General features: G+C 38.5%; 9 protein-coding genes across 10 annotated transcripts in view; 5 read left to right on the forward strand and 4 right to left on the reverse strand.

The window, feature by feature from the left end:
* Nucleotides 1-4462, forward strand: part of tbca (tubulin cofactor a) — a 13139-nt gene extending 8677 nt beyond the window's left edge. The window contains exons 3-4 of the mRNA XM_031734376.1: nt 1601-1687; nt 4168-4462. Of these exons, the coding sequence (XP_031590236.1) occupies nt 1601-1687; nt 4168-4248 (168 nt within the window). The 3' untranslated portion in view covers nt 4249-4462. The remainder of the gene's footprint in view (nt 1-1600; nt 1688-4167) is intronic.
* Nucleotides 4463-9008: 4546 nt separating this feature from the next.
* On the forward strand, nt 9009-13635 carry otpa (orthopedia homeobox a). Its single transcript, XM_031734325.2, has 3 exons — nt 9009-9045; nt 9594-10012; nt 12190-13635. Exons 1-3 carry the CDS (start codon nt 9009-9011, stop codon nt 12709-12711), a joined length of 978 nt encoding a protein of 325 aa, XP_031590185.1. The 3' UTR covers nt 12712-13635.
* A 10001-nt stretch (nt 13636-23636) lies between these two features.
* Nucleotides 23637-33503, forward strand: wdr41 (WD repeat domain 41). Its single transcript, XM_031734368.2, has 13 exons — nt 23637-24011; nt 25945-26060; nt 27029-27077; nt 27175-27303; nt 27402-27464; nt 28698-28809; nt 28910-28972; nt 29060-29164; nt 29702-29886; nt 29967-30088; nt 31872-31957; nt 32414-32547; nt 32629-33503. Exons 1-13 carry the CDS (start codon nt 23964-23966, stop codon nt 32767-32769), a joined length of 1353 nt encoding a protein of 450 aa, XP_031590228.1. The 5' UTR covers nt 23637-23963; the 3' UTR covers nt 32770-33503.
* On the reverse strand, nt 33170-86447 carry pde8b (phosphodiesterase 8B). 2 transcript variants are annotated; one of them, XM_039615020.1, is made up of 22 exons: nt 86272-86447; nt 67800-67856; nt 61468-61658; nt 59917-59976; nt 58842-58899; nt 58467-58555; nt 58257-58335; nt 57516-57656; nt 57340-57428; nt 57205-57259; nt 53460-53511; nt 52336-52413; nt 51541-51617; nt 50789-50953; nt 49183-49228; nt 48266-48395; nt 47885-48083; nt 46960-47177; nt 46687-46825; nt 45926-46093; nt 45602-45731; nt 33170-39579 (listed from the first exon to the last, which is right to left on the reverse strand). In XM_039615020.1, exons 1-22 carry the CDS (start codon nt 86317-86319, stop codon nt 39470-39472), a joined length of 2379 nt encoding a protein of 792 aa, XP_039470954.1. In that variant the 5' UTR covers nt 86320-86447; the 3' UTR covers nt 33170-39469. The 2 variants fall into 2 exon arrangements, with proteins under 2 accessions (XP_039470954.1, XP_031590220.1); XM_031734360.2 differs by lacking the exon at nt 86272-86447 and adding an exon at nt 80667-81409.
* An 11706-nt stretch (nt 86448-98153) lies between these two features.
* On the forward strand, nt 98154-102319 carry LOC116315922 (corticotropin releasing hormone binding protein). The gene is made up of 7 exons (XM_031734369.2): nt 98154-98257; nt 98344-98437; nt 98857-99014; nt 99503-99713; nt 100341-100486; nt 101414-101531; nt 101618-102319. Exons 1-7 carry the CDS (start codon nt 98168-98170, stop codon nt 101770-101772), a joined length of 972 nt encoding a protein of 323 aa, XP_031590229.1. The 5' UTR covers nt 98154-98167; the 3' UTR covers nt 101773-102319.
* Nucleotides 102320-110697: 8378 nt separating this feature from the next.
* Nucleotides 110698-113688, reverse strand: s100z (S100 calcium binding protein Z). Its single transcript, XM_031734372.2, has 4 exons — nt 113637-113688; nt 113340-113483; nt 113061-113236; nt 110698-111549 (listed from the first exon to the last, which is right to left on the reverse strand). The coding sequence occupies exons 3-4, from the start codon at nt 113199-113201 to the stop codon at nt 111394-111396; spliced, it is 297 nt and encodes a 98-aa protein (XP_031590232.1). The 5' UTR covers nt 113202-113236; nt 113340-113483; nt 113637-113688; the 3' UTR covers nt 110698-111393.
* A 12080-nt stretch (nt 113689-125768) lies between these two features.
* On the forward strand, nt 125769-126668 carry ch25hl2 (cholesterol 25-hydroxylase like 2). The gene has a single exon (XM_031734371.1). It carries the CDS (start codon nt 125769-125771, stop codon nt 126666-126668), a length of 900 nt encoding a protein of 299 aa, XP_031590231.1.
* A 7703-nt stretch (nt 126669-134371) lies between these two features.
* On the reverse strand, nt 134372-136747 carry f2rl1.2 (coagulation factor II (thrombin) receptor-like 1, tandem duplicate 2). The gene is made up of 2 exons (XM_031734384.2): nt 136580-136747; nt 134372-136016 (listed from the first exon to the last, which is right to left on the reverse strand). The coding sequence occupies exons 1-2, from the start codon at nt 136638-136640 to the stop codon at nt 134926-134928; spliced, it is 1152 nt and encodes a 383-aa protein (XP_031590244.1). The 5' UTR covers nt 136641-136747; the 3' UTR covers nt 134372-134925.
* Nucleotides 136748-137957: 1210 nt separating this feature from the next.
* On the reverse strand, nt 137958-140230 carry LOC116315898 (proteinase-activated receptor 2-like). Its single transcript, XM_031734328.2, has 2 exons — nt 140035-140230; nt 137958-139682 (listed from the first exon to the last, which is right to left on the reverse strand). Exons 1-2 carry the CDS (start codon nt 140108-140110, stop codon nt 138625-138627), a joined length of 1134 nt encoding a protein of 377 aa, XP_031590188.1. The 5' UTR covers nt 140111-140230; the 3' UTR covers nt 137958-138624.
* Between the last annotated feature and the right edge of the window lie 3949 nt (nt 140231-144179).

Genomic DNA, 144179 nt, shown 5'->3' on the forward strand with positions numbered 1-144179 from the left:
AAATAAGCAGATGGAACTTTTTGATCACATGTGGTGCTGCAAGCACAGAGACATTTCAATTATGCCTCAAAATATATAAACAAATCATTACCCGCCGCGTACAGAAAATGTAAGGAAATGCCAAAATAATGTAAAATCGGAGCGTTGCGTTATGGGTTCTTTATAACCCTTATTTAATCGTAATGTTTGTAGGCTAGCGAGGGGGTTTATCAGCTTTAAATGTTAAATGTTAAATGAATTTCTGAATTTGCCTTTAATGTGTGTTTAATACTTGGGGGAAACTAAATTCACAGCTTCTCTTGATGTCTTTGCTTCATTCCAGTGTCACAACGATAAAGAAATAGTGTGAAAAAAGGTAAATAATACAAATATTTCAAGATCCTGTCAAGAGAGCCTGATAGAGAAAATAGACAAATATGAGTTTTGCCTATTATGGTATTTTATGGTCAGCTTACACAAGATTGTTGGAAAAGGACGTGGTTTTTCATATAACTGCCCTTTATTTGGGCCAGTGTTCGCTGATGCGGATCCAAACTTGATTCAGACAGGGAGGAACTGAACCACGGATATCACATCTGATTATGTTTACGGCTTCCATTAAAATTCAGTGTGTGTGTTGTTTTGTTTGTTCATTCATAGAGTGGCAGCTCAGGCTGAGCAGCAGGCTTGGTTGGTGTTAAATGGGGAGATTGGGAGGCCAGATGGATTATGGTTGGAGATGAGAGGTCTGAGGCAGGATGGATTACAGGTTTTTATTTTAATGGAATCAATACGCTGTAAGTGTCATCTTTATCCTGTGCTGATGGGATCATTCCACTGAACCGGGAGGGCACCGTGACTTTTCTCTGTTTCAGTACTCTTTTGCCTACTCTAGCTTACCTTGTCACATCTAGATGGCAGCCAACTTGACAATTTGTCCAACATTCTTCAGTATGTCAGTTTAGGCACTTGGATGAACTTGTACGCCACCAGGCAGGCAGACAGTGTGCATAGCCGTGTAATGTACACATGTGAAACTGAGTCCATATTTTGACTTTTTCCAGCTCGACACAGGCCTCGCTGAGGAAGCATCTGTCATGAGTGACTGTGTCTGACAGTGTTAGCCAGCTCCTCTCCGCTCTTTAGGGTGCTAGCTGGGGGAATTCCACATTAGCTGCGGCTGTGAAAGTACCCCAGGCTGCAACACAGTTACACTGCAGGCGTAGTAATACCTCTTTACGCCTGATCACAATGCTCTCGGCTCATTCATCCAGGTGTGGAGCCAGATCGAGGTGGTCCCCCGCTGCCCAACTCCCGGCCCGATCAATAACTCAATAACATTTTTCATACTGCCGACTTGTTGAGAGATGTTAACCACAGCAGAGTGCATGAGGGACACCCTGCATGTCACTGTCAGGAGTAAAGCTACAGCACAATCCAGCCAGTGAATACACTTTGTCTAGCTGTTCAAATTAATGGTCAAAGCTTGGAAAATACATGTTCAATAATGTGTTGACTTTTGTGAAGACCTGTAATGAAAACTGGTAATAAGAGCAGTGGCAGGGGCTTTCGGATTAATAAAAGTGGTGATGGCACTGATGCGGTCTCTGTGTGGTTTCAGATGGAGGTGTTGCAGGAGTCCAGAATGATGATCCCAGACTGTCACCGCCGGCTGGCCATAGCACACGCAGATCTGCTGCAGCTGCTAGTAAGTACCACCATGAGGTGAACAAAATTTTCATAAAACAACAGGACACAAGCTATTATGATAATTAATTCAGTTGGACTTCTAATATCTCATGGCCTCCTTGAAAAAGAATTTCATGCATGCGTTTGTGGGTAGAAGAAAAAAGGTTCAGCTTATAATACTTGTAAATTCCAGCATCAAGAAAAAATGGTTAACCCTAGCATTCAAGTTTTATTTTTAATCTTTTTTTCTCTTTTGTATGTATCACAATATCTAATAACTAACTAATTGTGTGTTTCTTAGTAAAGCTTCATTAAAATTGCACAATTGTAATTATAATTGTATAAAAGACACACAACTCTCATACTCTTGCTTTCTAAACATAGTATGGCATTAGTATTAGCAAAAACCTATCCTTTTTCACATCTGGTAGACATGATCAACACCTGGATCATGCTTAGGAATCCCTTCCTGTCAGGCTTCATTTCACTAAAATAGTTAATAATTAAAATATTATAAATCAAAATAATTAATAATAAAGAATGAAAAGGCCTAAGATCCTCATTTTAATACGTTTGGATTTCAGTTTAATGCCAGATCTTTAAACAGTTGTCTTGTCCAATGAGACCAGCACGTAACAGAAGAAAAAAAACAATAATGGAAAAGACAACATCAGGTTATGGCTACTGTTGTGATAACAAGCTACATAGTTCCCTTAATGCTGTACCATAAATAAGCGAGGATGTAGTAGTAGGATGTAGTACTAGAAGTAGTAGTATTAGTAGTAAAAATGTTCCTGTTAAATTTACTGCCATGTCACAACAGGTCTCCATGCCTAGAGACCAGTTAACAACCACAGTTTGCTAGGAAAAAAATTAGTTTTCCTTTACTGATTGTGTTTACTGGAGGTTGCTCACAGTCGCTTTGAAATTGACTGCTAAGCCCCAGTCACACAGGGCCAGAGACTTTATTTTGAAGGTGAATGGTCCTTTTTTAGTATGCATTGTTCTTTTTCAAGTTTCACTCCAGTTTAGTAGTTAGTTAGCAAGTATTTGCAGACGAATCTGCATCTTCATTTCAGATTATGCAGGACAGCAACATACTGCTAGTGACAGAAGCAATCATAAGGAGTTTTTTTAGTGCAGCACCTTGTGGCAACTGATTTCACCTACCGGCATCCAGTAACCATTTGCCAGTGAATCGGAGAATGCAAATTTGAATGCACACTAGTGACCAGGGGTTGCCAATTGGTTTCTAGCTCTGTGTGGGTGAGGCCTAGCAGACACTAAAAGCCCTTTTCCAGCTCAGCTCGCCTTGACTTAACGCTGTTTCGGTCATTTTCCATTACAACCAAGTACCACCTAATGTGCGTAGGGTCCTTATAGCAATGCCACCAAAAGTCCTGTGATGTCATTTGTATGCAACACAAAAACCATAACAAAAGTGGACGTTGAGGCGATTGTACACCTGCTGCTCAGTGTATGGCTTCTTGTCACACTTGAGGACCAGGATGTTGTTTTTTGTGCAGCCTTTTCCCTTGTTGCTGGGTTTCAAAAATGGCAGTTTTGATTTTTATGAAGGACTGTCATGACTCATTGAGTGACGCCACTGACTAGCCAATTGGGTGAATGCTGTCTGTTGGTGTCACGTTTTCGGATCGTCTCAGATCACTTGGAGCCCTGGCTGAGTGGGTACAAAAAAGTACCTGTTGTCAGGTACTCCCACCTAATGGTAGACCTTAAAATCCAAGTCGAGCCATGCCAAGCTGACTCAAGTATATACGAGTGGGAAAGGGCTACAGTTGGCTACAGTTTCATACCAGGACACCTGTCAGTCAAAGTGGACACATATTTAAAGTATATCGTGGTATCCTGGATATTCCAATGTTGAGTCTGATTTTTTTTTATTTTAAATGTGTGTAGACTTAATGAACTGATCATTAGAATAAGCTCAAGCACCACACTTTGCACTTATATACAGTATATATACAGCCACAGAGCATGCCAAACCCTCCTGGACTTAAGCTGATATGGAGAGAGGCAAACATCAGCATGGATGTCTCAGGGTCATCGAAATTAATGCAAAGCAACAGTCAGACAGCTGGAGGTGTGAGTCACTCACATGGGAGCTGAATGCTGGGCAGAGGGAGCTAACCTGAAATTAGCAACCTGTCCCCTTCCCTGTTACTCATCCTCCCTTCTTTCTTCCCTTCAGACAGGCATACGCATATGCACATGCTCATCACAGGTCATTAGAAGTGTTGTCACTGTGGTGACTACCAGAGGAACGCAAACACACTTCAGTGTCAAGTTTTACCTCAGTTCAACCCTTCCTGGATGAATTTGGTTCCTACCATTATGATACAGCATGAAATATTTCCTGTTGCTTTTATATGAAGACAACAAACCTGTTTGTCTAGTGAAGACAGTTGTAACTCCTTCTTTGGAAGTATAGTAGATGGCACTAAAACAAAACCTATATGTGTGTTTGTGTGTTTTCAGGAAGCAGAAGAGGAATTGGCTGAATCAGAGGAGTACAAAGAGGCTAGAAGCATATTGGACTCAGTGAAGCTTGAAGGATGATTTCTGATGCATTTCTGTTCTCACTGTGAGATTCACTTGCTTAAATGTCCATTCCTTTCGTCAGGCCTTGTTTGGAACCGTGGAGGCCAACTGAATCCATTCAAAATCTCTTTTCTTGATGTAATTATTTCTTTTCTTTACCGCTAACGTGCCACCACATTTTGATCACGCTTCTCCTGTGTGAAAAAAATAAAATAATTCCACAATAATATGATAAAGCCTTCAGTTTATTATAGTAGATTAGTGTAGTGTTTTCTTTAAGTGATGTTTGACTTTTTTATGCACTGTTTACACATTGAAACTGGGTGAAACACATGTGAAAGTTATCTTTTGATCTCATAGATTAATGACATTAATAGCACAGTGCTGTTATTCCTGTTAGCAGCAGTGAAATGGATTGTGTCTTGATACCTACAATAAAGACAAGAGCTATTTGGTAACACTGTCAGTCATATGACAAATGTTAGTGTGAGCCATGAATGACAAAACAGGCCTGTAATGTCCCCTCTGCAGTTACATCTATTACCCAGATGGCCTAAAATAACGACACCTTACATTAAGGCTGAGGAAGTCCTTCCTAAATAGTCATACTAATAAATGAACTCAATTGCCAGACAAATTAAGGTTACATTTGACTTGATCCTTATTTTACAGATTTCGATAATTATCGGGATCACCCCAAAGTCTCATTACCGCCCTAATGAGGCGCTGCTACTCCGTGACATCTACCCCGCTCCATCTCGTTAAGGAAATCGCTCTTCAATGCTGATTATTTTATTTGGAGGTATAATTATATTTCTTTCGGATAAATCACGGGCCTAATCGAGTCCGTGCAGAGGGCAGCGGCGCTAATTGAGGCATGAGATGCGGCGGCGGGGCGCTGCACCTGCGGGTTTGTGTGACCGGAGGACCCACGCAGGCTGCTGCTGACAGCTCGGAACGTGTCGTGGCCGGATGAGAAAGTAACAGCGCAACGAGGAGAAGACACAGACCCGAAGTCCTGCGTTCAAGTGGACGGAAATACTCGCGTGATGTAGACTGCTTATAAAAATAAAAGCACTAATCAGACGTATTAAAGCTTATACTGGCACGGCAGACGGTGGGGTTGATGTAGCTGTTTTTTCCTGGTTAATCCGTTGAAATGCATTTTAATTTGCGTGCTTTGTGAACATGTTGCTCTGCAGTAATACATTTTTCAGACTGAGTACAAAGTAGACTACACATTTGCTTCTGAGATGCACGGGAACCATAGCGTTGCTGCTTTTTACAGCTCTCGCCAAGAAGTTTCATTTCGCGCCTTCCAGAGTCACGTGACTTATCAGGAAATCCAATTAAGTCTTCAGAAATCACTCCTTAATGAGCTAATTGTCTGTTATAACCTCGGAGCATGCTCGGTAGCCATGTCCAACCTAAAAAAGTTCCTTCTTATTCACCTGTTCCTTATTTGAAGTCTCTACACTTAATTGTGGCATATTTTACTGGAGTATTTTCTTTACCCTATACTGTAGCCAGCAGCCTTTATTTGCAAACTGTGAATTACTGTGGCATACTGTTAATAAAGTGGGTAGAGCCATACATATTAAAATTTCTATGCATACAGTGATTTTACACTTAAAGAAATGTTTTAAAGTAGGATATTATGTAACAGGCTACACGGTTTTATGCACAGCCCCCATCATATTCTGCTCCTGAAACTTTGTCTGTGTCAAACTTCTTTTTTCCCCCTTTTTTCTTTTCCTTTCTTTTTTTGCCTGACGCAGAGCAGGGAGCTGTAGGTTGCAGCCGAGTTGCAGCATCAGCTGCAGCCGTTTCTCAGCTCCCTCGTCTCAGTATAACTTATTACTCCAAATACCCCAGACACCCACCAAATCAGCTGCGTGAAACAAGAATCTCATTTGTTAAACCGGGAGCTCATGCAGATGGAAGATCAATTGTTTTGCTCCTCAGAAATCTCGAACTGAGTGAATCCAGACTGCAAAGGCAAAGCAGGGAGAGAGAAAGAGGTTGCAAACAGTGGCCTGGGCCTTGGTTTGGAGAGCCTGCACTGTGAACCAGGAGGTCACGGGTTCAAGTCTGGTCTGTCATCAAAAGTGCCTCCACCAGTAGCAAGAACACACGTGGGTTTGACTACACCACCCTACACCACATCCAGCAGTGTTACATTTTTATTTTCAGATATTTTCTTCCTCTCACTTTTATTAAAAGTCACTCCTCATCTCCACAATGCGTGAAAATGTCTACTTTCCACTCAGATGCGCCGCATTAACTTCCGGGGGGGATTTGTTTGTTTCTCTATTTTTATTTATATGACGGAAAAGATTGATGCGAGGATGTTAGAAGAATTTGCAGGAGGATAAACGCAGTAATAACTGTGCCTAGGTCATTTGCTTACCCTAATTAGCCAACAGCCTTTAGCAACACACACACATAAAATCTATTCACGCTGTAACGTAAAAGGTTGCATTTAATGAAATACACTGTTATATAAAAGTAGACACTAACAGTAATAATATTAAGAAGGAATTAAAGATGTATGTCTGACTCTCCATTGCGCTGAAAACATGAAATATTTTTGGTTTCATATTCTCATTAATGGCTAAATCATTATATACAATCTAAAATAATTAAACCAGTTAAATAAACATGGGGGCCAATATTCCCAGCACTGATATTTAATAATAAATACATTAAAATAAATTTTGCATCCATAAAATAACTGTCTCCTCTCCTTTATCTTTGTGCATAAAATTTTTAGGATTGTTTTTTCCTTTTCTTTTCTTTTTGTATCTCAGGCCCACATTCAGCACAAATATCTCACGCTGCTTGACATGTCATCATCACCTCTCACGTTGTGTCGACCTGCCGCAACGAGAGGAGTCATTCGCTCGTGTTTGTACAGCTATAAAAGCGTGCAGCTCTGGACAAGTCGTAAAACGAACCGCACGATCCATCATCCCGGAATGTGAGGATTTGAAATGATCCTCACAGCTTTGGAGGCGTCAGGAAAACTTCCCTCAAACGTGATGCCAGAGGAAGAATATATTTCACTTTTGCATTCGAATATTAATGCGATCAGTAATAACATAGACCCTTTTTGATTTTGTAAAATTTGGATTTAAAACGGTTAGCTCCGACTTAAAAAAAAATCTTCACAGCTACCTCAAGTCCGGCTTTCAAATGGAGCCTTGGAGAGAAAAAATAGAGACCAGAAAAATCTCCAAGTCCCCCCTTTGTTAAAAAATCTCCTCCACATCCCAAACAGACTCCCGAGCACGACTCCTCTCCGTCCGTCCAGCCACCCATCCCTCCCAGTGTGTCACTCGTGCCACCAGATTGCACGCAAATAAAAGCTGCGCGGAGGCAACTGAAGCCCGGACGGACGAAGAAAAGAGCCCCAAACGAGCCCCGGGTTCACGCTCGGACGCCTCCTTTGTGTCACTATTTTTTTTCCCAGCACATAATAAATAAACGTGTTCTCTCAAAACGTCCCGACATCTGTCTTAAGTTTTTTTTTTTTTTTAAAAATATATAATGTAGCAGATTGTTGTGTGCATTTGTGTGTAGGCTAGTAAAAAAAAAAAAAAAAGCAGGCGTGCTAATTGAGTCTAATGGTGGTTTACTGACAAAAGAGAGTTTTGAGTTAATTTTTAAAAGCTTTTTCTTGTCTCTTCAACATAATTTAGACAGATGATTTAAAAAAAACAACTTATGCCTCCCCCCCACCCCTCCTGAAAGTGTTGGAAACATGATTACGTGGTTGCCCGTGTTGTCAGACTATCTGTTCAGGTGTCAGACTTTCGGGTATATTAGGCTGACTGTGTCCCTTTATCAAAGGCGAGCATCCCCACTTCACTGTTCGCTGAATTAATTTGCTCACACATCATTTAGACCGAGTCCTTCCCTGCCTGACAGTTGGAACTATACAGGAGATCACCTCCACTTGATACTGCTTTTATTTCAAAGTGCTCAGATATGACGAATTTTATATAAACCTGCTGGCCTTGAACATTAGCCTGGTCACAAATAAAGTTCGTTGGTTCCAGTAACGGGAAATTAAAAAACGAAAAAAAGTCTGACCTCCAAGAGGTATTTAATGTCGTAAATAGGTGGATGATATCGTCAAGCTGACTAAAAGGAAAAAAATGAACTAGAAGGAGCAGTATTAAAAGATGCAGACTCGTAGCTGTCATGTGGTATCTCTTTATGTGGTTCTTCCTAATACGAGTAATAATAACTCTTGTCCGAGTGGCTCGCTGTAAAAGCACGCGCAGAGCAGCGTGCGCAATTAAACAAATATTGTGGTGATCCAACATTTCTTGAGCGGGTCGAAGCTTTCGCTCAGATATTAAATCAGGTTATTTTATTGGATGTAATTTGGGGGGAGAAATCAAAGCCAATTACAGGAATGAGGAGGAATGAACTTGTGGATGTGAGAGGATGGAGAAGGAGGAGGAGGAGGAGCAGGTGGAGTGGGTTCTCGGGTCTCGGGCTAAAGCTGACATACCTCAGGCTTCAACTCTGATTGGTCCTCGTTTGGAGAAGCTCATGGGTTCATTCCGTTGTTAAGCGCCTCCCCATTTCGCTAAACTACATTATAATGCAACGAACCTCCCTTTTAACCACAAACCGAATTTGCTTTCATTTAGGCTATATATTTTTCTTAAATAGGTTAAAGTCATAGAGATTTTTTTCTTTTTTTCTTTTCCTTTTTTTTTTTTTTTTTTTTTTTGGAATAGCATTCCGCCCTGGAGCGGTGCGCAATGCTATCTCATGCCGACCTCCTGGATGCTCGCCTCGGTGAGTTAACATCACCAAACTCCGGTCTTCAACTCTACTGTAAGCTGGAGGAACTTCTAATCTTAAATCAAGCTCAGAAATTGTCAATTTGCTTCTTATGTGATCTTAATGCGGCTGAAGTGAGCTAAACTCGCTTAATTCATTGGAAAAGTAATTATTATTATTATATTACTGCGTAATTTGATTTAACCATTTTCCAAGATACCAGTGTGATCAAATTGAATGAAGAGTATTTAAGGAGCAGATTGCAATGTGCATGCTGTCTCTTGAAAATAGCTGCAGTGGTTGTTTCTGTTCTTTCTTTTCTTTTCTTTTTTAAATGTCTGTACTTGTGTTGAGGCGTTTAAAGCATGCACGACGACTGCTTCATCTTCTACTGCAGCCAAAACAATGCTTCAGCGGTTCCTAAATCCGCCTTTTCGCATGTAAGGCATGCTTGTTGTGTGCAGTTGAATATGTCACTGCATTTGCCTAACATGTTCCTTTTCCTTCCTGTATAGACCAAGTGTTTAATGTGCAGCTCTCACCTGCTGCGGTTGTCTGTGCAGGGATGAAGGATGCCGCGGCGGAGCTCCTGGGCCACAGGGAGGCTTTGAAATGCAGGCTCGGCGGTGGAGGACCTGACCCGGGACACTCCGGGGAGCTCGGCCCGGGCCCGGACGGCGTAGAAGGGACTACGATGCTCCCGGGTGACGATATCACCAGCGGCGGGGGATCCAACCCGGTGCAGGTGAACAGCAAAGAGCAGGAGAAACAACAGCAGCAACAGCAGCAGAACAACAACAGCAACAACAACCCCAACCAGTCTGGAGGGCAGCAGCCCCAGAAACAGAAGCGACACCGGACCCGCTTTACGCCGGCGCAGCTCAACGAGCTGGAGAGGAGCTTCGCCAAAACGCACTACCCTGACATCTTCATGCGGGAGGAGCTGGCTCTGAGGATCGGCCTGACGGAGTCCAGAGTGCAGGTGGGAGGCGGCTGGGAGTGTGATGTTGATAAGAAAGGAATGAAATTGAACTTTTGAAAGGCCAAATGTGAAACACACAGGCGTTATAAATATTATCAATATATCTCCCCGAGTACCGAAAATACAACAAAATAATACCTGCACATAAAAGTGATTAAATATTGAACTATTAAAAAAAAAGCCCACATGCTTTCATTTGGGGCTCAATAGTTACTGCAACATAACACATTTAAGTTGCTCTCCAGACGCTATAACGCCTCTTTAGTGGAAACTTACTGAAACACTTTATTAGGATGCAAAAAACCCACAGTTTTTCACGTAACCCGTCAGGGTTAAGATTTTAGATTCTTTTGTTTAATTTATTCTTTTGTTTTTTCTCACAACAACCAAATTCTAAGCTAGAGGAATGTGTTATGTCAATTTGCGCAAACAATCAAGCTTATTGCTTGGTTAACATATCAAAATATTGCCTAAGAAGGAATGCAAAAAACAAGTTTTAGTATTTCACAGAATTGTAGTCTTCATTGTAAAAAATAAAATAAAATAAACGACGTTTTATGGCATCCGTCTATCATTAATATTATTAGGTTTTTATAGTTTAATTATTTTAAATGTTAATGTGGCATCACACATATTTAGAGCGTTCTTGTGTGTCTGACACACACTGCTGTTTATCTTCGCATTGAACATAACGAGTGCAGGGGTTATTAAAAAAGCTTGATACTAACATGCCATCCTTTAGTTATAAAAAAATCAGGTGCATTAATTGGGTTGTTTGTAGTATTTTATTTGATTTTATTCAAACTTTATAAATTATCAGTTTTCTTTTAAAAACCGAGGGTGCTTTATTTTAATATTTACTTGTTAAAATGGCCCAAATTCCAGTGTCTGCCGCATGTAATTCATCTACAGGGAACCAAATGCTGACGGCAGCTTTATTACACTCGATTAATCGCCTCATATCAACCTTTTAACAGTCCTGAACTAACAGTGATGGTCAGTCTACAACTTCATCAGACTGCATTTCATTCTCGCTGTAATGCTGCCACTTCAGTGGCTCACTCTTGCGCCTTATTGGATGAGAACGGCAATTGCGCTTGGATCGCTCGCATGTGAAATAATACCCCATAATAATCATTATTATTATTGCAAGAGTCCATTCAGTCTCTCCGCCATTTACATAAAATCAAAATTAGCGAAATGACGCTCATCTGCTATTATGACAGCGCTGAAAATAAGAAGCAAGATCCAGATTCGATTTAGCGATGGGCCTGTCACCGCTTTCTGCATCTTAATGCCGGACGTGCTGAAGATGCACTCTGTCTTATTTTTATTTCTGTTTTTTTAAGGGGGGGAATGAGAAATTGCGTTTTCTTTCCTTTGAAGTGTAATGCATTTCAGGCCGGATTTCACGGCTGGGCTACTCCGGGGGAAGAGAGTGAGATTGTCCCGTTCTTATTACTGCGCCCCACTTTCTCAACCAAATCTTCACATTAATCATAGACACCCGCTTACAGCCAGACCCACAGAAGCACGGGGACTCCGGGAATAACAGAGCAAACCACCCCTCTACAGCAGCAATAACATTGCCTTTATTATCCCAGGCCGGATGTAGCACAGGAATCTCAAAAAAATGTGGCTCAAAGTATACGATGACTGCTGCTACTACTACTACTACTACTAATAATAAATAGCCCACAAAATAACTTGAAAAGTAGAAAATATTTCACATAAAAATGTAGTTGAACCTCAAAACATAAATAGGTCTCTCTCTCTCTCTTTCTTAAAAAATAAAATAAAATAAAATAATAAAAATCGGCACCACGATGTCAACGGCAATGAATAATTAAAATAAAATAAAAATAAAACCTAGTACTCTTTAGTGTCATTTCAACCATGAAGATCGTGGAAATATGTTTTCGATTGAATCTATGTGAATGTTCACTCATTACTGCAAACAGCTGTTATTTGAGAATTTAACCAAAATTCATAAATCTGTGTATTTCTGCGGTGATTTACTGCTGGTGTTTGTCATTGATCACACACTGATATCATGACCTTTTTTTTAAAAAAAAAAAAAATTATTATTATTATTGGTGTTCCCAGCGTTGATAACGTGACCTGTCAGTAAAGTCACTGAATCAGCTCCCCCTGACTCCTCCCGTCTTTGTCTGCAGGTCTGGTTCCAGAACCGACGCGCTAAGTGGAAGAAGCGCAAGAAGACCACCAACGTGTTCCGGGCTCCGGGGACTCTGCTGCCGACGCACCACGGTCTGCCTCAGTTCCCATCCGCAGCTGCGGCAGCAGCGGCTATGGGCGACAGCCTCTGCTCCTTCCACGCTAACGACACCCGCTGGGCCACGGCAGGGATGCCCGGCGTGTCTCAGCTGCAGCTCCCGCCCGCTCTGGGCCGCCAGCAGGCCATGGCGCAGTCACTGTCTCAGTGCAGCCTTGGAGCCGGACCACCACCCAACTCCATGGGTCTATCCAACATGTCGTCGAACGGCTCCGGGCTGCAGTCACACCTCTACCAGCCCACTTTCCCCGGAATGGTCCCCGCGTCTCTATCCGGCCCGACGAACGTGACCGGGTCGCCTCAGCTGTGTAGCTCCCCGGACAGTGACGTCTGGAGAGGGACAAGCATCGCCTCTCTGCGCCGCAAAGCGCTGGAGCACACAGTATCCATGAGCTTCACCTAGTGACGAGGGTCAGCGCTACGAGCTTTTCTTTCACCAACACAGAGATCTTGTGCATTTTGTTCTTACCCACCCAGTCCATCCAAAGAGGCACAGTGGGACAAATACACCCGGGATATTTGTTCAGATAACATTTTTTCTTCTTCTTCTACCCAATTCACGAGAAAAACGGGGAGAACTGACATTATTCATTGGGCCCTTTGGCCTTTATTAACCATAGGACTGGTTCTGTTTTAGGCTATAATTTATTATTTCGCATGTAGCCTCGATCAGCTATTTATTTCTCTATTTAAACGAACCGATGCGTGAGTTCGGTATTTATTCACTTATTTATTTATTTATTTATTGGGCACATCCAGCCTTCGCCATGATTGCCGCGGGGCTCTCGGTGATATTTGCTCAGTGACTGAAGGTTTTTGAAGACAAATTCTGTGGATACTTTTAACTACAAAAACTAGATCACAGATTCACTCTCCCCCCCCTTTTCCCCCCTCCTGCTGCACAGCATGCAACTCTATAAGACCAAAGGGATGCACACTGGCCACGCAAAAGCCACACACCTGGAGATTTAAAAGAAGGAAAACATGGACGATTCACCAGGAGGGAGACCGATTTGACAGGAACGGGGGTAAAAAAATAAATAAATAAAAGACTTGACTGCATGTGCCGTCCAAAGCAAAAATAGAAAGGGGGGAAATACTCTGAATTAAGACATTGAAAGTGACTTAACTATAATCTGTTATATAGGATGTTTTGTGTAGCGGAAGCACTCTTGTTCCCATTTGGTCAGTTTGTGATAACTTATGTTTCCAAAACTATGTCTGTGCTTATTCTCAGCTATGACTTTCTTAAATGTTTGAACAGTTTTGTTTCATGGACATGTTTATATCAATTCAGTGTAAATGATCAAATAAAAACCATTTTCAATTATGCCACAACACGAATCAACCCTCGTTTCTTTATAAGCTCATTCCAGAAGGTATTTAGATTTTAAATGATTGTAGTGATGAATCTGAACATTTTATTTAGTGTTCACTGCATCAAATTTTCTATCCTATCTGGTATAAACTTGTTTATGTTTTTTTTTAAAAAAGGTAGCAGTGAACATTGAAGTGAGGCTCAAGTAGCAAACGATTATTCTAAGTAAGTTTGCGTTATTTGTGATGCTGTTAAGCTCTTTGCCTTTGTGCTACATTAATTTGAGGGAACTCACACAAAACATAACATGAATAAAAGAGACATTGAAGCAGATTTCACTTAAAAATATTACATCAAATAGTCATAATTTGAGTTTTCATGTTATTATTACAAATGTAGAAGTAAAACTATGTAACGTGTTATCTTTAGTTTATATATATATATATATATATATATATATATATATATATATATATATGTATATATACTTCCACATTAAATGCTCAAAATCCAAAATCTCAGTAAAGACCAAACTGACAAATTAGAGTCAAAGGTGTGTTTCTTCATTTTGTTATTTTATTATATTTTCTTTCCAAAAAAAATTGCACAAATAATGGCCTCCAAAGCCCAAAAGTGAGATGGAAAAGCAGTGGCTGTTATGGCTGCATGACAGAATGGCATTTACAAGCAACATGTAAGCATTTAATAAAGTGTTTATGATACATTATGAATAATAAAGACATTTTTATTGGTGTACAGTATTTATCATCAATATAACATTTTCAAACACATTTTTATATGATTGCATTTTATTGAATAATCTCTCATTCTGCTTCTATGTCAGCCTCCAAATATGAGTGCTTTAATACACTAATAAGCACTTCTGTCTGTTTCCAGTTAAATTATAGATTTAGTTGTAAGCAGACAGAATTAATTTACAGACTAATTCAATTATATTTATTAGGTAAATTGATAATACTTATAAAACAGGCTTTATAAAGTAATACCCATCATTTATCTCACCTGGAACATCAATTAGACAAGGTTTATAAATCTCACGGACTCTTTCCAACTTGCTCCAGTGACCCAAATGTGACAACAGACCTGATGGCATTTTCCAAAAGGACTGCTTTCTGTAATAAAAGAATAAAACAGTGAGAAACAGGCTGAACTTGAAAGCAGCGTTTGTGCAACCAGCTGTGAGATCCCGCTTTTTGTATGGAGTCTATGCTGCACACATTTCAGTGCAGTTCACAGTGTTGTATTAATTCATAACTGAATTCTACTTTTTAGGCCTGATCCAAAGAAGCTGGTGCTTTGTTGTCTTAAATTTTCTATCAGGAAGCAAATACACAGTGATAAGCTCAGGACAAAACAAAGGGCTAGCTTATTTAAAGCATCAGTAATGGCCTTTGAAATCACTTAAACTACATATATACGGATATTTCTATGTTCCAGTGTTTAGTTTCTCCGATTGTATTCCAGTGTGGAAACGGGACACGAACCTGCCACTGAGGTGTAGCACATAATGTGTGTTGGAGTGTTTGTGCTCCACACAGCAAGTGCATCATTTTACTTTAGGTTGTTAGGAATAACACATCATGTTTAAGTTTATTTATAATCAGTAAATAATGCACTGCCTCTGCAAGAAAAGGCTATGGTCAGAAAAAATGCAAATAAAATAAAAGCCATTTTGCACACAGTTGGTAGTTGAAGTCTGTGTTTCTTGGTTGGCTTTAGAGCTTCTCCTGTATGGAAGTGTGCAGCACCTGTTTGTGTAACAGCCACAGGTCAAGTTTAGGGAAAGCCTTTTATTATAATTAATATAGTTCCTTTGTAAACCATCCATCCATCTTCTTCTGCTCACTCAGTTCAGATTTGTTGGGGGATTTGAACCTACCTATGATGAGGTAGAACCACTGGACAGGTCACAAATTTTTACAGGGCTAACACAGAGAGACAGACAACCATCCACACTCCCATTCACGCCTATGGGCAACGTCGAATCACCACTTCTTCACCATGTTGCTAGACTGTAGGAGGAAACTATTGTCTTCAGACGAAGCCCACGCAGTTACAGCGAGAACATGCAATCTCCAAATAGAAAGCCCCAACCAGCAGGCAGATTTGAAGCCAGGACATTCCTAGAGTGAGGCGAGAGTCCTAACCATCACACCTCTATTCCACTCCTGAAATGTAATCTTCAAATGGAGCATAGAAATTAAAGGTGGACCTTTGAGTTGGAGTTTAGATTTTAGTCAAGGCAACCTTAGTGACACAATGTTTGCTGATGAAGCTGCAAATCTCCAAACAAAGTAAGTGTAAAGTGCAGTGGAAGAGGCCCTTTAAGCAGTCTAATGAGAGAATTATTCAATTACATTTAGATTATAAAAAAGTAGAGCAGTAACAGTAGATATCTCAAACGTGCCTGCCAGTGAGTATCTGATAGAACTCTACTTTTAGATTAGACAAGCATTTTGGTAACAGAGAGTTCCAAGGTATCCATTCACCTTTAAATGAGGAGTATGGATGCACTTATGTCACAAGGACATTTTTTTTTTTTTTTTTTTTTACTGTGTTACAGATACATTTACTCTGAAAACACCACAATAATTTCTCTATTGTGAAATCCAAGCTAAGTAATTCCTTATCCCCAAAATCATATTCGCAGATCCCTAACCCATATTCTGGAGTAAGGCAAAATGATTATGTGAACAGATTTTTGTGTATGTCAGTCAGAACTTCCCTGAAAGCCAATATTTTGGACAAAAATATAATAATAACTTAAAAAAAACATACAGAAGACTTTCTGTACATGGATTTAGGATTTATGGGAAATGGCATGCCAGTCTTCCGGTTATGTTCTGAATGTCTGGATTCAAGTGTGCCTATACTTTTATAATCATACAGAAAGTTCATTCACCTACAGAAGAAAAAGTGAGTAGCTCTATTACATCCAATTAGTGTTAATCGAAGGCTAACTTTAGACAGCATGCTGTAATGAATATATCCAGTTATACCATTCTCCTTTAGACAGCTGAATACTTATGTCACCACCGTGAAACAAACTCTCATCACCTAGAAATATAACACAGAACATAGCAGATTATCATCTAAAGGATATTACAATACAGTGAGGCCTGGTGGGATGATTAACCGGCACGTGCATTTGATTGTATAATCGTCAATGACTAAACCTCTACTTGCTTTATTGTGTACCAATTTTCACAGAAATGTTCTGACTTACTTCTTCTATTTGTAAAATACTACTACTTAATTAGCCAGCAGGTACTGTTCTATAAATGATTCTGAATCTTTTCATTTTGATGTAATTCCATGTCATAGACTTTGGCTTTCATTTGTGAGCCCCTCGGGATAAAGATTTTTGCAGTCCTGCGACAGATGTGAAATAATATTACATAAATGTAATAATTTGTTTCACTATCAGCCAGGTTAATTAGTTTGTGGAAATGGGTAACCTGTTTCTCATTGGGTAATTTGTCACACACTGACGAGGTAGCCAATCAGTGACCCTGCTGTTGGTGGGATCATTTCTCCCAGAATGCTGTGCAGCGAGTGTGTCGCAGAAAATGCGAGCGCGAGCCAATGTTTACCTCCTATTTATTCCACACAAATAAATGAAATCAGTCAATAAACCATCCAAGGGTGAATATGGCTCTCTCTATCCTGGATTATGAATGAGAGCTCATTAATTTTCTTGTGTGTGTGTGTGTGTGTGTGTGTGTGTGTGTGTGTGTGTGTGTGTGTGTGTGTGTGTGTGTGTGAGAGAGAGAGAGTTTAACAGTTTAAGTGTGTGTGTTTGCATGCATTTTCAGGTGTGCATGTGTGGTTATTTTCTTTCTGCACATATGTTTATGATGTGCACAAGAAGGGGATGTCAGAGTGACATTATGCACAAATACTAAAGAGCAATTAGAAATCAGAACGGTAACACACAAATGTTCACACTTTTGTAATTATGTTTACAAAACAACAGCAGTAGACTGACATTTCAGTAATTATGATATGATGATTAAAGGATCAATACAACACTCATACGAACCTGTCCACTGACAACAATGAAAACAGAGGGAAAGCGCTAACCTCTGAAGCTAGGAATCGGCCTATCAGTACCAATAAAGCTTAATAAATAGGTTTTATGTCTCTGTTTTTAATACTTATTGTAATCTTTGTCAAAGCCACTCGGCCTAGTCATGAAACAATGCAATACTAGCTGCCCTTAAATCTGCAACACAGAATAACATCAAGTAGAAAATAAAATGAGCTACAAATATTAAACTTCATATGTGCTCAAAAGTTCTTTTTTCATGGTACCTATACTAAGCTAATCTAAGTTAAACAGTATGCATGAGAGGGGTATCCATAATACACACAGATGCTAATGAGGTCAGAAAAACTCATCCATTATTGGCCTGACTGAAAAAAGCAGGTTCAGCTCCTCTCTCTTTATGGCAGCAATCTTATTGACAATAAGATGAAATTAGTCTGCTATCGGTCTGCTACTGAATGGGGTCAAGTCCTCCAATGCAAAGAGACCCGTCACAGATGTGTTGCATTCATCAGTGCAGACTGACTGTGTAAGGAATCTGTCTATATTTATTAATTAGATGGCAATTATTTGCAAACCTTTGCCAGTATCTTTGAGAGTGATTGCAGTCAGTCTGATTCCCATTGCTGCTGTCTGGAGACTGGTTACCTTGCACCAGGCGATTTATGAAATCATCCAGAAACAAGCAGTTTTTACTATATTGTGACTGAGCGACACTGACTCTCTTCTTCTCCCTTGTATTGACCTCTCCTCGGCTAATTGCATTCCCTGAGGTTGACCTGTTCACCATGCTTGCTGTGCTGGTGTCTTTTGGGGCATTTTCAATAGAATTATGAAAGGCTCCAGCCCTTCACCCAAATATGATCACATCTATCAATGCGATCATATCAAATCAAACTTTATTTAACATGAGCATAATAGGTCCCCTTTGAAGTTTACATTGCTCAATTATAGTCTAATATAGATATCAAGCTGACACTATCTACCTTTAAAACCAAGTGACCAATACTTAAATAGCAGTGAAAAAATTATATCGCAATATGTCACCTAAAACAAGCTACAGAGAAAAAAGAAATTTATGTCTGAAGTCAGTTCAGGCCACACATCCCCAAAATCTTATCTTCTTAGTTTTAAAGGGTACAGATACATTGGTGGCTTCAGATCCATGCTATGAATCCAAATTCATGGGAGCTTTAATGTTATTTGACAGGCAGAGTCTCGTAGTGTCTTGGTGATTGTTATTCCAGATGGTGGCAAGAAAATTCCATTTGAAGGTTTTATTAATTTTCGTTAAAATGGGGAGGTTCGCTGATGCTGTCTTTGCTCGCTCGCTGACGAGGCTGACTGACATCTCGCTGCTCCCTCCATTTGTCTTTGTTTGAAAAGGTCTTAATTGTATTACATGCAAATGAAGAGATTTGATTTTTGTCCATTATCTATTCATAAGAGAAAATGAACAGAACATTAGAGGGTCACCAAATGAAGGAGGGGGGACGGGGGGAGGGACGAGAGACTGAGACAGTGATGATCAGTTAGGCAGAGAGGAAGATAATACAGAATAAAGGAGAACTGGCAGCTTTATATTGTATTGGTGTAATATCTCCCAAGTTTTGGTGCTGTGTAAAAATAATCTTTCCACCTTCATGTATAATCTGTACGTATGTAATACTGTAGGTCAAGGCTGATAATTAACCCATGATGACTGAAACACAGCAATTACAGTCATGCTCATGTGACAAATCACAATGACAGACGCTCAAATGCATTCCTCTGTCCTGGTCAGCCCCAGACCACCATTACCTGCAATGTAGATTCAAGTCAAGTGCACATCCTGTTTGTGTTTAAATTAGGCGCAAGTGGCACCTACGAATTTAAAGGATCAGTGCAGGATAACGAAGAAAGGACAATTTTGATGTCAAGAGAAAGCTCAAGATACTGCTGACAGTCACTTCTGTGGGTTTTTAATCATAACAGCACAAACAAAAATAGACACAGACGTCTCAAACAGCTCCAAAGATTACTTGTAATATGGAGAAATGTTTACAGTTACAAATAATTATGTGTTTCTAAGGTTTCACTGTGATTAGCTTATTCAATAAACCTAAACCTGTTAACAACCCTAGCTATAGCTATTTTACTAACTTTCTTGCTATCAGCCTGAACACATCTTACACAAAGGCCTAAATTGCTACTTACACATCCACTGCATCTACAAGAAAGGAAGGTTACTCCTGAAGTAAAATTCATAATAATTCCAAAATAATTCCAAAGACCAGTTGAACATTCAGAGGTATGCAACACCATCAACGACTGGGTGACCATTTTTGATCACAAGACAATTGCACAACCTGTCTCCAAACAATTGCTATAGTGTTATATCACCGTCTTGACCAATGATTGCAAAAGGTCTTCATGCACCAAAGTCAGTCTGAAGCTAGCAACTGACTGCAGCTGGTTGGCTACCTGACGCCTGACTCCAAAACAACCATTTCAAAGGCAACAAAATTGCATGTTCACTGCACATTGTGGCAAAATATTTGACCATGCTCTGATCTCCATCCACTACTTTACCAAGTGTGTCTGTTGTATATAAGATGGGAGTAGACTCAAAGGTCTGTAAAGTAAATGGGAAGTGCCTTAAACATGCCTATCTTCTAATAGCCACTAAGGGCGACTCCACCTCTGGTTTCAAAGAGAACTCTGTACATAAGTCTATAAGAAAATTACCAAACTTTCCACCATTCTCTTCTTTCTTAATTTATGATGGTAGTAAAAATCTTTCTATGAGTTTAGGGTCTCAGTCATTTATTTATTTTTGGTGGTATTTAGGTCATTATACTCCCATTTAGAGTGAAATAATGATAAATATTACCTTGGTTACCTCTCTTTTGGACAAGTGACTACTATCACATTAAAATGGAGCATCCTCAGCATCCCCGATAAGAAAAGACGAAACAAATAAACAATTTCAAAGATTTTTATGCAATGAATGTACATAAAGCTGAGTGTCCCCAAACAATTCAGAGAAGCAGAATGTATTGATTGAAGTAGCTTTATAAAGAAATTTACAAAATGGGTTTATGTTACTTTTTAATTATTGATTTATTTTTTGCTGTTTTTTAAATTTTACTTCTGAGTTTTTATTTGGCTCTGCAAAGAACTCTGTAATTATGTTTTGCCATACAAATAAAAGAATATTATTATTATCATTAGCTGTGAACTTATAAAGTTGCTGCCCTGTGTGTTCAGCTCTAAGAGGAGGCAGGCCCTCAGTAGATAAAGCAGAACACAGTGAACGCCTGATGAAGAGGGACAGTGAAGTGTGTTGGTCAGGAATGAGCCTATCTCTCTCTACAAGACCCCTCTGAACAGCAAGGGAGGGAGTGTGTTATTGAATACTGTTGTTGGCCCTTTGTTAAATTACTACTTAATTCCTTTTCCATCATCATAACCATTTGTTTTCCTTACAGGCTGGAGATAGGGGGCTGAGATCAGGCACTATAGTGGAGAAAGAGGGAGCACGCAGACTTCTTTTCTTTCTCACCCTAAATCTGTTGGTCTTTAGTGCTTCAGTGGCAATCACATCAGGGCTTTCACATCTTAGATGATTTCTACCATTGGTCATATTTGACACCTCGTCCTCCTCGGCTACTGCACTCAACAAACCCTCTTTTCCGCATTTCTTCCCACTGTGCTCCTGAATCTGTTCTTTAACTTCTCTTCTCTCTATCGACCTTATTTCCTGTATTTTTCAAAAATCTTGGATTGTCTACATTGTTTTGAGATTGGACACATAATAATATCTGCCACTTGATCCAATTCAGTCAATCCTGAAACACTAACAAATGCTACCATCATGGCCGCATGTTCTTCTGATTTTTCTCATTCTCTGACTTTTCATCTAGTACAATTTATTCATAAAATATCTACTAATATTTAATATGTACTAGATGGATAGCCAAGTGAAAAACAAAAGACTTTCTAAGGTTCCTACACAGTGTACCAGAATTACTTTGGTTTGCTGTAATAGACTGTAATAGATTTTACGAAAATATCTAACGATAAACTGTATATAAAAGATAGCAAACTAATGTGCTAAAGCACAGTAGCTAACTACTAATAAAAACACAAGACAGCATAAATACATAATCCATGAGTAAAGGTTGATTAAAGATTAAGGTTTACACACATCAAAATCTTGATGGGCCTGTAGACTCTAAGTAACAGGATCACGAGTCACAACTTTTCTAATAATTATATATTGATTCAAAATAGTGCTCTGCAATCTATATATTTGACCCATCCATTCAGATATCTAACAGATACTGTAGTAAAACAAACATTCTCACATCTAAAACCCATTCACTCCACCTCAACCGATCCCTTGCCCTAACCCTCCTCCTTTCTCTAGCTGCCCTTGAGCTTTTCTATTACCGCATGGAAAGCACCTCGCAGCCCCTGACAAGCGCAGCGGATCGACACTAAATCAGAAATCAGTGCCAGCCACAGATCTGAGCCACCATGAAGGTCACAGGCCCTACACTGCGTGTCGTCTCAATTGGGGGAGCAGGAGCAGACTCAGCTAGGGGTGTGTGTGTGTGTGTGTGTGTGTGTGTGTGTGTGTGTGTGTGTGTGTGTGTTAACAGGGAATACACTCAAAGAAAGAGATTGTAAAGCTGAGGAAGAAGGTTTGGATGAAGAGAAGGTCAGCATTATTGCAGAAGTCGATGAAGAAAAAAAAAATAAACAAGAGGAAGCGAGGAAACTGTGGGCAGAAAATGCTGAACTGACCCAAGAGTATATAAAAAAATTATATCATTATTTTTATACAAAAGGAAACAACTGATAAAAAAAGGATTTCCCTCACTAGTAGAGTTTTGAGACTTCTCCTGATCTTGTGTTATTGTTACACACTGCCATCTAGTTGTATGAAGAGGAATGACGCTCATTTAAAGATCTCACCTGACTCCAAAATGTGTTTTAGCAATCTTGAATGTTTGAGCGTCATTGTGCAGACTGATGAATGTGAATAATTTGATAGTACTAGGCTGTTTTCATGTATATCTGCAGAACATTTCTTAAAGTGGAGTATAAAACGCTTCATTTTTGAGTAATAACTGTTTAAAATATTAAAAAAAAAATACATCCATCTTTGCCAGATTAGGCTGTTCCCCCCATTTCTCACCTTTTCAAAGCAATTTTTGCTGTGGATTTGCAGGCCTTACATCTGACTTCCCTATGTACCAAAAAGATAACCTTGGTTTTATTGGTTATATTTAACTAAATCTGCCTATATCTCTACTGAGCTTAAAAGTGCACTGAGACCAATAGGTTTGGCGTGACCAACATAAAAAAGTGATTTCGCGTTTGACCGAAATTCAACATGTGTTGCCTTTGTAACAGGATTCATATCATCGGGCATTTAGGTTGTTCCAAAGACTGACCTAGTTCAAGACCAGAATCCAGGTTTCTGTCAGTCCCCATTAGAGACGGAAATCCATAAATGAGAATCTCAAAGTAAAAACCCACAAAAAAACAAAACAACTCCCCCGGATTAAGTTGTTTTTGGTTTCTACAGGTCAACTGCTATTTCTATCAAGATCTATGCTTTCAAATGTAGCTTATTAATTTATCATTAATTGCATTCATATCGTTATTTATTTATATCCCCGAATTGTTAATTCAGTATTACATTTCAAAGTGTAATGTAACATTATGCTGAAAAGTAAAGCAACTTCGGAGTGCAGATTTATTAGTTTTAAATAGGCATGGGCAGATTATTTTAAGCAAAACACACAAACGAATACAAACACTGCATAAGTGGATGCTGGGTTCAATTTTCCAAGTGTCGCAAAAGTCCATGAAATCACTAAAATGCGCAACGGTCTAAAGCTATTCACTTCCCAATTATCATTCGACTTTAGTGAATCGTGTCCACGCAAAGCTTCCGTAGTGCGAATCACATGAACGGTTTGTTGTGGTCGTGACTGAAAACATTTTGAAACATGTAGCTGAAAAAGTGCAGTATTAACGTGACTTTTCTCATTTCTGGCGAAATTAAATTATCTGTCCAACAAACCGAAGCGTTATCCGCCGAAGCTTCCTCACAGTGAAAACGGCGAGAGGCTGTTTCTGTGTGACGCTGGGGACTTTTCAGATAGAGAAGCTGTAACGTTAGCTAGCTACTTTGTTGTGCTTTGAGTTTTGGGTTCGTGTTCAGAGAAGCGTCTGTATAAACTGGCTTTACTCTGTTTGACCGGCTGACGTCATGCTCCGGTGGATTCTCGGTGGTCGGGAAGCTCAGAGCTCAGCGGAGGTAAGCTGAGCCTGGGAGCTCGTGTTTGCAGCATGCCTTGTTTGGGAATGTATGTGATGATTTTATGAGTCCACCTGTGTAACTTATGGAAATATATCCACTAAATACAGGCATAAACACTCACCGGTCACTTTGCTAGTTACACATTGCTAGTACTGGGTTGGACACCCTTTTACCTTTGTAGTTGTCACACAGTTGCTGCCATCTTCCATTCCTTCACATTCCAATCCCATGGTAGACTGGGATTTGGTGACTGGAGACCATTTGAGCACAGGAGCTCACTGTCATGTAAAAGAGACCATCTTAATGTGATCTAAGATGTATACACTGGGGTCATGAAAGGATGGACATGGTCAGCAACAATACTCTGGTAGGATTTGATGTTTAAATCTTGGTCACTTGATACTAAGGCCCAAAGTGTGCCAAAAAACTATCCCCCACACTGTATCTCTGTGAAGGTTCTCAGTCATCAGGGTCATCCAAGCTCTTTAGACTATCCCCCAGACCATTACATTACCACCAGACAGGAATATTCCATGCTTTCAAGTTTTGTTTTGTTTTTTAACTCCCAAATTCTGACTTTATGATCCAAATTTTAAAGCAGAAATGGAGACCTATCAGCAACATTTCATATCTGCTTCAAGGTTTGGTCTGTTGTGTCTTCATAGGTGCTCTTCTACAAGCCTTGGCTGTAATAAATGGTTATTTGATTTACTTTTATCCTCCTTTTAGCTCAAAGCAGTCTGGCTATTCTCCTTTGATCTCTGACTTTTTCACTGCTGTTCACTAGATATCTTCTCTTTGGACCTTTCTCTGTAAACCCTAAAGACGGCTGTGCAGAAAATCCCAGTAGATCAGCAGTTTCTGAAATACTCAGACCAGCATGTCTGGCACTCCACGTTCACTCACTTAAATCACTTTTTTTTCACCATTCGCATGCTCAGTTCGAACTTCAGCAGGTTGTTTTTACCAAGTCTACCTGCTAATGAATGCACTGAACTGCTGCCATGTCAATGATTTATTCTGTATTTACTTAAATCAGTTAAAAAATTGTTTAAAACTAACAATAATAATAATAATAATAAAGTGATAAAGTGGTTTTTTTTGTTATTTTCAGTTTGCTAAAAGACAAATAATTTCCTGATTACTAAACTCAATGCTCAAAATATTTTATGTTGACTTTATTCTCAAAGTAAGGTCATTATAAGAGATGTAGTATTTTAACATGGTGGTGTCAGACCATGCTTATATTTTGTGGACAGGACATAGACTGAAATGTATGATGGTTGCTGAGTAGCCCACTTACATTACTATGAAGTAGAACATGAATTACCTATATAATTTGTATATCGCTAGCTATTCCAAAACATTTTAGCCTATAAAACATAGGCCTTATCAGCTGTGTCAAAAAGGTGATTCAGGATAACATTGCAAAGTACTTCCACAAGAAACCTGTAACAGGCACTAAATATTAAGCACGTTCATGAGTAGTAACAATAGCAGGGAAGTAATGAAACCCTCCACCCATCTTATTGTACATATGACAAAAAACCCCAACATATTGCCAACATATTGCCAGTTGGGATTTGAGTATGAGAAGCAAAACAACTCACTCTACAGAAAAAGTAACAATTGAACAGCTGTTGTGGTCTTTAACAGTACACCGTATTTGTTTGTCATGTTTTTGATATAAAATAAGAATGCAGCTACGGCTATTATTTTTTTGTGAGATGGGTAAAGTAACAAAAACAAAAGTGAATAAAAATATAAATGCCAATTTCTGTCCCTTAAAAATGTATTTACTTAGAAGTACAAGTTTGGTTTCCACTTCTTTCTGCCCGTACTCTTGCTCTTCTGTCTACTCTCAGCCTCAGGGCTGGGTGTACAGCACTGCAGCCTGTTTGTCTCACTGCTTTCCCTCTTGTGTCTGCAGAAAAGCCCTGTGCTGTGCATTGGAGAGGAACAGCCCAAAAACTGCTTCACTGAGCTGCAGGTGCTGAAAGGACATTTTGACATTGTTCGATTTCTGGTGCAGATTGATGACTTCAGGTAAGCCGACCGCAAACGGCCCCCTCTCCCCTTCTCCAGCCCTCCCTCTCGCCTCTCCTGCCCTCTCTTATCTCTCTTTCCCTCTATAACCTCTCTCCTCTCTACCCTTGGCTGGCCTCCATCCCGCTATGATTGACAGGAGATCCTCACCTACAACAAACTTACAGAGCATGACAGGAGCCCAATCATCACCACTATGTGATGGTGTGTGCATGGTACAGTATAACCAAAGCCTTTTAATGCTGTCCATACACACACAGCCACAGACACACAGACACAGACACACACACACACACACACACACACACACACACACACACACACACACACACGCACACACACACACACACATAAAGGTTTGCACCTGCTCTCCTTGTTTGCGTTGTATTGTGGAAGCATGCTACACACTGGGATGGTAGAGTGGACCTGCATAAGTGTAAGATTGGGATTTATACCCGACCTAAGTGTGTGTGTATGTCAGGAGGTGGGGGCGGAGGAGGGGTTGCTTTACGCCTGGTCTCCTCCAGTAATAACCCCCTCCTTTGGGTCTCGTCCTCTCTGCTCACAGGTCCACAGTTGGGGGCAAAGGCCAGAAAATTCTCTCCAGATTGCTTTTGAAGTCTGAAAATGTATCCTCAACACTTCCTCTCTTCTCATTTTGTCTCTGTTTTATCCGCTCATCCTGTCTGTTGGTTTTGGGAACAGGCAGTTTGGATGGTTCAGGGTCAGAAGGCAAGTAACGCGATAAGCCCCAGGAGAGATGTTTTTTTTTTTTTTTTTAACATTTCTCAGGTGGAGATGAAGCTGCAGGAAATGATTCCTTGTATGAATAGGTTGTGTCTGTGATTGACTAGTCGACCTGCTAAAGCAGAGTCCTGCCAATCCTGCAATTCTCAGCTGAGGGGTCAGTGTGACACAGGAGTCTAAATTCAAGAAATAACTCTTACCTTTCTTCTCATGTTACCCAGATGTGCCTCAGCAGGGGATGATGGCCTTGTTTTGGTGTGGAATGTTGAGGTAATATGCTGCCAGTTTTTTTTTCTTTCTGCACACAGCACAGTGGGACTAATTGCTAATTGCTTTTATTTTTGCTTTTTTTCTTTCCGATTGATAGACTGGGGAGAGGCTGCAGGAGCTGAGGGGCCATTCTCAGCAGATAACAGCCATAACCACCATCACCTGCAAAAATGAAGTCACACTGAACACCTCGCTTATCACTGCCTCCTCAGACCGAAGCCTCAGTGTATCCTGAAACCATGCATACAAATGTACAGCAAGTGTTTCATGAGTAATTCATGCCTTTGTGATTCAGGCTTGATTCTCCTTAATCCTGCTTGTCAGCTGTGGGACCCTGATACAGGCAACAGGGTCCAGACCATTTCAGATCTTCATTCTTCTGTAAAGGTAGCAAAAACACCTTTGTAATCCCTAAAAAAAAACACACACACACACACCTCACATCTTGCATCTGTATTGTCAGCTATTTATTTTTGTGAGTGAAAATGGGGAACTGTGTATACAAATGTCTTTATTTCCTACACTATTAATGCAGTACTTCAGCTAAAGCCCTGAAATTAAAGCTGAGAGACTGCACCTCAGTTACATCGTCACTGTTTCATTTAAAATCCACTGTGGTGGTGAACAGATCATTTTCTATGTTTTTGTCCCATAAAACATATGGTCCTCTGCTGTATGTATATGGTAGAAGAACACATAATTTGCTTTCTGTGCAAATATTTCAGACTCACCTATTCTTAATGCAGCTGGTCACAAAGACTGCAGGATTTTGCTGGATGAGTTCGGACATATTTTTTTGGAACCAAGCTCGAGTTTTCAGATTTTTTTTAGATCAGAATAAAGTGATCAAATAAAGTGAATAAAGTGTGCACATAGCTCAAAATGCGCACCAATCCTGGATATACAAATAGTAAAAAATAATATCAAACTGCCCCACTGACATCTTCAAATGTGTACGAATGTAGTCATGATACAGCTTCAACTCCTGGATCAAACCATGAAATTCTCTGTCACTGCCTTCTTGTGAGAATGGGATGAATCCAGAATCTCAGTTTCTTCCTTTTCTTGATTAGAAACTTCAGGACCTGCTCATCATCTCTTGATGTTGGCTCTATTTTTTATCCTTAGTGCCTTTCTTAAGTACGGATTTTCCACCGAAAGAGTTTGGTGAATATAGAATTTACACGACAAGCTCAGATCTGAACAATTCTGAATTTCGTGTCACTTTTTCGCAACACGCTCACTGTGTAATGGCCTTTAATTTTAAAATTCAATATAGAAGAAAGATACATTTTTCATTTGAATGAGATTTTTTGAAGTTTTCTAGTCATCTGACTCGATGCAATTAGGTTAGTGTTGTCAGGAAATGAAGTTACTAATTAAACTGTTTGAGGCTAAAGGTTTTGATGCCAGTTCTAATTTAAGTGGGAAAACAGTAATTGCCTCCTCTTGGTCACAGATTAGGGTTAATTGCAGCAGCTATAGGGTAATTACTTTTGATTTTTTTCTTCACTGGTACTTTGTGCTTTTTGTTGAATGCGGTGCTACATTGGTGTGCACGTGCATATCAAAATCTAAAATGATATTTCACATCCTGATCCAGCTATGTGTCTGTCTCAGTGTTTGCTGGTGCTCGAGCGACTTTGTGTGTGGCTGTCTGGTGGGGAAGAACTATGCGTGTGGAACAGAGACTTTCAGCTGCAGTGTCAGCGACCCAACCACAGTGATACTGGTGAGAAAGAAATGTCCGTCGCACAACCGCATTTTATTGTTACGCCAACCGTGCTGGCCCCTGACGCTGATCAGTGTTTTTGTATTTTGACGTGTCAAAGGAATCACAGCTTTGATTGAACTGCCGAAGAACTACATAGCAGCTGCCATGGATAAAAAAATAAGTAAGAGCACAAAATATGGTGCAGATGAACAGATCAGTAGATTAAAAGTGCATTATTTGAAATAAAAATATTCCTTTGTCTTTGCAGTGATCTACAGCTTGACAGTTTCTGCTGATTCCTCTGTGTCAGTGGCTGAGATCCGCTGCCTGTCCGACCACCAGGATCAGATCCGAGCTCTTATCAACGTCAATGGTCAGTATGAAACTCTGTCTCTGTTTGATTTTTAAGCTGCAAAGAGACTGCACTTTGTACCCACAGACTGTGTAAAAGGTGGATGTAACTACTGAAGATCTGTTTCAAAGGCTTGAGATTAGCATTTTCACCCTTTATCTTGGTTTAAAAACTAAAAAAACTAAAATGGGTCTGAAAAAGATGTGCGTGTCTTACTGTTAAGCTGCTTACTTACTGGCTGTCGACTTTCCAATCACCAGCTGTTAGCCAATTAGTGGCCACAGGTAATCCTCCTTGGTGAAACATAGTCCAAGATTTACAAAATAGACTTCACTTTTTATCCAAGATGGCCCAAAATGAGGAGCTGAGACTGTGAACTCATTTTTACAGAGTATTTAAATCAGTAAGCTCTTTTCCTGTAGACTCTATAGGACTGTTTGCAACCACAGCTGGCATCACCTGGTCGCCAGGTTTGATACATTTGGAAGCTATGTCAACACTTTATTCTCACTGTGTTTGTAGCCCTGGACTCATGCCTTTTCCTCTTGTGTTCTTCAGACGGGTTCTTCGCCAGCGGGTCCCATATGGGCGAGTTGATCTTATGGAATGCGACTGAGTGGAACCTCCTGGCCTATGAACACATTCTCTGGGAGGAGTCCCAAGCCTACAATCAGACTGAAATACGAATGGGGGCTCCTAAACCCAGCGAGATGTCCATTCAGCACCTGACCACAAATGGAAATGTGAGGACAGAAAAGTGCAGGATGGGCTTGTATACTGGTAATACTCAGTAATGAGAACTTTCTGTTTGTGTGTTTTGTAGCTCATCCTTGCAGCTGTGGGCAGCGGCCTCTACGTCTACAGTATTCAGACCAGAAGCGTGGTGGCCTACAGGAAGGTTGCCCACGACTCTAATGTGTTACACACCATGCTGCTGTCTGACAGGTAAGATCTTACACCTTCTCTAACAGTTCTTTTTTCTACCCTCTAGAACACACACGGACAAAATACTTTCTGAAACGAAAACTAAACAATCCAACTGAAAATCAATAGCTGTAGCTTGGGCAGTTTGCACATGCACACCATGGTGATCTATGCTTACTTGAATACATTAATAAAAAAGAAACCCTCAGAGCTCACTCTCTGGTTAGTATTAACTTTTAAAGGAATACTTTTGTGTTTTGTATGTATTCATTTGGTTTTTCTTTGTTCTTTTCAAAAGTACTTGAGAGGTTTGTAGTGTAGTAAAAATCAGATAAGAGTAGCATGACAGAGTTTCTTTCAACTTGAAAGAAAGGCAGATATGAAATGAGGTCAAATGTAAAAAATTTAAAATCTTTATGTGGTACTTCCTATATGTTGACCATAGACACTACAGTTGTAAGAATCATAGTGTCTAATACCTGCTCTACCTGCTGCTGGTTGTGGTTGGGGTCACCCTCCAACTCACAGCTCATCTTCATAACCGAACTGCAGATCAAGATGGTTGAGTTGGAGTTTGTCCAACTGAAGGATGAGAGTCTGGTGATTGCTATTACGGCAACGTGATTAGATTACTTGTGGGGAAACGTTAGACACAAAGGATCAGTGATAGCTTAGTACAATTTACTCAACTTTCAAAACAAGAGGCATTGAGACTGAATCTATAGTAACATGTTCATGAGCAGTGACTGTTAGCCAAACTAATTCAGAGAAGCAGGTCAGCACTGTAATGTTATTAAAGTCTGAGTTAGCTACAAAATTAAAAACAGTCTCAGTCAAGTTCACAGGTCAGGACATATTTTACTTAATTCACATGACCATGTACAGTACCAGTCAAAAGTTTCTTTTATCTTAGCAAAGTTTGCTGATTTTACTTCTTGTTTTTTGCCCATGGTTTTATACAGGGCACCAACAAATTCCACAATTCTTATTGTATTAAGAGTCTAAATGTGCAAAATAAGTAGTAACTACAACTTTGAAATAAATGCAGTGGAGTAAATCTCTGAAAGCTGCAGGTATGAAAGACTGGGTCTGTAGAAAATTTAAAAAGCTATCTTCCAAATTAAAGATTATGGAAAACTAAACAAGCAGTCATACAGTCAGCTGATGTTTTATCTCGTTCTTAATATATTTTCTTGCTGTGTAAAACAAACTGGTGGTGGAGCTGAAATAATTGCTTTTCCTCTGAAGTTGTTGAACAGGTGTTTTGATAAAGGACTCTTAATGGAGTTCCAGCTGATCAAATCAACTCCAGACAAAAATATTTTCTCTCTTTCACTGAGTCAACCCTCATGTAGTTCAGCTGTAGCGCCAATACTGCCTTCCTGTTGTTTTCATCCGTAACACTAAGGGGAGCCTCATTATTTCTGTTTTATGTTATGTTGAACCCTCATAGACTGAATCTTAAGGCTTTCTTGGCTTCTGTGCCTTCTCTACTGGGAATCAAGCTTCTGTTTTTTTATTTTATTTAAATTTTTTTTAATTACCTAAACATTAATAGATTTATGTCTACAAGACAAGATGGTCACATGATAAATATGTTGGGAGTCATATCTTTCACTGATAAAATATTTTTTTGGGCAGTCATGAACGAGTGCATTTTTAATCAAATTTAATTAATAGTTTTGTTTTCAATACAATTATCTAGCAGTAAATCAGCCTGCGAGTATTATTCAAACAACTGTTGCTATGCAGACAATCGGTGTGTGCATATGTGTGTATGTGTGTGACACTGCCTCTGTTTTAGTGAGCTGATGTCCTGCTCTGAAGATGGCAGTGTGAGGATGTGGGAGATCCAAGACTTGCCTTTGCCAGCTGAACCAGCTTCTTCAGGTGACACGCACGCACGCACACACACACACACACAGCTAAAACTAGATTCTCCATCATCTATTACATACTTAAGTATGAGTAATTATGACTGAAAACTTTAAAGAATGAGGAATGTGTGTGTGGAGGTGGGAGTGCTGTAACGTTGGCCAGACGTGGTATTGTGTATATCAAATGAAAGTGGTGTGTAGCAGGTTAGCACAAGTCAGTGTTCCTGTCACATCATTATTATGATGTTTAGAGCAGACCTATTAGTTACTATTCTGACAGTGATGCTACTGCTGTTTTAAGCCTATCCTGTCATCTGTCATCTCTACCCGTAAACACAGAAAATATATTTTTAACAGCAATATCATCAGCAACAAGTACAGTTTTTGGGTTTGATATGTATAATCAATATAAAAATGTTAAGTTACTCCTTGGGTATCCTCTAACAGTAATTTTCTGTCCACACGACAGGGTTCTTTGGGATGTGGAGTTTCGGCCGTTCAAACAAACAGTCTGGGCCTCCTTCAAAGAAGGTTATAGACATTCCCAACATTAGGATGCTGGAGTTGATGGGAGATCTGATTGGACACTCAGGAGCAGTCCAGGTACATAAGGCTTAAACTAAAGTTCTTTCTTATAATTATGTAATGTCAGGGCTGCAGTAATGTCTTTTGGACTCATTTCAGATGTTTGTAAGCTTCAAGGAGAAAGGTTTGGTTACATGCTCGGCGGACCACCTGCTCATTCTGTGGAAGAATGGAGAAAAACAGTCTCGTCTCCGCAGCCTGGCCCTTTTCCAGAAATTGGAGGAGAGGGGAGGACTTTGATCTTTATGTCACTGGCTTTAAAAAAAGTTGGAAAGTTGATGCTTAATGGTGTTCACAAATGATTTGGATGTTAGTGTAATGGTTGGTGTTTACATTTATTCACTTTGCCTTTGGACTGAAGATGTGTATTACCTTAAATTCTACAAACTGTCTGTAAATACCTCATCTTCCAAACGTAACAGTACTTTTGTTTCCACACTGGAGTGTTTGAGCACTGTGATGCTGACATAAGTCATTTTGTACCAAACACAGTCTGTTATGGTTTTACATTAGTACAGTCCAATTCAATTCCTGTCCAGGCTTTGCTGTAGATCTACATTTGTGCCTCTTCATGTTGTGTAAGTCTGCTTCCATGTGCCAAGAAGCACTGTTGTGATCATCTAGTAGTGCTTTGGGAGGAAGGTTCAGCAGCTTATACATGTAATCATTTGCACTGTTGTTGCTTTTTTTGTGTGTTTGTTTGGTTTTTTAATGTAGTTTGACGATATGCTTCTTTGTGTTTTTGAGAGTTATGAGAATGACTGTGCTTTAGCAGTGGCATCATTCAATAATGCTTGTATTTTTCAAAAATATTTTCCACACTATACATTATCACTTTTTAATTATTGCCATGATTATTCCAGTGTGTCTGGAAAGTATTTGCAGAACTGGTTCCACATGTTTTTCCTGTTACAGCCTTATTCCAGAATGGATTAAATTAATTTTTACTTCAAAATTCCACACATAATACCCCATAATGAGTGAAAAGAGTTGAAATTCTTGTGAATCTATGGAAACTAAAAAATGAAAATATAAGATTTACATAAGTATTTATGGCCTTTGCCATGATACTTAAAACCAAGTTCAGGTGTATCGTGTTTCCACGATATCTGTCATCTGTCTGTTTCTCTAACTTAATTTGAAGTCCACCTGTGGTAAATTCAGCCAATTGGACATAGCTGACAGTGCATGTCACAGCACAAACCAAGCCATGAAGTCCAAGGAATTGTCTGTAGACCTCTGAAACTGGTATCGATGAACAGATTGGGGGAAAAAGAAACATTTCTGCAGCATTAAAGGTCACAGTGAGCTCAGTGGCCTCCATCAACCATGAGCGGAAGATATTTGGAACCACCAGAACTATTCCAAGAGTTGGCTGCCTGGCCAGTCTCAGCAATAGTCAGGGAGTTGACCAACGACCCAATGGTCACTGACAGGACTCCAGCGTTGCTCTATGGAGAGGAGAACTTTCCAGAAGGACAAGCATTTCTGCTGCACTCTACCCATCAGGCCTGTATGATAGAGTGACCAGATGGAAGTGACTGCTTAGTAAAAGGCACATGATAGTTCAGCTGGAGTTTGCCAAAAGGTACCTGAAGTGCTCTCAGATGGGAGTCCTTCCTTTTTATCAGATGAGTAACAAAATTCTCCGGTCTGATGAAACAAAGATCACAGTCTTTGGCCTGAATGCCAAGCGTCATGTCGGGAGCATCATGTCTTTTAGTTGCCCAACCAGAGTCCAGACCGGAACCCAAACATCTCTGGATGGATCTGAAAATATCTGTGCACCAACGCTCCCATCCAACATGATGGAGCATGATGGTGCTGCAAAGAAGAAAAAAGAATGACAGAAACTTCCCCCAAAAAGGTGTGCCAAACCTGTAGGGTCACACTCAGAAATACTTGTGGGTGTAATTCTGTCAAAGGCGCTTCAACAAAGAACTGAGCAAAGGCTGTGAATACTTAACTGCATGTTATAACTTTCTAATAAGTTCGCAAGACTTTTAAGCAAATTTTTTTTTCATTTGTCATTATGGGGTGTTGTGTGTTAAATTATGTATGAAAATTAATTTAATCCATGTTGGAATATGGCTGTTTCATGTGGAACAGATTAAGATGCTGTTATTACTTTCCAGATGGACTGTAAATGATATAAAAAACAGAATTGGCACTTATTGCACTGATGGACTGATGGATATCAGTTTTATTGTTGAGAGGGAAATTTGCAAGTGATGAAGGATTTTCTTAAAATATAACAAGCTGTTACTGTACTTGCTTTCTGCTTCTGGCTCAGTAGATTCAAAGCAAAGTATTGTCACCTGCTGTAATCAAATGTAACTGAGCTCATCATATTCTGCTTGTTACTGCTCATGGAAAAGACATGACTGTCTGACATTTGAATCTGAAATATTTAAATTGTCTGTGTGAATAGAAATATTCATCGTATTCTAGCAAAAATATCTTGTCATAGTCAGTGATAGCAGCTATGAAACATTCAGAGGTGGAACTGCTTTTCAAGTCACCTTAAAAAAAACAGTAGCAGCACATAACATCCACAACAAAAATGTATGAAAGCAAAATATGTAAAAAGCTAAAGCAAAAATAATATTGGCATTAAAAATCTAGTAGTTGTACAAAACATAGGAAAAAGTCTTGGGAGCATCATCACCGACTCAGAACTGTAGCATAACAGTGTGTACCACCTGTAGAACACCACTAGATGGAAGTCAAAACATAGAAATCCCCCCCCACTGGAAAAAAGAGGCCAAATGTCTTCAGCGTGAATTTAGGTTGCAGGTATCAAGCCTAAGTAAAACTGCTTAATCAAAAACCACGAACGAGAGAGATGCTGGCTCTGCAGCTCCTTCACACCTTTGTCAGCCCAATGTGGGCTTTATTTAATCAACACGTCAACTAAAGGACTTGATGCACTGCATCCTGATCACAACAACATGTTTTGTACAACATTATATTATATTATGAAAATACATCCCAGCTGTAGTTTATGTCAATTGATGTCTCACAGATCGGAGATGGTGGACAGTTTTAGTTAATTTTGGAATCTTTTCCAACAATTTGAAAAAAAAAACATTAGTAAATACCTTAAAACAAAACACACATAACTTATTCAGTTAGCTTTCAGGATGCTGGTAAGTGAAACCTTTTATTTTGTAAAGATGTGTCGTTTAGATTTTGTCCTCCAACTCTTGGGAAGAAGGCAAACATTTCAGCTTGAAAGGATTCCTGTAAAACATCTTTGTGCCAATAACGTAACAACTTTATATTGAAAGAACTTTTTAATTGTCTCTCACAATACAACTTTGTGTTTGACAGAAAACATCAAAATAAGACCAGAGAGAGCAAAATACATTAAACCTTTTCAACAAACATGGCGGCTCTTACGTAAAGCTTTTGTAACTACTATGCTTGAGGCAGTAACATCTTTGAAAACATTGCAGTTCTCATGGCCAATAACTCGTGTTTTTCAAAAAATATTTTTCCGTACTCTATATATTATCACTTTCTAATTATTGTCATGGTTGTAAATGATACAAAAGATAGAACTGGCACGTTCTTGCAGTCACGGCCAACAGTTTTATTGATGAGAGGGAAATCGAAATCTCTGTAAGTGATGAAGGCTTCTCTTTATATAACAAGCTGTTATACAATCTGCTTCTGGCTCAGTAGATTCAAAGCAAAGCGTTATGTCACCGGCTGTAATCGAATGTAACTGAGCTCATCATATTCTGCTTGTTACTGCTCAAGGAAAAGGCATGGCTGTCTGACATTTAAATCTGAAATATTTAAATTGTCTGTGTGAATAGAAATCTTCATCGTATACTAACAAAAATATCTTCTCATAGTCAACAATAGCAGCTATGAAACATTCAGAGGTGGAGCCGCTTTTCAAGTCACCCTAAAAAAAACAAACAAACAGAACTTTGGAAATCAACAGCAACACATAACATCCACAACAAAAAGGTATGAAAGCAAAATATGTAAAAAGCAAAGCAAAAATAATATTGGCCGAGTATTTACATGAACAGCAGATACATTAGGTAGTTTACAGTGTATTGCAACAATAGCAGAGCTACACAGTGAGACGTAACAAGATTAAGGCGTTGATTAAGACCTTCATCCTCAGCATAATAACAACATCAGTGTGAATACATCGTGTACATCATGGAGGTGAACAAATAAGGAACGTGCGTTTGATCCAACTGCACCTGGTTCAGCTTCTGTCGTTAAAAATCTCGTAGTTGTACAAAATACATGGAAAAAGCGTTGGGGGCCGTCAACACTGACTAACTCAGAACTGTAGCACAGACCGTGATGCGTCAGGCCAAATATCCTAGTTTTAAAAACATCTAAAACACGTATGGCTTTTCTTCTTTTTGTGTTTTTTTTATTTTTATTTTGTTTTTGTTTTTTTGTATAGAGGAGGAAATGTTTCAACAAAAATACTTGTGTTTCTGTAAAGATGACCAAAGAATAAGGCACCTTAAAGAGCTCTCTGTGCCTTTGGTTAATACTGCTTGATGTGCGTCTCCCGGATTACCACGCACATACTTGCACATGTAGACCAGCAGCTGAGCTGGAGAGTTGAGACAAGAACAGGTAATTACATAAGATCACCACAGTAGTAGCCTATAGATATCTGGATATCGCCATTTTGATTTTTGGAATTTGTAAAATAATTTATTATGAAAGTCTATCAAAGATTCTGCTGCTGGCAGTAGTGGATTCCAGTGCTGTTTTCACCTTCAGATATTAAAGCTTAACAGAGGTGATCTTAAATATCCAAGTCTAGTGAGTAGTGTTTTATTAAGCTGTTGTGTATTTCATCTTCAATCACAGTAGGATGAAATGTAATCCTGAACCAATTCCAGTCCAGCTACCTACACCCTTTCACTCTGTTTGCACTTAATGTGGAGGCCACATTAAGTGCTGTTCCAAGCCAACAAGCCTTAGGTGGGAATGGGCTCTAGAGTTTGCAAAACACCAAGTGTGCACCGGTGCTGACTTACTCGCTACATGGAGGAAACACACTTACAGATATGAAGGACTGTTTTAAGACTATCTCAGTATGAAAAATACTCTTGTGGAAATTTTCTACATTTGTACGTGTTTTTAAAAGTGCATCTGAATTTATTTGTTCTTATTTTTGTTGCAACATATTCTAATAACAGAGAGCAGTATGTAAAATCATCATAACCACTGGGAGCATGTTAAAAATGCCTGAATCAAACTGAAACACAACACGGCGTATTTTCCAATATGTGATGGACATATTAATACATTCATCTCATAGCGGTGTACATCTCCAAAGGAGCTGATTGGAAGTTCCTGTTTTCACCTGAGAAAGGTGAGGGCATCCCAGATTTTCCCGCTTTATTTCTGCCCTCCTTCATAATTAACAGACTCTTCCACACAGTGGAAGTGCCAGATTGAAATTGGGCCTTTGTGTTGGTTTGATTTGATTCACGGACAACATGACAAATTTAGAGTCTACCACCTGTAGATGGAAGCCATATCATTGAAAAGACCCCGCTCTCCCACCAAAAAAAGGGGCCGAATGTCCTCAGTGTGAATTTTTGTTGCAGGATTCAAGCCTAAGTAAAAATGCTTAAGCAAAAAACACAAACGAGAGAGAGATTCTGGCTTTGCAGCAGTGCTTTTACAATCTAAACATGGCTCAGCAGCTCCTTCGTACATCTGTCAGGTCAATGTGGGCTTCATTTCATCACTAAAAACATGTCAACTACAAAACCTGACACACCGTACCCCGATCAATAGCCAAGCATAGGCTCAAATAGAAAGCCTGTAACTATGTTGTTCAAATACTTGCAAGTCAATCTTTTTTTGGGGGAGTGAAAATGTCTACAGTTAGTGTCACAAAGCTATGAGTGTAACATCTGATAACTAAATAGCTCTGATACAGTGCAATTCTGTTCCTCCATTTGTTCTGACATGCAGGTTTGACAAGGATCTTCATTATCCTCACTAGCTGCTTTCACAGTGCACGTAAGATGGTGATGGAGAAGAAATGACAGTAGGTTATCAGGTGGAATTTTACAAGGTATTCTGCAGCTATATGATCTCAGGATCCAGCAATTGTCACGAAAATAGCCCTACAATCGGCAATCTGAGGACTGCACCCTGGTACATAGGTAAGTACTCCTGGAAGTGCCCTTTCTTTTAGATTTTGTCTGAACAGGGCCAGAATGGACAGGGATTGAAGGGAATTTGGTCCCAGACACAAGTCTCTACGTTGTTTCACAGCTAATGCAAAGATTAATTCCAGCTAAGCACCTTTTACTAGCTGGAACTGTGAAAAAGGAAGTATGGAGATTTGCACTCGCTTGTACTAAAATGCATGCCCAGATCACTTCAGCTTCTTGTTTTCAGTCAGTGCCTCTGGCAATTGTCACGTCTTACTTTCCATATTTCTTTTATAGCAGTATACCGATACAGAAAGAAAAGATTCGCTTTAAAGAAAACTTCCAAAAGCAAAGTAAACAAAAAGGGAGTTCAAAATGTAAGATGTCATGATTAGCTAAAGTGCAGGTTTCTGTTGTATTACACTGTTTGGTACAGATTGTCAGGTGACCCATGAGGTCCACACTGTACCATGGAGGTGCTATCAAGATATACTTTAGGGGGCCATAAAGTGGCAACAGGGAGACAACCTCCAGCGACCACCTGTTCTCTACTGGTACCACTTCCAGCTAGAACCATACAAGAGGCTGTGATTTGAGATGGAAACGGCGTATCTGTTTTCTTCCGATTACAAAATTTTCAGGCCGTATCCAGGAACCCCTGAGAGGTCACGGACTTCTGTCAAATCCCAGCTGAAAAGAGTAACTGTTCCACTGCAGGGCTTCGTTCACTGTCCTACCCTGCTTGGAGTGATATATGTAAGGAGGAGATGTGGACTCGGTCATGAAGGAGGCGGAGGACGTAGACTCTTACAGTTCATCTCATCCAAGGTCTTCCAGTATTTGTAGTTCTCTGACAGGTGTTCCATTAAGCCAGGAAGGGTGGCAAAGGCTGCAAGGAGACACATTGAAGTTGGTAGAATTAAAAACAAATATGGCTACACAGATGTGTGTTGTTAGGCAGATTTCAGTCATAGTAACTAATTATAAATTCAAACCATTAAGTCATTGAAATAATGTTGCACAGATGATCTTGGTTCCACCAAAATAGCTCAGACAAAAGACAGTGGACGATATCTTGTGATGTCTGGCACCAAAGTGTGAAAGGCAGGAGATAAAACCCTTCATGGTTTGGACTTGATTTTCCATTACATCCCACAATTTCTCAATCAGGTCATTTGTAGGCCAAATCAACATCTTGACTTCTTTGTAATCTTCCTCAAACCACTTTTGGACAAATTTGGTGTGTGTAATAGGTAATGTGTGCAGTGTGTGAGTATCACAGTTTTACATGGACATGCCTTTTTCTCATAGTGCCATGGTTTTCCAGGTAAGCAGTTCATCTAGCTGTCCATGTGATGAAAAAGAAACATCACATTTCTCATACACGGCCATTACTTCATGATCCAGTTCGGACATTGATGGCATATTTGGTGATTGATTAGGTAAGCATGAGCACTCTGACTGGTCTGCACTTATATAGCCCCACACACATTACTTTGACACCTTTGTCATACAAGCAGAATTAAGAATTAACCAGACAGACCAGCCTTCACTCCCCACAAGCATCAGTTAGTGCTGGCTGCCAGTGACCATGTCACTGATTCACTGGTTTTCTGTCCATGGATTGTTTTTTGGCACCGGGATCTAAACAATAAATACCAGGGACACAACAAATGAACTGCTGTTTGGAAACCTTCTGCCTTCCAGCCTTCACAAATCAGCCCTTGTCACAGACTCTTGGATACTTCACACAAGCTGAGAGACTATTTGTTGACACCCCTTCAAGATTCAAGATTCAAGATTTACTTTATTGTCATTCAGCACTACCTCAAAGACGCAATGCAGAACGAAATTACGTAGCACAAGCTTACATAAAGACATATAAAAAATGTCAATACAGTTAAAAAAAAGGCAAATATAATAAATAAATAAATATAAAGTCAGTGGTACATATTTAGAAAACACAAATAAAAAACCAATTCAATTACTGCAAAAGAGAAATGCTGATTGCACTGAAATTTTTTTGTTGACCGATTAGTAGAGTATAATAATCTAGGGAATAGAAGCAGTTTCTGTGCTTTCTGATGGCTGGTGGAAAGCAGCTTCCACAGAACCCCATCGACTTGCACCTCAGGCTATGATACCGTCTGCCTGTGGGCAGAAGTGAGAACAGGCTGGGGTTGGGGCGGAAGGTGTCCCTGATGATGTTTTTTGCTCTGGATAAGGAGTGTTGTTTGGCTGGACCCTCAATAGATGGCAGTGTGACCCTAATAGTCCTCTCAGCTGACCTCACCTCTCTTTTCAGGGCCGTTTTGTCTGAAGCACCGCTGTTCTGGTGCCAGAGAGAGATGCTGCTTGTCAACACACTCTCAATGGTGCCTCTGTAAAAGCTGGTAAGAACTTCTGGAACCCTGGCAACCTCTGGTCACTTAGGAAAAATGTCTACTCCCTGACTAGTTGGCGAATAGTTGTTGGAGGTTGCTATCAGTTACTGGAAATGGACAACATCAGCCTTCAGCATTAAAGCTTCAACCAAAGGTGCAACTAGAAGGCATTCTCTGTTTCTGGTTGTCCTCAAAACTCTTTACAGTTTGATTAGTTGCTTGGTAGTGTTTGCAGACAAATCTACATCAATCAAAGCATTATCAGTGTGCTTTTTATAGCTATGTGCAATTTTCATGCTAGCAACTGCCAATAACCTCCAGCAACCGGTTGTGGAATACGTACTTTTCCTAGCCATTTCTGGTTACCAGTGGGTCACTGAATGGTCTCTTGGCCTGCGCAGCTGGGGCGTTAGCAATCGCTTTCACAGCTACTGCCAGCAACCATGCGCAACTGGTCTGGGAATATGTTTTTGTTTTTCCACATGACTGGCCTCTAGGCCCTATCCCTGTGTGACTGAAGCCTAAGACTGCAACTATAAAACTTACTGTTCCCGTTGACACTGTAGTTTATATTCATTTAACCTGACAGTGGTTTTAAAATATGTGGAACATATATGGTGCAATTCAGATGACAGGTGGCAAAAGATTAAAGGGACACCTGCAGATATAGCCTGGTTGGCCATATGTCTCATATCTATATAAGTAATTTTAATGTATCAAGTCTCAAAATATCAGTTACATTATTCAAAGAACCATGAATAATACCAGTAGAGAGAATGCAACAAACACATATGTAAATTATATTTTCAAAAAACAAAGTAACAAACACACACACACACACACACACACACACACACACACACACACACACACACACACACACACACACACACAGACACACAAAAACAGGAATTCAGCGATAAACACCTACATTTGCCACTGACTTCCTGTTATCATTCCACATGGGCTGTTAACATTTGTAGCAGGCTATGTGCAGTCAGTTTGTGTACAGTTGCTAATGCTACATAGACTCTACAATGGTTCTCCCACATTAAAGGTCAGCTGGGGCTCAAAGGTCTCTCTGCCTCTCTCTCTCTCACACACACCCACAGCCTGAGGCACCACAGCTTCGGCTTGTGTTGTTTACATCCTTGTTTCCGGCCTTGTTGACGACCCACACTGCATCTGTGGAACTAACAATGACCCCTGCCTTGTCCTGACAGTGACCCTGGTGAATTGAAAGAGGCTGCATGTGTTTTTTTGTGTTTATGTGCAAGTGAAGTTCTGCTCGGCTGCTTGTCCTTTCCCCAGTCGAGCGATCGTAGCCGACCCCTCCACCCTCATCCCTGCCACTATTTCCCTGACTTCCACTCCCCTGATACTCTTGTAATTTCTCCCCATCCCACTGGCGTTTGGAATCTTTCCGTGACATCAGAGCTGACAGTAAACAAGCTGCCTCTCGGGGAGACTATGCTAAGAGGGGAATTCAGTGGGAATGGGGAACTAGTACAGGCAGCATACTGTCCCGTTCCACTCATCATCACTTTCTCTCATTATCTCTTTCCTGTCATTTTCTCTCCTGCAATCTACAAAGAAAAATGCAGAAATCACTGACGGCAACAAAAGAGGCCAGGAGTCAAGATGGCACTGTCAGAGGTTTTGTTTTAGTTGGACTGAAATGCCTAATTGTTTCAATCATTGCATTTGAGTTATGGAACAAACTGGAAATGTGGGAAGTGATTCAGAGGTCTTAACCCAGACTGGTTTAGTGCTTGTCCCCAAAGAAAGGTTACACTGAGCAGACACAACATTGCAGTAAGTAACATTAATCATGTTACAATGCAATTTCCTGTTGGGACAGGGTAGGTCTTGGCATTCATATCCCCCTCTCCAAAATCAAGTGGGATAATGCGTCCCACCACATGCTCAAATACAGCTTGAGGAACATTAGAGCTGACCATAAGGGTGTAGTAGGAAGCAAGATTAATAGGTTAGTGAGCTTTGACGAGCTTAGAGGTAGAATCTTCTGCGTCATGAAAGTGGCTCCCTTTCTACCTGGCTAAATCACCATGGTAACATATGCTGAAGAGACAGCTGGAAGAGTCACATTTTCATTAACGCTTTTATTTTCAGCATATTTTCTCTGGTAGGTGAATAAGTTTTACATGTGCAAGCTGTTAAGCTCTACCTTACTAATGCAACAAATGAAGCCCAGCTGTAAAGTTAGAGGAGAGCAAACTGTTCAGTCCAACTGAAATGCGCATATATTCATTTGGTGATGCAGAAAATGCATGTTTACATGCTAAGACTCTTTATTTCAGCTACTGGAACACAGAATACAAAAACACCTCCTCAGTCAATAAAAAAATAAATAAAAACAACTTAATTTTGATTTCGCTTTAATCTGCTGACAAACTAAAGCAATTTTTCCATCCTTTATTAGACTATGGAACGGTAACCTTCAATGTTTAAACAGATCGTGTATAACGATTCAGAGCTGTAATGGGTAGCTGTCACATACAAATAAAACAGCAGCACAGAGAGTGCACTTAACATGAAAAGAATGAACTTGAATTAAAATGCTTATTTTACCCCTTGTAAACTGAAGATTAACAACTTTCTGCAGCATTAATCTCTTACTTAAATGCATTTTTTTTTTACATCCGTTTTGTTCTTATAGATTTTCTTAACACCATCTGATAACAAACTGGAGCAAACTGCACTCATAGTAATGATTTTGTGCAGCAGAAGAGTTATATGAAACCCCTTTATATGTGAATACGCTCAGATCCTGAAAACTAAAACCTGGCTTAACAGAGAAAGCAACCATTAATACATAAATCAGCAGCCTTTTGAAGATATTAATGGGGGAGCTTCTTTAAACTGAACTTTAAACTGAAATCAAAGCAAGGTTTATGGTTCAAACAGAAATCATCATCTAGGCTGATGAGCCAAGCCACTGCAGTCTTGCTGTTTTGGAAAAGGATAACTGCAGGACCCTGCACACTCACTGACTAACAATTTATGATTGATCTGTTGTTAGCATACCGTGAATAATTCTCCTTTTTCCAATCCAGAAAAATGAATTTTTCCTGTTTTAGAAATGTTTTCTTAAATGGCATGATAAACCTCTCTGTGCAGATCAAAGACTGTTTTGCTGAGACGGTCCTGAGCCACCAGTATTTCCTAATAATAACCATATTTAAGAAAATTTATATGTTTTATTTCAACATGACCTGACACTTGTGACTGACCGCACAAAGTTATTAGGAAAGTGTTTACTGAGATCGCAGCACAAGAGAGCAGAGGGCTGTTTTCCCATGGACCTCTATGTTACCGGAAGTTGTTTTGCAGAGGCGTCGCATCCTATTGGCCAGTGGTCCCCAACCCTTTTTGCACCACCGACCACGTTATGTCCGACTGTATTTTTACGGACTGGCCTTTAGGGTGTCGCGGATAAATACAACAAAATAAAACCAGTACTGCTACCAAAAAAAGGAAGATTTATTCATAACACGCGGGAAAAGACCCAGGGAAACCAAGTTAACGATAACGATAATGCTGTCAAGTTGACGCCTTTAAGGCTCAAAGTTTTGTATTGTTAATTGATTCATTCAAAGCACCTTGAGGCAACTGTTGTTGTGATTTATTGCAAATTATTAGGGGCTTGGCTGCTGTGCGAGTGAGAGGTGGTTGCTGTTTTGTCTTGTTTGGTATATAAATTTACAGTTTAGGATTTTCAGTCGCCAAATTTAGTGTTCCAGTTAATATCAAGTTGATTTATGGATGCAGCTTTCTATCCGAGCTAGCGAGATAGGGGAAGTATTAGCTGATAACTCTCTAGCTCTAATCTCAGTTTCACTCAAATCTGGCCTTTTCTGGCATCCCAAAAACAAACAAACAAAAGAAAAAAAAACCCTTTTAAATGGTGGTCTATGAACCAGTCAGTGACTGTCCAGCTTATATTACTAGTTTTTAACTTTGTCACAGTCTTTATTTTGCAATCTGAGCAAACCTCACCAGTTTCTGTTGATGACAGTGTTGTCGGGAATGCATTTTTGTTATCAATCTCGCATCTACAGAAAGTATTTAGAAACAAGTGAAACAAGACTGCTTGGACTAACAGAAGCAGGCTGGTAACTTTAGGACATTTACTAAAGATTGCAGTCACGTGTAGAATGTGAAACAATTTTCACTTCAAGAGAAAAGATGCAAAAGATCATTTGGGAAATGGTCTGAGTGAAAGCATCAGAGGAATCCTTAGCAAGCAAATGGCTTCTTATGGAACAACAGGTACTTTTGTTCTGTGAAAGTAAACATTTAAACTTGTTAAGCAGCAAGTCCCAATCTATGATTTATGATCCTGACCTTTTAGCTGCACAGTCAGACTTAATATGTGTGTAAATATATTCTAGGAACACTCCACTCTATTGAAATGGAAACAAAGAAGAAAATGACTAAGAACACTGCGTGGAAAACCACCCCTGAGAGAGAAACACAGAACACAGCTGAATTTTTTGCTCTTACCATCCCAGGCGTCAAACATATCAGTGATGAAGTAGTCTATGAAGGAAATCTGAGATTTGGGGACACTGCAGGTGTTCCTGTCGAAAACGGGCATCACCACTGGCAGCCCTTGTCTCTTCTCCTCATCTGTCTGCAGGGAAACACACGTAATTCAATAAACAGGGAGCTTAGACAGCAGGAGGCCATTTATCTAATAAAGTATGCAAAGTGATTAAGCAAAAACAAATAAAATTAAATGAACAGTTGACTATCTTCACAGTTATGATTCTGTTCTAAGCTTTAAACCCGCTATTAAACTAAGCTGTTTTACTGCTGCTCCCACACCTGTGCAAAGTACTCCTCAGAGATCCGTCCAGCCCACTCGATGCAGAGCTCGAGTGGTCTGCAGGGGTTTGCCACATCTGCACACTTGATCAGCATCCTCTTTATCAGCAGACGGTTCTCTGGAGAGTTTCTGATGTTGGCCTGACCCTCACAGTCACTGTTCATGCTCTGTGGGAAAGACACAGCAGATATAAGCATCTGGAACATACAGAAAAATGAAGGACATAAGACACACAAACACATATACTGAGACACATTGTCTCATCACATATCTGTTTTGTAACTCTGATTTCTAATAACTGCCTGGAAAGTTTCCTGGAAAGAGCTAATTTGACACCATTCGCATCATTTGCAAAAAAAAAGAAAAAAAAATCCTTCGACAGACTAAGCAAACTACTGCTGAGCAGTTAATCAAATTTTAATCTCAGTCACAGTTTTCCCCTCCAGTATTCACTGCATGAGGTTTTGAGAGTTTTTGCAGCAAAAGGATGATAAAAATGAAAACTAATCAAATTTAAAATTGATATTTCATTTCTTGTCCTTCAATAAACACTCCAGTTTCAAAGATTAGAACCTTCTGGCTACAATGATTTCATATTTCAGGCTTTATGGGGTTAACACAGATATAATAGTCAAGATAAAACAATTAATGTGAAATAATTCTGTCTTTTAAAAAGTTTATTACATTCAGTATTTTTCCAAAATTTATACACCTTATTATTTGCTCTTACTGAGTGCCTCTGAAGCTATCTGACACTTACACTCGTGCTGGTCTCCTCTATGGCAGCCATTGGCTTGTTGATACTGTTCACAAATTTGCTGACGTGCTCAAAGTGTCTGGTCATCTCTGTGGCCAGCACCATGTCTATGATGGCCTGTCGCAGCGTTCGGAACTGAGTCCTGTATGCAAAGGGTAAAATAAGATCAGCATCTATTCACACGCTGCATCGTTGCTGCATGCTAATGTTTATCAGCTGTGATTAAGAAGAAAACAAAAAGAAAAAAAAAACAACAGGTGTGCTGCTTCTACTGACCTGTCGATGTTCTTGAAAATGTTGCTCTTGCTGTCACGGACAGTGAGCTGGAAGGCGAGGGCTGCGTGGTGGCTCTCCAGAACGGCTGTGTCATTGTAGAGTATGGCCAGTTCACTACCTGCGTTACACAAGAAGGAGTTGGTCCTGCCTGGGTGGTCCACATCGTGGACTGCTGCTGCTATCAGTGCTGCCACCTCATCCAGCTGGTCCAGACTGCTCTGAAGAAAACAGTGGAAACAAAAGGCCACATCAGTACTGGACTGCTCTGCATATATGGATGCGAGACAGAACTTGCTGGAATAGGTCCTGGCATCTCTGTTTAGATTGCTCCCCTCGTGTTCCAAAACCAGCAGCAGAAAATGATGGATGGACGGATTTAATTTAATCTATATAATGAATACTATATCTGTATTGCATGATGCTATATGAGGCTTTTTTTCAGTTGCAATTGCAAATAAAATAAAAAAGTGAATTTAAATCCATCCATCCATCCACCATCATTTTCTGCTGCTTATCTGGTTTTGGAACACACGAGGTGCCGTGAACAGAGATGCCCAGTCCTATTCAAGTTCATCTGTATGCGTATCCCAGCTTTTTTGGAATTGGGATTGTACAATGAATCTTTCTTTGTGTCGTATTCATATTTTTTGCTTGTGTTCCTTTTAATAAATGGTGGTATGCAGGCATATCTAGAGTTTTTTTTAATAATATGCACCAGCAAACAACATCCTCTATCAACAGTATCATTACATTTTCTTGTTATTAGCATAACATGTTTTTTTGGGTGTATTTTTGGTATATTTTCCTTAATAAACCTAAATATACAAGTCTTTAAATGTGTAAATATTATTTAGTATCTCCTGTTTTAGATAGATCTTTTCTCATGTGCCGGTCACCCAGTTTATATGTGTGCTTTTCTTCTAACCTTGACTCTCTCTTTGCGTAGGAAGTAGGCTGTAGCGTGCAGCACATCTGCAGCGTGTGTGGAGTTGTGGTAGGAGTTAGAGGAGTGGTAGCTGGCCTCAATGAGCTGCAGCCAGGAGCGCAGTGTAGCCTCCGAGCAGTTTAAGAACTCACACACTCCAAAACTTGTGCAAATCTTCAGGCCTAGGTACGTCAGCGGTCTGCAGGGGATCACACAAAGGACTGGATGAATATGCGTGGAACAGGTTAAAGTAAGAAAAATGCAGCAAAACAGATCACTACTGGATAACGAAATGAATTGAAGCCAATAAGCATATGTAGCTTTTTCAAATCCAAGGAATTTGATATTGTTTGGACTCTCTGGATTATATCATCTTTGTACCTTTTGTGTGTAGCTGCCTCCAGCTCCAGGATGTTGAACTCCCAGCACTCCTCATCATTCAGCATCTCAGCGATGTTTGGAGGAACATCATTCAAAGTGACTGGGATAGCCAGCTGGCTCTGACTCATGTCTAATAGACAGACAGAATCACAGGAACACACACAGACACACACACACATAAAAATGTGACCATAAAAAGACCAAAGAACTATTGTACCAGTGTTGGCTCTGTAATATTTATAACAATGGCTACAGGTAATTGTTTTGAAAATGTAAAGACTGTGGCAGCAAGATAGTGTGCAATAAAATTATTTAGAGAAGCGAAGGAGCACCGGTGGTGTTGCAGTTACACTTACAAAGACACAGCTTTCAAATGATGACAAAACATTCTCATCATAATGACAAATTAGACCATTTCTCAGAAAATTGACTCTTGCTTTGGGTCATCTCTCAGTTAAGTGCTCTTGTGACTGTAGTCATTATATGGGGTTATGTAATAAACTGAGATGGAAAAATACACACTGTACAATGTTACAAGAACATTGCGACTCTTTCATCCTGCCAACAACAACTTCAAACTTAATATTTATTCAAGGGATTCCATCAAGACAACAGACCACATTCAACACCCAAAAGGCAACACCCAAACATATCTCTAGTCCCACATGTTTTTAACCTAATGCTTCATTAACAGCTAGCTACTATGAAGTTATTGTCCCAGTGTTGCCAATATATATATACATATATTTAAATATTTATATATTGCACAGGATTATTGTGCAATATATATTGATTTTTCACCCCCTTGTTGTGGATATTCACTCATGAAAACACACCAGTGTGCAATAGTACCCGCTGTATTCCTCTCTGTTTCTTTTTCTTTGTTGCCATTGACATTACAGTGCATTAAAACTTACTTTTGCAGAAAACATATTCATTCCCAGAGAGTCTGCGCAGCCCATCCTGGAGGGGGAAAAATGAAGAAAATGATTTTTTGAAAATGATTTTGTTTCTTGAGACAAACAGTGAGCCTATTATTCTTAACATCTGACTATTCCATTAGAACCCCAAAGCAAATAATGTGGTAGCCTTGCTCAATATTTCAACTTGCACACACAGTGCAACAAACTGGAGTGAAAGATGCATTTATTGGGGAGAGTTGGTGGATTGACTAAGCATCAAAATAAACCCAACATGGAAGACTAGAAAACTGCTATTCTTTAACTGACCACTCGAGTCTGCTTCCAGAAGTGAGCCACTCCCCATAGAGATGGTGAAACAAGTAAAATTTCCAAGAAGAGAAAGCTTTTTAAAACTTTATTTTGCAGAGTTTCTTTTTTAGTTGTGCCTCTGTACACCATTAAAAGTGTGTTTCAATTAATGTAATTCAGTGCAGAGCTTTAACCAATGGAGTTTAAAAGTACTGCATTAACTGTTTAGCAATTACAGGTATTTTTATACACAGTGCCCAATCATCAGAAAGTCACTTTCTGAAGCTGATTTTGAGTGTTGAACTTGCATTTGGTGTCTTTGCACTGGAACTCTCAACGATAAGGTCCACAGAGATATTGATGCAAGTGAAGGAGGCCATAATTAAACAGTGGAACTAAAATAAACCCATCAGAGAGATAGTAAGAATTTTTGATGTGGCCAAATCAACAATCTGGTACATTTTTTTAAAGAATGAATGCACAGCAACACTAAAAGACAACTAAAGGGGATAATTAAAGAATTATTTTCTTGGTTAAGGCAAACCTCTTGACAAGAAGACTCTTGAGGAGTAGGTACATCATTCTCAAAGCGCTCTTTATAAAGCGATTTGAGTGCTCAGTGAGAGTAGAAAAGCGCTATATGAGAACCAGTCCATTTACCATTTACCATCAAAGTCTTTAATCAAGAGACACCTTCATAAACAGAGATACAGGGTTTACAAGAAGGTGCAAAGCACTGGTTGCATTCAAGAACAAGAAGGCCAAATAAGACTTTGTCAGAAAGAGCCTGTTTTGAAAAAACTTCTTTGGAGAGATGAATACAAGATGAGCCTGAACCAGAACAATAGGAAGAGAAAAGTAGAGCTGGTATCTCCTTTACCATCACATTGTCACTGAATTGATGTACTTTTGGTAGTTACTAGAAAACACAACAGATCTATACTGCGGAGAAAAAACATACATTAAACATTTTGACTGATAGACTGCATCAGCGGTCTATAATATTGCTGCTGGAACCTAAAACTTGCTTTCAGAACAGAAATGCATGCGTGCAGTGACTCACCTCATAGTTGGGATTATTCAACAAATTCAAATTAAATAAAAACTGTTGGCAGTACAAAAACACAAACGTGATTGCTGAAGGCAAACATTTCTCGGCTGAATGAAAATGCCTTTTTATATTTTATACGCATGAGGTAACAGTTTTACACTGTGATTAAAAACAGCCTGTTTCTTATGTCTCCTTATAAAGTGTCTCAGGCATTTCAACTTACGAACCAATATTTAAGTATGTATACTAACTAATTCTTACACTCATAAGCCCGCCAACCAGGTCGCTTGTGTGTGGGTCATCTTCTTTGGAGGCAAGCTGAGGGGAGTAGAGCTCAGTGGTCCTCAGGATCTCCAACACACGGTCCAGAGCTTCGGCTACCGTTACTGGACTACTCTCCTGAGCCGCATTGATGATGTTTATTACCTGGGAATGAGGAAAAAGAGTAGCCAGTTAGCAGTTAGCACTTCATGTCATTACTGTGAAAGGTGGTCCCTCAAGCTACTGAATCCTTAATATGTTAGATATTATGAATATGTCTAAACACATCGACTTTGTTCCTGAGTTACTTGGACAACAGCTACAACAGTGAAAAACATTATGAAGTCACAATAAAGCTGACTTTGGAAACAAAATGCCACGATTTCCTCTTTTATGATCTGATAAATGTTTCATTTTATTTGAGTACAACGCTGTCATCAAAAGAGTATGAAATTTAAAGGGTTATAACCAAGAAAAAAAAGTGCTTTCTGAGTTTCAGTGACCTTTAACAGGTTAATTTTTCTAAGTTCTTTGTTGAGTCATTGTGGCTTCTTATAATGAAAAAAAAAAAAAAAAGACCAGATGGATGAACGTACACGATGAGTTCTGAGTTGTGGACATGTCTCTGGCATCGAGGGATAAAAACACACTGCAAGTTGTGACTTCTGGTCGTTTTTACATAGCATTTGCTATGGTACATTTAAGGTTTATTTTACTGTAAATGATTAACTCCACTGCTTAAAGCAGCATACCTTTGTTATTGGAGCCTCGATGGTCATAGAATGAATCCTGGCCACAGAAGAGTATCTTCGATTTTGTAAACTGGGAGCTGCAATGTAGAAAACATTATGGTAATGGTATTGTGATCACTATATTATGGCTTGTGGATTATCATCTATACTAATGCTCAGTAATAATAACAAGTTTTTGGCATTCATCAAAATGCTCGTGAATGAAAGAGATAAAAAAGAGCAAGAGAAAATATTTTGAGGGTGAGCGGAGGAGAAGCAGCATGCAGCTGAGATAACTTAAAATAGCAGCTGCGTCAAAGTGAGTTGAAGAGGGAGGTATGCATGTCATCAGCCCTCAACATCTCTCTGTACGATCTCTTTAGTTCAAGTACCTACCATAACACAGTCTGACTCACTCTCTCATTTGCTATCTCCAATCATTCCTTCATTCTTTCTTTCTTTACCCACTCCTATTTTGTGTTTTCTCCTTTGCTTTATTCACTTTTTAAAATTTTTTTTATTTTCAATCTCCTATGGTTGTTTTACGTTCAAACATCTTCTTCAGATGTTTAGCTGTAGACCATGGGTCCTGATACATTGTGTTGTTTAGTTAGCGCTCCACACTTGCTGTACAGCAGGTTTGGGGCCTGTTTTGTTTATCTTCCCCTCATTATAATCTTAACTATTACCAGCTTTAGCCAAGCCAATTGAAAAGATGTTTAGATGTCTGCTTGTGCTTTTAGAGTGGCGCAAACTAGAGCTGTACCAATTTAAACAGAGGCTCAAAAACATAAAAAGGATTTTAAATATCCTTACCGTCACTACTACGGGAGCTCACCGATCGGTCGTCCATGGAATCTTTTCTTCTGTCTCTGTGTCGTAGAGAATAGCACTCTGCAGATGGAAGTAATGCATGTAATACTATCAAGTAATTTCATCTTTGAGAATAGTAACAAACGTGGACTTGTTTACTTTGGTGACGCCCTTACAATATCCACTGATGGATAGGACAGCGGAATTTAACAAAGTAGATTTACTCAAGGACTTAGCTCGAGTACAGTTTTAATGTATTTGTAGCTTGTTTAAATTTTACTGTTATTCAGCGTTCTGCTTCAACTCCATTGCATTTACAGTGTTTTACTTTATACTCCACCCATTTATTTTAAAGCTAAAGCTACTTAACAGTTTGCAGTCATAAATACTGGAAATAAGGTTACCCAGCAGTATATAAATACTTCAAATCATCTCCATGTGCAACATTAAAATGACATACACATTAATGAACCAAAAGTTATTAAACCAACAGTGTCATTTATATATTCTGCTTAGATAATACTTTTGCTTTAGCTACTTGATTTAATTAAATTTAATACACTTAACAGCCACTTTACTAGATACACTTTACTAGTACTGGGTTGGATCCCCTTTTTCCTTCAGAACTGCTTTAACTCTTTGTGACAAAGATTCGACAAGGTGCAGAAAACAGTCCTCACAAATTCTGCTCCACATGCATTTGCTTTATGTTTGTTGGCTACACATCCATGATGTAAAACGGTTGGTTATAGAATACCTTTGGGATGCAGTGAAATGGGAGTTCTCTATCATATCGAGACTATCTCTCCACTCAGAATATGTGACAGTCTCTCACTCAGAGAACCAAGGTTACAATGCCTGATGCATTTGAGTACAGTGAACTCACTGTCACATTTAAGAAACCAGTTTGAGATGATCCATCCTATTTTCTCATTGTCAGACCATTGTCGATCAACCCTGTTTTAGCACTCTGTAATTTACCTTCTCCAAATGGAGCCTATCCTAAATCATTCTAATACATTCTACATTTATCTATTAGTTCTACTTGCGAGAACCATAAAATACACCTCTGCAATTAAGAGATAAAGGAACTGTAAAAGAAAAAAAAAAACATTGTTGTAAGATACCTGAGTGAGAATGTTCCCCGCTGTATCTCTCCTCCTTGTTGAACTTGTGGAGCTGGTAGACAGAGAACATGAGACTATTAAAACCTAGATTTTAATCGGATATGCATTTACTGTGATGGATATAATCAGACGCATTTGGGGCTAAAGCAAAATGCTGGATTTATTTTAACGTTCTTTATACTTTTAAGAATTTGTTCCAATCTTATTTCAACTGTCTGTATCATTTTTAAGATATAGCAGTCTATCAAAATTCTTGATTTAGGCAAAAGAACTGCAAGGAATATACAGGTTTGTATTACTATAACAGAGCATTGTGAATACAACTTATGTATGACTGGAGAATTCAGTTATGAATACAGTATTAAAGTCGTTGAGTAAAGTAGATAGCCTACAAAGTGATCCAGTGTGTTACCAACGTATTTGATCAGAATGGATTTATGTAATATGTAAAAACGGCATATCATAAAATGTATGTCTGCAGGATAAGATCTTAATAAATATAAAACCACCCTGTCTCTCTGTCAGTGACATAGCACTTCTTAATTCAAAGATTAAAAACTAGTAACTACTTAGCATGTTAGCACACACTATAGGCTCAAGCACAGTGACACTAGCAGTATGCTAATTGCGTTTGATTCTTTATTTAGTGATATTTATGCAGTTCTTCTGAGTCAAGCTACCGGTAACATACATTTCAATGCACTAAATCAAAGATTCATTTATTTTTTTAAAAAAAGGTTAAGAAATGTGTGTTTGGTGGATTATTTCTTTCTTGTAACAATGCTTCTTGGGAATACATTTTATTTCCATTGGAAAACCGGTTTATTTCCTCTTAAATGGACACACTTGTAAGTAAAATACATCTGTGGGTTGAGCAACAGAGTTGATTACGTGGGTTGTGCCCATTAAGAACTTGCAAAATGTCCTCTGCCAATGCCAAACAGCTTATTCTGTTATTTTCTTTTTGTGCTAAGACCACATACGGGAGTTGCCTGGCCATGCCCTGAAGCTCTTGGTACACAGTTTTCATGCTGATGTTAAAGGAGTCTGAAGACTACACACCGAAGGAAACTTTTTTTGCGCTGTGCACTTCTTTGCACTCAGCAACTTTACATGGTCTGCTACTTTGTGGTTTTACAGGGACAGCAGTTAGGGCTTGCTGTCAGCTTGCTGTCAGTGGCTCAGATGCTGTGGTTCCCAAATGTTTCCACTTTGCAATAATGTCTCTTAAGGTTGATTATGGAATATCTAGGAAGGAAGGAATTTCATGAACTGACCTAGTACCATTGTCACATTCTATTACAGTAACTACAACACATGATTCAGTGAACTCTTTAGAATGACCCATTCTTTCACAAATGTTTGGAAAGGCAGAACTCATGGCTATGAGCTTTTGTGTATTTTAAACTTGTTTCCTGTGTCTGTCTCTCTCTATAAATATGTGTGTTTGCATGCATACATTTAATACAGCATATTTATACAGGTAACAATTTGCACGGTACATCCTGTTAGTCACACTCAGGTTCTTCGGATGGGTAGAGCCTCTAATCAGGTTAAGAAGATTTTCCTTACCCAGTGACTCACTGCACCTATGCAACTTGCTGACAGCGCAACCTGCATGTTTATGTAATCATTTATGCATGTATACAAACACTGTTTATAACTGTAAATCATTTTTACATATTTAGGAAAGTGTAATTTCGCTATGGAGCAATGAAAGCTATCCCTTGAACACTTCAGCTACATGTCATTTTTAAAATCCATTTCAATCTCATAGAATTGGCTAGTTGATCTTTCTTTATACCCCCTTTGCTTAAAAGTTGCTATTAGGCATTGAGTGTGTCTCATACTGAGTAAATAGGATTAAGACAGTGTAAACATGTCTAATGACATGCAAAGTTTCCAGATTTAACTGGCTACAATTTAATGTTCTTCTTGGGCTGCAAAGCACAAGCAGACATCTAAACATCTTTTAAATTGGCTTGGCTAAAGCTTGTAATAGTTGAGATTATAATGAGGGGAAAGACAAACAAAACTGACCCAAAACCTGCTGTAAGTCTGGAGTGCTAACTAAACAACACAATGAAACGGAAACCATGGTCTCCAGCCAAACATCTGGGTGGGAAAAGATGAGGAGTAATGTGGGGCTTTAAGTGCTCAGAGGAAAAGATCTTAAGTGAGGATCCAGTGTCACATAAATGGTATCCTGAAATGGCCTTTGTGGCCTTGGGTTGTCAAATAGATAATCTCAGTGAAGATGTACTACATGCCTCGGGTCATGATTTAGTTCTAAAACGCCATCAAATGCTAAGCCTTTGTTGCTTCTTTGCATCAATTCCCTATGGTAATTTGTGGTAGAAAATGAATAAAATCTAGAAATGACACTGTGATAATACCATCCAGTTTGACACTGCACATTTTAGGTTGTGGGGGATGACTAGAATCGGATCAGTCGCTGCCATGGCTAAGGATTCCCAGCCCCGACAAGCAGGAATGAGTGCCATTTGGCTTTGGCAGTCAAATGTCAGTGGCTGACTCACCTTATGCACACACGATGAAAAGGAGCAATGAGCTAAACCTAGTGCCTGTTCAGCTTTGCCCAGGGTATAAATAGCCTTGGTGCCTGGCTGCTCGCCTTCCTTAGGCCTTAGTGGGAGATCCTGGTGCTTAGTTGTAGCTTAGCATAGTATGACGTTATTGGCCGGGAACCCAGCTGAGCGTAGCGACACCTGCTTCAGAGTAGCTGTGCATGGTGCTCAATAGTGCTGGAAGCCTGTGAGCCCACATGTTCTGTTGAGGTATTGAAGTAAATCTGACACTTTAGCCTACAGATCATTTGAAGCATTTATATAGATGTAACTGCCAGCAGAGTTTGCAATCAGTGACTAAGTGCACTTTGGACTTTGTGGTATATTTCATCACCAGACTTGATTGGGCCAAAATGCACTGCAGTATTAGCGCTGTTGATAGTTTGACATTTGTTTAAGCTCCACAACACAAATAATATTTTGTAGCTGCCCTTTTTCTTCTTCTTCTTCTTCTTTTTTTTTTTTTTAACTACAAGCACCTGCATGTAGGAGCTGAATATTTGTCCTTTATGGATGGGTAATAACCAAACACAAGAATATGATTTTTTTTCAACAAAATGACTTTGTTGTTGAGATTGTTCTTGTCTCCTCACCCCCAACTTGGTCGCAGCAGACAGCTGCCCCTTTCTGAGTCTGGTTGGGAGGTTTCTTCCTGTTAAAAGGGAGTTTTTCTTCCCACTGTTGCCAATTGCTTGCTCATAGGTGGTTGACCAACTGTTGAATTCTCCTTGATGTGACTGTTATTGTGATTTGGCACTACATAAATATATTAGAACTGAATCATTTAAAGTTGTGGCTTTAGCAAAACCCAACCAAAACCCTAAGTAAGCAAAGAAAGAGTGTCCCACATTAAAATCTTTACCCAAAGTACCTGAATGAGTAAATATTTGCTTAAAACCTTTAACTTCTAGTTTTTATTGCCAAAGCTCCTGTTTCACTCCTTGTATAATGACCTTTCCTGTGCCAAGGTTTATTTAAATAGCTTCTACACTAAGTACAATATTATTAAAGAATTAGCCATGCCTCACCCATACTAAAATTCAGTTTGGTTTTTCTTTTTTGCGCAGTGTTAGTGACAAACAGATGGAAATGATTGTCCCTGCCTTGGGTGGAAGGAAACTTTTCAGAGTAAACGATCAGATGATGATTTCACCTACCTGATTGTTGTTGTCAATATGCGGTCTCTTGATGGCTACAAAATGTCGAATTTTCCTGTGGGAAGAGGACAGGAATCAGAGATTTCTTTCTAGGAGCTGTGCACTAACAACTTTTGCTTGTTTAACTTGGCTTACCCTCCTTGGCCGATGACTGGTGTTATCCTCACATGCTGTTGTATACTGTCCCCTGATTTCTTTCTGGCATAATAAATGCCCTGCCATTCCTTCAGAGACGACAGGCCAGTTAGGGTATGAAATGCTGTCAGATCTCACAGATAGGTTGGATGGAGATGAATGGGTACAGGACTGACCTTTCCTTTTTTGATACAGTTGTTGATGGTGTCCAGCAGATCAGCTCTGTTCTTGTCACTCTTGGGAAGTTCAGTCAATTCTTTCCCGATCAATTCCCCTTTGTGATAGCCCATCATCCGTTCAAATGCTGGATTCACGTACTGGGAAATAACCACAAAAGTAAAAGAAAAAGTTGTATATTTTTCTTATTGTCCTCTTATGTCTAAATTTGCCTGATCATCTCTTCCCCATGAGATAATCTGTCTATAAGGAGGTACATGTTGTTTTATGGTGACTTGATTTTTTTATGTAGCACTTTGTTGTTAATGTATGTAAAATCTGTAAATGTGTAAATGTGATGCTTTGTTGTATTTCTATTTATTTCACAATTGCTGCAACAACTAAGAGAAAAATAATTTACATGTAGATGTATTAAAGTCATAAACAGTTTTTTTTGGATTAACAACTACATCGACCATACTTTCACTAATTGCTCAGTGGGTAAACATGAAATCATGGTTCAAATGTTACATTTCAATTCTTGATAACAGTAATTTTTTTTGCAATAAATACAATTAAGCGGGCATTTTAGTGGCCAGTCAGGTTTTGCCCAGAAAAAAATCAGGGCATGTTTGGCGCTTGGTGGCTGGGCTTGAGGATGAGAGCCACAGATATTACACAAATACTGACTATCACTAGCTTTGTGATTTCATGACAAAGTTTGAGCTTTTGCTGCATTGGAAGGTGTGTAATATGTCTACCTGTATTATGTGGTCCTCACTGGTGATCTCCACAGCTTCTTGGCAGTGCTCCAAGGCAGTGAAGATGGAATTACAAGCCCTGTGGATGAATAAAGCCACCAGACTAAGAATTAGGAAACTCAGTACCAAAGAACACTTACACAGTATATGTCTGTGCATGTTCACATAATTGCATGATATGATCTAGGTGTCTTTGCCCTCCACTTGTACCTGAGTTTGAACTGGCAGCGCACCTCTCCATGCTCCATCTGTATGAGCTCATTATAGCATGCTGACACACTGTTGTTCTCCACAAACCTCTGGAGGCCAAACAAGGTTAAGTGACATTTGAAGGAGAGAAAGGGGGGGTGGAAAAATTGAATGAGTCAGTAGCAAATTGTATTGAAACATCCAACGTCATTTTTACACCATTAAAAAACATGGACAATAAGTGCCTCTTTCAAAACTGGCAACACGCTGCTGTTTAAGTGTTTAAAATCTTTAGATGATCAATGAAACGCCTCAAGGAGAAACAAGCATAACACATTGAGGGCTGCATCTGATATAAACAAAGTCACAAGCACAGGCAAAAGTTGTTGGACGTACTCTGCTAAATCCAGCGCAGAGGAGAGGAAGAACAGATGGCTCTTCTTGGTCAGACGGTCTATACAGTGACAGAAAAGAATGATTACCATCTGATTTTTCAAAATCATGTTTGGAGTGGTCTGCTCAAACAATGAATGGAAAACTGTGCAGTTTAAACTCTCAAAAGTCAGTCAACTTTTTTTTTATGTGAGTGATTGCATTCAAAATGAACAGCACCAAATGAAAACAACAGTTGTTTCAAGGGAGTTTACAATGTAAGGTAAAGACTCTATAATAATACAGAGAAAATCACAACAATCTGACAACCCCCTATGAACAACCACTTGGCGACAGTGGGAAAGAAAAACTCCCTTTTAACAGGAAGAAGCCTCCGGCTGAACCAGGCTCAGTGGGGCGGAGCCATCTGCCACGACGGGGTTGGGGGTGAGGACACAAGAACATTTTCAACAACAAAGCCATATTATTGAAAAAAAAAAAAATCATGTTCTTGTGTTTGGTTAATACCCATCCTTTTTTAATAGAAATGTCTTCTGTTTTGATGCTAAACAGAACACAGAATACTAAATTATAACATCATCTCGCAACTGAAAATGTGTCTGTTTACCATGTGACTAAAATAAAATCCAACCATATGCCCAACCACATGTCATTGCCTCGACAGGTTGCTGTTGACCTTGCGGATTTTAAGAGAATTATAAAAATATAAAAATATATGAAAATATTCTGAGGATAACTTTTTTTTTTGGAATAGTGCTGAATAATCAGTTGATGTGCTGATTTTCAAATTAAAAGTCTAGTTAAAAAAATGAACCTGGGAGAGTTCATGGTTGCTTAAAATGGTTCTGGTTAAAAAAAAAAAGTGGAATGCTGTACATGAACAAAACATTGTGAAATAAAATGCCTTTGAAAGACTACCCCATGCAAAGGCATAGCTATCTGTACTAATGGGATACTGTAAACAGCTTTGTTTTGAAGTTGAGCCTTAAGGACCTTAAAGTCTTATGTGAATAATTTTCTAATTAATTATTAATTAGACAGATTATTAAAATTTACAAAAAGATTAACTCAGACTTACTTTTGTGGCACAACAGCTAGAATAACTGTGTTTTCAGAGGGCTTTGTGGCACGGATCATCCTGAAAATAACACAAATATAGATACAAAGTCAGCAGGAGTTCAGGAGAAGTGGCTTGGACCCATGTACAAGACAAACATGTGGACAGATTTGGGGGTTGATGTCATTGCCTCGAAAGGAGGACAGAACATTTCTGCACTTTACACAGAAACACCAAACCAAACATATACCTCAGAGGATTGGCCACAAAGCCAGGCCACTGGCAAAGCATACGGGAAAGGGGCCTGGAGGTGGAGGAGGAATGAGTATGCAGTGTTAGAGAATGAAAGCAGGAACAGAAGGAATGGATGATGGAAGAGATCCTCACGGTGGATAAGAACGGGAGGTGGAAAAGAAAAAAAAAATACATTGAGGAAAGGAGCGAAGGAGGAAACAGGGAGGAGTTGCCAAACTGTGGTATTCTGGAGACAGGAGAGATAAATGGATCTGTTCCTTTACTTGGGGAAATAATGAAGCACTTAAAATAAATCACAAGAAAATATATGGGCACAGCTTTTTACTATAGGCCAATAACTAAAAGGTCTGCAGGAAAACTAAATCAAACAAGTAGTAGTCACTTGTCTTGGCTAAAAATAACATGGAATAAAGTTTTTCTTTAAATAGATGCCAAAAAATCGAAGGAACATCCAGCTTCGATTTATTTATTAAAACAAAGAATAAGCTGACTTGAAAACTTGAAAGTCATGTTGAAATGTTATTTAAAAGAAGAAAATTGTAGAAATGTATCCAGAACACAACACTACAGGACGTTCTCAGTAAATAAATAAGTAAATGAATAAACAAATGCACATAACTCTATGACCAGTAAGGATTTAACAGCTGGCACAGGACTGAGAGTGAACGGGATCATTTCGCAGTCGCATATATTTCTGAAAAGCTGCCAGCAGCTTTCACTTTGGACAAATGGGCAAAAAAAGCTTTTTCAGGCTTCTGACTGATTTCATGTCATCAAAGTGCAGACTCACTTTAGTGCCTGCTCAACTATGGCTTCCTATAACTTGGGATGTCAAATATCTAGTACTTCCGTTTGGAGAAAAACTGAATTAAGAAATCTGTAAATATAACTTGGTGCATCAGGTTTCAAGTTGTAGACTTCTGTGTTGCTTTCAGCGAACACCAGATGGCACCAACCAGTTCTTCACAACAGTGTCTCAAAGCTATAGGAGCTTCAGTACTCACTGCTCCTTGCTATAACTTTCGACTGATGTAGTTTGATCTATATATTGCACATGATTATGGGCAAGAAGATGTGGATTTGGTTACATCATTTCTTTGCTAGTATTTTTTTCTTTTTCAGTTTAAGGAGATGGTTTCCAAACATGAAAGAAGTTTCAGTATTCTCTTAAATATATAATACAACATCAAATTACTTCCTAAATTGTCTTCTCCCAGTTGCTGGGAGGAAACACTCCCCAAACATCCACTGAAGTGAAAATAGAGAAAATACAGAAACTATAGAACCAGTGACTCTGGTCACAAAGACTTCACTCACCGGCAAACAGCTTCAGGCTCAAAATAGCGTGAGTGACGTCCATCAATGATTATTATCTCATGGTGCTTGTCTAGGAAACATTCAACGGCAGACTCGGGCGTCCGTGCAATGTTGCACCTGAAACCAGCACGGTCACAGGCCCACCAGAAGGCATCACTTTGGCTGTCCTCCTTTGCAAACACGAGCAAGACCTGGAGAGAGATGAGGAAATGGACATGGGGGTAAGAGAGTGCTTCTATTGCTGGGATAATTATGAAATAGATATTTTACTTTGTCTACTACTCAGACAGGACACTATTCAGAACACTAGACCAAGAACATTTTATGTGCCGGTTACATTTTTCACAAGGTTACAGGACAAATGAGGCTACTGACATATATCAGTGAATAGCAACAGGTACAAATTCTGGCTTAAATTATATCCACTCCTCCCTTTTTGCAGATTAACATACTGCACTGTTTATGGAGTCAGTAAGTAACTGGCTGCATGAAAGAAAAATTAAACAGCCTCATGTTGACGTAATGCAAAATTATTACGCTCAAATCCACAGTTTTAATTCCGAATCACCACTTAATCTACCATGCATATCTTTGGACTGTGGGAAGAAACAAGTAGAACATGCAAATGGCAAACAGAGAGGCCCCACCCTAATGAAGAAACCAAAAAGCACGAAATACTGCTCGCATCAGGATCGTTGCCTAATGTTATTCTTACTGGAACCAAAAACAGCTCCTTCCTTTGCCTGTGCTTAAAATGTCAGCAAATTTTATGAAATCCAGCCTGGTTGTTTCTTGTCTTTTGCTAAGAACAATCTATATATTATTATCATTATATTATAAGGCTACTAAACATGATAGTACATAGAGAAACGGTTAAAAAAACAGAAATAATTTATTACCTTTAACATGCATTATTTATAAAATAAGTGTGTTATTGTACCTTTAGGGATAGCTTTAGCTATGGCTTGTCATGGGGGCAGTAACCTCTTAAGTCCTACCACTGTACCTTCTTTCAGGGTATTTATAATCTGGTGGTTTGCACACTGCAGGGACTGGTCTTGGACCTATGGTGACAATTTTGTATCTTAATCTTGGGGTCTATCTCAGGAGCCTTTTACAGGCGACATGGAACAAAATGTACGGTACAGTCCACAGAGGTCGGCAGTTCATCACAGGACAAACACATGGAGGCTGCCTTTTCACATCCACACCTACATCTAATTTTAGAACCACCAATTACCCTAACATGCATGTTTTTGGACCGTAAGAGGAAATCAGAAAAACAGCCTCTCGGCACGGGGAAGAACAAAGATCCTAGAGAGACTTTGCTTGGGAACATCTATCTGTTTGGCCCCTGAAATGCTAGTTCCCTTGAGGTCTAATAATGAGCCCTAAGGAGTATATTCATAGATGTACAGAAATCGAATTTTAACCTTTCTGAGAAAGTAATATAAAAGAATGTATCGGTCATTTGTCTCTAGTGATGGCTTTCATTTTGAAATTAGCACATAATGTTCCCTTAGTGTTCGTGTAGGCTTGACAAAACAGGAAGTTTATCTGGATGTAACGAAAAGCTAAAAACCCCAACTTCATTTGTAAAGCTTGCATAACTGTAAAGTAAAACATAGTATTACCACCTCCTTTACTTGTTTAGTTAGTATAATGATGTGAGTAAAATCAAAAACGGAGAAAAATAAACAGCGGGAAAATGGTCAACTGTGTCATCAGTCTTGATTTTTAGTCTCAGCTCTGTTGCTTTTTCTGGGTTGAGTTTTAATTTTCTCTCTGGCGATTTGTGGATTTCCTCCCAGAGTCCCAAGACACGCACGCAGCTTGGGAGAAATATTGGAAATTGTGTGTGCTCATCCGTGTGCTTGACTTTCCTTAGATAAGCTGGCAAACTGTTCATGGTGCCTCTCTATCTTTTGCTAAAAGCATGCTAGGAGAGTCTCCACCCGCCTGTCCACCCCCCCTGATTCTGACTGGGGAAATTTAAAATGGATGAAATGAATAGCTGAATAACCGCCATCATGTAAACGTCATAGTAAAGCCTTCTCCAAGAGGTGAATTACTGCTTTGGCTGAAACTGAGCAGCACAGAATCATGACAGACATGAAACCTGCAGAGTGAGGACATGTTTTTGATCCCACACTGTGCTTTGACCATGAACACACCAACCACCTTTGGTACAGTGGTGAGGAAACACAACATATACACGCAGGCAGCTGGGCTGCAGCCAGAATCAACAGTACTCAGCTCTGCCTCGCAGCAGCATCACCTCCTGACTCCCTCTAAGGACAACAAAGGATAGAGTGACAGACGGAGTGCATGGAAGCACGGCAGAGAGAGGGGAAAGCTAATGAGTGAGTGGGTGAAATAAGCAGAAGAGAGTCCAAGTCATGATTCTCCACAGTAAAATCAGGCAGAGAGCATTTGAGAGTGTTCATATGCTGTCCTTCACAGGTGGCGACAGAAACAATAGAAAATGAAAAAGAAGAGGTGAGAATGCCAAAAGACGATGTCAGAAGGAGAGGACAGGAGGAGAAAATGGGCTCCCATTTGTGAGTGCCTGTGAAAGATCTACAGTCTTTGATCCTGTGCTGGCTTGTGTAACCATGGTGCTAGCATGTGAAATTCCACACACACAGTACCTAGCGTACCCTGGGACAACACAGACCGCACACATCTCTGACCTGCCACCCAAATATGTCACCAATGACAAGCCTGATAGGAGGCGCCGTTGGTCTTAATACTCCCATCTAATATACACACAGTCAAACATATTTAAACACATGGCTGCACTCCATCACACCAACATCATATCTGCCACAGCTAGACGCCTCTCTAAATGCAACTCACTGTTAATGGTAAATGGATGTATGTTTATGCAATTAACTGGTTACAATACCCTTAAAATACAATTTAAGTTTTAAACTTATCAAGCCACCCAAATGACACAGTTAGTCACAGCCTTCATAGTTTGCATGAAAACACTGTTCAGCTAGCACAGAGGCTTATCCTCCTGGACTGCTGCTGTTGCTGCTGCGGTCAGACTCACGTTTTCAGAGTTCAGAGGTTAATCTGCCATGTTTGCACACCCAAGTCAGATGCCATTTAACACTGGGAGACACCCAAACAGATATGTCACTGCGATAACTACCTTTCAGCCTTTTAACTGTATATCGGGTCAAAGGCTGGCCAATGAAGACTTTTCTTTCAGCTTTCAGCATTTTAATTTAACAATCAACTTTTTTGTGATTGCACTGCATTTTCATCCCTTGTCCCCCTGTCCCGACTCTGCCCACACTGCAGGATGTGCATTTTTATAAAGTCTGGATTTTAGCCAATGGATGTGAAGAAAGTACGGGAGGTTTTTTATCATGTTCTCAAGCAGGTTAAGCCATCTTCGCTGGCAATGCTTTGCTCAATGGGGGAAGCTGCAAGTCACTACAAGGTCACAAGCTCTGCAGAATTTGGATGAATATGATGGAAACTGCCCCAAAGATTAGAAAAAGAAGTGATAAAAAATGCAGAACAGGGAGACTGTAGTATGCAGTGATACAGTATTTAAATGTGGGATAAAAATTAGAATTGCCAGGTGTGGCTCGAAAGAAACTCTACGTGTGCATGCCTATTGAGATCCAAGGTAATTACAAGACAGAACAGCAGCTCAAATAGCAGTTAACAACAGTTTTGACTGAGCTAGATAGTACGAGAGTGTAAGATGACTATCATGTATGACTATAACAAAAGCAACTTTCCTCACTATATGGGGGGGGGGGGAGGTTACTTAAAAATGTTTTTTTCCTTCATATGAATGATGTCAAAACTCTAACCTGCATAGTTTATTGTGTATATTTCAGAGTACCTCCTGGCTTCGGTAGCATATCCTACATACACACTACACACGTCCCAGAATTAGTTTGAAACTTGCAGACAGTGTTTAGGTCAAGCTGTTAATAAAACACTGATTTCATGCTTTTCAAATATAATTATAAAGTAATGAATTCATTAAAAATTACCTTTCAGTCAGCATTCCAGTCAAAACCTTATTGAGTTTTTCTTTTCTTTTCACTTTGGCATATTTTAGCTCTGCTACTTATGTTGACATATTACAAATGACTTAAAGTCCCATTTTAAGATGACTTAATGATGATAATTGCACTACTGTAGTTTAAACAGTTTAAAACAAACTCATTACATTTTGCAGTGTACAATTTTATGTACTCCCATAAGCATGTTTTAAAAATTTATTAATAAGTTAAAGAAAAACAAAAAATAATAAGCACAAAATCCTAACACCGCTTACCTAACTGGTGTTAGGGTTGTGGTAGGATTTGGTTAATGGCCATCAATTTTAATTGGATTTGATCATTTTTTGAATATCCAAATGGAAAATCTTTTAAAAAGAAAAAAATTGCAATAAATAAATAAATGTCTGAGGACTTATTTCTTTCAGAAAAATAAATAACCAAGTAAATCTATGTCAAAGTTAGAGGACACAAAGGCTCTATGAGTAAGCTGTTTTTCAACATATTATATCATGATAAACTAGATGTAAATCAAAGGTGTGATGCCTTTAACTTACATATAAAATTGTCAACGATTAATTAGACACAGAAACATTGCTTTTACATTTAACAAGCTCTTATTTTTACTAAACCAATGGTAAAACTTCCTTCCATTAAGGATTCTGCTGACGAACACATGAATTATTTGAGCAACAGCTTCAACTGTAATTGCATGTTTACATAGTTGTGCTTACACACAAAGCGAAGGCATTAAAAGTTTTTAGATACAAAGCGATAAAAGTTTTCAACAACAGAATTAACCTTCGTGTACATCTGCGATATAATTACTATGCACTTTACATTATTAATTATGTGTGTAACAAGTGAAACCACATGAAGCATTAGATAAGCTGACGGAGGAGGTATGTAGCAAATCTGAAACTCTCCAGGGCCATCAGGCAGTAATAGTAAATGTCAAGGAAAACCCACAATATATAACTCTCTCCTGCAGAACATTTTATCTCTCTTTTCATCTCTCTGTTCCTGTGGAAGGAGTGAAGTAGAGGAGGGGCGACTCAGGTCATGGATCCAGCAGAAGGTTGGACGTACAACTAAAAGAGCAGTTTTAGGGTTTTATGGGCCATGAGATGAAGTCGAAAAAGGCTTTTTAATAAAGCCCTCGGTCCCACCACCTGCTTGCATGCTGCCAGAGATTTCAGCTATAGTGCTTTTGGGTTTGGTAAATAAGGAGGAGGGTGAAGGGATAGAGTGGGATTCTTTAGCTCAGCATGAACACGAGTGGCATGCCAGGCCTCTCACATCACAACACTGGAGTGGGAGCTGAACTGAACTCAAAAACCCCTGGAGATGGGTCAAAGCAGCACAGCTCAAACCAAAGCAAATTAAATCAAAGCAATAAACGAGCAGCTAATAAAGTAGCAGAACTGCTGGAATAAGGAATGCTTTGTAATACCTACATCCTAACCAGCTAGTCACCTCCGAGAGCTATTACTTTCTCTGTTACATAAGGATAAATCTTGTTAGCACGTCCTAATCCCTAACCAGAGGATGAGTACAGACAATCCCTGACTCAACCCTACCTAACCCCACAATATTACCCGAGTTCTTGATAGGCAAGATGAAATCTTAGCTAGACCGACATTACAGAGGACAGACAGGTATTTAAGATGCGTTATAGTCATCTAAAACGGCAAACTATAGCCAGAAAACGTCACAGCAAATAGGTCTTAGAGCACTGATTCAAGAATGAATGCAACGCAAGGGATGGAAGATATTATTTCGGGGACATACAAAAGAAAATTTTGGACTAAAAAGGCAAACAGGGTTTATGTGGCTAAGAACTTATTTTACTTTAAATCAAAAAAAGTAAATTTATCTTCAACCACTTTAGTCAGGTAAATCATTATCACAGCAAATACTGTTAACTACACTTTGGATAAAGTCACTTTACAAGTAAAAATCAATCTGCAAAAGTACTCTCGTCCTTTAGTGGAGATGGAATGATTTTTTCTGAAGAAATCTTAATGTGATATAAACTATAAGCAGTATAAATGATATTAGTAGCATAGGCAGGGTATTCGTAATTTTTCCCTGGTTTAAATGAAGTCGCATTCACAAATACCAACTGGACACAAACTGGGAATTCATAATACATCTTGAATCCTTTTTGTTTATCTAGGAGACTAAATTACACTTAGAATAATATTTATGGGGGTGGAAATTTGGTGCCATAAACTGCACTCATCAGTTGTTCTTAAACATTAGATATGAACACGACTCTACGGGCTGTCTTACTCTTACCTGAATTGGCTCTTGAGACAATCTCATGGGTCCTACACATTCTTCTGTAGCTGAAACCTGTTGAAGAAACAGTGACAGCACTGAGAATGCATAAATCACTCACTTAAAAAAAACAAAAATAGACAGAGCAAAAAGCTGTGAATATTTCTTACCATTTTACCATTAATGTCCAGCAGCATATTAGCATATTGCTTTTCCTTCCACAACCTGTCTGCCCCCGCTGCACTTCACAACCTTTAATCGTCTTTCTTACCACCTACTTTCAGTCCCCAGTGCAACAAGCCAAGTATTTCCTCTTACAAGCCAGATGCGTGAAGTCAAACAGGATAGCAAATAGCCTTTTAAATCTACAACAAATATCTGTACGTCTGGAGCCTTAACTACAGATTTTGTGATGACTCTTCCATGCTGCAAACACGCATATTTTCATGCCACAACGCCAATCCAGAATGGAGCCGTCCGCTACAAACTTCTTTAGAAGGTATTAACCACCAGCCGCAGATTGAACTCACAGGTTTACCTGATAATCCCACTGCAGGAGCATCACATTCTGCTCTCTATATGTGTGTGCGTGTGTTTTTGCAGCTTGTCTGGACAGCTTCAGCAGGCTCCTTAACCACATGCGTCATTCTGATGTGAATAAGCAACTCAGCTACATGTGCATCTCTTGAGCATATGCATGCACACACATGCTTACACCACACTTCAAAATACACATTGAGTCAGCAGTGTACCATATCATACTGTATCATAGTGGTCAACATGTGTGCAATACCCAGTTATTTATTTATTTTTTTGTATTAGTGACTGTTTTTTCTCATTAAAAATGGTACTTGTTATTGAATGCCTTTTGCTGCTAAAGTGTTCATAAACACAGACTTTTAAACACTCAGGGCAATGTTCAGTATTAAAATTCCCCTCCCCATGGAGAGAAACATGTATTCTTTCTGCACGTAAACAGAGAGAGAGATGGAGAAAGAGTGGGAGGAGGATGTCTGTTAATTTCACAAGAAGCACCAGTGCCATAAAAACGCATGCTATACACAAACTCTACTCGCAGTCATACAAACTGTATGACTAAAGCAGTGAAGCAGGCAGCAGTCGATGACTTAACCACCCATCATTACAGCATTATTTGTCAGTGGTGCTTAGGCTTGAAGCTGAACATATTTCTGCCCACATTTCAAGAAGCCACTATCACAAACATCAAGACTTCTGACTTGAAAAGACTTGAAATATAAGAAGCTTAATTTTATTAAAGCAAACAGCGACTTCCAGGACTGAAAACTGAGACTAATGGGGAAAAATGAGAATTTCTCAAATAGCCACTTGAGGTTTTAACATTTATGTTAAAATGCAGCAAAATTAGCATCTCTGACTAATATCATAGGCTGCTGTGTTTTTTTAGTCTGTTTGCTCAGCACCAACCAACAGATAACTGTGTCTTTACATTACATCTGAGTTGGTCACTTCCACACTGGCTGGATGCTACATTCATCACACATTCTTCTTTCTCTTTTCTTTTAAATGCAGTCTTTTGGGCACACCTTAACCCATCTTTAGATATTTCCATTTAGTGCTCCTAAACCTTTTCAGCCTCATATGCATAAAGTCCAGTGCAGTTTCACCTCTGAGCCACGTAAGCTGAAAAAAACATAAAAGCACACACAGAAAAACACCCATTGTCCCATGTTGTCTTGCAAATGACACACAGATATAAAGTGAGCTTTGTACCACAGTTTACTCATGCACAAAAGCATGTGCCCTTTCAACTAAAGCAAAACTACTAACTTAAAAAAATAATAAAGCATGTGCACAGAAAGAGAGAGAGGGAGAGAGAGTTATATATAGAATGCCTGGTTGTAAGATAGTGGAGACAATATGTTTAAATTTTTTGAAATATGACACAATTTTCTCAGTAATAACTTGGTGAAGTTCTGTCATTTTCCAGCAAATGCAAAGCAGGTGTGGAAAGTGCTTTGTGATTTTTCTCCTTCACAGTAAGAAGAGAACTAGTCACTGTTACTGTAAAGCACCTGTAAAAAATAACAAGTGGATTAAACTTAACATTGCAGACATGCAGGACTGTGTTGTCTCAGACTTGTGGTCCTTACATCAGAGATGTTTGTGTCTAAGCACAAAGACATTCCTGGAAAGCTGAGCAGGGATCACTATCTACAATCATAGTGTGGTCTAACACGGCAAAGAAATAAGGTCAACCAAGTAAGAAATGACCCAACAGAGTTGGTAGGAAAGACTCAGAGCATCTGGTGACTCGGTGTTAAAAGCATAAACCTAGTTATAAGAAGACTGAGGGGAATGAGTCATTGTTTAGTGCTTCAGTGACAACAAGAAGCCCAGTCACAAAATATATAATTGGGTTTGTGTGTTGGTTTCTTGAGTATACGAGCAATTTTGTTTTACTTGAGGACGATACAGCCAGATGTGAAACAGAACAGGAAGGAAGGCAGTAGAAATGGGACTGTTAACCAGTGCTGAGAGATCAATTTGGAGAAGGATCAGTCAGCTAAGTTAGTTAGAAGATGATGGAAGAAGTGTTAAGGAAAGCCATCATCGGGGACTATCTCTTCTTAGAATAGCTGACAGAGTCCTCATGAATAGACATGAAGAGGAAGTAAGTGGAAGAAAGTTTTTGATCGAGTGCAGAGACAGATGCTTCTTCGTGTTAAAATAACAGGTATAAATGAGACTATGAAAACTTTCTTGTATATCCACAGCAGCTGAAAACCAACAACCTAGCTAACACAAAATGAAAAAAATAAATAAAGTTGATGCTGATGGCTTATAAATTAAACTTGGTTGAAAGACTGACTGACCTAATGCTTTATGGAGTATTAAAAGAGGCCCATTAACTGTGACATGAGACAAAATCTGTTTTCAAAGAACATAATTTGTATCATCTGTTTTCTGTTTGAATCCAACACCAGCAGATATGTAGAATGACAGAGAGGGAACAGAGGATTCTCAAAGTCACTGAACTGAAAAGAGCCAGGCAACTACAGCATAATATGTTTATTTAAGCTCAGTCTCAATGTAATGGAGCTGTAATACAAGTTGAATTATAACATGCAGCCAGTGTCCTGGCAGAAAGGTAAGGTAAAAGTAAACTACATCAAAGTTTTTTCATTCTTCTTTATAAAGTATTGAGTTGTCATGTCCAGGTTTGTGAAACAAGCCATATAAGCCATTTCCCAAGAACAAGATAAAAGAAATTTTTGGTTTTAATTAAATGTCCCATACTACCAGTAGCTGTAAGAAATCAGGCAGGTTGTTTTAGGACAATCTTGTACAGCTCTTATGAGAACTTATTATTTTTGCTCTGTTAAAATCTTTAAAAAAAAATCATAATCTACTTTTTTCTTTATGTGGACCAAAGAGTAAATGTTAAAAAGCTGCATGACACAGACATTTTCAATTAAAGTCAATTCACTATGTATATATGGCCGTTGATTTGACTCTCATTTCTCAGTGTCGTCATTAGTAAGAGTGAATTTGATACCACTCGCCTGGAGACACGGGAGGAAAGAGGATGGAAATGTGTAAGTGAATGGACATTACATGTTAGAGATGGGAGACAGTTGAGGGAAGAAGATATTGGTAACACTGTTACAGCAACAAGTCGCAAAATATACTGCAAAGATACACTTTAACAAAATGGCACAAAAATACACGAAATTACAGTAATGTGTTCTTTGTAAACATAGATAAACACTGTAAAAGGACGATGCTGCTGTACAACCTACAGTACAACACAAATTAAAAAAAAAAAAAAATCAGTCAAGTCATTTCTGTTTATTGATTCAAGCCATAATTAATTGCCAAATTATGCTGCATGTCCCACTACCTCACGCGATGTAAAGAAATTAAGAAACAGATGTTTGTTGATTACACAGACGAATAATCGGCGTTTAAAGATTTATTGATCTACAGTATTTAAACACATATTACATTTTTATAACATCTTATTATGGAGATTACAGTGGAAACAATAAGAGTGTAATAGCAAGAGTTATCAAAATTAAACGGTCACTCAACGACCTCGCTCTGTAACTTTATGTGTTCTGACACTTGGCAGTTTCTGTGGTTCCCAAACTGAAAAATACCATTTACACTTGATTGCAGGATATCTAGGAGGGAAGAAACTTGATTTCTTGAAGAACTTGAAGAAACTAATTTGTTGCAATGGTGGAATCCTATTACAGTACCACACTCAAATTCAGCGAGCTCTTTAGAACAACCCATTCCTTCAAAATATTTTGAAAGGTAGACTGCATGGACAGGTCTTTGATTAACTGTAGCAATGGGACTAAGAACACCTGAATTCAAAGATTAGGACGTGTGGCCCATATAGGGTATGCTAGTATCTATGATCACAATGGACAAATAAGCTACTTTGCTGTACTGAATTGCTGGTTATGTTTTAAGTGAGCTTTCAATGATACCTGTAACTCTGAAAAACAAACAAACAAAAAAACTACAGAGTATAACCTATTATAATTGTATATGTACATGTAGTATATGTACCCTATCTCCTCCTTAATGGGTGAGCCAATCTGAACGACACTTTGCACAAACATCGTCAGACATGAAGTGATTATTATTTTTTATGTGCTTTTAAAAATCCAATTTCTTTTGATTTTCATGAAAATGTACATTGAGTGAGTCTTATATAGCGTTTTTCTACTCTCCCGGAGTACGCAAAGCGCTCTACACAACATGCCACATTCACCCACTCACTATCATCTATGCCTTTAAGTGCTTACTAACTACCCAAGGATATTTGGCATGGAGACTAGTGGGAGACAGGGATCAAACCACCAACCTTCCAACCAGTAGATGACCTGCTCTACCTCCTGAGCTACAGCCACCCCAAAATGTGATGTTCTACTCTCCAGTTAACAGTAATATGCAGCGGTTCTGTATATAGTGTTTGCATTGATTTTTACAACATGACATCAGTGTTCACAAAATTCATAAAAACTCAGCAGTAGATGGATAAGTATACAAATAGTTAATATGAATAATCATTTGAGTCTTTTTTCTTCCAAGCAAAAAAGGAAAACAAAAAAAAATCCCCTGAAAAGGGACAGTTTATTGTTTTGGTTTTTTTTTTTTTTTTTTTTTTTTTTTTTTTTACATTTTGCTAAATTAATTATACCACAAAATAACAAACAACACACAAACACACACAAACCTAATATTTCCCTTTCACGTCACACAGCCCTTCCTTCCCACCCCCCTTAAAAATGCCTTCGGTTTTTAAGCCTATGACTTAGATCTTCGACTAATTACAAACTTCTGAACGTTGGAGCTGCCTTCATCTTGGAATAATTTCAGTCTTTGTTTTTGTGAAGCACTTTGTAATGTTGGCTTTGAAAGGTGCTGTATAAATAACCCCTTAATTGTTTCCTGAGGCCAGGTATATAATGTCATTGCATATACTGTACACACATTGTTATGATACAGATCAAACATTGCTTTCATTGTGAAGGACCATCAAACATTTCGCAGCACATTTAATTGAACAGTTTATTCCCCAGAATGCAATAAACTTAACAAACTTAGTGTATGTTTGATGTGGTCCTTTGAAGGTGTTTTCTCTGTTGATGTTAGATTATAAAGATGACTAGCTAGTTTACAGCATGGCTAGAGAACAGAAACGCTTACGGGCCAGAGTGTAATTGTTTTGAGTAATGACAAAGCGGGTGAATTTCTCATGTAGATTCGACCTTATGAGTGGCTCTTTTGTTGAAAGTCAGACTGTTTAGAAATGAGAAGTGATACAGAATGACGTTACTGTGTCCTTCAGAGCAGGGATAAATCTTTTTTTCTGCTTCTATGCATTATGTCACTTTCAAATTTATCGAAACCAATAAAGAAATGTTTTAGATTTTTATTTTGTATATTGCCAGATAAATACCAAGCACTTGGCGCTTATCGAATTAGGTCCCTCATCATTGTTAACACCAGGCCTTGGTGTCTGCATGAATCACAGTCCTTGCAACAAGGCCTCACCTTATCTGCACTGCAAGTGGCCTTCTTAGAGTGTCTACATGGACTTGAGGTCGGCCTCTGTCTTATCTGTTAGACTTCTGTCCACAGCATGAAGTCAATGATAATCTTACAGTGATAGTCTGATATTTTGACGTGACTTAAATCTGTCATGTGAACAAGCTTCTTGACTGCTACCTTCAGATGTTAGGTTCATCCTACAAGTAACAGCATACTGTAGAACTGTAGAGAATAACAGTTCTTGATCACATTTCTGGATTTATCATGTTTGGTTTGCATAATTTAGCATTTTTAAAACATGCTGAGATATTTTTATTAGAATTGTCAATGTTATTAGTTAATGTCAGGGAATAAGTTAAACATTACATGTCTAAAACAGCATGTTAATCTAGTCATTATTAGGACGCAGGTTGGCACTCAAAGAGCCGCCACACAGAACAGCATCTGAGGACATCAGTCAAAATCAAAGCTTCTCAGTATGCTGGGCCTCTATGTAACGATCTAGGTATTTGCCTTAAGGTTGAGTCGGGTTGAGTCCAAAACCTTTCACGCCATGTTGACTGAGGAGTCCAGTTTGACTGGAGCTGTAAGTATTAACAGTATCAACATTCACCCTGTTTCAGCTGCAATGGAACTGCGAACTGTTTAGTTTATTCTGTTCCTATTTATGCTGGGACTTAAGGAATTTGCTATTGTAGTGTTACTCTCCAACTTACATGAGTGTATTGGGAACCCAACCTAAGTCCTGCATCATCCTGTAGGTCTCAAGCAGGAGGAGCTTTCAGTCAACTTTATGTGGAGTAAAAAATACAGTCGTTTACCATTTGGCAAGGGAAACTCAATTTCAGTATTTAAGTATGATTGTTCCTGGTACTGCTCAGTCACCACAGAAAAAAACCAAATAAATAACACAGAAAAGCTAAGTACACCCTCACTGCTTCATCTTGCAATTAAATGCACTTGATTAACTGATCATCAGCAAGTATGAGCTCCTCTACAAAAACAAAAGTATAGGTATAGGTTTACTGGTCTCAAGCATTCAGGTGTGTGTTAACACAGTGCCAAGGAGAAGATAAATCACTAATGACCTTAAAAAAGGAATTTATGCTGCCCATCAGTCTGGTAAGGATTAAAAGTAATTTCCAAACAATTTGAAGTCCGTGATTCTAGACGAAGAAAGATTCTTCACAAGTGGAAAACATTCAAGTTCCCAATCTTCCGATGACTGAATGTACCAGCAAATTGATCCCAATGCTCAGAAATCCCAAGAGCTACATGTCAGACTCTACAGGCCTCAGTTAGTATGTTAAATGTTAAAGTTCAGTAGAAATAAGCTAGACAGTACAATTAGAAAAACACTTGAGAAGTATGGCTTGTTTTGGAGGGTTGCCAGCCTCCCTCTTAAAAATAATATGGCAGCACACGTTTGGTGAAAACCAAACACAGCATATTAGCATAAACAGTGTTAATTATGATGATGGTGTGGGCTTGTTTTGCAGGCACAGGTCCCATGCACCTTGCAGTCATTGAGTTGACCATAAACTCCTCTAGAGGCATTCTAGAGTCAAATGTGAGCCCATCTTTCCAACAGCTAAAGCTCAGCCAAAAAGGCTTCGTGCAACAGGACAATTACCCCAAGAAAAAACAGAAAATCTGTAACAGAATAACTGGAAAAGAAAAGAATCACAATGCTGCAATGGCCCAGTCAGAATCCAGAGCTGAGCCTGATCAAAAAAGAAAGCTGTGCATAAATGAATGTCCATAAACCTCAATGAACTGAAGCAATGTTGTAAATCAGAGTTGGCCAAAATTCCTCCATGGTGATATGAAAGACTGATGAAGTCATACAGAAAAAAACTACTTCAAGTTACTTCAAGCTATTCTGCTAAAGGTGGTTCTACAAGCAAATGAATCACAGGGTGTAGTTAGTTTTTCACAGTTTCTGCATTTTGGCTCAGCTTTTGTTAAATAAATAATGACACTACAGTACTTTGTGACTATTATTTGGTATTTAGTACCTATAAGATTTAAGATGATCTTTTAACCTTAGAAACCTTAGAAAACTATACCCAATATATCAACTTAGGGTTACCTAATCTTGCTACAAGAGCATGCAAATACATAGCTGCATATGACTACTTACAAACATGATAAGTCTAACGGCAGCAGAGCAGCATATTTTGTAAATAAAGAAAAACTATATTCGAAAAATAGTGCAGACCCAGAGCAAGACAACCATAGCAGTGCTGTGCTAATGTGTGTGTATGTGTATAATAAAAGTGCTGTATTGTTGTGTGATTCTACTCAAATCAACGAAGGAAAGATGAGAAGAACTGGCAAGTAGGCTAACTTCAGGAATGGTGAGACTATATGCCAGAGAACTGACTGGCCAATTTAAAGTGGTTTTGTATGCGATGATCTCTTATCTCAAGCAAAACCTCTTCACGAGTAGGCTAAACCTGTTACTGTGACGATGCACCCACCTTGGTAACACAGAAAACCCAGGGTTAAAACTGAAGTTGCCTCGCTAAGCCCCTAATCCTGCTTTGTAATGCAGGGTTCTGTTGAATTCTTCTTCTTGAATTTCTGCATTAAGATGTCCAAGAGAAGTAATGACTTAAACAAAAATGCATTACTTTATAGTCAGCAAAAAGAAAATAAGTATGCTTAAGCTACGTAGGTTTATGCTGGGCCCTTTCCATCTGTGACTTGATGATTCACTTGTTCAGTGCTGTCATCCTTACAAACAGCGAAAAAAAATTCACTGCTGCATCAGACACTGACATAGGCTTTCCCACACCCTATCCAAAAAATCTTATATTTTATATATATATATATATATATATATATATATATATATATATATATATATGTATAGATACTGTTATATGTTTTTAATCTTATATTCATCGCATAAAAGTTCTTTTTAGTGTGAAAAATAGGCTCATAACTGAAATAAACAGAGAACACAGAGCTTGCAGTGGATGTACGAGTTCTCCTTAATAGCAATATAAATTGTTACATTGTTACTTCTTACTGTTATGCAAGACATCACTGATGTGTGTAAATGAAATCAATAATCTGAGTTAAAGAGTAATTAGAGAGGAGGAGGGACTCTAATGCTTGTAGGGCTCTTGCTTTGGTTTTGATGCATTACAAAGGACGTGAGGTTTGTGTATGCTTAGCTTTGGTTTGGTGTGCACACTTGCACAGTTGTCATGTGTAAATCAAAATTACAATCTTGAAAGCCAATGTAGCAAAGTATAATGGATCCAGTCTCACAATTTATATGATAAACATTTTCTTGGTTATACTGTGTTTTGTCTGTTTATTAGATATGCTGACTTGTGAATAAATTGCATCTTCAAAAATTATATGGTGTATCTTCTAGTCATAGCACTGGTCTGTTTGTTGCTGACCTACAACTTCATGTATCACCAGCAGCACCATTGTGTTCCAATCCTGATCTCACTTTTGTTTGCCAAAGAAAAAATTTAAAATAGACCTTCTACAAACTGGCATGAGTTTATAAGAATTGCGTTAACTGGGTTTGGTCTGGTTTATTTTATTTTTTTAAGAATACAGAACTTTATCATTGCTGAATTTTTGCATGTTTAATCCTGGACTTGTTAAATATGAGTCAATCCCCAGGGACTACCACGTTATAACATGTAAATAATGCATAAAGCTGGTGCAAAGGTTTTTGGCCTCTAAAGCCGATTTGCTCCATCATAACAACAATACAGAATTCATTAAATAATATATAATTTACAATTAAGGCCTAGAGTTAGAGGCATGGCCTCTTTTGTTAACAGGAGTGCTAACACGGGCAGATGGTATCTGCTATGGCTCATGTCCTCTAATTAAAGTCTCTATAGTTGTGGTTATGATTGTTGTGTTGGTCATTGCGGATGCCAACTGTGACGTCAACCTGTAGAAATGCAGTGCTTGAGGTACGTGGGATTTGCTGCAGTTTTCTTCAGAACGCCTCATCTTCTCCAACTGCAGCAGCACACTCCCTCTCTGTCATCTGACAATCTCTATTCTCCTACCCTGAAATATTATGAAATGCTAGCAAAGACAAATTTATTTGTACATTTGTGTCTCTAACCCAGCCTCACCACATGCACTAGGCTACCAAAACTAAATTAGGTGCCAAAACAACACCAAATGTGTTAGCATCTGCTATTGTGCAAGTTGACATTTGCATGAGCAACAGTCACAACCATAACCTACTAGTGAACTAGCCGTCTTTAGAGTGTTTGCGCTGATTTGAGTATTTTTAATGAAATTACCTAACAAATAACATGTGTGCGGTCTGAAACAAACTAAGACTGGAATTCCTGTATTTTAGTTTGTTTCTCTGCACTATAAGCAGAAATGTGAGTCTGTGTATTGCAGATGCACCTTGCTACCCAAGTTTGCTAGCATAAGCTGATAATTTTGCACTTCACCCTATGGTCTGAATATGGTCACTTGTGACCTCAGAAACCATCAGCACCAACAAAGAGGAGCTGACTCCAGAAACCAGTGGGTCACGTCACAGAAATTACTTCCATCTTTTAAATACAGTCTGTGTTCTAAACAAGATGTGGCTGGATGATTGTGAGAATCTGCCAATTCATGCTTTTGTTGGTTTATTCCTTTTTTAAATCAGCGCCTTGGCATGAAGCCCTGTGGGGAAACCAGTACAGGTCAGCAGCATCAGCTCCTTTACATGTGACTGTTCACACCCCTGATGTACTGACCAGAGGGGTAAACAAATGACTGGTGTATATAAACATGCACACACACACACAGGAGCGTGATCAACACCGTGGCAGATGATCGAGATCCTGCAGGGTAAGGCAGATGGTTTTAATAATAAATGGCATCATTGATCCTGTCTCAGTCGTGGAGGGGGGTACTGAGAGAGAGCGGTAAGGAACTGCTGACAAACCAGGACACACACACACTGTCTGAGCTACACTTAACTCATGACACGAATCTATAAAAAGTACTCAACTGCTGAACCTAAATGTTATCAAACTGTTTGCTATAATTTCAGCTCCTGGCAAGAAACCTCGTGTTAAGGTGACTTATGTTTTCATTCATGGGAACGACTCATGTCATATCGATGTCTTGTCGTTTCATGTGTGCCAAATTTCTTCCATATTAGGAGCAGACAAGACAAATATCAGGAAAAATGAATGAAAAGTGTTAAAGACTATCGACAAATGTGAAATAAGGACAGTTTTAAAGCTTTTTAATGTGAACAATCAAAAGCAACTGGAACCATGTTAGCCTTGGATGATTTTATTATGTAAAAGTGTCTGAATCTCATCCAGGCCTGAATGGGTTAATGTATTCTGAGAGTCTGATGACACGATCATCTGCTAGACTACTTCTTAGCAAAACACAGTTATGTCCTCTGGGGTTTGATCATAAATATGAAGAAGTATCTGTTCACATGCTTCCTCATGAGAGAAATCCTTCATCAAGTAAAAAGCACACAAACTTCATGAAAAGATTTGAAAACTGCTAAGCAGAGCAGCGCTGGGCTCAGTTTTGTCTCAGTTTTCACGTGGTTATCAACGTTTTAAATATCTGGAATATGTTTATTAAGTGAGCCGCTTACCTTTTTTCAGTATAAAAAATAGTGTTTATTTTTTTAAAAACTTGTTCTCTGAAAACTTTGAAATGCATTTAACGTATTTATCCACAAAATTTGGCGGTTTCCGAAAGCTTGACTCCTGCATTACAGATTATTACATTAAATTAATAGCAATTAATTCTATTTTCCACGATGACTCAAATAATAATCTTCTTCATACTGACTTAATTTATTCGATTAATAGGTTTTTACACATCTTAAAGCAAACAGTGTCATAAATGGGGTATAAATGGGGTATAAAGTTTTCAAATCTGAGCTGATCCTCTGACTTTGGGCAATCTGAAACACACTTTGCATTTTGTTGCTGAAGTACTGACCCACTGGATGTACAGTTGCTCATTTCACGGCTTTGTCTGCTTCCGGGAACCTCTGCCTGGAGCTTTGGGGCTGTACTCAGAGATAATGAACAAACAAGCTTTTCTTATAGCACAGATTTAGACTACAAGAGATGGCTGATGGTGAGAAACACGCAACGTGGGGATTTTAGGGAAAGCTAGACCCGAGTTTGGGGTTTTTGTAAAGTACAAACTTCTGGTAACCCTTGCCTTTAAAACAGTGTAGCACTTATATAGAACATGGTTTCATAACACACTGCAGAGTACATATGTAATCATGTATAAGTGCTTAGTAACGCATTTATGAGCAATTATAACTCTCCTGTGGACACAATGAAGTGGACTGTGGTGCAAACACATGTTATAAAGAAATACTAAATACAAATATGGTCTGTCTTCTGCAGGTACTCTTCAATAGAAACTTAAAATGCCCTTATCTTCTTATTGTGTTACACACTGCTCCAGAGTCCTCAGTCCAACGTGTAAGCTCATTCTTAAGCTTAACACATTTTGTGCATTAAAATACAATTATGCAGCATAACACCCTCCCTACACCAGATCCTTTAGTAAGGCCACCGTCATACTTTCAATTATCATCATTGTTACACACATGGCTGGCTGCAGGCATGGCTTGACACAGGGCGAGTTAATGAGGAGGGATTGAATGAACTGCAGCCAGATTTCTAATCCCGGACCCACAGGTTTGGGCCTCATCTACTAACAAACAACAACAATGGCCCTCTCTCAAGTGTGCTTTTCACTCACGACTCTGCTGATGCGGTGACCATATGCCAGCATACCCACGTTCGGTTCATTCAACGCGTTCCACTGTCACAGACACTGTACCTTGACGCTGGTGTGGCTGGTCTGCGTCTCGGCCTCGATGCGGATGTGCCCTCCGCTGTTCTCCTTGCGATCCCGGCACGAGTTGTTGCGCGAGTGCCGACTCTGGTAGGTGATGACGGAAGGGATGGTCTCGGCCGCATCGGTCTTGATGAAGAGCCCGTGGAGCGTGGTTGCGTTGCCCTGAGAGATGGTGGTGGTCTGGTGGGGGGAGTTGGATTCGTCTGAGTCTCGGCAGTAGATCACCCCGCTCTGAGAGACGTGGATACTGGGAGCGCAGCCCATACCTCAGCGACGTGCCTCCGGAGTCAGATCCCAGATAATAAACACCGACTCGTGGGTACCACCTTCCTGTCGTCCACAGCTGCCTGCACACAGGCTGCTGTTTTCTCCGGGCATCGGCTGCGGGGTCGAATCGCTCTCTCCTCCACACTCCTCCGTTCGAGAACATCAAGGGAGGGAAAACGTGAGGTGTAGATAATTATTTAATGCATGCGACCTGCGAATTCGGTTTTGTCCAGAAGCTCCCGCTATTGGCGGATTTTGGACTTCGATTTCATATTGAGGACAAAATGTGTTTCAGGCTATGATCTAAAGCTTCCCGATAACCCGTTCTCCCCGCCGGCGCTTCCATCAAATGACCCGGACTAATGAATAAAATTAATAGATGGTCTAAACCACCTGGCGGTTCTTCATCACCTCTTGCTTCATATCCGGCTTTGTTTCTCCGCTCATCCTCGGTGACATGGTCGCATTTTCGGCCTGTGATGAGTAGGCTTTATGAAATCTCTTCTATCTCTCTACTTTAGTTATTCTGCTTGCTGATCATTGGCCACGGTCCATCTCCCTCTCTTCCTTTCTGCTTCCTAGTCTCTCTCTCTCCTCCCTCTATCTCCATCATACCAACATTGTATAATTTTTGAATCTGCAGAATGAGCCTTCATAACTCCCAAGAGGCCATGCTGTGACTCCAGGGGTCATTTAAAGCCCCACGTGAATTATGCATAATACTATCACAGTAATAGGAACCTGATGAAACACCACTTACTGTTTAAACAGCCTCCCACCTCACCTTTAGGCACGTGGTTAATTTAGAGAACAGGGTACATTTACTCTTCAGCTGAAATCAGGGTAGTTTCTAGACATACAGTTTTTTTTTGTTTTTGTTTTTTTTGGTGTGGGGAGGCATGACATAATTGTTTTCTTGAAGAACTTTTTTTTTTTTTAATAAAATGTGCTTATAGACCACTTTTACTGCCTTTTGTTAGAGTTCTGCTGCCAAAAATAAACTAGCATTTGACATGTAAGCACAATAATCATTATAACATTTTTATTTAAACATTCTACCATTCTACCACTCAAGATTAGGATAGTTGGTAATAACGTGCTTATTTGTTTATTGAATGTGATACTAACTGGATCAGGAATTCTGTAAATGCCAGTTATTATTTAATATATTATATTTATCCTTAAACATAATTATGTTTTTTAACTGAGTATCTAAGCAGATGTGTCACATAATGCATTTAAACTGTAACAAAACTGCACTCCAATGTATTTTGCATTAAACTGTTTGCTTCGATATTTTGGATTTAAAAAAATATTATTATTTACCATCAATAAAATTAAACAGGCTCTAACAATGTGGGCTTGTTACCAAATCATGACCCGGTGATGGGTGTAATCTTAAATCTCTCTGGTCAGTCATATATATATATATATATATATATATATATATATATATATATATATATATATATATATATATATATATATATATATATATATATATATATATATATATATATATGTGTGTGTGTGTGTGTGTGTGTGTGTGTGTGTGTGTGTTTGTGTTTGTGTGCGTAGGCATTAGGGAACAGGAAGTGAAGTATAGAACTGAATAGAATAGAATAGTCACAAAGCAACATAAATTCATTTTTGGCACATTTGGCTTTAGAGTAAAAAACTGCAGTCTGTAATAATGCAAGAATATGACATCCAAAAAGGTCTTCAAAATTAGAGCAAAATTAAAATAACCATCTTCCATGACATCTTATTTAAAATATTCACAGCTGTAGGAATAAAAGATGTTTTGTAAACCCTTTTCTTACCCAAGAGGACTCCATAACACCAATTTGATGTTAACAGCTGAAAGGACTGATGGTGGGGAATTAATCTGGCCTGATGTGTAACTCAGAAGTTTTCATGATACTACTTGCATATTGCTGGTATTCCATTACTGAGTTCATGATGGCCATAGCGTCCAGGTCTGAAAATCATAGCCATAGCTACAATGAACATGCATTCTTTTTGTGGCCCCCAGGGGGCGTTACCTGTGGTAGCAAAAATACTCCAGTTTCTTTGGGAGAATAACCCTCTGCCCTGACCTCTGCAAACACTTTCCTGATGATTTTATTGCCTTAATCACACTTTTTAAGTCATATTAAATAAAACACTTAGTCCACATTAGTCCATGTATATAAGAAAAATAGATTTTTCAGTTTAAGCTAACTTGTGACTAACAACTGATTACACAATGAGAATGTGGTTTCACAGTCAGATCCACCTCTACTTTGTCATACATGCTTTCAAAACACCAAGACGGTGACAGCAAGAACACTCAACTTAAGGATTCAAACTGGACCTCACCAGCCAGTTGGTGATGTCATGGTGGCTATACCCATCTTTTATACTTTACTTTTTTTTATACATCTTTTATACACTTTTTGGTAGGCTACCTAATATTACAGGATGCAGAATGACCTTAAAAACAAAATAACAATAACAAAAATAACAATATTTCAGGAAAGGTACAGTGATGATTTCTACATCATTAATAAATGTTATAAGTGCCTGATATACAGTCCATGCACAAACTCTTAACCTTACTGTGACGTTTAATGCATACTCATTCAACATGTGATAAACTTCTTTGCTCTTGCCAAACAGTCAACTGCATATCATTTATTTAAAATCTAACTGCACAGTTTATTCATATTGACTTATGTTAACTTTGTCCTTCAACAAACTAATTTAATGAGGTACTTTTTCCTGAATTATTTTTTCACATTAGCAGTTAAGGACTTAAACCACTAACACACTTTGGTCAATATTCTATTGTTATTTTCAAGTTTTTATCATTTTAACCATCAAGCAAAATCGATAACAATTGCATGAACTGCTTAATAATTTCACAAATGAAAGAGCTTTTGTTTTCTTTTCATTGCCACCTTATGCTGTGAATTTGAAACCACTGGATGACAAAACAAGCAAACTGAAGACATTGCCTTGGAGTCTGGGAAACTGTGTTTCACTTTTTTTCCCCCACTTTTTTTGTGAAGTAAACAATAAATTAGTCAATTAAAATTATTTTGAAGCCATACCCTCCAATATAATTTGTAAAACTTTACAAATATGAATGACATAATCTCAGAACATATAACAAACATTTGTTTGAACATATTCTTACTTAGTGCTGCATTTAGCCGTAAGCAAAACAGTCATATTTAGCTTATTTTTATTTGCAGTCACCCACCCTTTATTCATTTAGGCAAGACTCCTAAATGAGGACTGCACATAAATAAAATATTCTTTTTCAAACTATAGTATAATGTTTAAAAAAATTGCTGGTATATTTCATCAGTGGAGGGGGTAGTGTTAAAACCTTTCGAAAGTATTCCTGCTGATAGTGCTTTAAAACAGTTATTCATATAACTGTATTAATATAGGGAAAAAGGCTAGCCATCAAAACAAAGTATCGCTGCAAACATACACAGTTACAGAGTGTTTTCTACATGAGAACATATTAAGAGAAGCACTTTAGCAGTGCCTCTAGAAGCAGGTCTGGTTTATGTCCATGTGGGCAAGCAAAACATATCATTTCAGTGAATGATTCTCTCAGCATCACTTCAGCCGTTCCATCCACATGTACCACATAACTATACAACTGATTTGATTTATTGACCTGACAGGTGATCCCCAGAGACAGACACATAGAAATAAGATATGGAAGAAATGGCCCCATACTTTTGGAGCTCTAATATCCAAAGATGAATAGGGAGAAGTGAAAAAGCTGTATTTATAAAGTTGTCCTTTGTCAAAAGTAGCCACGTAGTACAGTTAGTAGTTGTTTTAAGCTGCCTTCCCTCTAATTCATATTCACTATGGGATAGTTTACTTTTGCTCAGAAAAATATGTTTATTCATATATATTTATTTATGCATTTATAATATATAAATGCAAATAATTAATTTATAAATCTTTATAAATCAAGTTAAAAAACCATATAACATGTAACCACACTAAACATGTGATTTTCCTATAATTTGTGTTACATAAGTAACTCTATTGAACCACTTAACAGTATGTAAAAAACACTGAGCTCTCACAGTTGCAACATTCAAAAGCTGTGTACACATGCTGTCACACATACGTCACTAATACTACAATGTTACATTCAGTTTTTTTGTTATCAGCTGCAACAGCGTAGCACTATTTCCCTGTGTGATACTGTGTGTGGGTGTGTGATCACGACAAAGGCAATTTTGAGCACACTGGCAGGAGTTTATGTGTCTGTCAATACATTTGTCAGCACACTAGCGTCAAAACACTTCAAGATGCAGTCATAAAACTTTACTGGTGTCTAGCTGAGCGCAAAATAAAGATTATGTTTAAAGATGTGTGTAATCCGACCCAGTAAAGAGTGCGAGAAGTGGGGGCTTAGATAAAAACAACAAACATTCTGGAACAGTTTTTTGTTTTAATCTGGTTTGTAGTTTGTAAAGTTCAATTTCACACATGTATGTAGTCCAAGAGCTCACTGATGTCACTGCTGTGAAGTGATCGAAATATGGTCTCTGGCTTAAAGATCTAAATAAATAATAAATATATGGATACCTAAATGAATACAACTCCTCTAACACTGTTTTTAAATACAAAATGTCTGGTTACTTGCATCTAAGAGCACTGAACCTACAGTGAAACCTAATATTACTTGCTCGGTATGAAATAGGCTTCTGCTTAGAAGGCCCTCTGGTGGCCGAGCTCATATATGTTCAACTGGTGGTTCAAATGGTAAGTAAACAGAAAGAAACATAGTCAGGTGGTTGTACAGGATAAAATATCCTCATACGTGCTGAGGGTTCGTCATCGCAGCTCCTCAGTTATCTAGGCTATATTATAGGGTAAAATACTGGCTTTTCATTTGCCAGCTTGGCTGACGACAACTACAAACTATGTAGTAGCGATGTTAATGAGCTTTTCTGACTTGGTCTGCTCAGTTTTACACATGACGCGTATAAAGCAAGAAAATCGAATTTATGATTTGATTATTAAATAAAACAACACAACGTTGTTTCTTTCAAGAATTACACTGAAATAAAATACCGACTATATTCCAATTAAGAACAGATAACACTTCCACTTTTCACGGTAGTCAGTGTAATTTATAATCTTAGATTTCAGCCTGTATTATTTGCTCGTTTTTAGCTCCTTGCTACTAGCCTTAAGCTATAGGCAGTAGGTCTGGAAGTGTACGGTGACAACTAACATAAAGTTTTGTCACTTTAAGCCCAAAATAAGAGTTGGATTTACTTCGGTAAGCGCCTACCTTTCGTGGTCCATTAGGGGGGAAAGTCTCTGGTGACAGTCCGCTCATGTTTCAAAACCAAATATTTTGTCCTTCAGTATATAATGCAAACAACGGGGAGTTTAAGTAAGCACTGGTTTCGCATCTGAGATCTGTAGGAAGAGCGGCAGAGTTACGTGGAGCTCCACAGGTAGAGAGTGCTGGATGGTTAGTTAGACGCTGGCCTCTGAACTTCATAACCTAGGTTCAGATTGCACCGGGCAGGCCCGGTGTCCGTGTGGCCCTAGTGCCCTTTCACCACGTCCTGGCGAAAAGCAGTAACGTGATATTTTGTGAAGTTTACACAAAAAGTACAATGAAAAAAAAGTTCAAAATGCTGCATAAGGAGATGTAGGAGGCATTTATACTCCACCATCAGGTTATTTAAAAGCCAGTATATCTGACAGTTATAGTCAGGATCGCCTGAGCTCACTTTCCCCACCAGTATCAAGCAATATATTTTTCAATGTAACTTTATGTTAGTGATACTATCTGTGCATCCTTGTAATTTCATAATTTGCATTTATCAGCAAACTGCCGTCTACTTTTGGCCTGTCCCAAGTAATTATCTGCCTTATGGTATATTATTATACAGCGCACAGCATATTATATGACTGTACCATTATTTGAAATTAAAATCTCAGAAACTCAGAAGAGTTTATCAAACACCGTGATTGCATAATTTGAATCTGGAAAGTCATGTGAATACATTTCTTTTACCAGCTGCCGTGATACTGGCTGTACTTCCTTTTATTTGTTTAACAGCTTTAAAGTGCTCTGCTTTTAAAGACCTTGTTATCATCTCATAAAATGTGTTCCTATAGATTAAACTACCAAAAGAGATATTAAGTAGATTTAACTCCACCTTTAGCATCTACATCAGTACAAGACTACTAATGGTACTATTAGGTTAATCAGATGCAGTATTTGATTTGCATGTTAAGCACAGTTATTATAACTTTTTTTTAAAAAAAATCTTAATGTAATTTTAGTTTATTTTTAGCATGAGTTTGCTCTTTTCATACTAAGAGGGATTTTCAGGAGGAAGACATGAGAACTTTAGAACAGAAGACAAACTGTAACACAGAAATGCATAATCAGTTTGTGAAATCCTCAGACTCACAGTCAGGTAGACATTAAAGTCTCAATATGCAACAGGTCACCTTAGTCTCCTTAGACTAAAGTGACCAACTGTTAAAGGGAATCTAGCTGTCCCCCACCCTTTAATTTTAGTTTCTTTTGTAAGTGCATAATTTTGTTTCAGTACTTTTTTGTGTGTGTGTCTTCACACTTGCAATAAGTTAACAATAATAACACTGACAGCAAGACACCTGCTTTTACAGTGAGTTAGACAGACTGTTGTTGAGAGTAAAGTAGTAAAAGGATATTCTACATTAAAAAGGGACCTTCAGAACTCAGACTTTCTGTTGAATTATGCATTTAACCTTTCCTGTGAGAACTAAAAGTATATACAATAATGACACATTAGTGTCCTGATCATGTATTTGTCTGTATGAATGCAATAATTTTCAAGACATATTTAAAAAAATAAAGAAAAAAGACAAGAAAAGCAGAATGTTTTGCATTGCTGCTTGTATACTCGCTGTGGGTTTTTATGTGTGGAGTTTGGAGACATGCATTAATTGGTGATTCTAAATTGGCTATGAATAAATGTCGTCTCTGTTTTAGCTATGTAATAGACTTGGGCCCTTTTGAGGGTGTACATACCCTGCTTTTTGCTCTATGACAGCTGAGGATAGGCTCCAGCTCCCCGTAGCTCTTAAGCTGAAGAGAAGGATCATAAGATGAATGCTTTTTTTATGATAACTGCAGTGGAGATAGACAGAATAATTGCAAGCAGAGAGGTTACAGAACAATTCTCCCTGACAGGGAGTGGCCATGTGGTCTTAATCATTGCTGCTCTTGTGCTGTCCCTGGAACCTGAAAAATCATTTGAAACTGAAAAATAACAGACGTCTTTTTGTTATTCTTTAGGCTTTTATCTTCACACTATCCATATTAAGCTCACTGATTAAAACATTATGAACAATATTTTCACAATGCACACAAGAATATTTACTTTCAATTCTGGAGCATGAAATTTGCTAAATGGTAAATGTGCTGGGGTTTTTTTGTTTTTTTTTTAACTCTGTTTGAGCACTCAAACCTCTTTTTATGTTTAAGTGCTTTCTAGCTAACATTCACCTCCTGATGAATGCATCAGGAGCAGGTCGGGGTTCAATATTTTGCCCAACCTGAGAACTGCAGACTGGAACAGCCATGGATCAAACCACCTACCTTCTGATTAGAAGATGACCTGTTGGATGTCCTGAGCCACAGCCACACCCATTTGCACAAATCTTCATCCGCAACATTTCCAGATATAACCAGTATATACAATTTTATTGAAACATTTTATATCTTAACCACTTATCCAGCTGTGCTTGGATGTTTTTAAGTCAGCAGTCATCACAAAGTTAACCAGACACACTCTCACCAGTTACTCTAATAAGCATGCCTTTGGACTGTTTCCTAGAGAAAACCCACACAGATAGAGGCAGAACATCCAAACGTCACACAGGAGGTGGGAACTCGGAGCCCTCTTGCTGTGAGGGTGCCATCTAATGAAATTTATCTCATTTTGTAAATCAGCAACACTGCGTGTGCATTCAGTTTGAACAGAAGCTGAAGGTAGAGCCAGCACATGCATTAAAATATGTAATTTGTAAAGACTGAAAATGCATGATTTAACCTTGCAAACGATAAGTTTCAGCTAACTGTTAAACTTCTGCCTTTTTATTTGCACTGAAAATTCACAGAAACATTAATAAACAGTAAAATATGCAAAAGCTTTGGTAGACAAGCTGAAATAGGTGGATGTGAGTTGCGGGTCCATCATCCAGCCAGCAGAGGGCATGAGAAGTACAGTGGATGAGTTCCCATTACTGCAATATATAGTGACCTTTGAGAAGTTTTTCTTTTTTTTGTAATATGATTACAAATTGTGAAGGCCTGTGTGGAAAACAGCATGTGCAGTAATTATAATAAATATAAACACACGTAAAGAGCTATTTAAAAAGACTTGCATCAATTTTGTCTGCTTATAAAATGAGGAAACACCTTTATAGGAAGACACCTACAAGCTAAAGATGCTGAATGTGCTCTCATCCTGTTTACCAGGAAGCTGGATTTTAGTCTCTTCTGCCTAACGTGCAAGAATGTGTAGCTTAAACTGTTATGACATAAGCAGGCCTTTGTTTTTCTAAATCTGAATTATGCATGGCTGAACTGAATCCTTCTCACACACACACACACACACACACACACACACACACACACACACACACACACACACACACACACACACACACACACACACACACACACACAAAAGCCTACTTCATCCGTCAAAGTGTGCTAAACATAAGCCTTTGTGTATGTGTGTGTGTGTATGTGTGTGTGTCTTTGTATGCATGTTTGTCCAAATATGCATGAGTCCATGGATACATACCTTTCAGTTCAATCATTACTTTTCTCTGTGGATGTACTGATATCACTGTTTAGGATTGTTTCATAGAAAGCAAATGTATTTTAAGATTATTACATTATTATTATAATATAACATTGCTGATGTAATAATACATATTCTAACAATTTATCACCCCAGAAATAAATGTGATATGTATGTTCAGTGGTGTAAAAAGTGTAATATTTCTCTGAAATGAAATGTAAGTATATTAGTATCATGAAAAGTAAACACCCAGGATGAATACAATACAAATGTGTTATTAATATCCCTCCAAAGGTTGTCATTTTTTCTTCACTGTTTATGTTTGTGTACACAAATGAGCCTTTAGCATATTTTTTTAGTAACAGGGTATTATCAACAGCTGTCTCAAGGATCCATAGTTCATTGTTTCTCTACACAGAAAAGCCATGACCAGATGGTGGATTTGAACGAAGGACCTTCTTGCTGTGAGGCAACAGTGCTAACCTGTACCATCACACTGCCCAATATATATAACATTTTTTTTTCAACAACTAAAAAAACAACAACTACATTATACAGCTGAAAGACAAGCTATGTTATGCTTGAAATAATATCACAACAAAGTGTGTAATAGACACGCCGGTCCACCGTGTCCATTTCACTCTTTGCCTCTCCAAAACATGAAATGTGCACTCATGCAGAAGTTGTACTAAACTGGAATAACAGCAGAGGGAGGTATTTTATTTCAAGCAAACATGAAAATAATCATAAGAAAGTGTTTAAACAGAGTTATTAATACATTTACATGTAAATATATATTAGCCCCCTAGCTGATGGTCAAGTACTTTGTGGCTTTAAATATATTATCTCCCCCTGCTGCTAATGCAACTTCTCCATTTCATGTTTTGGAGAGGCAAAGCGTGAAATGGCCACAGTGGACCACTGTTGCCTTAATGCTCTGTGTACTGCAAAGTAAAGAGCCTACATTATTAGCCCAACAGTCTCATTTGGCTCCACGAGCAAGCACTTGGTGAGAGTGGGAGGGAAAAACTCCCTTTTAACAGAAAGAAATCCTGCCAGTGGAAGTAGTCATGACTGAAAGAGAATGAGGGGAAAGAACTGTCAACAGTGATGCTGACTTATATTCAGAATACTTGTTTGTTTACTACATGTATAGCAAACATTTGTTGCAAACTTGTATTCTGTGCATTGAAACACATTTTTATTATTTGTGAGTGTTATGTATAATTGTGTATTTGTTTACATGTATGGGCTTTAAAATAACAGTTCATGTAAGTTCCAGGAGCTGCTTCGTGGTTTAATTCATTTATGGATATCACTTAGGATAATTAGCAAAAAGAAATCCATACAGTAAAGCAGAATTTTTTAAAATCTGTTATCAAGTTCTCTATAAAGAGGGTCATTGTTCTCAGTATCTTCCATTGAAAATTCAGTTTAATTAGTGCTAATTGAGGCGGACAACACCACAAAGTCACAAAAATATGGATAGAAATTGTAGCAAGATTATGCATTAGTGGCAAAGCTTTATCAGTGACATGAACGGGTACTGTAGTGGACCTAAACTGGGATACTATATGCTAATGATCCATCTTAAATTTAGTTTTTAGAAAATGATGTTACAAACAATAAAAAGTGAAATAGTTAGGATTAAGGATAAAATTACCCTTTAGTTTCTACTACAGTTAATATGACCAAGGTCAATTAAGTTCTAACTGATTAAAACGAAACAAACAATGATGTTCAATGTTTGCTATTCACCACTGATCAGTTTAATTGTCAGCTATAACTAAAGCTCTGTATTGGATTGTTAACTATTTTAAGACAGACAAACCAGATATTTTCATACCGATATATTTTTATATATAGCCTTGAGGAGATTCATACCAAAATTATCAAAACTTGTTGTTAAAATGCTCCTTGGAGTTTCAATTTATTTTGGTGTCATCATTGTTATCCTGTATATGATATGTGATGCATAAAAAGTCTGAGATGAATTTATTATTTTTAAGATTCCAAATCAGTAACTTGGATGTCAAGACAAGGATTGGTAGACGTGTTTCTGCATGCCCCCTCGACAGGTGGTGATTGAAGAAGATGGCACTGCGGCTTAACAATAAGCTCAGAATGATATGATCAAACCTGGACCTGTTCAGCCATTTATATTGGTGTGAGCATCAAACTGTAGAATCAGGACACTATCTGTAAGGTGTGACAATTTATGGTGTGATGAGAAATGCAATTTTCTTATTAATGAAAATATGTTAGTGCCAGAAGAACTGCAATTTTGCAAATGATTTAAGTTTTCATTAACTGACTTTGATTGTGAGGCCTATTCATCAGTGTCAGAGAAGAGCAGATACAAGACAGTGTCAGAGTCAAGTCACAGCGTATCAGTCACACTGTTTGGCTCCTGTGAGGCAACATGTTCAGAATTTGTATTGGCACACTGAGTGCTGTTATCTGTACTATGCATTTATCTGTTTTGGCACATTAATCTTCCCAAGAGAATGTGTTTTAATGATTTGTCCTTTAGCTCTACCAGCAGCTCATGGTTTCCACTGACCTGCACATTATCTACACACAGTGGGTTAACACAGTTTTTGCACACAGGAAGAGTTTTCAGATAATTAATCCTACTGACTTTCACAATGCCCCGAATTTTCCACCACGTAAGGTTTGCAAATCTTAGTGAAACATATCACCGTCTGGCAAATAGACTGTGAGAAAATAGAAAATTTGACTTTGATGTCCTCCACAGTACAAATTGTGTTGATTTCACCAGTACTTTAGTTTTGAATAAGAAAACCCCATCAGCCTGAAGCGGGCATTCAGTTTAGTGTGAATGAATAAATTCAATGATTTCAAATATTTTTAATTGACACACACACACACACACACACACACACACACACACACACACACACACACACACACACACACACACACACACACACACACACACACACACACGTTGTGTAAAATGCAGATAAAAATGAAAGAGTAGCTTTTGGCAGAAAAGAACATAGGGAATGCATAAAGCAGGGCTTAGACCCTTAGGAATGGCAATTTGAACACAAGGTTATAGATCTAGGGAAGATTTTTTTTATCCCAACCTCAACGTGTACAACTTATTTCTTTTACAACTTACAAAAACAGACATCTATTACATTAGATATTCTTTCATGCCAAATGCTACCTGCGGCCTTTAGAATTAACCAGTATTTTTCTCATTTGTTTTTAACGCATGACTTAACATTGTTAACCTTCTCTTACTCTGCCTCATATCCTGAGAGCTTCTAAGCACTTCTTGTTAATGTTCGCATTTGTTGTTGTATGTTTTCAGTGCTTTGTTGTCTTTCAAGGATATTATCAAAAAAACACTGAGCTGGTGTTGTGAAACTTGGAAGAAAAATGGGGAACAAGCGAAAACTGAACCCAGTATATTTTGGTTTGGATCTTTAAAGCTGCCATAGCTCATTTGCTTTGTTTGATGATGTGGTTTCCAAATGCCCGTCTAATTATTATTGTTAATAATTTGCCATTTCATTGTGTACACAGCATTCCTTTGTTCTGTGTCAATGTTTTTGGATAGAGTGATGGATGGATGGATGGATGGATGGATGGATGGATGGATGGATGGATGGATGGATGGATGGAACCAATACTAAGTCCATCTTTATGTAAATTCTGTGGACATCACCTACACTTAGTGACCCCAGCAAAAAGTCTTACAGTCAAATGAAAAGCTACAGAATCCCTCAGATGGCCAGAATCTTCTCAGATTAATTAGCTCAGCAAAAGACTATTTCCACACATGGCTTAAAAGTGACAGAAGATATATTTAATGATTTTTCAAATAAAAATATCTGTATGCAAATGCTAGAACGATAAAAATTTGTGTGCTTCGTGCAAAGTGTATTTGCGATTGAAAATATATGTTCTTTGCAAATTATGTGCATGTAGAATTTCTACCATAGAAACGGCCACAGTATTTTTACAATAATGAAAAACACTTTTCCCTTGTTAGCAGTTAGGTCCCAGCTACCAGGTGAGATGCATATAGCATTTGACATTTATTACTATTTACAATAATAAACAAAGGATAAAAGCTTGCCTGTTACACTCCATTTAAAATAAATGGTGTGTCTCTGTTCACTATGCATAGGAAGATAAAGATTTAATTTGTTTGCATTTTAGATACCCTCTATGTTTTTACTTAAGCGTAATACAGCCAACTAGCAACAGCTTGACCACAGCTCTGCCTCACAAGAGAGTAAAGACACAGTAAATTAAGCACCTTTACTGTTTGAAAGGCACTTAGATTAAAGTTTTATTTGGTCAACATGATGATAGACATCAGTTTATAAACTCCGTCTGGAGAAATTAAAATCCCACCAAATAAAACTTAACTTGGATATCTCTATGATGCTCTTTTATAAAGGCAAGGTTTTTCTGGTTTCTTCGTCAAAGTTTGGATGGTAGCCTTTAGCTTTAATGACATTTGCCATATACCTAATTGCATTACATAACATTTAACTAATAGTCCATTGACAATATGTCGTTTGAGCCAAACACAGTTGTTTTGTATGGATAACTTTAAAAGTTAAACCATGCTGCTTACAGATTACTTCAAATCACTGAGAAGAATTTAGGGGAAAAAAAAAACAAATACACAAAACATCTTCTTGAATCTCTTGCTGTAGGAATATCTTATACAGTTACCCATCACTTTATTAGGTATGCCTGTGTTAACATTGTCAAAACAAGTTCAGACTGAATGAGGAAGAAAGATGATTCGAGTGACTTTGAAGGTGGCATTGTTGTTGGTATCAAGCAGGCTGGTCTGAGTATTTCAGAAAACAAAGTATTCCCTCTCATTATTATTAAAGGCATGTTTATATCAATATATTACTATATTTGCTTTTTAAATAATAACCTTGAATAGTGGGGGGAAGGGTATGCAATTACTTTTACAAATGCTATATTGCAAAAACATACATAAAAATTCAATTTGCCTTCAGGGTGTGTGAAAATACGGTAATACATTTTCCAGTTTCTTTAAACATAGTCTTATCTTGGAGAAACAAACATGTTGTTTTGAGTGTGGATTACACCGGCATTAGAATGGATTGACCTTTTCAACAGCCAGAGGCACCTGCAGACCTCAGGGACTGAGCCCAGACAGGTGGGAGACGAGTATTCTGTGTCCTTGACTCTTAATGAGAATGCAACTTGAAACTTTTCTCTGCAGTTATGCACTTTATACAAATAATGTGTGAATATTCCTTTTCAGACCTGGAAAATAAGCAAACATCCTTTACAAATGTAATTTGTTTTTCTGTTAAAGCATATTAATTAACTATGGTATGAGTTTCTCTTGGATGAAAAATTGAAATTTCAAGAAACTGGGTGGTGTTTGTGTTTGGCTGGAGTTTTCTCACCCTAAAAAAACAAGTCAGACTACAGTGCTGAAGGCCCCCAGGGTTTGTTATGACTATATAACACGAGGCAGGCGTGAAAGCAGCTTAGTGAATGAACTCTGGGTGAGAAGCGAATGGTGTGGAAAACATCGAAGGTTGTTACATGAATCAATGTTTTTTTGGTATAAACTTCCCATCAACCAACTCTACTGTGAGACAGAAACAGAGACAATCATCCTCTGTTTCAGCCTGTGTTATTGTAGTTTCTGTTGTGTTTGACATTCTCTACATTATTATTTGAGTTAAGAGTAAGCTACACTGTTAGTTTAACTATATATTTGTGCTTAATCTACTAATAAGTAAAGACGGTTTTTGCAGACATTAAAACAGTCCAGAGTAAGAATTATATTATTTATAATTCATTTATCATTTATTATGATGATTATATGAATATGCAAAAAAATATCCCTTACACAATTATACCACCGCCAGCAGCGTGATACAAAGCATGTCACAGTAAAAATCTAGACTCATCAAACCAGCTAATCCAATCTGTTTTTGTGCATTCAGAGATGCTCTTGTGCATATTCTGATTGTAACAAGTGGCTATTTTAGTTATGCTTTGATTATACTCCAATGCAGAAGCAGACATGGAAACCTGAGAGTTGAGTAATCATTCCTATTATGCTTCTTAGATGTCCTTCGCCTGGATGCATGAGTAGTTGATGCATTTTAATGTAAATTCTGTGCAGACAAGTCTGAACAGTCACAAAAAACAAACAAATACATGGATGCCCACATTAAAGATTCTACAATATATTTTACTTTGACACGACCAAGGCCATGGTTGACTACAACTGGTAATTTCTCTTTGCCAGGGAAAAAAGGATTTGTTTGAGAGTGCTTATTGTTTTAAACAATACTGAGAACAATGAATTTCAGTGAAGATCTAAGAAGAATTGTAGATTTATACAAACTGGGAAGGTCTCTTGGAGCCATTTCTAACCAACTGCAGATTCCAAGATCTTCAGTTTAAGAACCTGCAAGTTCAAGTTATTTGTATTTATAATGGTGCCGACCAAGAAAGAAGGCCCTGCTCCAAAACTGACACTTTCAAACCTAAGAACACTGTACAAATGTCAAGCATGGTGTTGGTAGTATTATGCCAGCATGGGGTTGTTTTGCTGCTTCATGGTACGGTTACCTCCAGGAAACTGGCCACTTTAAATGACTTCCATCCATCCATATTCTGATGCTTGTCCAGGTGTTTTGATAGCATAATCGTTTCTTGTTTGCTCCCAAATAAAATTTCAATTAGAATTTATTGACACAGGTCTTAGAAATTGTAAAAGGAAAAAAGAGTATTCAGTGTGTCACATTATTTTCATAAAGGATAACTGCTGTCATCAACATTTTTTGTCCCACGAAGAAACAGTGCTTTAATTTGTCACTTACAGATGTTTGTGTATGAACTTCTGATTCATCAATGAAAGTATCCATAAAGCAGAAAGGGGAAATAGGTAATGTTTAGTTAAGCTCAAGTAATGAATGTGTATTTTGATTAACAACACCATATAAGAAGTTATGCTTTTGTGACCTGGACAGTGACATTTTAAAAGTTTAATATTTCCTATAATGAACGGGCAATGCCTCACGTTTCCAAACATGCATCTAAAGTCATTTAAAAATGTTAAAAATTAAAATGTGCAATAATGTGCAAAAGTCTTAAGCAACCCCTCGTTTTTTTTTGTTTTTTCTTTACATTTTGCTCCAAGGAGCTAAATGTTTTTTATTTTTGTACAGGGAGAAAAAGTTTGAGGAATGCCAAATAAAAAAACACGAATGGGTCTGAAAATCAGTGGCAACAGGTCTTATGAAGTGATTTTTTTTGTTTTTTTTTTGTTTAAATCATTACGATTAGGTATTGACGAGGTCAGGGGGACGTACAACAGTGAGTGTCTGCAGCCATCTGTAAAACTCAGTGAAAGCTCTATTATGGTAGAGAGATGCATTTAAGCCTGTGGTTTTGGGGATCTTTCCAAAATTGATGGAATTATTAATGTAGAAAAGTAAAGACAGATTTCAGTCCACCATACAATACCATTTGCATATGATTGGCTTCATTTTTTAGCATGACAATGATCCCAAACATACGGTCAATGCTGCGAAAGCACGTGGATTCAAAAATGCACAATGGAACACATCAGTCATGGACCATGGATTGGCCTCTGAAGAACCCAGAGCTTAGCAATATTGAGAACTGAAGAAAAGGTAACCAACATCCAGAGAAGAGCATTGAATGTCCTCTGAGAATCCTGGAGGACTTTTTAGAGCTAATTCTGAAAACTATTTAAAGAAACTGCAAGAAAGCATGAAGGGTGGTCATAATAAACACTGCACTGTTTTTGTCTTATATAGTTCATGTTCGTGTGTGTTTTCACATTTCTCAATAGATCGTTGCACCTATGTTCAATAATCCTATCTAAATATTTTTAAAAGGAGGTGTGGCTCAATACTTTTGCACAGTACTGAAAGGATTTAATGTCCTTTTTGTTACATAGTGTAAAAGGCTCTTGTGCATTGATCACTCTTTTCACTTTTTATTTAGAACAAAGAGAAGAGGGCAAACATCTTCAATTTGAGTTGTTTAATGATCGGTACGAGTCTGGGAGGGCTGCAGCAGCTACCTGAGTCGCTTTGAGGGAAGATGAGTGGGAAGGGAAGATCAGCTTTCCCCTTTCTGTCTTTGTCTTTCCATCCAGCTCGCCCCTTGCTCTCGTCACAGCTACGCAATTGGCTGCTTAAGGAATGGATTTAATGGGAGGGGAGGGCGTCCACGGTGGGCGAACATGTCACTTGGTCCTTACAGTATTTGCTCCTATAAAAAGCAGCGCTTGTCGCGGAGGAGCTCAGACTTTCTCCGCTCAGGTGAGCCTCGCAGACAGAGATGCGCGTTATGGAGCGCACTTTCCGGGAGCAGCTCTTCTTTCTGGTGTTGTGCCTGTCCGTCCTCAAGGGAGACTCCAGGTATATTGAGGTAAGTGTCCGGACAGATACAGAAACTTCTTAGAAGATTCAAAGGTACAAACGAGACGCGCCAAACTTCTCTCCCATTCTCTGTAGAACAACGAAATCACAAAAGATGAATTATATTCATTTTTCAACTCGGAACTCAAGAGAGAAATACCCGAAGAGTTGATGTATCGCCGACCTTTACGTAAGTCACGTGACATCTATCTATAATATTTTAAATAAACATATAATTGATGGTTTATGCTGGGGTTTTTTTTGTTGTTTTTTTTTTTTTTATTAAATTTTTGCAACTTATGCATTTGGAGGGCAGATAAAAGGGGAGGTAGCGTTTGTGTATATTTTTGGTAAATTAAACTTGTTTTCTGTCTCTTAATTTTGGTTTTACCAAAATTGCTCTGGATAAACACCTAAGTATAAAGAATAGGCTAAAAGAGTTGAAATGTAGAGAATGAATGAAAAGGCAGCAGAAAAAGATATTTATATTAAAAACTGATAATAAATATAATAAATAGTATTTAGAGTAGATCAATCTGTCTTCATTTATTTATATTTTTCATATTTGGTTGGCAAAGTTTTCAAATTCCTTTCTGGAATGCTTTTCAGGTTGTCTGGACATGGTTGCAGTGGAGGGCCAGTTCACCTTCACAGCAGAGCGCCCTCAGCTCAGCTGTGCCGCTTTCTTTATGGCAGAGCCCAATGAAGTGATCAGTGTGGATTATGACAGCGTTGACATTGACTGCATAGGAGGAGACTTCATCACTGTAAGCTAACAGCGCTTCTCGTGAAACACCTTTCCTCTCCTCTTATATTGAGTAAAATATCACAAGGTGGGGAGATGCATTTGGTCCCGTTGAGCTTTAAGGGCTTGAAACTTTATTTTATTGCATGATTTTTGTATAATTACAGGTAATGACATAAGACTTTTTTGTGCTTTTGTGATAAAGCTTTTGCTCTGTGTTTCCTTGTCACTAAACACTGGAGTCTGTTATCTTGGTTCCTAATTAGACAAAATGCTCTTTAAACATAAAGTAATTGGGCACAAACCTGCTTCCTTTAGGTGAGCTACCTGAAAATCACTTCCCCAATGATTGCATACTGATGCTCTCTCCATTCTAAACAGATGCTGATGGTTTCAGCCTAAAGAGTTTAATATTCTTTCCCATCATTAGTAAAAACATCAAGAAATAATTTGTGATTGAATATAAAATTCTACTTAAAGCTTCTGTCTTTTAATATATATCCCATCAAGGTGTTCGACGGCTGGGTGATGAAAGGGGAAAAGTTCCCCAGCACCCACGATCACCCACTGCCTTTGTTCGAGCGCTATGTGGATTACTGTGACTCTGGATCGCTGAGGAAAAGCGTGCGCTCTTCTCAGAACGTGGCCATGGTCTTCTTCCGCATTCACAGTGCCGGCAGCAGCTTCACCCTGACAGTCAGGAAACACACCAACCCCTTTCGTATGTAGACGATCATTTTCAGAAGTAAACTCTCAAATTCCCTGCATGCACATAAACGTAACCATTTGAGCTTTCAGCCCATTTACACTGCAATTAGTGTGTAATTCAGTGGTGATACTGGCAGCCTGGCATGGTGCTTTAGTCATCACTTGCACCATTAGTGGACAGTTTGCCACCACTGTGTTCCTGGATGAGGACCAAGGACAGGCTGCAAATGCTCTCTGACAGTAACATGAAAGGAAAGGGCAAATTAGATGGCTATACTGAACCCCAAATTATTTGATGCTGCTTTTTAAGTGTTTTTGAGATTGACCTCAGTGAAGGCATTACAGTCTTCTTCATTTTCTTTGTAACTACTTGATCTTTACTAATTAGATATAATAATAATAGTGAAATAGTCCTTTGAAAAATGCTTGTGTAACATACCACAACCATATCATTATTTTGACCTTTTGACATTTGTCATTCAATGCAACAAATTGAAGAGGTACTTTACCACCATGTATATATGAGTCATGCACGTACAAACCCAACCTTTAGGTTATGTGTACATTCCTATGCTTCTATCTGAACATCCATCAAAGTGATCACATTTGCAACATCTACCCTTGTCGATATTTTTTGCAGCCTGCAATGTCATGTCACAGTCACCAGAGGGCAGTTACACAATGGTGATCCCACAGCAGCACAGAAACTGCAGCTTCTCCATCATATATCCAGTAGAGATCAGCATCTCAGAGTTCAGCCTGGGCCACTACAACCACCTCCCCAAGGTGAAGAAAGTCACTAAACACTCTTGAATATTGCCTCAGTGCTTTTAATTCATCTTCACACTGTTTGCTACTATTCAAATACAGTGTTACAGGGTTTCTCAGTTTATATAGCAACTGAAACCTTCAGTAAAAAGTGATTTTTGCATTGGTAATATTAGTGATTTTAAGTGACCAGACTTCTAAAATCATAACAAATTAAGATCTCATACTAAGGTATAAGGTATATAAGGCACAAAGTTCAAATCTATCAAGTTATGGAGTGATTTAAAGGTGAGTCACAACAAGGTGTAGCTCCAAGAGATGAAGTGGCAGCAGACTACACTTTCTCTCAGCTCTAAAGAGAATATCATGAGCGTAGCGTTTAAGATTTAGGAGTTCATGTTTAATGTTGCAAAAAAAAAAAAAAGTAAGAAAGAAAAGAAAAAGAAAAAAAGAAAAAGAAATGTGTTTGCAATATTTAGGCAAAGTTGAAAACTGAAACACCAGCACATGTAATTAGCAGCGCTTCAGTTTGAATGTATATGACTGGTACAGCCAATACAACCAGCTGATTTGAGCACTTTTTATAGGAATAAGAATGTCAGACATCCACTTTGTTTTGCCCCTTTGTTTTAGATACAACAGATTTTAGGTAAAAAGGAGAAAGACTTGTTTTGCTTTTTGTTTTTTGTTTTCTTTGGTAAAAATGTAAATAGCTTTTAAAGTGTGCCAGTTAGACTGTTTTCCCTTCACTGCAAAAACCTACTTGGTAAAACAATTTTTTTTACAAACTTAAAATAATTAATCTTAAGATATTATATTAAAAAAGCATATTCTGATAGTATAGGTTGTCCTTAAAAATTCACTATATGTACCTTTATTGTGCAGAATAAGTATTTAGTATTTGTTAGTTAGTATTTGTATCACACTCTATGTTGATTTCCATAGAGATCCATGCCCGGATGCGCAGAATCAGGGGACTTTGTACAGCTGCTGGGGGGAAATGGCATTGATACATCAAAGCTGCTTCCCATTACTGACCTCTGCATCGCTTTCACTGGACCAAGTAAGTGCACACCATCTCTCTGCCTCCCCCTCTCTTTAAATAAAACATCAGTCAAGACTTAAGATTTGTTTTTGCTCTACCTGCAGCCCACATGAAGATTGGCTGTGATAACACTGTGGTGAGGATGGTGTCCAGCGGGAAGTTTGTCAACCGAGTGTCTTTCAGCTACAGGCTATTAGACAGCCAGGAGCTACAGACCATCAAACTCAACAACGTGGAAGATTTCTGTTTCAATAACTGATCCTAACAGGATCTTATGTGACAAATGTAGCATTTGACTGCAAAAGTTTTTAAAATTACTTTAAGTGAAAGTAACAGTCAGTCCCTCTGGTTAGATAAAATGTCTGAGGACATTGAAATAAAAGTGTATGAAAAATAAAAGATAAGTGTCATAGGACTATTATGATATTACACACTCCACTTTACATTTTATTAAATATATTTTTCTTTTAAATTTCAATCATCTTGTTGTAAATAAATTTAATTAAGTGTCCTTTTGTGTTTGGTGGAACCACACTTGTTTTTATATGCTTTGAGCGCCCTTTGTGCATTTATCAGAATTAGACTTATGATGTTGTTTTGGGAGTTTGTCATCGACATTCTTGATAAGGAATGGTGCTAAAATGAATGTCACCTTCTGTTTGTGTGAGTACTGGTGATGTGCTGAATCATGGACATGGAGGGTGAACGTAAAGCGAGGGAGTATGCCATTGCCATTATGAGGGCATTTGATTAAAAAAAAGACCAAAAACGTTTTTTGTAATAAAATGATATTGCATGACAAAGCACTCAACTGGGGTTTTCTTATTATCAAAAAAAAAAAGAAAAAAAAAGGACGCTCTTTCAATTCAATTCATAAAAAAGTGCTTGTATGAGTTTGAACTGTATTAAATATGAAATACAGCAGTCAGCTTTCAGGTTTTAAGATATTATCTCTATTTGACCTTTTGATCTCTACTTTGACCTTGGATTTGACCTTCCTAGTAGCAGGAAATCTGTAATGCTACAATTTTTTAAGCATATTAAAATATCCCACAGATAATATAAGCTGTTGAAGGTATATAACGTTTGCATTTCCTCTAGCTGTGCCCTGTAAAAAAAAGCTGCTGATGAAACCAACTTACTACATGACATAATATTCTAGGTAATTGAAGAAACTGACATTTCTCCTTGGGCATAACATTACACCTTAAAATAACATGTTGGCATCATAACATAATAATAATAATATATATATATATATAATATGTCACTGTCTCTGTTATTTTAGTGCATTTTCATCGACTGGTTATTTTCCTAAATGCTATATTTCTAATGCCTCTTTTTTGAAAGAACTCATGTTCACCCTCTAGCATTCAGTCATCTGGAGCGTTGACAGCATGCTAGCATTTAGTGCTGTTAATCCATATCCACAACATAGAAACATTCATGGCAAATGTAGTTTGCCAAAAACAAAAACAGAGGTACAGTAGGGTCTGAAAATCTTAATAAAATGTGTCATCTCTGTCACTACTACAGTGATGAATGAGTTATTTGCAAAGATATAAGAAGAAACATGGATTCACTGTTGAATGTAATTATGTGTCACCTGTTTAATGCAGGAGATTTAGGGCGTAGCAGGTGAAGTCAGACATTGTGGGCTCCTGTCTTTGCAAACACATGTCTGCAAAACCATCATGTCTTCAATGGAGTACGTGCTTCTTCATCATTACCTCATATGTGGAATGATGTCACTGCCTTTGATGACTGTCTTGGGTACATAATGAACTCTTGCTGTTACTACAGAGAAAACAACAGGTGCTATCTCTAAAATATAAAGGCCTGAATCACACAAACCAATGGGGCGACCTGTGATTAAAGGCCTGAAGGTGTATTATCATTGAGAGACATGTGCAGGCACAAGCTGGTGATGAACGACTGCCCAAGACTTTATAGCCAACAACTGTATGTGTGTATGAGTGTGTGTGTGTGTGTAACAGCGTAGTGTACTGTATTAATAAGCCACACTGGTGGTCTTTTACTTATCTTATTTGTATAGTGTGGGAGAAGGTATGGATACAAAACAGATGTGCAGCTGCTGCTATTGCTGGCTAAATAATACCCCTATATTTATATTTTGTGAATATCAATGAAGAAAACTGTCACCTGTGCAACAGTGTGCTTCACAAAGGTGTTGATCTTAATAGTTTGTGGATTCAAAAGCAGTGAGTGGCAAGACCATTAGGATCTCAGATGCTTCACACCAGAAAATCCTTTTTGTTAAAGCCTGTGTGTTACACGTTTTTCAAATTGCAAAAGTGTACGTTACACTGACTGTACCATCATTATCGATTATGTTTATATGCTTGAAAATGTGTTCTGTTGAACTGTGTTACTAAATCAAGCAGCTTCTTATGTATTCTCTCTGTGCTCAGTGATGTAGTTAATGAACAAGCCTGATGATGCATGTACTCCATGACACAAAGACTCTAAGACAACATGTTGTATTGGCTATTTCCTGTCCTGTGCGTACAGTATGATAGACATTGAATCGTCAATCAAAGCTTTGCAGCAGCCACATCACGTTCTTTATATAAAGCCGTAGTTTAGTTCAAATGTTCCTCATGTGTGTGTTTTGGACTCACAGGTTGCTTTTGATGCTGTCAGTCATCCTGAACTCCTCTGTTATTCTACAGAAAATTAAGCTTGACATTTGAATCTGGCCTTTCTCAGTGAAGATTATTAATTATTTGTCGATCACTCAACAGGAGATTAGAGCAGATACAGGCACTCAATATTTTGAGTGCAGTGCATCTCAAAATATCACAGCTGCATAATCACGAAGCCACTTTTCAGCAATATTTTTTGCTTTTATAATATCCTGTATTGCATTAAATCTTTACAAGAAATTCAAGACTTTTGTATCTTATACATACACACATTTCGGTTACACACATTGTGGATCTTGAACCACAGTATGGCATGATGAGGTACTAAAAGTGTTTCTTACATTTCCATACAGGTTTGGAATTAAACATTATACATTTAACAGACCCACAATTCCTTAGCATCTGTTATAGATGAACATTTTATGGACACATTAGCACTATTTTGAAGTCCGGAGTACTTCTCCTGGTCGTGTAGTTTCTTCAAACCACAGTAATATTGGAGTTCAGGAAGTGTCCTCTTATTTAACAAATGACCCCAAATACATTGTAGCTCAGTGACACAGAACATGCTCAGTTGGCTGCCAAAGGTCACTACTTACTGAAAGACGTAAAGTAATAAGACAGGCAGGTACCAGCAGTCGTCTTTGGGTCACATATCAAATCCAATTAAAAATGATCTTTGATATTAAATATAATTTTTACTGAAAATGATATTTGCTGATCTTCACTGACAATACTCCAAAGAGTCCATATGTCTGTTTTGACAAATGACATTAATGATTAATTTATGTCCTTTGTCCCTCTTTGGGGGGATACTCCCACTGGGTTTAAATCTGGGACTCTCGGCCATTTGACCTTAGAACTGAAGAAGCTTCTCGGATGAGAGGTGAAACGTCTTCAAGCAACTTAAAGAGGTCCAGACGCTTTTCTTTGCAAATTCCTTTGACTACGATGACCTGGATGACTGAGAACCTTCACAGACATTAATTTATGTGCTTAATTAATCATTAATGACCTTACTGTAATTAGAAAGGCCTCCTGGGAAGTTTAGCTCAAACCCGTCTTGAAGCAGTTTCAGTTTAAAATCTCAGCATCAGTTTAGCAAATTCTTGACTAAAACAATTTCAAATCTCATTTCTGTTCATTTTGACTAAAAAAGTATTTTCAGTGAAGAACTGCACCAGTAAGTGACACAAAGACCAACAGAACTGGACTATCAGTGAGAGACAGATCAGGCCATACATGTTCCAGCAGGGGCAGCAGGAAAGTGTTTTTTCTATTGTCCTCTTGTCATTCTCTGATGAGCACACCACTTTCCCAGATAAAGCAATCTGTTGTAGAAAGTCTGTCCCCTTATTTGTTACTAAGCAACACCAATATGTGTTTAAAGTAAATATTAATTTGTTCTTTACAAAAACAAAAAAACAAACAAAAAAACCCCTGTCATTTTCATTTTCTGGCTGAGTCACAGGGGAGGCTGACCAAGCAAACATGACCAGACTTCATAAATGAAGCTAACTATACCATTTTAATAAAAATACATTATCATCATACATTAAGTACAAGGTTAGTACACAAAGACAGCATGCTTTATTCCCCTAAATACAATCTAATAATCTGTTTTTACTGGATTATTTTGCTACAGCTTCCTGATTTGACAAGTATAGAAAGCCTGTCTTGTTTTACCTCATATTGCTCAATAAATATATTCAGATTCATTCAGAATTATAGTTCAATGCAAGTGTCTTCTGATTCATCAGTGAAATCCTAACCTGCAGAGAACTCATTACATGCTATTACAGATATTTCAGCAGACTGTGGAAGGATTCAGGTTCAGCTTCATGTCCTCCTGAATTACAGCAGGCTACTTACCCCTCATGTGTGGTGTCCTTTCCACAACCGAGTTCTCATTTTCTTGATTCACCTAGTTATACGAGCACCAAGAAACCAAATGCAAAACACAAGCATCTAGTCATTTTTATAAATCTGTGGTAGTGGGAAATAAAACATCATGAATTTTTAACAGAAAACAACTTGGACCTTCTTTATATTTGCAAAAAAAAAAAAAAAAAAAAAGATTAAAGAAAAAAAAGTGAGCCACAGTTTGCAGGTGGGTCAGAAGTGGGTGGGTGGGGTCACAAGCCACAAGCTTGTGTATTCCCACTGATATTCCCAGGCCCAATAATAGGGATGTTGCTTCAAGAAGAGTGCCTGGTGTAATACCCTGTGCCAAACCATGGATTTTATTGTTAACCTCAAAGAAAATCTATTGAATCATGTTGCCTTGATATTTTGAGTTTTCTTAGACTTTGAATTTAGTTTCTGTCATATATAAATAAAATGTTGCTACTAATAGCACACAGTCAGTATTAGCAAATAAAAAGAAATCTCTAAAAGGGGATTATATATTATATTTAAATTATCTTCTCTTATCAATTTATGTCTCATTATTACAATATTTCTTTACAGACGTAGAGAACAAATGATTTCAAATTTAAATGCTCTCTTCACAACGTTTTAAATGCTGATGAGAAAATTAAGAAACTGAAAGCATTACACACACACTCACAAACACAGGTCACTCCTAATGAGGAGTTCTGACACGAACGGTGACGCACAGAGTGACGAAAAGGGGGAGCGGACAGCATGTGGGAGATAAGGGCTCGAGGCATATTTTAAAGACGTCACAGGTAGCAGCTACATTTGGATGGCTGACACTTGGAGTGAGGAGAAACTGTCCCAAAAAGCTACAACTGTGCTAAACTCAGCCAATAGAAATCCTAATTTTTGTGCCATATGCATATGTTTGGTAAAACAGAAAATACTAATGTGTTTCCAGTTTTATCTAGAGTTTTATAAACAACAACAAAATGTGTTCAGAGAATGAGTCTTGTACTTTTGCCAATAATACTAATAATATTTCACCAGTTGATATCCCATTATCTCTCTCTTCGAAGTGTCGAAAACACTCTTGTTTTTTATTGTCACATCTTTCTTTTTAACAATTGTTTTAATTTTTTTTCTTTTTTGTTTTCTCCATCCTCTTACATTATATTAGGAATAGATTAAATTATGCTTTTTGGAATGATACTTTTTTAAACAAATAAGAAAATTACTAAATCATGCAAAATTTCTGCTTTAAAAATCTCTTTCTAGTAATGTCTTTGTGATAGAAATATGCATTTGTGCTTTAGGTGCAACCGCTTTTATGTTAACAATTTCTCAGTTGCCCCATATAATTTGGATACATTTCCTCCCACAATAGCTGAATGAATACACTGACACAGGACACGAAGATCTGATCACGCCTGATGACTCAAACTTTGTGTGATGGGTAGGTTTTTTTGCTCTGCTAGAAGCCAGTTCCTGAACATGACGCTCACAGGAAATAAAGAGACAATCACATGAACATTCGGAAGAGGTTTGTGAAAGTGGAGGGCAATCAGACGAGTGAGAATATAAATATCCACATTTAAAAATTATCAAATGACACTTAGAATTGATTGCAACCTTTTAAAAATTGAACAAAACGCATAATTACGGCATGGCATCTTCCCATGGGGTGATTATCCTGCTCGATTACAGCCAATCACAGACAAATTGCATTGTCGTGGTGAGGGTTTGTGCAAGCACCATCTGCTCACATAAAAGCATCAGACTTGCCTCTGGATTTTGTTTCAGTAATTTTGTCCACATCACAGCTGAGAATATCACTGCAAATTAACTGTCTAGTTAGGTATTTTGGGAAATGGGCTGAGAGCAAGAGCGAAAGAGAGAGAGAAAGAGAGGAAAACCCTTCAGTGTACACTTTTGTCCTTCCCAAGGTGAGAAAAATCTGCATTTCTGCTTGAGGGGAGGTTGTATCTGTGTGTTTGGCTGATCCAGCTGGACCCAACTTGGGATCACCATGCGTCATAAAGACACAGTCATTTCCCAAAAGTACAGCCTTTCTGATTCATAAAGTTGAATTAGATTTTTTATAGCTGTAGAAAGCATATTTACTCAGGTAGAAACTCGTGCTAGAGTATTTCAGTTTTATGCTAATTTAAACCATTTGCTTGACCGGATTCAGTTTGTATGCGTGTTATACTGTGGCGTGTCCAGCGGGGTGGCCTGGGGGGGCACAGGCCACCCCCCCAACCAGACTGGCCACCCCAGGTGCCACCCCAAAGCGAAAACAATAAAAGTCAATGAAATATCAAATATACGATTATGTTTTCACAGTGAAGCTCAGATATCCGAGTGTAAGTGAATGCAGCATCGGCTTCTGCGCTATGAGCATCATGTTAGCAAAGGTAGGAGAGCCAAGCATGAAAGACAGCACCGCAGAAAACAGTTTTTCGGCGAAAGATTAACAGGTTAACATAGCTGGACTGGCCATCGGGCATACCGGGCATTTGCCCGGTGGGCTGATGACTTTTTTTTTTTTTTTTTGTAACGGCATGAACAATGAGAGGTGGTGGATTGGAGGTGGAGCTGGCCGATGTGTAAAAATAACTCAGTTGTTTGGTGGTGGCTATGGTGTAGCTTCCACAGATTCAGTAACATTAGCAAGTGGTGGAGGCCAGCTGGTGCATGACACAAACGGGAGGCAGGAGGAGAGACCCGAGGCAGCCGCCAGTCCGCGTGTCAGGTGAACTGAACTTCAGGTAAAAAGTTATGACCTGCAGTCTATCTGAGTCAGATATAAACCAAGTTTAGGTGGAGTTTATTTTTGTTGTGCTGACTGTTTACAGTCAGTTACAGTAACTCGTACTGCGTACTAGCTAGCATGACGGAGTTTCTGTACAACTGGGTGGGTGCTGTGATGTTACTGATAGTGAACTTTATTTTATTCATAAGGTTAGTTAGTAGAGTTGCCAACGGCTCCTTAAAAAATGGAATGGTCCCTCATTCAGAGAAAATATTACACGTTTCATATTGAGCTAGAGAGACGCAGTTTGTCCCGTACTTTAGCTAGAATGAAAAAAAGACACAAAGCTGGAGTTATTCTGTGTCTTTGCTGCACAGCTGGCTCTTCTTCTCTCATTCTCTCCCCTCCCTCTCCTGTTGCTACTTCAATCATGAAACTGATCAATGATCAGCTGATCGGCTTTTCTCTCTTGTTTGTTTATTGCCCACTTTGCGCCAGAAAGAGGAAACCGGCGGATGTCGCACTAAACAACAGCAGCACGTTTAAGCTTGATCAGCTGTTGTTAGAATTTATTTAATATTAATTTCTAGTATCAGCTGATGTTTGCTGGAGCCACAGCTGTAAAGCTGCTGGTCATGATGTCGGTTTGGATACGTGGTGAGAGGGAACAGGTGATGGAGAAACAGGTTTACCTTTTAGGTCACATGAATGAGTTGAAGGGAAGTTATGAACTGTTTCTGAGAGACAAATAACACCAGGATCCTTTTCTAGCAAAGTTATGCCAGGGGCCAGGTAGGGCATTAACAGGAGAAGGGGGCACAAAGAAATACTTTTCTTTCTTATTCTCATTTAAAATGTCTAGCTGTTATTAAATAACTATCTGAATCTGAATCAGAAAACATATGTGCACTATATGTCAGTAAAAATACTATGCAAATATTGCTGTCCTTGAATGCTGAATAAACACTGACAAAGCACTGATTGTATCTTTTCTACTTCATCAGTGCAGTATCTAAAAACTTTGCACCGTAGTGGTTAAAATCTCATTCTAATAAGAGTTAAAAGCGCATTCGGTTATTAGGTTTATAGGGTTATTGAATTATGGTTAACAGTTGGTAGAATTTTTTTTTTAACATTATCTGCAAATTACATCTGCCACCCTTCTCCAAATCTGTGCCCCTACCTGGCCCCCCCAACAAAAATTTTCTAGACACGCCACTGGTGTTATATACAACTGCACTGCACTAAACTGCACTCCATCTGTGTAGTCTTCCTTTATGTCCTTAACGGGCCAGGATCAGAACAGTTATTTCAATTCAAAATTGGATAGAAATTGAAACAAAGTTAATCCAGTTGTGCCACAATAAAGAGCTGATAACCCCTCAGCTTTGTATTGTGAGCCTTTGGAGAGGTGTGGGTTCACTGCAACCTTGAAATTGTATATTAAGTATTTAACATTAACAGCTATCGTTAAATGCCTGATGCTTTTCACATATATTAATAAAACCAATTACCTGTTTTCTTATGATACAATTTTTGGTACAGTAGTGCATTTACTATAATAGTAATTTTATACTGTAACAATTTACTGTTTTAATGGAGTTTTAATGCACTGTAAGCTTTACAGTGCATTAAAACTCCGTCAGATTACATCATTTAATTGTTTTCACAAGGAAGATTGTGAAATTTCTTCCATTTTAATCAATTTATTAGTGTGTGTAATAAAAAATAACACCTTTACTTTTGCACCTTAGAATTGTTTACTTTTACTTAAGTAATGTTTTGAATGCAAGACTTGTGCAAGACAGTGGATCAGCACAAAATAAGTCACACAGGATAGATTTACATTTATTAAGTGCATTTACATTTAACATGATGTCTCCAAGAATCTTTAGTAAGTTTGATGCCGAAGTCAAATCTTGTTCAAAAGTGCACAAAATACCACACATGGCATATCGCAGTGAGACATTTATTACTGTCACAGGGGAACACTTGGCTAAATCACTGTGGGCCTGCGTATTTTTCTACGACTCTAACTTTGTACCAGGAAAAGGTATTTCCCCTTAGGGAATGGAGGCTAAGAGTAAATGCGAAACCATTCATTGCATCATCAAGATATTAAATAAACATATGACCTTTAAAACTGAGCAAGTGGGAGAGTCAACTGGGACATCTGTTGGAACAAAATCTTGTAAGGATTTAGGAAAGGTTTTTAGATGACCACATTATCGTTTTTAAGGAAAATGCCTCTGAATGAATCAACAGTAAGTTATTCTATTCTTTCTTTTGCAGACTAAACTAAAAGAAAAGCAGTTACACATTTATGCACAAAGGTTTGGATGAAACACTTCCATACACAAAAACCCAACAATAACAACACCATGGAGGGCTTAAGGAAAGGGCTTTTCTAGTTATATATATATAACAAAAAAATAAAATAATTTGTAAAAATTGTTTAACAGCTCCAGTCTGTAAATTGTTACGTTTACATCTACAAATGACAATCCTATGTTCTGGGAAAACTACGACACAATTCAGCTTCAGCTTAAAATGTGGATGGACATTGGGGTTTTTTGGACACCTATTTCTTTTTCTTCTGTTGCTCTTGGAAGAAGTCATTGCAGGCAACAGTCAGAGCTGCCACCAACACAACAAACTCATTGAAATCCACCTCGTTGTCCTTGTTAGAGTCCAGGTCATTCATGATTTTCTCCACCAGCATGGGATCTTTCTGAGACTGAAAACAAAACACAAACAGATAGTGATTCAACAAATATGCAATCGGACTGATTATGTCTTTGTGGCTCTTGTAATGCCTTGTAATGATTTTCCCATAAAACAAACTTGTTACCAATATTATTGACTTCTTAGCCAAATACCTTCAACACTTCTAAGCTTCCGGTAATACTGCAGAAAATGTGACTGTTCCTCTTGGTTGATATTGACTGAAGGCAAAACCCCATGTCCGGTGAAGAGCAGAGTGATGCTGCCACTAAATGACCCGTGAGCCTCAGCTAATCAAATGCGACATTTATTACTTTGCTCATTTCCTCCATGACTGAGAAACAAGACGTTTTTCTAATTCATCCTCTAATCTCCAAGGCACCGGTGATCTTTCTGTCGTGGCACTAAAGTCAGCATTTCTCAGAAGGTTAAAATTAAAATCCTCACTGGGGGTTTATTTAGATTAGAAAAAATATCACCACAGCAGTTGTGCATTTTCTCATGTAGTTTCAATTTAAATTTGGTCTGAAAAGCTCAAAGCTACGTTAAAATACAGAGTCACCTTGAGTGAGAGTAAAAATCGACAGTAGACATGAACATGAAAAATGCAAGACTAACAGCAGCATGTTTTATCAGTAAATAAACCTAACAATCCTAATCAAGAGCACACTTAATTTGAATTTTGTATTACTTTTTAAAATTCTATCAATTCTATCAAGACAGAACATGTAGTAGTAAGTACTGTATCATGCTTCGGCTGTCAAGTGTCAAAGTTTCCTGTTGGCAGAAACTCAGGGTGAACGCCACTGTGTCTATTCTCAGAGGTGACTATAGCCCACAGGGATGTGATGACATCACGAGGGTGTCTATATTTGGAGGTGATATGGGTCACTGATGATGATGATGATGATGTGTGAGCACCTGAGGCCTCCCACCCACATGAAGGGGGACGGACAGTAACAAGAAAGATATCTGAAGGCATCAGGTTTTAGACCTTGGCTGTTTTGTTGATGCTGTGGTCTCAATCATTTGAAATTGCAGGCTTGTACGCACTGCTATCACACAGACTCAGGGGCAGGGATTTATCTCAAATGACCTTATCTATCTCTCTCCCCGCATCATTTATTTGCCATGGTGGTTTCATGTGAGAGCCACAAGCAGTTACACTTTGACAGCAAGAAAGCAATCAATGAAAAAACAATTTCCTCCAACAAGGTCAGGATGTTACATCATTTGAACACGTCACTCTTAAGATTGACTTTTAAGTGAATAAGACAACAGCAAATCATCCTTCAAAGTTTTCAAGATCCATAAGCCAATTAATGTAATTACTATTGGTCATTATGGATCAGTTAATGAAATGCACAGTCATACTTCAGCACACCAGGATGTTCCCATTAATTTAAATCCGTACAGGGATTGTGCTTCCTTTTGAAAATTCTGCATGACATCAGATCTTTGTCTAAATGCCCAACAGATAAAACAAACAACAAAATAATCATTGCATTTAAACATCAGCCTTACCGTGAGGAAGTCAGTGAGCTCACTGTTCAAGAGTTCCTTCAGCTCGCCCTTGTTGAGCTTGTATTTATCTCCATCGTTCCCCGAGTAATTGTAGAAAACTGTCATCAGTGCATCCATTGCACTCTCAAGCTGGCTTGGCATTTTGCTGGAGAGATTAAAGGTGTGCTTGCAGTTTCCTGAAAAATAATGTAAAACAAATAATACAAAAATACACATGCACACACACACACATGAAAAAGCATTACAACAACTATTAGCTCATAACAGTGGTGTTCCTACCTGGTTAGAGTCCTGCAAAAATGAAATCACAGACTCTTCTGAATGGCTTGTTTATCAGGAAGTCAGAGGATGCAACGTGGGATAATTAATTCCACAGGTGAGACGCCCATGGTAACAGTTCTTTCCAGGTCTTAATCAGTGTAGCTAAGTGAAAAACAAACCATGTATCATGGGTATTCATCAAATCCTGAGCCAGACGTGAGCTTTGACGCATGTGTAACTTAATATATCCCTGAAGTGAGTTCAGTACTGTGCAATATACTTCATTAGAGACAGAATAGGTTAAGACTTGCCTACCTGCTCTGATGTGTTACTCATAAAAGGTCAGCATGGAGATACTACTTAGAGCAGGTGCTTTCTGATCATAACAATGATAAATGAACATGAAGCATCTCATGGCTTTTATGCCTAACCTTTAAATATTCATTCATTCCTTTTATTTATGCATTTGCATTTTCTAAGGCATTAGGCATTGGTCTTTCAGCTGGATTAGCTACGAATGTTTACACAATGAAAGATACAACTTTTGCCCAGTTGCAACTAGACACACTTTGTTGTAAAATTTGCAAAAGTTCTTCAGCCTTTCTGGACATTGGTGTTTTTTTCATTCACTTTTAGTCTAGTCCTTCTGCCTAACCAAAAAACCCAGGGCTAACCAAAAAACCCAGCTCGAGAGCAGAGACCAAGACAGGATTATAGCTGTAATAAATACTTTTATTGCCTAGAATGGTTTGGGGCTCCATTTCAGTCAGTAGTGTTTGAGATTTTGTCAAAATTGATAGAATTCTGAAGAAATAAAAATACTCTCAGATTGTGTTCCACCATGCAATACCATCTGAAAAAATTCAGAAGCAAGAGCTTCATTTCACAGCATATCAGTCATACCAAATATACTGCCAATGCAGTAAAAGCATACCTGGATAGAAAAACACAAACTGAAAAACTATCTGTTATGGACTGATAGCAGTGTGGGAACATCTTGACAGCGAGTGAAACCAAATGCATGTTGACATGGAAAAAAAGGTTTGAGTGTCCTTCAAGAAGGCTATTCCTGAAGACTGCTTAAAGAAGAGTGTTAAAGTGTTAAAGAATAAAGTTGGCTATACCAGATATTTACTTCCAAGCTTTCAGGAACTGCAGAAATTCCTTTTTTGCCTTATATACTGAATTTCCATGTGTGGAGATGTTTCAGTAAAATGCTATACCTATTTTTCCATTTTCCTTGAAAAATATAAAGTGAAGTTCATTTGAAAGCTTCATTTCAAAGTGTGCAATATTATCCCATTTAATTTAGGTAAATGTATTTTCCTTCCTGTTGAATTGTCTTGATTTTCTAAGTTTATACAATGAAAGCTGCATTGAGTGACTTTGCCGCTTTTCTTCTTGTTCTCTCGGGTTGACCTTGCGATTCAAATGTTTTGATGTTCTCGTTCTTGGGTTTATTTTTAGTAACTGCAGCTTTCATCCTTTGTCATTCTGTGTCCCTCTCATACACAGTCGCCCCTCCTCTGTCACCGTGTCATAAATGAGAGAGGAGAATAACACTCTATTCAGCTCCGAGCCCTCGTGACAACACCTGAGAGATGTTCGTTGTCAGGTGTCCCTGCAACTTCTCTCCCACTTGCAGCCACTGTCACAAAGAAAATGACTTTCCATTTGTTAAGGTGATGAAATTGTTTCCTTCACAGCTGCTGTTAGTAATGCTGGGCAGAAGGTGCCCTGTAAAACCATAAACTGGCATTGCATCAAACACTGCAATATGTCTCATTATACAATTATCTTTCAATAAATACAAAATTCTTGTATTTTCCACAAGATAATCCATGTCTATCATGTACAACTAAACAGATGTAGAGTGAAGGTCTAAGCAACAGTCACTTTGATGAAATGATGTACATGATCACAATACTTATCGCTATAGGTCATTAAATGATCATTTCATTACCCTGTGATAAACCAGCAATCTTGTTGCTATTTGAAAATGAATTTAAAGACATGCTTGTCTCCTGCTTACTTGGCAGATGCTCTCCCACTTTAAATCCCCTCATGTACCCTATCATTTGCAGCAGATTAAAGATCACTACAAAGAGAATATATGTCTCCATTCTCTTTGCAGGTAAAATTTGACCTTTTCCATTGCAATACAGAAAACATGGCTTCAAAATAATAACTGTTTTCAGCACTAATAATGTCAGAAGTTATGCATTTAAATAAAAGGCTAAACTATCATTCTCAGTGAAGGGCGCCTAACATCTTTAATTGAGGAGATAGGAACTAATAGCTAAGATAAGAAGAAAATGTGTACAACATCTTGTGGATCAATTCAGAATACATAAAACTAGTTTAAGTATGATATTAATTATTACTATATGCATTTTTATATTTGCTCTGTAATAACAGACTGCATTTTACAGCATTTTACAGATGGTACACCTTTACAAATAGTCAATATAACCTGATTTGAACACATACTTCAGATTATTCTTGTTAATAAAGCTTGGCTTATATTATGTGAAAAAAAGAGTTTTCAGTGCACCAAGGCCAAGTCAGAAATTTACCAGTAAAGTCCTATAGGAGCATACTGGGTTTTTTTTTCCAGCTAAACCTATCACCCCCAAGTGACTATCAAAAATAATGTAGGTTTAAGGCACAAAGTATTTACTGTAATTGCAGACATGCCAGTGGAGAGTCAACGACATTTTGTTCTGTTTTATTGTCAGAAAGTATATGTAGTGTTATGTACTGTCAGTGTTGTTGACCCAGTGTTTTCAGTTTGGACTTTTGTCACAGTTTAGTTCTATTTCCTGTGTCAGCCGTGTTCTCACCTGTTTCCAGTCATCATCGTTATCCAGTCTATTTAAAGATGGAAGAAAAACCGTGTGAAAAAAGAAAAAAAGAAAAAATATCTGGACTATGAACAAAAGTTAGAAAAAAAATATAAAACAGAAGGAAACAGAAGGAAAGGCCCATCATCACTGACTAACATGTATAACTGTGAATCGAGGTTGCGTTTAGAAGACAAGCCGCTAGACCCAGAGAAAAAAAAAACTGATAAGGAATGAAGCAGAAGTGCAGAGGAAAAATTGTTTAATTCTTGAAAAACAGAGAAAAAGTATGAAGAGCTGAAGCAAAGTAAGGTATGCCTGGTGTCTCCAGAGAGATTAGAGGAGATCCCAAAATGCTAGTGGAAAAAAATGTTGTTGATCATTTTGAGAATAAAGTTGTAATTTTGAGATTAAAGACGAAATAGTATTTTGGGAAAGAAGCTGAAATATTGTTTTGAGAAAAAAAATTAGAAATGTTGAGATCACCTTTGTTTCTCAAAACAGTGCCATGTTTGCAATATCCTCTACAAAATGCCCTGTTTAGAGGAGTGTACATCATGATTTTACAGTATACTTACAGAACTTTAAATACGCTAAATTCCTTTAAGCATCAAAGCAATCTGGGAACTTTCAGTAGTTTATTTAAAGTTTTTCTTTAAATAAACTACTGAAGCCTGGAGTTCAACAACAATTTGTTCAAGGTCATCCGTCCATGCATTTTCATCAGCTTATTCAGTTCAGCATCACAGGGGTAGAGGGTCTGTGCCAGCTATCACAGGGTGGGAGAACAGGTCGCCAATCTGTCACAGGAGCAGATTACTTTAGACCACTCAGCAGAGAGACGTAAACTCAAAATCACAGCTTTAATAGCTGGCAAAATTTGAAGTAAACAAAACAATAAAAATACAAGACAGAAAGAAACTAACTGGTAAATGGAGATTCCTTAAGCTGGCAGCAGATTCCAGCTCGCCCCTCCTGTGGAGCATCTGTAGTGCCTCCTGCACAAACTGCTTCAGCCTAGTTCGGGATCCTAAGTTCAACATCTTCAAATCACAACCTGCCTGCCTGCCACTCTCCAGCATTGCCACTAACCTGCTCCCTGGAAAGGAAATATTGTACCTTTCTCAGAAGCCCCCATGGAAAAAGTAAGACTGTCATCCAACATAAATTCTATTAATCAACGCCCTGGAACCAATTAACCTTCTCCTCTCCTTCTCTTCAAGATCAGCCCCTGAGTTGCCTTGTTTTTCTCCCCTAACTGTCACCTTCTTAAAGATGATGACAGCATGGGAGCCCTACTGAATGAAGCTGCAACAGACTGGGAACAGGACCTTGCGTCGCTCCAGGATCTCTTTGGGGAACTGGTTATTTACACTAGTCTGTTCCTTTCAGCTCCCTGCCTCAATTCTTCGCCTGCTCCTTCTGCTTGAAATGGCTGAAGACTGTCTTCCATCATAGATTCTATTAATGTATGGCCTGGAACCCTGATTAACCTTCTCCTCTGCACAATCTCCTGCTGGCCCCCGAATTTCCTCAGTTTTTCCCCTCACTGTCACTTTCTTAAATAAAATTTCTGTTAACTCATCAGTTTACTGAGTCTTTTGAAATTTGGGTCCTGACTTCCTGACATTATGACAGTATTTTACTGCAAGTATTTCCTCTGCGTTCCCATTATTGGTTCTCAATTAAAATGATCCTAGCTTAGCCGTAATGTACAAATTATTATAATAGTTTACTGTGTGTCTGCATCCTGGAGCAGAGAAACATTCCCTGAGTCGTCTGCAAACTTGATTATATATCTGTCCTGGTAGAGACTCTGACACTCATTTTTATTAAGGACAAATAAACGTGGGGAAAGGACGCACCCTCACGTGGAAGATAAAAGTACATCTGATAAGATATTGTAGACTCTCACTTTCTGAGGTCTAGCCATTAAAAAAGCCAATAAGCCAAGAAATCAGATCTAAATCAAGATTAAATGTACTGATAAGACATCCTGCTAAAATATGGAGCTGGATACAAATAAAAACAGATGAAAAATCCATAAAAACAAACAGGAAAGGTTTTGTACACCATCCAGGTGCTTCACAACCATGTGGAGCAAGGTGCACACAGCTACCCCTCTACCTGTTCAGCGAATTGGGGGTCCATCCAAAAGTTCAGTTTTTACAAGTTTCTCGGATAATTTCATCACAGGGGAAGTCAAAGCAAAAGGCTTTGCAAAATCATTTAAAAATTAAGTGCTTTAACTTTAGGCACAGGTGCAATAGTCCTTCCAGATTTGAGGGATTCGGAAATCAAGAGACTTTAATAAATGAAGAGAAAAAAAATCCCAGCCAACTGCTCCACACAATTTCTTTATTTTATCTGGGCCTGCATCTTTCCTCTGTTTCACCCTCCTTCACTAAAATCATGAACAAAATCATTATAAAAAAAACTGTTCAAATAGTTTGTTGAAGGTTGATTTAGTTCTCCAGGACATGTTTACCGTGAAGGGACAATGCTGAAGAATTTCAGCAGGTAAATCCACCATGAGCTCCAGGCATCAGGGTCCCAAAGGAACAAAAGGGACTCTCGAAGTGCATCATGATCCATGATTCAAAGATCAATAATTATAAATTCATTTCACAATCTCGATTATTCTTCATATGTGTGTGGGGCTTTCACAAGCCCCAAGGATTAGTCAACACTAATACATATATTTCTTCATAAAAGACAAATGATTAAAGTGAGACGTTAGTTAAGTGTTATTGTCCAATAAAGGTAAATTATTCTTGAACTGGTACCTGTTATCCAACTCAAATCTGTAGGAGACAGTACCATCAGTAATGTTTCTAAACAATATTACCATTATCATTGAATGAGACCCTGAAGCACGCTGAATATTTTTGGAACATTTATTGTATCATTTGCCCTCTTCGGGGAAGGTGGGGCTAGTCTTGTCTAGGCTCAACTAAAGAAGCGGCAGAGTCGTTCTTCTGGAAAAACCCAAAGTGCTTTTTCTTCTTTTTCAGGCACAGTTCCTGCTGATCTTTGTTCTGTGCTATGAGGTTTGTCATGTCACTAAAACGTTATTCATGCTGCACCTCAAGTTTCTTACACCTTTTCCCCAGTTCTTCTAATTTTGTCTTGCTTTTCTTCATGTTTTTCTTTTGCAGTTCTTGATATTTTTCTTCCCGTACTTTCCTTCCCTCCTGCATGTGGTTGTTTGTTTGTTGTAGACTGCATGTCCTCATGTTTTTTTCTCTTGTCTTCTTTTTTTCTCCTGCATTTGAGTGTTTGTGTACTGGACTTTGTTATACAGTCCTTGCAAATGAGTGTTTTTGCTCACCGTTGCTTGGATTTTGCTCTGCATTTCTCTACATATCTTCTGCAGTTCTTGTTTCTCATCCTCAGTATTTCAAGATTTTTGTACTTTGCTGCATTGCAAAGCACTTGCAATTCAAAATCTTGTAGAACTTGTTGCATCTCTCTCTGCATCTCCTCCAGTTGTTCCTTCTCTTTTAGCAGTTGTGTATTTCTTTACAGCTGTTCCGTGGACGTCCAGGTGTTTTTGCCTTGCTGAGTTCACCAGTGCCTTCTTTATTTCTCAGGATGTACCAAACTGTAGATTTTGCCACTCCTGCTATTGTAGCAATTTCTCTGATGTTTTTTTTTTCTTTCTGTTTTTGCAGCTTAAGGATGGCTTGAACTCCTTTGAACACATTGTCTGTTAACAGCAAAATCTTCCTAATGAAAGCACCACACCTCAAATCAACTCCAGGCCTTTTATCTGCTTAACTGATAATGACATAACGAAGGAATTGCCCACAGCTGCCAGTGAAATAGCCTTTGAGTTTTACTTTGAGTACTTTTGGTCCATTTAAAAAAAGGGTGGCACTTGTTAAGGAACAGAAACTCCTTCATGCAATTTGAATGTGGATACCCTCAAATAAAAACAGAGAGTCTGCACATTATGTCCATGTCCATTATATAACTATATTTGAAATATGTTTCAGTGAACAGAGTTTTTAAAAAAAACTTGTGTCCTTGTCCAAATATATATGAATGTAAACGGTCAGTTTACTGTTGACAACTACTCTTTCAAAAGACTAAACAAATATCAGTAGTTATTAGACTTGCTGTACTTAGTGGCTGGTCTATGGGAGAGTGGGAGTGGAAATTGAGTACAGGGGAGCAAGACGACAGGTAAGAACAACTAAAAATATTTTTTTGACTTTGTCAGTTAGGGTGGACAAGGCTTAGAGTCAGGCCTTGAAATGAATTAAAATTTTGTCTGGGTCTTTGGTTGACTAATAAGCTAGAGTGAACGATTGCTGCCACCTGTGCTTTGAGGATTCTGACTGTTAGGATGACTTGTAGGTGTTGATTTATTTAAACTAATATAATCATCCTGCTGTACCCAGGTTTCTGCAATGCAGATTAGATCAATATGTTGATACATTATTAAATCATTTGCTAGCACAGAGAGACCTAATGCTTGATACTCCATATTTAATTGATTTACTCTTTGATGCAATGGTAATGGTAAATGGACTGATTCTTATATAGCGCTTTTCTACTCTCAGGGAGTACTCAAAGGGCTCTCTTCAGTTTAGGTAGTTGTAGTTATAATATTATGTCTTTGTGTATTTTTATACTAAATCCATTTTTTTATGATGATGTCTGTGATTATTTGGGGTTTGTCTTTTGAGTTTTGGTCCATGTATAGTGGGTCATCTCCTCATAAAATCAGGTTTTCCCCAGTAAGTTTTTCAATTATCTATGAAGCGCATGTTGTCTTTGGGACTCCACTCACACTGCCAACATGTGAAAATGTGGCTAAATGTGTCAATCTTGATCTGACTTGGAAGTGGACCAGACAAAAAACTACAGTCCAAGACTATTTTAGCAAAATTACATGCTGACTCAATGTTAATTTTAGTGATGCAGCCAGATGTTAATACTGCTGATGTGAATTACAGTCTTACCAAATCTATGCTTACTCTTAGCCAGCAGCTGCGGATTTCCTGCTCTGGCCCCAGGAATAGATCCCATTAAGGTTTCTGAAGACATTTTTCAGAACAGAGTGACCAATAACCAGGGGTTTTTTCCTCCACTGGTTTTTATTTTGTTATGACTCATACATGGTTGCCCAAATAAACAAATATACAATAACACTTTCAACAAACCTGCTTGAAGGACAAAATCATACGATGACACATTGACACATGGAATTAACCTCTAAATAAACATATTGATGCCTCCAGAATGATATTCAGTTCTTCTCCTTTGTTTGGCAATAAACTGACTGGAGGCTTTGCTTTCCACTCCAGCAGAATCTGTTACAGTGAATGTAAACCTTCACCTGAAGATGAGGCCAGACATTAATCTGTTGCTGCAGATGTAATCCATGTTTTCACTGGTGTCAACACATACTATCACACAGCCCCCAAGAGCAGTTACACAGAGAAAGGATGATAAAGAAAAGAAAAGATAGCCCTTCAAACTGCTCAGCCCTCAGGTGTTTCCAAGAGATTTGGTGTTGAAATTATTGTTCTGCGTATAATATTTACACAAATTCATCGATGCCAGCTTATCTACGTCAACTCCCTTTGAGTAAGGCATCAACCTTAAAGCTTTGTTTAAGTTTTCCCTAAACCTTTGTATTTGTTTCCATTTTTGAGTATTGCAAAGAGAAAAAAAGGACTTTTTTGCTTACTAATTTCTCTTACTAATTACTCATTTCCAATGCATTTATCATAATCTACATGACGACTAAAACACTCCATCCTTCTTGTAAATAATTCATACATTTATAATTCAGTAACCATTAAAAATCACTATAAAATGTTTAGTGAATAATTTTTACAAACTTTGTTCTAAAATGGTGCCATTTAGCTACACTGAGGTTGTGTTTTACTCCTCAGTGCAAGTATTAGCCCAAAACAGTGCTGGTACTGCTGTGGTTGTTGCTATTTGACTTGAGTTACATTAGGATCAGCGGCTTTTATCTATTTTATTTTATTGAACTTTTTGTCTTGATTTGTCTTTCGTTGGGCAAAAAAATCGAGGTTGCCCAAAATGTTGCAATGGTAAATGGCCTGTATTTGTATAGCGCTTTACTAGTCCCTAAGGACCCCAAAGCACTTTACACATTCAGTCATCCACCCATTAACACAGAAGATGGCAAGCTACATTGTAGCCACAGCCGCCCTGGGGCCTGACAGAGGCGAGGCTGCTGGACCCTGGCGCCACCAGGCCCTCTGACCACCACCAGTAGGCAACGGGTGAAGCATCTTGCCCAAGGACACAACGACCGAGACTTTCTAAGCTGGGGTTCGAACTGGCAACCTTCCGATTACAAGACGAACTGCCAACTCTTGAGCCACAATTGGATGTGGGATAATGTGGATAATGGGATGTATTCTATCTTTGCTGTGGTCTAATAAAAACAGGGATAAGAACCGGCTGGTAGTATGGCTGGATGTCATACTACCAGCCGGTTGTCATAAGTAGATATTTATATATGCAGGTTCAATTGGTGTGACTGTCTTTCTTCTCTTAACCTTCTCTTTGTTAAAAGCCGCAGGTAGGTTTCAAAGTGGCCAGATGCACAGCAACTGTGGACAGGCTAAAGGAGCTTAAATATATAGAACATGTGAATAGGATTTGTGGGGACAATAACGAATTTCAATGGCAGGGACAGTGGCTCATGCCAGCTAGTGTTTAATTTATCAACCCTGCTCTAATTATTCTATTTATGTTCATTTAACATTAAACTTTTTTAGTTTGATACATTCATGGACCCAGAGATGCTTTATAATTTCTATGTCAAAAGCTAATAGAAATTTCCTAAAACAAATAAGCCACTGTTGTGTTTTTTGTTTGTTTGTTTTGTTTTGTTTGTTTTTTGTCCATTATACACCAAGAATAAACGGGTCTTTCAACACTGATCCAAAAATGGTTTGTGATTAATTGTATCTGCTGAAAGTATTGATTACTATGTCACTAAAGCAACTATGGTAAGTAGAAGTTCTAGAAAGCTAAAGCTTTTGGTTGAGTTAGTTATACATCTTCACTCTGTGTTGTGCATCTTCTATGCTGTGTTTTCACTCCTGATTATGTTTATGCTACACAGTGCAATTCCTCATCCATTTGAGGAGGATTTCCTTTTAGTCATTGCTCTCTTGCACTATATTCTATGACTTCTCTGCTCAAGACTTGATGTTACTGCCCTCTATTGGCTGGTATAAAAAAGTGTGCTGATCACATAAAAAATGAACATTTTGTGCAATTGGACTCATGACGAAGTATTACGATGATCTTCTTAATATTTTTGAATTTTCTGTTATGTTCAGTGAGCCGCTAGGAGTTCATCATCATTTTGCTCTTTTTTATTATATGTTTCAGTATACACAGTAACATTACTGAAAAACTAAAATAGGAATTTATTTAATGCACTGCACTGTGTGTGGAAAAGTACAACCTTATCTTGCATCCACGTGAATAAACAAATCCACTGAAATAACTGATCGTCAGCAAGTGACCATAAAAGCAGACGTTTTAACAGTATGCTGCAGGGAACACATTAGTGTGGCGGTTAGCGTCATTGCCTTGTAGTGAAATGTGTTAAAATTCAAATAGAACACTACTTTCTGTGTTTTCATATTCACACTGTGCCATGGGTTCTCTCTGGGTCCTCCAGCTTCCTCCCACACTTTAATCATGATTCTAAATTGGCCGTAGGTGTGAAAATCTCTGTTGTGTCTTCTGTGATAGACCGGTGTATCCTGCTTTTCCTTTTGACAGCTGGGATAGGTTCTAGTGATCCTGAACTAGTAAGAAGATGGAGGTGTTGTACAAGGAACATGCAGCAGGCCGCATTTAAGAAAGAAAAAATAAAATATGAGAAAAAGTCTTATGGAATATGCAGTACATACAAAATAAATATTTCAGCAAGTCTTCCATTTACTTGACCTTGCTCTAAAAATACAAACTCTTAAGATTCTAGCCTAACTGCGGCCCTGAATTGGGTAAGTGGAAGAGGGTAGAAGGATGGCTTGTTTGGGAGAAGATTCTTCTTCTCTCTAAAAAGATCATAGAAGCATGGGTGATGTTTGCAAAGTTGCATCTGAAAAAAACTCTAGACTTCTGGACAAATGTCAGATGTCAGTTGATGATTTAGGCTTGTTTTGAAGCCATGACACTTGGGCACCTTGTAATCATTAAGTCAATCACAAACTCCTCTGTATACCAAAGTTTTAAAAATTTGAATGTGCCGTCTGTTCTGACAGCTAATACTTAAGTTGGAGTCATAAAGCAGAACAGTGATCCCAAGCATGGCAGCAAATGACAGCAGCTGAAATAAAAAGCATGTTACATGTTACTTTCAGCCAGTAAATACAGCTCATGACTGAACTCTGGAGAGATGTAAGCAGACTGGACTATGACAACATTCACATTTAACTCACGTAGTTGTTACAGAGTGGAGCTCTGTCCATTGGGACTGCAGGCAAACAGGCAGTTGACTCGTGCAGTTTAATCATTTTTCAGGTGATTTTTCAATCTTTATTGTCGAATAGGTGCAACCTGAAATGCAGTAAAGTAAAATATTTGAGATAATGGACAATTACAAGGAGTAAATAAATGTTTTCGTTCTACAATGCAACTGCTTTTCCAATGTCATCAATTTTATATGTTTTGTTATCTCATGCAAATACTTTTTTTTTTAAAATTTAGCCTTTGTAAAGCTACAAAATTTGTTTGTACAGGTCAAGATGTGTGCATTTTGATGGAGTTTAGTGAAACATTGTTGTTGAAGGCAGAAAACTGACCAAATGTATGCCTGCAGAAACCTATTAAAATCTCTGCTATGCAAAATTATTTTATCATACCATAGAAGCAAGATCTGTGGTCTCTGCCCCTTATGAATAATAGCATCATTTCTTTTCTGTAAACAAGCTGAAACTGAGCAACAAGCCAATTACTATTCAGCATCAGAAAGGAAGTGCTTTTGAATGCATGTCTCATTTGACAACTTTTCAGTGATTAATTACTGTTTTGGTTCTGATGTTGTGTGTATTGGTGTGTATGTGCATGTGCGTGTTCCCTGTCTAATGATTTGAGAGTGAGGGAGCAGAAAAATGAAAGGGCTGATTGTTAACATACAGTAGTGTAAATATCACTTGGTATGGTATAATTATTTTTTTTTTCTTTTTCTGGGAACATTAGGAGCTAAATGACATCGTCCCCGAGTCAAATTCTCAAGAAGACGGAAGCTCTCTCCATGATTTGGGTCAAAAATGAGAACTGTTGAGGCCCGGCTCCTGAGTCCTGGCTGCAGTCCTTGTGCCCATGAAAAAGGGCCTTTAAAGAGCGCCTTCTTTTAAAATGCACGGGGGTGGAGGGGATGGTGGAGGTGGGGCTTGAACATACATAAGAGGCTAAGACAGTCCACCAGTCCAATTTGGCACACCATCACCAGGCAATTTGCTGTCGCTTAACCTACACGAGGAAGCTTGGATCCCTCTTTTCATTCAGACCCTCTTTATCCTCTTTGGTTGCTTGTTAAAAACAATCCTATTGGATCAGCCATCTTTGGAAGAGAAACGCCATATTAATGATGAGCGTGGGCGGGTTACTCAGAACTGAGACTTTATCTTGGATGTCAAATGTAGACAATGTGACTGGGGATTATTCCCAGGACTTGGTCCTGCAGCCTATTTGGGACTATCTCCGTCAGAACTACCACGACCTCCTAAGAAGTCCTCTCTTCCCCGTGGTCCTCTCAGTCACTACCTATTTTCTCCTGGTCGCTCTTTACACTGTGTTGGACCTGCTGGCTCCCAACTGGCCGTGCATCAACCGCTACAGGCTGCATCCAGACAGACCCATCACCTGGCCTAACATCTGGACCACCTTGGGTGTCACCATTTACAATCACCTGCTTTACATCTTTCCTGCTGCAGTTGCACAGTGGTTGTGGAGGCCACCAACCCCTCTACCCCCTGAAGCCCCCACTCTCTTCAGTTTTTTCCTGGGCATCCTGGGCTGTATGGTGGTCTTTGACTTCCAGTACTACCTGTGGCACCTGCTGCACCACCGGGTTGCTTGGTTGTACCGCACTTTCCACGCAATCCACCACCAGTACAACCAGCCTTTCAGCCTTGTCACCCAGTACCTGTCTGGCTGGGAGTTATTTAGCGTGGGATTTTGGGCCACAGTAGACCCCATCCTGCTGCAGTGCCACTGCCTCACAGCATGGAGCTTCATGGTATTCAATGTCTATGTTTCCACTGAGGATCACTGTGGCTATGACTTCCCTTGGGCCACACATAACTTGGTGCCCTTTGGCCTCTGGGGTGGTGCTCCGAAGCATGATGCTCACCACCAGAGACCTGGCACTAATTTTGCCCCATTCTTCTCTCACTGGGACTGGCTGGGGGGCACCCACACTGTGCCAGCCGCCTCCAGCCACTCTGCCACGGGAGAGCCAGAAGAGATGAAAGGAAGAAAAGACTAAAGAGCTTGAATTAATCTTTCAATGACTCCATCGCTAGTTTACTCAAACTGCCTCTTTTGTTGATGCTCTCATTCCAGCATACTCATTTTTCCTCTCTACTCTTCTGCAGACTAATTTCGTTCTTTCACGTCTCCCACTCTTAACTCTCTCTTTGATCATAACGATTCCCACTATGTGGCTATCTTTCACTGCATGGATATTTTTCACATTTTACGAGCTGATAATCAATCTAACATTGTTTGATTGTGTGGTAAGTTGTCAAAAGATATTTTTTTATGTTTGTATTTTGTACAATGATAGTATAGAATATCTTGTACTTTTGTGCAATGAGCATATATCTCTTATTCATAGAGATTTTTCACTTATGCCAGTGAATTGATGTGCTGTTAATTGTCTCCGTGGCATTCTCAGGTTGGGTACCTTACATGTGTAATTTGTTTGGAGCTACCAGAAATATAAAATAAAATTTAAAAAACCATTTGAAATCCTTCCTTGATTTGCCGAACGTCACTGAGTCGCTCTGAGTCTTTGCTGACGGAGGATGGTGTGATCTGTCAGAGTGATTACACAGAAGTTTGCACGTACATTCTCCCTCTCTCCCTCCTCAGCAATGACCCTCTCACTCCCACGCATGAATGGCTGCCTTTTAGCTGCATCCCAGTATGATGCGTGGGCGCAATACTAATCCATCATTCTCTCACTTTGAGACAAAATGGTCCTGCGGGAAGAGCTAATTAAAGCCCCCGAAAGAGAAACTGCAATACAAAAGTGTCCGGTTGCAAATGCAGGTGCTGTTTCTATGAAAATTTTTTTTTTATGACTAATATAGAATCTTATTTGGTTTTATGAACATCAAATGATTTTTCTCTCTTTTTAATTATTATTTAATTATTTTATTTAATTATTTTAATTATTTTATTTTTATTTTTTTTTTACCAATTATTTAAAAGCCAAATCACTACCTTTTTTTCAGGTCCAGTTTTTCTCAAATAACTTCATGTTTAAATAAAATCCTAAAATTCTAGTTTATTATTTTACCAAGAAACCAGTAGGGGTCAGTCTTTTTCCAAAACACAAGAAGAACAACAAGTGTACAAATACATGTAAGGCAAAAATTACATCCCACTGGAAAAAAACAAAAAAAAAGACAAAAAACCCAATGTGTTTTCCCGTTATGCTCCTGTTATATCACAGTTCTAGGTGATATAACCTCAGGGATTCATAGTTCTGCTATGTGACAATCTATGTGACTTATCTCTCCTTTTTATTCATCACTGTGCATTACTACCTGCAGTCTGAACCGGTTTAGCATGTTTTTTGTGGTACAAGGGAAACAACTGCTCAACCATATTGCGTTTACTTTAGAAACACTGCAGACAGGAGCCTCGGGCACAGCTGAGTTTTTTGTTAATCCTGTTCTAATACTGGGACATGCATGTCGAGGAACAATATGAATAATGTGTGTATTTTTAACATGAACTATATTTTTTTTAATCTGAAATGAATATATGTAACACAAGAGTAATATATGTATTTTCTTTCAGGACAGTATTGAGGTTTAACACTGATTTGCCTCAAAGTGCAGAAGTTGTTCTTGTTGTAATATTAAATTCAACAAGGTTGTGTTAGGTCTGTTGTCTTATTTTCCATATGTCAGTTAGAGCACGCTTCAAAAACAGTATGCAAAACCATGAGATGTAGCATATATAGAGCAATGACAAGAAGTGACATCATCATATCTTTTCATTGTGTTTCAATAAGGAGACCTCATTAGAAGGAAACAAACAGGATTTATTGACATATGGAATTCAGTTAAGCTATTTGGCGATTAGACTCAGAATCCCTACTGGTGGTGGAGATGAAGATGGATGCTCGGATGGAGCCTGAGTAACATGGAGATGGGGAGGAGGTGGGTTGAACAAAGTTGTCTGCAAGGTGGAATGACAGATGTTGGCAGTATGTAAAACAAACCATGACATGAGTGGAGCAATGACAAGAAGTCAAATCAGTGGTGGAAAAATTATTCAGACATTTGTTAAAATTAAGTTCATTCCTACAATCACAACTTTGCCATTAAATTAACAACTCATATTGAAGAAATTACTCAGCCTACTTCACTGCTGAGTGCTGTATTGGACAGACATGTATTATATTCTTTCTCCTCTCGTAGTGTGAAGATATCTCTAAAAAATGGATATCTTTTCATTTCACAGTGTCATTTTAGAGTGAATTAAACTATAAAACAGTGACTTATATAAGGCCAAATGAGTTAGAGTAAAAATAATACAAATAAAAAAGTGTCCAGATGGTGGATCAACCTTTCAACTAGTTTAAAGTGTGTTTAAATGTGTAACACAAATACAATGACTTCCTTTGGTTTAAGCAATTTTTTTTTAAATTCTTTGTTAAATGAGCTAATGTTTTGTCACAATATCCTTGTGCTTTACAATGTAATTGTTTAGTTGTAGGTGACATATTATTTAATTCCCTTTAATTCTGTTTGTCATATGTGAAAAGTCTTTTGGCTCTGGTCTCTTCGGGCCGTAATTAGTTCCAACTGTGATCTCACCTGTTTCCCATGTGCTTGTTGACCTGTGCGTGTGTGTTTAAGTCATAAGCATCACCCCTGCTGTTTTTAACTTAAAGTCCTAGTTTGAAACCTGCAAGATAATTGCGGGTAGTATATTTATACAGCAAAAGTCACAGTGGTATAAGCATGCTACGTAAAAGATTACAGATGTACAAAATGTGTTGTATTTAACTAGATGAGGTGTACCTCTTCCTGTATAGACAGAGGTATACTTCAAATAGATCTGTGTGTGCATGTGTGCATTTGCTCAGCACAAGGGGGAGGCGGAGTAAAGTGCATGACTGCTATGAAACAACCTCCTTTATTATGGTCAGGACGGGAACTTCCTAATTTGTAATTTCCTCCCAATACATCAGTCATAAAGTCAAACATTTGTGTCCTAGATGTTGTTAAAGTCAAATTAAAGCCATACAACTATGACAAAATTACATGTTACCTGAAACCCTGCATCTTCAAATACCGGTATCTGTATTGTAGGGAAATACTGACCTTGCTATATATGATTGTGTTCAGTATTTACAATCAGCTTAATGAAAGATGTAATAAATATGTCCAATAAATATGCTATGAATACAAAAGTATTCTCTTTATCACAGTAATGTGGAGGAGGATACTGTGTTATCTCTTCTGTGATTCATATTAATGATCTATGAAAATTCATTTATGTTGGGTTTAACTCAACCCTGCTGGTAAACAGAACCTGTTACTGAAAGCAACCACACAGACACCAGTGTACATTTTACCTGCAAGGGGAGCGTTGGAGAGCAGTGATGCGACTCGCCTTTCCAAGCAACTCCAATTCCTCTGCGTCCGCCTCACTGTTTTATTGACAACAGAGTTTACACAAAATTCAGTTAACCACGTGACAGTTTTAAGCACGGGTATCTGAACAACATCAGTGTCTGTATTCTGTGTGTGTGGGTGTGTGTAGGTGCATGTGTGTGTGTGTTTCCAGCTATACCATACATAGACATACGACCTTTCAATGAATTTAAACTGTGTGTATGAGGTATGCAGAAAACCAGAAGTAAGCGTCTTGCTAAACTATAAAAACAGAAACTTGCAATAGGTAACATTTAAAGATGTGAAGTCTTGCACTTTAAGAAACAGAACAGTCTGGTTTCTAAAGCTATAATGGAAATTATAACATCGAGGCCGCTCCCTGTCATCTCATGGTACACAAGTGCACACAGAATCTTATCAGACCTAATAAGAATACGATATTTTATCAGCATACAAATGATTATATATTTCTAAGCATAAATGACAATATAAAACATATCAATCCTGACAATTTAGTAGATGACTTTGTCATGATCTTGGGTCTGTGTCGCCCAGGTATCTCTAGTCTGCCCCAGTGACCCTTCTGTGTTTGTGCTTTAGTCTGTCTTTTGTCCTGTTTCACAGCATCTGTAAGTTCTTTGACTTTTTGTTTTAAACTCGATTAAAGGTCAATTTAACTTCACCAGTATGGACATTTCAAAATGCAAAATCTTCATGCATTTTGAACATTTTGTACATTGAAAGACCTTGTTCAATAGCACACTGTTTTGTAACATCCAACACTCCTGTGTTTTATTAAAACCAGGTCCTGGTGGTTAATTCTTGCATCTTTTTGGTTAAACTATCTTCCTTTCTTTTCTTTTTTTCTTTTTTTTTGTGGCTTACCAATATTATGCAAACTCGATTTCTGATTCTAAGGTGTGAAACCCATGACACACCAACAAATGGTTTAGTCTGGGCAGACGTGTAATACCTGCCATAAAAATGTAAGTCACCCCTTTACTGGTGAATAGCAAATTGAGTCGGGGCCTAAGAAAGAGCCCTGGGGAACACTGGGGACGACTGGGGAAGCTTGTGATGTGAGATGTTTTAACTGTACATACCTGATTACAATCTGAGATTACAATCTACAACATGACATGCCAAGTGCCTTATTTAAAAGAATATCATGAGAGACGATATCAAAGGCAGAGCTCAGATCAAGGAGCATATGGTTAACAGCCCAGTGTCAGCTGCCATCAGAAGATCATTTGTGATTTTGACCAGGCCTACCCCTGCTCTATGAAGTGGCTGAAAACCAGATTGAAATCAGTCAAAAAGATGATTGCTAGTAAGTTGAAGTTAGATCTAAACAACAAGAGTTATTTCCCAAATTTTTTGAAAAAAAGGTAAATTAGCATATGGACAATAATTATTTGAAAGGGTCTGTATGGGGTTTCCTAAGAGTTGGCATTATCGTTGTTTTAAGCAGTACAGGAAAAAGCCAGATATTAGGGAAGAGTGAATAATATCAGCTAGACAGAGAGAAGATAAACAGGATTTAGCCACTTGAGTGAGAAAGAGGTCTTTATTAAGATTTCTTAATAAATCCAGATATTTCCCCAACAGTCAGGAGGAAAGAGTCCTAGTATTCCCTTGAGCAGACCTGATGAGTGTTGTATAATATTCAAATTAAGGTGTAGACAGGGCATCCTTATTGTGGTGCATGTGTTCCTGATACATAAACCAGGGAACATAGTGGATGAAAGAGAATCTGACAGTTCTGTGAATTTTCAAAGGAGTGAAGTCCATAATTGTATTAAGACACCAGTTTATCAGGAGTACATAAATTATCTCTTCTAGGCAGACTGTCAGTTACATGGGAGAAAGTAGTTATGTCAATGTTCTTAATACTTCAATATGAGAGAGTGAAAAGAGTTTGACTTAAATATACAGTTCTTAGAAGTAACACAAGAAATACAAACAAGATCAAGGATATGGCCCTTAGAGTGAGTTAGGAAATTATTGAATTCCTGTTTACTAAAATGATCAAGACATAAGAAAGAATATTGCCCCTGTAAGAGTATCTGTGACATTTTCCACATTTACAGCGGGTAAAATGAGTACACATATAAGAACACATGAAGAAAGCAAGGTGCAAAAAGGCAATACTTTTTCCTGTGTGATTTCTCATTATTACACTTAACTTAATTCACAAACATCTGTGATTTTATTTCTTTACATGTGTGGAACGCATGGTTTGTTACCAACATCTGGTGAGAATTTTATGTTAGTAGCACCGTTAGAAATATATTTACTAAGAAAATTGATGACATGTTCAAAACTTATTTTACCCGCTGAATATTAGTCACTCAACAAAATAGCAGTGTGGGGTAAATAAGGATGTTTATATTAATAAAAGGCATGGTTTGGCGACCATTAGCATAGTTTCAAAGAAACTGAGACTCTAACTAACTTTTGATGTACACTATAAGCAGACCTGTAATATGAAAGAAATTGCTCAGTTTAAAAAAGTTTTAGGCTTTCAAGGGGTTAAGAGTTAAAGGTGGCACTATTTCAGCGTGAGAATTTCATTTTCACCGTTTTACAGCATGTGAAACAAAGACTGCTTTGTCTGTGGTTCAGCATGTCATAACCACAATGCCACTGGTTTTATTTGGTCTCACGCACTGCTACTTCACTGCTAGTTAAATGTAGCAGTAGTTATTGCCATTATTCCAGCATAGGCAGATCATTCAAAAAAAAGTCTTACGCACAAAGAGGTTAAAGTGAAATTTCCACCGTGCTCACTGTCTGCATTCTTTGTTTACTTTCTGCTGTGTAATAATAAAATAAAGCCGGACTTCTGCTAAGCGGTAGACTTTTGGCTTAAACCACAGGCTGCATTTCCTCTTTTCTGGTTGGCCCAGCTGGAAACCGTGAGGTCTTTCGGTAAATAAAATGAGTTGCAGGATAAACAGCAACCAATAACAGTCTTTTACATATACACATGAAAGTCTGGCTCATTGGAAGCAACATATTCAAAAAAACAAGTGGCGACTCAAGACATTTGCAGAGTATTGTACATCTTGCATATTGTCTGATATCCACCACTCTAAAGGTCAACAATGGAACACATCGTACTGTAATCATATTAAACAGAAGTACAGACTCACTGCAGCCATTTGCATTGAGACTGAACCTGTGCACTGAACTATTCGGAGAGCAGCTAAATGTAATGTGGAACAAACCATCATAATTGGAGCCTTTCCAGCCTTTTCTACATGAATTCTGCTTCAGAAAATGTGAGTCCTTTCATAGGTTCCTAATTTTAAAGACTCACAACCAAGTCCTACCTTCATGAAACCAGTAATATAAAATATAAAAGAGCTTAAGCTAATAATCATTTATAGAAGCTGAAGCCATATCCATAAAACCCATCTTTGAGTGCTATTTTATTAGCAGTTTTCCGTACCAGTCACACTACGCTTTGTTAAAAATAATTTTGCTCAGAGGAAATCCAACAAGTGGTTCCTGAATCAACGTGAACTGTGCCTGTCTGTGGAGCTAAGTGAATGCAACCAGGGCAGGGTGTGTCCTGTCCCTGCCCCCAGCATGTGCAAAGAGTACTAACAAACGGTAAGGTGACACTCCATAACAATCATTTACCTCCGAGCGCTCCCACAACCAGTTGTTAAATGGGAAGCAGCATTCTTGGCCTGTTTGTGTGTGTACGTGTACCTGGGGGGGATGGTGGCGGGTAAATGGGTGGGGTCAGTGTTTGAAACACGGCACTCTTTATCTACAGAGAAAAGACTGCAGTTTTCTCTTTATACATTTGTTGACCATATTGTCTTTTAGAAGCTGGCAATGTTGACTGAAAAAAGTGTAACACTGTTGACCTCTAAGAGGACTGCACACCATTAAAAAAAAAAATTAATAAAATACAAAACACTAACTGGGTCAAACCAAATGAATAAAGATGAAGTGAAACTAGCTATTTATGTTTCAGAGGTGAAACTAGTCTGCCACTAAAAGCACTCGGTAGAAAATGCAATTATACGTAGGTCGTCCTCACTGATCTGTTAATCATTCCTTAACACTCACCAAGCTAAGCTCATTTTCCGAACAGGAGTGAACATTAAAAGTGCAAGCTTAAAACACTGGCCTTTACACTGTGTAAAGTTGCACCGAGTTTCTACACAACAACATTCCAGGAATTACTGCCAGAGACTCATCAATGACACTGCGTCTCATCCAGCTGTGGGACGAAAATAAGAATAGTGACTCACGGGTCACAGGAACGTTATCAGTTACACAATAGCACAAAAGGAGTTTCACAGATACTAAATCCTGTTGTTTTACCATTTATTTAAGAAACTTTGTAACAATTTCAACCAGTCTCTCTTCATTTTTTGTTTTTGTTTTGAATAAGCAAAAGTGTGATAAAAGGGCTTTAAAATGACAAAAATAAAACTTACTGGATGCATGAATTGTGTATGTATATAAAAAAAGCAAATTTTATCTCTTAAATCAATATATTCACAAGCTCTCTGAACAGGTTAATGTGTCTATAGTATAAATGTCATTCATATTAAATTACATTTCTATTGACATTCAAAGATAATCAGTCCAAACCACAGGAAGAAGCACATTAGTCCATTCAAAGCTCTGCATGTCAGTCTGAAGCAGGTGTGGACCCGTAACACAGGTGCTCATGTACATTTCACATTTTAATGCTAAGCAGCTCAAATTAAAAAAAAAAAATAAAAAAAATATATATATATAATAAAAGTTCATCTTTGGTTACCAGAGTCTATCTGGTATGTGATTTCTTGTTTACAGTGTTTACACTGCAAAAGCAAAACCAGGCCTGGAATCAGAGTCTTTCCTCTCCTTTTCTCACTAACAGGTGCTGCTCTGTGTGGTCCCAACATCCGACACGTATGCTTTGCTCTTCTTGGAATATTTCATGGAACTGAAGGAAACTCTCATTTGCTCCACAGCCCTGCTGCTCCTACACAGCAGAGTGTTCTTCACATGGTTTCTGAAATCTTCAGACACAAAGTAGTAGATGAATGGGTCCAGGCAGCTGTTGAGACTTGCCAAGCACAAAGTAGAGATGTAGACGTTGTAACCATGATTTCCTATACTGTTCTTTTGTAAACCGTAATGCACCAGGAGCATGATGTTACTGGGAATGAAGCACACAAGGAAGGTCACCAGGACGATTCCGATCAACACCACAACTTTCTGTCGGTTCTTTGATGCTGTACTTTCCTCCATGCTTGTCCCCAGAGCCTTCAGCAACATAGCATAGGCTACAATGATCACTATGCAAGGGATTAGGAACACAACTGTTCCCATCATGATAAAGTAGATGAATGGCAACCTGATAGACTCGAATGGATTTTCTAGGTCCCTTATGACAGTCACATCATGACATGTGGTTACGTTGGGGTCTTTTAGCTTGGTCGTGTGGTCATACAGGTACAGAGGAGTGGTGGTGACCCAAATAAAAGCCCAGATAGCTACAGAGACACCAATGGCAATTTTATTATTCTTCCTCTGCTGAGAGAGTGGGTGAGCCACAACCCAGTACCTCTGCACACTCAGGCAGGTGATGAACAGAATGGAGCAATACATGTTCCCGTAGAAGAAGCTCACTAGGACTTTGCAGAGAGGCTCTCCATAGATCCAGTTGTTGCCGTTTATGTGGTAGTGTATTTTTAATGGAATCCAAATGACAAAGAGCAGGTCAGCCAGAGCCAGGTTGGCCATGTATATTGATGAAGGGTGCTTCTTTTTGGTCCTGAAGAGAAAGACCCAGATTGCCATGCCATTGGCCGGAAGTCCAACTGTAAATATGATGATGTAGACGATCGGGAAGAAGACTGTGGTGAGGCTACTCTTAAGCGTAGCTGATACTTCCTCATCCACGACAACTTGGTTTGAATTTTCAGGGTCCTCATGTCCGATGAACATCCGGTTTCTATCTGAAACACATATACAAACGGAAATAAATATTACAGTTTAAATTACTGATTAGCAGACAGAACACCAATTGACCTATCATTTAAGCTGTTATTACAGACCCCCCCCAAACTAAATTTGGGTTTAGTTCTGTTATTTGGCTAAGCCAAACAAGTTATTTGAGGCATCACAATGGCCTCAGACAGGAGTCGTTTCATTGCGTACAGCTACCTTTTGGTTAAAGCATACATGATAATAATAAGGATCCGAGGCGATCGTGGCTCAAGAGTTGGGAGTTCGCCTTGTAATCGGAAGGTTACCGGTTCGAGCTATACAAATACAGGTCATTTACCATCTGTATGTCTCAAGTATCTTCTTAAGTTTTGAAGAGTAAGCCTTTATTTCCCGAAAGTTTTCTCTTTTGTGAAGTTATTACAATCCCAAATTTAAAAAGAGCTCGGTTAAAATATTTGCTCTTTAGACGCCCAGCTTTACACCGTAACAACAACAACAAAACAAAACATGAGCCGAGCTCGGTATAACAACACCCTGGCAGTTCGAGACAGCGCAGGGATTTTGAACTTACTTGATGAGACGGAGCCGCAGCAGAAAATAACCAACAGCCATAGTAACCGTGTTGAAGCCATGTTTCTATCACTGAGACTCTCTCGGTGCAAACTCTCCTTTTCTCGACGTCTTAACAGCCAGCTGAGTCTTAAATGTCCGACGGCTTCTCCAACATTGAAGGACACACCCCGAGAGTACCTGTTCCTACACTTGCGTCATGTCCAAACCCGCCCGCCCGGTCCGCCCTCAGGTGCATTTCCTGTTACGGGTTTCTGTGGCGCTCCGTGGATTCAGTGACAACAAAACACCCAGCAAATAAATAAGTTACAGGCACCTTTACCACACATTATGAAGAATTATTTTATTATCATTTTTAAAATTCCGTTGTCAGTGGTAAATGAAGGGTGGCTGAATTTTACCACTGAAGTAGAAAGAAGTAGAAACTCTTATTTCAAATCTTACATTAGTTTTTTGAGTGTTTATCCTTTAGAAAATAAGAGGAAACATGCCCAGCAAACAGGCCTAAAGTAGAACACGTTAAGTTGACGAATGTTCTGTTAACTGATGCCTTAACTAGTCATTTGGTTTTATTTTCAGAGTTACAGAACCTACAGAGCACCGCACAGCAGACAGGAAATATAAACGCTGTGAATATGTAAATGAACTGTAGGGAAAAGGTGGGTCTTAAGTATGTTTTTGTGTGGCTGAAATTATGATTTTGTGAATACACACTGTTTGTTTTTTAATATCATGCCATCTCTCTTCCTCTTGGTATCTAGCCATGTAAATAATTAGTTAAATTATATGAAAATAAGTGCAAAAGGGGCAAAACGTGTAACCGTGTAAGTGATATGATCTGTCTCTCCTGTGTAGGTGTGCCGAATGCTGTGGTACATTCTGTACAATCCGAGCTTGTAGAAAGAAAGGAAAAAAATAGTATGAACTCATAGTTCCCTTTGTGAGGGACCTTTTGAGCTACTTCGGGAAACCCAACTCTGCTCAAAGGCAAAAATTATAACTGCATATTTAAATGCAGGAATTCTCACTGTACTGTAGTAAGTGATCATTATTTGGCAGGTCATGAAAACAAAAAGACCAAAATGAAGCTCTTTAGTCCTCCAATGTGATATTCAAAATACATGATTTGTATATATATATATATATATATATATATATATATATATATATATATATATATATATATATATATATATATATATATATATATATATATATATATATATATATATATGTTTACCCACAAAAAGAACAGCAGCGGAAATTTCTGGAACACAAAGCTGACTGCGTTTTCAAAATAAGGAACATCAAGCTTGACATTTCTAACTGTTTACCTGATGATACAGTCAGAGGAAATGTTGATGACCAAACAGAGTGAGTAACATAGAAACACTTTTAATGCCACATGCAATGGCATTTATGCAACTGCATACTTGTTTCACAAACTGTCACAAGCATAATGGAAAAACCAATAAAAGAAATATCATTTCTTTTATTGGCACTGACATCGGAGAGCTTCAACTAATTTAAAGAATTGTGCACAAATGTAACCAGTTCGGTTAGCAATAGTGAGCTGATGGATAACACCTAACAAGTATGCAGTGAGAAAGCACAATAAATTGAGATGATACTTTTATTGAGAACCTTTTAAATATAGTAAAAAGATTTACCAAAAAACAAACAAAAAGTGACTTCATCTTCTTTGATATACGCTAAATGTTATTTATAAGCAAGGCAGCAAAGCACTCTAGCACAAGCTGTCAGAGAGTTGCTCTCAATAAAAATTATGGCACAATTTTGGACACATTTGTAATGTCTAAAGCAATTGTTCACATTCTGGATAAATTAAATTAAGGCAGCTTTAAGAAACGTTACACATTAAACAACAACAAAAAACAAATGAAAGCAAAGATTTTACAAAACTTTAAAAATCAGTAACATTAAAAGTCAAACTGACTTGTTCACCTGTAACAAACCAGGAAGTCCTTTTTACATTTCAGTAAAATGATAAAAACAAGTCTTAAAAAAAAAATAATCAAGAATTCACTAACAATCCGTGCTCCGTGTGTTCCCTGACCCTGACGTATATGAGTTGCTTTTTTTGGAGAACTTCAAAGCGCTGAAGGAGACCCTCATCCTCTGTGCTGTCCTCTCACTTCGGCACAGGAATGTGTTCTTCACGTGCTCCCTGAAGTCTTCGGAGATGAAATAGTAAACAAAAGGGTCAAAACAGCTGTTGAGACTGGCCAAGCACAGGGTCGTGATGTAAAACCCATACAAGTTGTTGTCCGCCCCTTTAAGCAGGAGGATGTAATGCACCATCAGCATGATGTTACTCGGGGTAAAGCACAATAAAAACATAACAAGGACAGTGACGATCAAGACCACAGCCTTTTTGCGTCTCTTGGCAATGGCAGGATCCTTCATGCTGTTCCTGAGAGCCTTCAGCATGAGAACATAAGATACGATGCACACAATAGTGGGAATGACAAATCCCAGCATTCCCATTGTCAGAAAGTAGCCTGCTGCAATCTTCTTCTGAGAGGGCTTGGTGACATCATGGCAGGTCAGGATTTTGAGTTTTGCTATCTTAACTTCTTGATTATACAGATAGAGAGGGATGCTGATGAGCCAGACCACCACCCAGATAGTGACAGAGACAGAAACAGCTACACGGTTTCTCTTCTGTTGCTGAGACAGCGGGTGAGCCACAGCCCAATAACGCTGAACACTTATACATGCGATAAAGGCAATTGAGCAGTACATGTTGCCGTAGAAAAATGCTACCAGCACTTTGCATAATCCTTCTCCGTAGATCCAGTTGTTGCCGTTGAAGTGGTAGGCGATTTTTAAGGGGAGCCAGATGACAAACAGCAGGTCAGCCAGAGCCAGGTTGGCCATGTAGATCGAAGATGGGTGCTTTTTCTTGGTCCTGAAGAGGAAGACCCAGATTGCCAAGGCATTGGTGGGGAGACCCACCAAAAACACAATTATGTAAATGATTGGGAGAAAGACGGTTGTAAGGCGACCGCTCAGGACTTCTTCGTCATTTAGATTGATCCACAGGCTTCCATTTTTCTCTGTACCTGTGAAGCCTCTGGTTTCTGTGAAGTCACAATATGAAAATATATGAAAAGCAGAAGAATGACAGGCTTACAGTGTGTATAGGAACAAATGTCACACCCAGTTCCTTAAGCTTAGGGCACTTTGACCCGTTTGTGTTAGTATGTTTATGAATCACCTGTATGCATTACAACATCCATTACACTTTGGCTGTTTCTGCCCGATCACACTGATGCAAACAAATGAATTTATCCAAGACTAAAACATCAAGCACTGACATAAGTCTTCAGCACTTTAAAAAAAGATAAAATTAAACAAACAAAAGATCCAATTATTTTCAAAATGAACAGTTTGCCAGTCACGAAGGTATGGTAATAATGGTTGAAACATTACCTGGGTGTGTCGTCAGACAAGTTTGCGTAAAACACAAAATCAGGAACAGTTGAATCGATCCTGTAGTCCACGACATGACAGTAAAACTTAGTTTAAAACACAATATTATAGCGAACGCGGTCTATCGGTAGCGACCTTAAACCGTGTTTTAACCGCTAGTGCCGGTGAACTAGCCGACAGAGCCCACAGTCAGCTAATTTACATACCAGCGTGATGTCAGGTGACCTTACAGGCGACCTTGCGTAAGACAGCCAGCCCTGTCATACCTGGGCTTGACTTGCGCTTCTAGCCGAAGCTTTATGGTAGTGCTTTTCCAGCTTTGCTGATCATTGTTCAGGGGCATGGCGTGTTATTTTGAGAAAAGTAATAAAAAAATAAAAATAATAGATATCCCTCTTTTAAAAGAGAAATCCGCGGAGAACTTCACGATTTTTGTATGATACTAAAAGCACTGAAAGTTACATTGAAGATTTTAGGGACCTAAGCAATAGTCAGCGAAAGACAAACACTATCATAAAACCTAGAATGGAACCGCAAGAAAATTTAACCTGCGGGTGCCCTGGCTACTTACGCATCCTCTGCCGCCCCAGACTGTAATGTGAAACGCAGTCTCAGTATATGTTGTTGAAGGATGTCTGAATTCCTGAAATGCATCAGAAGGACAGAAGAGGAGTGTTAATAAATGTGTTTTTTGTTTGTTTGTTTGTTTTTAGCCTTACAGAGCCAGGTAATCTGGTGGGAGATTAATCAGAACAATTCTTTATTTATTTTTTTTAAAGTTGTTTAAGTGATTTAAAATGTAAGACGATCAAAGTTTCTGCCCTTTACTACTCCCGTATTATATGCCCCGTCACATTACGCGAATTTGAAAAATTATTGGCCCTAAATATAAAACAGAAGCACCCTTACGTTGGACATCGTTAAGTAAAAATATAGTTGCGATAATAAAACTATTTATGATGGATTTAGGTGATAATTCTTTTTGTGCCCTGGGTCATGACCAGGTTGACATGATCAAGACAACCGACTGACGTTCAAACCGAGCATGCGGAAGTATTGTTTGCAAGTGAGTTTGAACGTCACGCGGTTGATGGTGTCGTCAGCAGTTCTCTGGATGAAAAAGCCTTGGTGATACCAGATAACAGATAAGGATGGCCAGACTGCTTCAAGTTGATAAAAAGGCAACAGTAACAATAACAATAACATCATCACAACTAAGGTATGTAGTAGAGTATCTCTAAATGCACAACACATTCAGAGATGCTCCTTGAAGGAGATGGGCTACAGCAGTAGATGACTACATCAGCTAACAACAGAGGCTACAGTTCTCCCAGGCTCACCAACAACAACAGACAACAGAAGACTGGAAAATCATTCCCTTTTCTGATTCTGACATTTGGATATTAGGATCAGAATTTGGTGTAAAGAATGTGAAAGCATGGCTTCATCCTTGGATCAGGAGTTTGGACAGGATGGAGGATAATGTATCGTGTCACAAAGCTCAAATCATCTCAAACTGGTTTCATGAACATGACAGTTAGGTCATTATACACAAATGGCCTCCACAGTTTCCAGATCTCAGTCAAGTAGAACACATTTGGAATGTGGTGAAATGGAAGATTTGAATCTTGGATGTGCTGCCTGCAAACCTGCAGTAACTGTTTGGTGCTATTATGTCTATATGGATGAAACTCTGTTTTCTAAGATAAGAATAACAGACACAGGATTAAATACAACCACTACAACCACAGTTAATAGGAAAGCACAACAAAGGACAGTGTGAGAAATAACAAGAGAGCGAAACAGTATAATCATTATATTTTTGTTGATTTATTATTGAAGATATATATGATGCAGTGATATAATCCATGTTTTTAATTTTTTAACACATCAATAAACATCAATAAACAACTGGTTCTTCCCATTGTGATTCTTTAAGGTCTCCAATTAGTCTCCAATGTCTTCAGGTTTTGGATTTGGATTTAATTGCAGCTTGACAATGCAGAGTGTGTGTAGAGAGAGTTACTTAACTGTAATGTAGCGCTACCTGCTGGAGAGAAAGGCACATGGACATTGCTGCTTACTTACAGCTTAAAAAAATATCTCCAATGTTTATTCTACAAGGTTTTGCATGTATTTCAATACAAATAAAAAGTGAGTATCCCAGATACTCTGCCTAATAAAAAGGAAAAAAACAGAAGACACAATTTTTTAACCAGATTATCTCGTTCGTGCAAAGATGAACAGCCCAAAATGCACAAAATGACCTTCAGCAGGACACTGGTGTGAATGTATCTGACCAAACAATCAGAAAGGTCTCAGGCCTGAGCTCCCGATGTCCTCTCGTGGGCACTGTGCTCACTGCCTGGTGCCATGGAGCCAGATTGGCATTTGCCATAGAATACCAGAAATACCAGGTCGACCACTTGCACCTTGTGCTTTTCACAGATGAGAGCAAGTTCCTATAGAGAAGCCGTGGAGAAGCCTGTAAATCCTTCAGCATGACAGATTTGGCAATGGGTCAGTGATGGTCTGGGAAGGCATATCCATGGAGGGATGCACAGACCTTCACAGGCTAGATAACCTCACCCTGTAGTGTAGATTCTGACCAAGCAGTGCAGTGTAGGGTTCTCGTGATGCAAGACAATGTGAGAATATACAGGCAGTTCCTGGAGGATGAAGCAACTGATACCATTGACTAGACCTCATGCTCGCCTGACTGAAATCCAACAGAATACCTCTGGGACATTATATTTCTGTCCATCTAATTCTAGATAGCTAGAAAGAAAAATACACATAATAAAAAATTAAAGTACAATTTATTAAACACAGAAAAAAAATACTTCTGAACTGCCTTAGACCAACAGCTCCTGAACCACAAGTTGTCTTTATTTTCTAATATGCAATTCTCATAATGTTAGCTTTGCGAGAGACTGGCAACTTGTCCAGGTTGGACCCCACCTCTTGCCCTATGAAATGTGTATTGTTTATGTGAATGCATATTTTCTTTCCTGGTGTTTTCTTTCTTGTTTCTTAAAAGGATCTCTCATTGACTGTGTGTAGCCATGACCCCAAGATTTAAAGCTGTTTCTGTTGACATGACCGGTTCACAAAGAAGTGGAAGGTATTCAGTTCCTTCTAATCATGAAAATAGGGAATTTTAAATCTTTCTGTTAGCTACGTGCTCTTATGTCAGCAGCTTTGGCAAACTATGACAAATTGCTGATATTATATTACAGGGGCGGTTCTAGGATCAGAGCTTTGGGGGTGCTGAGCACCCAGAGAGCTGCCCATCCGGCAAGGTAAACTTTAGTCATCACGATGAGACGTCTTCCCTGTCTCTGTCAGTCCCTGCATCCTTAAATGTCTCCAGTTGTCCCGAGTTCCCTCTGACTGTCTCCTTGGTGCATTTAAACCCCTGTTCCTCCCTGTCCTCGTCATCTGTTGTCTTAGTCTCCAATATCAGTCATCATAATTGTAGCCTCTCTGTGCAAGTCTGCAAATTTCTTTATTAAATCATAAGATTCTTAAATTCACCAAGTCTCTCTGTCCCTGGGTCCTCGTCACAAAACATGACATCACTGTTTTGTACATTTTAACACAATTTTAACACAATTTAATCCCCATCTGATAAAGGTTATTTAAATGCTGCTAAAGAAGAATGAATTAGAATTTTAAAAAATACATATTCTACCCTTAATTACTGTGGGAGAATAATGAATGATGCTCACAGTGAGTACAAAATAAACTGAGCACATTTTTGGGACAGAGATTCACTTTTAATGTGTATGTATAATATAATACAGATACATAAAAATACACTTGAAATGTACAAAATATTATTAAAAAATTAGAAAAATGGAGACACCTTGGCCTATGGTACAATATATACAATGTATGAAAAGATCTTTACTGCAGATACTACTATGGCTCTGGAGATTTTTTCTTTTCTTTTATCCTGTCTCCTCACCTTGAGGTTGGCAAATCTGTCTATCACATTTTGGTGGTCAAGTCTCTCAAGCATCTTTCTCAACTGACATCACAGCCAGGTGCTGGAGTCTGCTTTGACCCATGGTCCTTCTCAGCCAGTTATGGAGCTGACTCAAGACACTAAAAGACCTTTCACAGCTACAGCTGCTAACTGG

The sequence above is a fragment of the Oreochromis aureus genome, linkage group 7, assembly GCF_013358895.1.
Source record: "Oreochromis aureus strain Israel breed Guangdong linkage group 7, ZZ_aureus, whole genome shotgun sequence".
NCBI lineage: Eukaryota > Metazoa > Chordata > Actinopteri > Cichliformes > Cichlidae > Oreochromis > Oreochromis aureus.

What these genes read in the sequence shown, in the direction of transcription:
- LOC116315898 (XM_031734328.2), bottom strand. Translation starts at nt 140,110, where the DNA reads ATGTCGTGGACTACAGGATCGATTCAACTGTTCCTGATTTTGTGTTTT. An exon ending in TTGTCTGACGACACACCCAG is followed by an intron (nt 139,683 to 140,034) that starts GTAATGTTTCAA and finishes GTGACTTCACAG; the next exon opens with AAACCAGAGGCTTCACAGGT.
- s100z (XM_031734372.2), bottom strand. Translation starts at nt 113,201, where the DNA reads ATGCCAAGCCAGCTTGAGAGTGCAATGGATGCACTGATGACAGTTTTC. An exon ending in AGCTCACTGACTTCCTCACG is followed by an intron (nt 111,550 to 113,060) that starts GTAAGGCTGATG and finishes TTTTGTTTTCAG; the next exon opens with TCTCAGAAAGATCCCATGCT.
- otpa (XM_031734325.2), top strand. Translation starts at nt 9,009, where the DNA reads ATGCTATCTCATGCCGACCTCCTGGATGCTCGCCTCG. An exon ending in CCTCCTGGATGCTCGCCTCG is followed by an intron (nt 9,046 to 9,593) that starts GTGAGTTAACAT and finishes TTGTCTGTGCAG; the next exon opens with GGATGAAGGATGCCGCGGCG. An exon ending in TGACGGAGTCCAGAGTGCAG is followed by an intron (nt 10,013 to 12,189) that starts GTGGGAGGCGGC and finishes CTTTGTCTGCAG; the next exon opens with GTCTGGTTCCAGAACCGACG.
- wdr41 (XM_031734368.2), top strand. Translation starts at nt 23,964, where the DNA reads ATGCTCCGGTGGATTCTCGGTGGTCGGGAAGCTCAGAGCTCAGCGGAG. An exon ending in ATCTTCATTCTTCTGTAAAG is followed by an intron (nt 27,465 to 28,697) that starts GTAGCAAAAACA and finishes TGTCTGTCTCAG; the next exon opens with TGTTTGCTGGTGCTCGAGCG. An exon ending in GACACTCAGGAGCAGTCCAG is followed by an intron (nt 32,548 to 32,628) that starts GTACATAAGGCT and finishes GACTCATTTCAG; the next exon opens with ATGTTTGTAAGCTTCAAGGA.
- LOC116315922 (XM_031734369.2), top strand. Translation starts at nt 98,168, where the DNA reads ATGCGCGTTATGGAGCGCACTTTCCGGGAGCAGCTCTTCTTTCTGGTG. An exon ending in GAGACTCCAGGTATATTGAG is followed by an intron (nt 98,258 to 98,343) that starts GTAAGTGTCCGG and finishes CATTCTCTGTAG; the next exon opens with AACAACGAAATCACAAAAGA. An exon ending in TAGGAGGAGACTTCATCACT is followed by an intron (nt 99,015 to 99,502) that starts GTAAGCTAACAG and finishes TATCCCATCAAG; the next exon opens with GTGTTCGACGGCTGGGTGAT.
- pde8b (XM_031734360.2), bottom strand. Translation starts at nt 80,948, where the DNA reads ATGGGCTGCGCTCCCAGTATCCACGTCTCTCAGAGCGGGGTGATCTAC. An exon ending in TCGAGGCTCCAATAACAAAG is followed by an intron (nt 50,954 to 51,540) that starts GTATGCTGCTTT and finishes CCTCATTCCCAG; the next exon opens with GTAATAAACATCATCAATGC. An exon ending in ATTTTCAAGAACATCGACAG is followed by an intron (nt 46,826 to 46,959) that starts GTCAGTAGAAGC and finishes CTTTGCATACAG; the next exon opens with GACTCAGTTCCGAACGCTGC.
- ch25hl2 (XM_031734371.1), top strand. Translation starts at nt 125,769, where the DNA reads ATGAGCGTGGGCGGGTTACTCAGAACTGAGACTTTATCTTGGATGTCA.
- f2rl1.2 (XM_031734384.2), bottom strand. Translation starts at nt 136,640, where the DNA reads ATGGCTTCAACACGGTTACTATGGCTGTTGGTTATTTTCTGCTGCGGC. An exon ending in CTGCGGCTCCGTCTCATCAA is followed by an intron (nt 136,017 to 136,579) that starts GTAAGTTCAAAA and finishes TATGTGTTTCAG; the next exon opens with ATAGAAACCGGATGTTCATC.